This window comes from Mobula hypostoma, chromosome 15 (genome assembly GCF_963921235.1).
Source record: "Mobula hypostoma chromosome 15, sMobHyp1.1, whole genome shotgun sequence".
NCBI classification, from domain to species: Eukaryota; Metazoa; Chordata; class Chondrichthyes; order Myliobatiformes; family Myliobatidae; genus Mobula; species Mobula hypostoma.
In genome coordinates, this window is record NC_086111.1 from 64,505,169 (window position 1) to 64,610,331 (window position 105,163).

A 105,163-nucleotide genomic window follows, 5' to 3' on the forward strand; every position below is an offset into this window, starting at 1 on the left:
TGGTTGTCAGCGGTTATTTGAGGTGCATGCCTATTGGAGCATCTAATAGTTAGTGGGAGCTTTTCTCTGCTACCACCCCTGGCTATGACAACCTTAAGGAACCTCGCAATATGTTACCAAAAGAAAAATACTACAGATACTGGAAACTTGAAATCAAAATTTGGATGAAAGGTTAACCATCTGAAACATTAACTCTGTGTCTCTCAAAACAGTTGTTTTCTGACCTCACAAAAAATGCTGGTGAACGCAACAGGCCAGGCAACACCTATAGGAAGATGTACAGTCGACGTTACGGGTTGAGACCCTTTCATCGGCTCGAAACGTCAACTGTACCTCTTCCTATAGATACTGCCTGGCCTACTGTGTTCGCCAGCATTTTTTGCATGTGTTGCTTGAATTTCCAGCATCTGCAGATTTCCTCTTGTTTGTGTTTTCTGATCTATTGAGAATTTGCAGTATTTTAATTCAGATTTCCGGCAGATTTTCCATCTGCATTTCTGATTGTAGTTTTTACCTTTCAAATCATTCCAAAATTAGATAAAGAAAAAGTTGTTAAATAATTAAGGTGAACAAAATCCAATAGATAAAATTTATAACTCTTTACTAAAATTAAACTCTTAAACTAAAATTGTGAATCACTCAATAGTATCCACCATTATCAAACAACAGAACTCAATCATAAAAGTAAATATTAATTTAGCCACATAACGTCATGTTATATCAATATTTCAATCACAAATTCTCAGCTTAATCACTGTTAGCAGAGTTCCCCTTCTGAGTCAATTCAACCCTTAACTTGGTGTGACAGAATACATGCATATAAAATGTATTATTCACAACTAATACAACATAAATTAAAAGTTTGATGTCTTAAAGTAGAAACAAGTCAACTTATAGGTTTGTACTGACTAGTTAGCACTAAAATCTAGAAATGTTGAAATTACCATTTTACTGAGCAAATGATTAGGTTCTGTAAACCTTTTAAGTCATATTTTGATGATAATTTTCATAAACTATCTCACTTTTTGTCTCACTGAGTTTCAGAAGATTTTACGAATATTTAGATATTATGGTGCGCCACATCAGACTATTTGCTTAGATGACAGAAAGAATCAGCACAGTAGCATAATGGTTAGCACAATGCTTTACAGTACCAGCGCCCTGGGTTCATTTTCCACCGCTGCCTGTAAGGAGTTTTTACGTTCTCCCCATGACCACTTGGGTTTCCTCCAGGTGCTCCAGTTTCCTCCCACAGTCCAAAAACATACTGGTTGGTAGGTTAATTGGTCAGTGTAAATTATCTCATGATTAGGCTAGTGCTAAATTGGTGAATTGCTGGGCAGTGTGACTCAAAGGGCTGGGAGTGCCTACTCTGCACTGCATCCCAACAAAATAAATAATAAATGGGTCAATTACTTCAATGTGAAGTGTCCATATCCACTAGGAGCAAGATTTTGAATTAAATCAGCTGTAACAGAGCAAAACAAACAAAAGTTGTATTGTTTGTTTCCTGCTTATCTTCATAACTTTGACTGCATTAATAGGAAGCACAACACAAAAGATTGGGATAATAATTGGCAACCAAATCAGGAGATTTTCTGTATGCATATAACTTTTCCACCGAATGGAAGGAAAATAACATTTTTGAAAAGGGTAGATTAACTTCCATTTGAAAAATAGCTGCTGGTTAAAAAAGACTTGTGAGATGTTGACATATTGCAAATAACGGACAAAGAAAAATGTCAGTGGTGGTAGAAACATCATGAAGTTATGAGAAGATTAGCTACACAGATCAATTTGTGAGTTGGAGCACTCCCATTTTTAGCATATACAGTATCATTTGATGAAAGATATGCAAAAACATTGGGATAGATGGAAGGATGGTAAGATGTGACAATCACTGACAAACATGCAACTCTCATTTGCTGCTGATGAGTGAGACTATCCAGAAAGATACTTATAAACCAAGTGTGATGTACATGTAATTTTATTGCATCTTATCCCAGAGTTTCTGTGCCATTACTGTTAACAATGTGCACCGGACCTGGATAATTCTTCTTACGTTTCCTCATTTTCTGACTATCACTAATGACAAGAGCACAAATAAAATTCATTGATAATATCATAAAATTATTTGCATTACTGAAAGTAAGTGGCTATAGAATCAGGGTTAATATCATTGGCATATGTCATGAAATTTGTTAACTTTGAAGCAGCAATACAATGAAATACATATGAACAGAGAGAGAAAAAATCTGTGAATTACAGTTAGTATATATGCAATAAATGGTGAAATTCAACAGGTAGTGCAATTTCTTTAGCCAGAAAGTGGTGAATCCATGGAATTCTTTGCCACAGGCAGCTTTGGAGTCCAAGTCTTTATGAATATTTAAGGCAGAGGTTGATAGATTCTTGACTGCTCTGGGCTTGAAAGGATACAAGGAAAAGGCAGGAGATTAAGGCTGAGAAGAAAATTGGATCAGCCGTTATGAAACGGTGGAGCAGACTCAATGGGCCAAAAGGCATAATTCTGCTCCAAATCTTATGGTCTTATAATCTACAAAAAAAAGTCAGGTAATGTTCATTGGTTTAACGTCCATTCAGATATTGGATGGCAGAGGGGAAGAAGCTTTTCCTGAAACATTGAGTGTGTGCCTCAGGCGTCTGTACCTCTTTCCTGATGGTAACAATAAGAAGACATGTTCTGGGTGATGGGGTCCTTAATGATGGACGTTGCCTTTTTGAGGCGCTGCTCCTCGAAGATGTCCTGGATACTATGAAGAAAGTGCTCTAATTAAGCAAATCATTTTACTTTATATCTCATAAAGCAAGTGAATCTTTCTACTTTCACTCCTGACAATATTATTTCAATGTTGAACTTCAGCACGTCGGACTCAATTAAAATCTAAAATTCAATCTATTGTCATTCCCTTGGGATTCAAGAATTATACTGACACATTCAAGTCCAGTAAACCCAGGAAGAGAAATCAAGAAGTTGCTTTAGAAATTAGTCCACAAATGCCAGACTTTAAAGCTGGGTTTATCTCTCATTGCTGAAATATTTAAAAGGGGACTGTACAGTCATACGTATCATTAAAAAAAACACTGTGAACCAGTTCCTACTCCTTGCCTTCACCTCCTCAGAAATTGCGTCCTCCTCACAAAATGACCCAATTTACTCCACAAAGAAAATAATTGGCCAGAATTTATTGATACCTATGATATAGGACTCACCGAATTTTTCATCCTCTCCTAAGTGCTCTAAACCAAGGAAGTCATGATAAGTCTGAGAATCCCATGAAGTCTAAAGAAAACTTACAGATTTCTTATCCTGAATAACAACAGTGAAGAAGTTAGATTCCTTCAGCCCGGCACAGGAACAAACCTTTCCTTGAATTGAACACTAGCTTTAACTCATAGAACCAATATATGTCTTACGCCAGTCATTTTTGGAGTGATTGTCAAATTTAGTCAATCTCATCCCTCTTCCAAATATTCTTCACTGAAACTAGCACGCCGCCCAGAAGTGTGCAGGCTGACTTTTACAAAACCATTTCACAGCTGTGGCTTTGTACAGATCATGACTTTTCTTACTTGGGCTCATCATTTTACTAGGCACTGTACAGATTTGAACAGATAATTACTGAACAACATTTGCAACTGGGCAGGCACAAAGATATTTCAAACTTTTATTCCTTCTCTTCAACCACCCTCTCCCTTCCCACCTCATCAACTCAAGTCATTCAACCATTCACATGTACACAGCTGCTCCTCTTGGGGCTAAGGTGCAAATCATAGCACATACAGTTACACAACAAGTAGGGACTCTGTTTGAAATGTCACTGGTAAAACACGGCAACTTTTTGTCGGTAGCAAACAAAACTAATACCTAATTTATTAATCACACTTTCTTTTGGAAAACGATCACTGCAATTAATAGTCTGTAACTCCCTTTTCGGAGATGAGCTTTTGAACCACCTGTACAACCTGGCATTTTTGCAGTGTCAACTGAAGTCTCAAAGGTATAGAATGGTTGTGGCATGGTATGTACAGGCCTAATCAAGATGGCGGGGACTGGGCCTGAGAGCAGTGTGTGTGCCAATGTTTAGCCGTTGCTGGAGCAGATTTGGCAGCAACTTGATGCAGCAGAACCAAGGAAAGGCAAGTGGAGGCAAGACAGAGCCTGTGGGACTGAGCCCAAGATCAAGAAAAGACTCAGTCTGTTCGATTTAAGCACTGGGCCAGATTGAAAAGGTCAGGACCTCAGGGCCGGAGGCAAGGAATGAGCCAGTTCAGCTCACTGCTCTGCGAGGTTTACTTGTCTTTGTGCCGAACTGAGGCTGTAGCCTGCAACTAACGGGCTACTGGATCGGCTGTAGTTTTGACTGGCTTTGCAGCTGTGGACTCACTTAAGTTGCTTGCACAATTTGTTTTATTTTCTCTACATTGGGTGTTTGACAGTCTTCTTTTCTTAGTGGGTTCTATCGGGTTTCTCTAAAAAGCCATCACGTAGGCAATCTGGAACCCAGCACTAACCTGATGTTAGCCATGCATTTTCTACATGGGACAGGTGGCAGAGAAGGAGTGTAAGAGCCAGGGCTGGCACAGGTGCAGACATACCCAGCCCTGAGACGCCTGGCCAGGCCATTCGATTCCAAACAATTGGTTTACTGATCATTACAGAATGTCTCTTTGGTGTGTCCCACACCCTCGCCTCTCTCTTTCCCTTTTCCCAACTGTGATTCCCCTCTCCCTGCCCCCTTCCCACTCTCAGTCAACAATAGAGACCCATATCAGAATCAGGTTTACCATCACTCACATATGTCATGAAATTTGTTTTTTTTGCAGCAGCAGCAGCAGTGCAGTGCAATACATAAAATTACTACAGTGCTATGCAAATGTATGGGGTCTTTCTTTTGTTACATTTTAAATGGGGACTTTGTTATGTTAATCTGGGGAATGCGGCTTTGTTGTGCTTTAACGCTGAAGAGAGTTTGCGCTAGCAGTTTGTTTTACTTTAAATTGAGATAACAGGGTTCTATTAGTCAATGGGTGGTTATGTATCGTTTTGTTTTCGGATGCCATGCTGTATGATATGACTGTGGACTGAGTTTTGGCGGGGAGTCGGAGGAGAGACGAGGAGGACCGCGGACGTGCGGAGAGGCTCCGGTCGATCACTAAGGGTGGTCCCGAGCCGTGAGTCGACGGAATTCGGGTGGTCGTCTGAAGTCGAATTGAGCTCCAATGGTAGCGCGCGAAGAACTTGGATTTTGGACTTTGATAAGTGTTGGCGCCTTTTTTTTTCCATTACTTTCCTCTCTGTATCAAATGTATATTAATGTCATAGAATTAGTTCTATCTATAAAGTGTATTTGTTAAAATTTACTGGGTGTGCTGGCTGATGATTGATGTTGTGATTGATTCGGGCGGCCACCAACCCTGTGGGGAGCGTTGAGGTGAGTGCTGGGCTGGATTTCCCCTAGACATACACGAGCCAGTATAACGGAACGTTACACAAAAGTCTGAGGTACCCTAGCTATATATTGTATCTGTGCCTACGACGTTTGCACAGTACTGTAGTCTCTAAACAGAAACTATGATAAGTATGAACAAAACAGGCTACATCAGAAAACAGAATGCTTTTCCTCAGATTTTATTTTGTCTACGTGTGAAGAGTAAAGAATTTGGACAATTCAAGTCGCCAATTTCTAACTCTCCTGCTGCAAAAATATTACTGCACCACCATCATTGTGAAAATGACACTGCAACAAACTACAATTGTATCAGCAGCTTTGATTGTGAAAGTGCACACTAGAGTAAATAGAAACCTAGGGCCTGTTAAGCTTGATGAATTACATCTGCACACCCATTTTCAATCCTCTCCCTTCAAAACCTGCTTCACTTTAATTCTGCATTTGACACGCAAATATATATAGCTGGCCAACAAAAGTTCATAACTGTACTTTAAAACAGTTGTCTCTTTAAACATTTTAAGACACACTACTGATGAAGAATGTTGAAAATTTAGTTCATGTTGTCAGTATTTTTAAATGATATGGGTGCTAACATCCTAACATAAATGGGGGCATAAGGCACAGATTTTTGCTTTTCAAATAATTGTGTCAAGAAATGGAAATTTATTCAATTTGACATTAATTTTCCCACTGACATAACTTTACATTCTGCAATATATTCACAGGCAGAAACAATTTCATTGGTGAAAAAATGTGAATTTGTAAATTGGGAACCCAATCTGATAGCAGCTACAAAAATAATTCCTAATTTATATATATATATATAAATTAGGAATTAATAATTGAAAAGCAAGTCATCCTTTCCCTTGGTGCTGTCTCCTTCACTGGACAGAGCAGGATAGGGGTTAGACCTTCGGTCTAGTGGGACCAACAGAAAGGGCGCCAATTTCAAATTTCCCGCCTCCTTTCAACTTTCACATTGCATAACTCTTTAATCTTTAACTTCTCCACCCCTTCCTCCTCCAATCACTTTCAACCCCGCCAATTTCAAAACCCTTACTCACCATGACTTGCTTTTCAATTATTAATTCCTAATTTATATATATATACTTTTTTCAATTTTCTTCCTGAACTACAACAAATTGAACTAAAAATACAGTTTTTTTTACACCAAAAATACTGAAAAAATGAATAAAAATAGAAAACACTAAAAACACTCAGCAGGGTCAAAAGAAATTCTATTTCTCCCTCCATAGATGTGCTTGTTTCCAATATTTTGTGCTCTTACTTCAAAATACAGTATCTTCTATTGATTTTCATGTTCAAGATCAACCTTCAATTGCAAGGCTAAATAACTTCTGCTAAATGCACTACTTAATCTCAAGTTATTTCCCACTGTGTCAAAGCTTGCGGCACTCAAACCAATTCCACATTGCTTATGGAATCTTAGAGGCTGTCTCAGTTGCCAAAATGGAAATGTAAATATTTTATAGGTAGAGCAAGTCCTGTTCTGCTTCAGCAAATGAAGACACGTTGTTGTCTTAGACCTGGAATGGAGATACAAGAGACTGCAGAAGGTGGTATCTGCAGTACAAGACAAGCTGCTGGAGAAAATCAAGTCAAGCCACATCTGTGAAGTGGAAAGAAAGAAACTATGATAATCCCTTTTTTACCCCCACAGATATTGCTTGACCCACTGAGATCCTTCAGCATTTTGTTCTTTACTAGGAAACCAGTTTACAGAATCAGACCACAAATGAGAAATACTCTAGTTCTAATTCTACTGTGCATATATTGTCTGAACGTCTAACAAATTTCACATCACGTGCCGGTGATAATAAACCTGACTCTGATTCCGATTCTGATTTTTCTGCACATTGAGTGTTCGACGGCCATCTCTTTCTATGGGTTCTTTTGGGTTTCTTTGTTTCGGGGCTGCCTGTTAGGAGCTGAATCTTAAGGTTAGTATAATATATACATACTTTGATAGTAAATGTACTTTGAACTTTAATCAGGACATCACTTTCAAATTGGAATACCAGTTTTAGTAAGTCATTGGTTACAATCATTAATTATCCCTGTGTTCCCTTATTTAGCACAAAGGACATTGTGAATTAATGATGGCCTAAAAAATGGAATTGGTGCAATGGGAATTATGTCTTTAGCATCCTCTTCTTCAGTCAATTCCCTCAGCAATGGAGTCTGCTGGGAAGCTTTTTTTAGTTTTCAAAGGGATAATGAACTTGAACATAAGGCATGCTTCCACTTTCAAACTAACAATTGAAGACTTCTGACACTCGTTGCAGTACACCTTTTCCACAGCGTGATGGGATTGTGATGTGAGCCACACTGGAAAAAAATATGATTAGTGCATTTAACATGAAATTGAAAAAGCTAAGCATTAAATTAGCTATTATTGAAGTTTGTGAGAAAGATGTTGTCAAACTCAGCGGCACATATTTTTCACCGTGAAACTCTTCAAAAGTACTCCATTGTCAACAAAGTATTTGGGGAGTACTCAAGGTCATGAAAGGCAATAGCTTCTTGAATAAATATCTTCTGTTTTTGAAGAAACTGAAAGAGGTCAAAAGACAGTTTTATAGCAACTAGCTGCCCTTGAGTTTCACGACCACTCTTTGTGCACCGGCAGCCAATGAGAACTTATGGACACCATTAGGGTGCAGCACAGCAAGAGATGATACCATACTCACTTCGTGAATGATGGCTCAGTGAAAAGTGGCAGATGTTGACAATCGACAGTATAGTCAGGCTCTTCCTGCTTACTGCTCATTACTCCGCTTGTGTAAGGATAGCAATGAAGGAATTCCATCTTTGTCCATATTATCACACACAGATACAGAACCATTCTTCATTGCTGTTTCTGTAATGATTTTTTTTTACCAGTCAGGGTTGTTAGCCCTGAGCTGAACCCCCAAATCAGGAGGATCAGTGGACCACTCTTAGTCTAGCTCTGACCTTTGACCTGTTTGGCATAGTTGACCCTACCAAGACCCAAAGCATAAAGCCCTGACTCCAGCCAACATAGCTGAATGGGTCATTGAGGCACACAAATCTCCAAACCTTCTTGGAGTTTAGTGAGACTTAAGAGACAGAAATTTGGCATAATATCAGAATAAGGACGTTGACCACATTAGCCTGAAATAGGAGAAAATTTTTCAGAGAACTCTAAATCTTTGAGGCTCTCAACTGCAGATCTACTGTGCATACTCAATACCATGACAAACAGATTTTTTAGCTGTGGGAAATCAAGGAATAGGAGAAGGGGCATGAACTATTATCTTATTAAATAGCATGTCCAAGGAGATTCAGGACACGCTCCTGGATGAGATTATTTTATTGTTGGTATACAAAAACACAAACACACCTCACAATATTTTAAATATTTGGCTGTTATGTAAAACAAAGTAAATGTCATTGGGTTGGCATGAGGTGTGACACATCTATTTGAGGATCAACAGAAACTTTTCTTCATCAAAAGGTGGTGAAATATGATTTAATGTTAAAATTCTGACACTTAAGCTGTGTGAATGCATCCTCAGTTCAAAGTTCAAAGTACTTTTATTATCAACATATTTACAGTTTTTAAAACCTTGAGATTCATCTTCTTACAGGCAGCCACAAAGCAAAGAAACCCAATGGGAACTCACTGAAACAAAAGGAGACTGTCAAATCCCAATGTGCAGAAAGATAAAGAAGGCAAATTGTGCAAACATAAGTAAATAGCATTCAGAACTGAAGTTCATGAAATTGAGTTCACAAAATATCAGTTTTAATTCTGACTTGACTGCTTTTTGTGATTCTATTTCCTTAAAAACGAACTTATTTGTTACAGTTAGCTGGATAGATTGTCAGTTGGTGCTATACTCTTTGTCTTTAAAGGAAACAGCTATTAATTACTACTTTTTACATTAAGGATTCTTTACAAATGCAAGGTGTTGTCAGTTGTCCCATTTATTGCATTTGCGAAGACATATGCAATTAATTAAGGAGCATTTATTTAAATAATATTTTCAACCAAAGGCAATTCCAATGTTATTTTGAACCAAGTGCTGAGTGCAATTATTATTATGCAGGCAAATATATCAGCTAGTGTGTGCAAACCAATGGCTCAGGAGCAATAATGACCAGATAATCTCTTTCTTTTAAAATTAAATGCTGCAGGTAGAAGGATAAATATTGACCAGAAGAACACCCTGATTTTCTTCAATTAATGACACATTTACCTCCATTCCACCTGAGAAGGAGATAAAATAATCACAGTCTGATGTTTCTTCTAACACCTTCTCAGCAAACTCAGCATTTACTCAGCATGACTCTGAGGTTCAGCTTTGAGAACAAGTTCAGGGTGGTGGTTTGACTGTACAGTCTTCTGCGTCAAAGTTAAATGGTGCAGTGGTTCAATTTAATATCAGAGAATGTATACAGTTTACATCCTGAAATTCTTACTCTTCGCAGACATCCACAAAACAGAATGAATGATAGAAAAATGTTAGAATCCCAAAGCCCCCACTCCCACCTCCCAAGAGTGGTATCCAAAGCAACATTTGACTCTTTCTTTTAAACAGTAGGTAGAGATAACCTTATATTGTTATAATGCCAAATATCATCTTTGTAGTTTTATGCTCATAGATGGTTAGAATAACAAATTTTTAAAATACGTAAATAAAATTTTAACAGGGCAAACCACAATGTTCATATTAATATAATTCACCTCTCTCTGAAGATCCTCAACTTTGATTCCACTCGGCTCTTCTAATTATCACAAATACCACCTGTCATCAAAATAATGTCTTTAACGATAATAGCATTCTGCACACAAATTCAATCCACTTCCATGAAAATGATTACACTGGACAACTAAAGTTTTGCTTCCTGAATACTTTTGTGTGTATCGTAAGGATTTTGGGTTGCTGATCATGAAAATCACCATGAAATTTCCCCATCATGCACCATTATTTTGAAATCACTTACATTTGTTTTTTTCAATTCACAATTCAAATCAGAATAACTGATGCCAAGGTCATCAATTTCAGGCAATTTGAAGAAGTTCTAGTGGGACCGGAGAAAATTGCATGGAAGACATACTGTGTACATACATCTATTGATGCTTCTGGACACATCTTCAGTGATGTTCCTGGAATCATTGGGTGTTTCAGGTCTTTCAACATCATAAACCTCCTCCAGGTGACCCAGCCGGGGCTGATTAGACCCCAGCTTGTGTCCAGATGGCTAGCTACTTATGATCCCATGGCTCCCCTCTTTTGAGCCACAGCTATCTTGAGGCCCTCTCTGCCGCATCGGTGGTACTGCGGATGGCTCTCCTCTTCCTCTCTCCCTTGATGCCCAAAATGCTGAAGGCTCTAACTAAAGAACGGGCTACGAATCCCCTCCAACCAACCTCCACTGGGAGACACCTCGCTCTCCATCCAGACTGCTGACATTATATTCAAGATTGTTGTTGAAAATTTTCTTGACCGCTACAGAGCACTAAACTACAAACGTACATACAGTTGGTTGACAACATGCTTCAAGCATATAAAACCATAAAGCACAGCACTTCACCGAAGTTTAATTTTCTGCATTTCCCATTTGGACTTCTTCCCTGCAAATCTGTCCACTGTTAGTGACGAGCATGGTGAAAGATTTCACCAGGGCATTGCAGTCCTGGAGAAATGGTATCAGGACAACTGGAATCCATCAATGCTGGCTGATTATTGTTGGACACTTAAGAGAGAAGTTTCAGAGTACAAAGGAAAATCATCAACAAAACACTTTTAGCTTAGTTGAACTATTGCAAAGCATCAGCACCATTATGCAGTTAAAGACATTATATTCAATAAAAGTTAATTTCTTGTTTCTCCAAATTCCCATGTGATACAAGTCATCAGAAACTATATTTGTGTTCAGACTCAGGCATTCTATCATAAACCAAAAGAAACAATTCTGAGAAAGCAACACCTTAGAAAAAATTTGGTGTCCAGTATAAGTGAATTAAATCTAAATACTGTTTTTTGAGGAAAACAACAAGCAGTAAAACTCACTGTGCTATCTAGATGTGAAATTTTGTCTCTAAGATGTTAAAATAAAGTACAAAAAGTATACCAATAAAACTTCATATTGGTTTCCACTTTAGGAAATCTTTCCCTTCGAAATCAATGGAGGGATGAGGTAAACCATGCACAACTATCATATAACGTGCATTTAATGCACATCAGAGGAAACAAATTTCTGCTATTGCTGGCTGACATACAGCGAAGGTGCACCAAAACGTTAGGAAAGCCAATATCATATAAATTATTGCTGCAAGGTAAATATTCAAAGTTGAGAACACAGCTGAAATTGTAAAAGAATTTGGGAGTTCAGTGAAATCCTCTCTCACTGCTCCCTCCTCTGTGATCTCTACTGCCTTCCAACTTTCCAACAATGTCTCACCCAGTCTCGCTACCACAACCAACCAAGTATCCTTCCCAGGAGCTTGTCTTCGCCGCCGTCACGTGCCACAAAGCCTCCAGCTCTGTTTTCAGATTTCTCGGTTTGGATTTCTCCTTCCAATAAACAAATCCTTCCCCTCTCCCTTCCTCGATTTTCCGATCTGAATTTTTACTTCTTCACACATGCCTATTACTTATCCCAGTTCCCTTCTTCCTTCCTTTTCTCCTATTGTCCACTCTCCTCTCCTATCAGATTCTTCCTTCTCCAGTCCTGTATCTTTCCCACCCGCCTGGCTTCACCTATCACCTTCCAGCTAGCCTCTTTCTCCTCCCCCTACCTTTTTATTCTGGTGTCTTCCCCCTTCCTTCTTAGTCCTGAAGAAGCATCTTAGCCCAAAGTGTTGACTGTTAATTTTTTTTTCACCAACGATGCTGTCTCAAGTCAAACAAAGTGTACCACAGCAGGTAACAGCCCCTGCTTGTAAAAGACAGGCTTTGAAGTGGTGATATATTGTCAGATTTTCAAAATAATTCAGAACTAAATATGAAATCTTCTTTAAAATGTACTTCATTAGGAATGTTTCCAAGACAATTTTTAATTTATTTTGTTTACCTAATGATACAAGATGGTAACAGGCCCTTCCGGCCAAACAAGCCCACACCACCCAATCACATCCATATGCCCAATTAACCTACTATCCCATATGTCTTTGGAATGCAGGAGGAAACTGGAGCATCTGGAGGAAACTCGCAGTCAAGGGGAGAACAAAGAAGCCTCTTTCAGACAGTGACGGCTTGAAATCAAGTTGCTGGCACTGTACTAAAACTGCTGCACTACTGTGCTCCACAACCAAGATTCTAAACTTAATGCAGTCCTGACGAAGGGTCTCGGCCCGAAATATCGACTGTACTTTGTCCTATAGATGCTGCCTGGCCTGCTGCGTTCCACCAGCATTTTGTGTGTGTTGCTTCTAAACTTAATTTCTGACACAATTATGCCACAAAAATAGAATATGCATGAATGCTTTGGAAGTAATTTATTTAGAAGTTCAGCTTTAAAGCAATAGATTACACACATTGTACCTGCAATAAAAAACCACAGACAGATGACCTTCAATGAGTCAATGATACCAACACCATCAGTAATCAAATGGTGATGTAAGTTACATAATAAACTATCTACTTTCCTCCCTTATGGTACACCACTCTTTAAGTACTGAGGGAGGCAAAAGACATGAATTTACATGCAGGTTAACCTGACGTCAGTGATTGGTAAGATTTTAGAGTCCATTGTGAAGGATGAGATTTCAGGGTATCTGGGAAGGTACGGTTTTGTAGTGGTTAGCGCAATGCTTTATAGTACCGTCAACCCAAATTGAATTCCCGCCACTCACTGTAAGGAATTTGTATGTTCTCTCTGTGACCACGTGGGTTCCCCAGGTGCTCCGGTTTCATTCCACAATCTACAGGGGTAAGAATTTGTACGTTCTCTCTGTGACCACATGGGTTTTCCCAGATGCTCCGGTTTCATTCCACAATCCAAAGGGGTAGTGTATGGTAGGTTAATTGTAAATCATCCCGTGATCAGGCTGGGAATAAATCAGGGGATTGCTGGACAGCGTGGCTTGAAGGCATGATTCTGCGTTGTAGCTCAATAAATAAATAGGGGAGATCTTGCTTGACAAACTGCTGTAATTCTTTGAGGAGATAACAAGCAGGATAGGAGTAGAAGGATGTTGTTTAATTGCATTTAAAGAAGGCCTTTGATAACAAGGAGTAGAAGGATGTTGTTTAATTGCATTTAAAGAAGGCCTTTGATAAGGTGCTGCACATGAGGCTGCTACACAAGGTAGGAGCTCATATTACTGTCAAGCAGGGGTTTCCAACCTTTTTTTATGCCATGGACTAATACCATTAAGCAAGGGGTCCATGGACCCAGAGTGAGAACCTCTGCTGTAATGGTACTAGCATGGATAGATTGACTGACTGGTAAAAGGCAAAGAGTGGAAATGAAGGTTGGCTGTCAATGACTCATGGTGTCCTGCAGGGATTGGTGTTGGGTCTGCTATGTTTCACATTGTATGTTAATGATCTGGATAACATACTGACGGCTTTGAGGCTGTGTTTGCAGCTGATACAAAGACAAGTAGAATGGGAAGTTAGTGTTGAGGAAGAAGGGAGTCTACGGAAGGACATGAACAGGCTGAAAGAATGGGCATAGAAGTGACAAATGGAATACAGCATTGGGAGGTGTCTGGTCATGGACTTTGGTGGAAGGAATAAGGATGTAGAATATATTATTAATGGGAAGGGAATTAAAAAATCAGATATGTAAAGAGATTTGGGAGTCCCTTCACAGTTAACTTGCAGGTTGAGTTGTTCATAAGGAAGGCAAATACAATTTAGCATTCATTTCAAGAGGCCTAGAATATAAAAGCGAGGACATAATGATGAGGATTTACATATACATTTGGAGCATTGTGTGCAGTTTTGGGCCCCTTATCTAAGAAAGGATGTGATGGCACTGGGGAGAGTCCAGAGGAGGTTCACGAGTGAGATTCCAGGAATGAAAGGATTAACATATGAGGAGCATTCGATGGTTCGGGGCCTGGACTCACTGGAGTTTAGAAAGATGGGGGAGGGGTGTGGGGTGGATATGGAAAAATCTAGGATCAGAGGGCACAGCCTCAGAATAGAAGGACGCCCCTTTAGAACAGAGATGAGAAGGAATTTCTTAAACTAGAGGGTGGTGAGTCTATGGAATTCATTGCAACAGATGGCTGTAAAGGCAAATTTATTAGGTATATTTGAAGTGGAGGTTAATAGGTTCATAATTTGTAAGAGTACAAAGGTTATGGGGAGATAGCAGGAGAATGGAGTTGAGTAGGAAAAATAAATCTGCCGTGATTGAATATAGGGCCAGGATTGATGGACTGAATAGCCTTTTCTGCTACTATGTATTGTGGTATTATGCAAAAGATATACTACAATTCTTGGCTCAGAATGCCAAGCAAGTAAGAGGAAAGAGAACATGAAATTCAAGCTAGTCTATTACTCCATTCTGTACAGTGCTTGAATCTTGCGCTCTTTTCGAATACCATAAAAAAATCATATTTCAGTCTATATGACTGATATAAAGACACTATTATTTGTATGCTAGCTATAAATATTACATCTGAAAATCATTTACTTGTATTTCTTTTACTTTGAGTATATTATCCAAGAACCATTTTAAGATCTTGGAAAATCTGAACAGGCTATTTTTATTGTTCATGCATTTTATTGCTCACCTCTTCAAAGTCTTCACTAACCCATAAAGTAATGGGTGTTCCCCAATACTTGTTCCGAGAACCAGCTCAGTTGCTTGCATCCTCCAACCAATTCCCAAACCTTTTCTCTCTGACAAATTCTGGCAGCCTGTGCATGGGAATTGTGAATGCAATTGAATCAAAATAAATAATGCATTTTCTTTATGTCATTTCAATATATTTTACAGCCCTGCCTCTGGAGCTCGTCAATCCAAGCAGCTCTCAGGAGATCTGAACATACAATGGCCTTGAATTCATTGCAAAGGTTGATAAATGCTATGACTAGCAGGCAAATGGAACTCGAATGCGGTCAAACAATGCTACAGAGATGGAAGTATCTGGCGATGGTGTGAAAATTGGTTTGGTATTTTCAAAAGTCAAGTTATTTGTTTGTTCAATAGAGCTAGACATTCAGAGTGTTAGGGGAATACTATAGCACATATCTCTCCACATCTTGCAGTGCATCAGGTGGCAAACTTGCCGCTTCTTCAGCATTTGTAAATAAGGCCAAGTTGCTAACTCAACCAGCACAGAAAGAAAGTGTGAAAGGAACTAGCCAGGTTCGAACCCAGGACGAACTGCCTTGAAGTCCATTGCTGAAGTCACTACACCACTGTCCGACCAGCACATAGAAGGGTTTAGACATATACCCTCTCCACTAAACAGTCACTGGACAGTTTCAAGTAATGGACGAAATTGACTATCAAATCTTTTCTTCATCTTTTATTTAAGTCTATATTTTGACTGCTCCTAATGTTCAACTCAGTACATGCGGGGGAGGGGTCATCTGTAATTAATTTTCACAGGCAAAGCTCAATTTAATTTGAGTTACAAAGTTAATTCAGAATTCTATGGATTTCATATTTATAGTGCTGTCACTTTTCATAAAATGAATCTAATTATGTGTCATATTGAGTTGAATTCAAAAATTAACATGATGACCCGTTGAATGATTCAATTTCTGAAAAATCTGTGGAATACCCTTTCAAAGATATTGCATCAGACCATAAAGGATATGAAATGCATAGAATACTGATGAAAATTGTTGACTTCTATTTTTGTTACAGTACAGTAGATTATATCCATCTCTTACCTTCATGCTAACTGCCAAGCCTTCACCACTATCTTTTAAAGATATTTTGTCCCCTCAGATTGTGTCGATCAAACTTCTCCTAGAGAAATTTGAGAGAAGTCTTAAGAGAAGTTTAGATATGTACATGGACGGTAGGGCTATGGAGGGCTATGGTCACAATGCAGGTTGATGGGAGTAGGCAGTTTAAATGGTTTTGGCATGGACTAGATGGGTTGAAGGGCCTGTTTCTGTGCTGTAGTTTTCCAGATGATCATCTTCCAAGGTTCCACTAGTGTTGTTCTTACTGGTGAAGTGAAGGCTCAGGACCTTTGAATGAGTGTAATAAAACTGACTATTTTTTCTCTCTTTCAACTTACATTCATTCAGGTAACACATACAAAATGCTGGTGGAACTCAGCAGGTCAGGCAGCATCTGTGGAAATGAATAAACTCTTGACATTTCCAGATCCTAAAGGAGGGTTGCAATTTGAAATATCAACTGTCTATTCATTTCCAAAGATGCTGCCTGACCTGCTGAGTTCCTCCAGCATTTTGTGTATATTGCTTTGGGTCTCCAGCACCTGCAGAATTTCTTGTGTTTATGATTCACTCAAGTGCTACATTTGGCAACCAGGGTAAAATTGTCACAATATTGTGTAGAATATATGCAGAAATTGTCAAGATGTTCATTGTTGGTGTTCAGACCAAACATCAGAATGGGAAAGAAGTGACTTTGACCATGGAATGATTGTTGATGCCAGAGTATCTTGGAAACTACAGAACCTCTGGGATATTTTACACACAATAGTCTCTGGAGTTTACAGACAAGGGTGTGAAAAATTAAAAACATCCAGTGAGCAGCAGTTCTGTGGATAAAAACACTTTGTTAATGAGAGAGGTCAGAGGAGAATGCCCAGACTAGTTCAAGCTGTCAGGAAGGCGACAGTAACTCAGATGACCACACATTACAACAGTGGTGTACAGAAGAGCATCTCTGTATGTACAACATGTTGAACCTTGATGTGGATCAGCTCCAGCAGCAGAGAACCACATTGGTTCCCACTCCTGTACTAATAAAGTAGCCAGAGTATATATGTTTCTGCTTCTATTTCTCACAATCCTTCCTTAAAAATTATAACGTTAAACCTAGGCCCAAACATACGTGATACTAGAGGAATTAAAAAATCAGGGTAAATTAATCATTTTAAGTACTGTTGCAAAATTTGCAGAAGTTTCAACATCAGGCATTTTTTTCCAGAAATGCATCACCTTATTCCTCAAACTTCAAATCCTTGTAGGATTTGATTTGGCTATCCAACATTGTCAAAAATCCACTACTATGACTATCAGTCTCCCAAACCAACGTACTAAGTCTACAATAATGTAGCAAATGTAACAGTTTGCTTGTGAAGGATTCATTTTGCGCACTGAAGCCAGAAGATTTTTGCAGCAAACTCTTGTTTAATATCATTGGCATATGTCATGAAATTTGTTGACTTGGCAGCAGCAGTACAATGCAATACGTAAGATCGGGAAAAAAATGTGTATAACAGTAAGTATAATATATGTAAAATCATGAAACACGTCACCACAGAGAACTGGACATCTTGTTCACCCAGAAATATTTGACCTCACAATATAATGGGAAGATTTTCAGTTTCATGATATTTGCTTTGTCTCAAATTCATTGTTGAATAAGATGGTCAATAGTGTTTGGAATTTCTTGATTTAACTTTCAGACTACCAGAAACACCCCGAAATGGGACTGAACCACTATTAGATAGTCAACACATATGGCAGGGGTCACAACACAATGATAAAATTGTTTTATAAAACTGCTTACAGCTTAAAAGGCTAGCACATAAATGTTCATTCCAAATTGCCATGAGAACTCTTTGTTAACCCACTTTCTCAGACTACTGAAATTGCGGGGGCCCTGGCAGAAATATTTAAAATGTCGCTGTCTACGGGTGAAGTGCCGGAGGATTGGAGAGTGGCTCATGTTGTTCCGTTGTTTAAAAAAGGATCGAAAAGTAATCCGGGAAATTATAGGCCGGTGAGTTTAACGTCAGTAGTAGGTAGGTTATTGGAGGGAGTACTAAGAGACAGAATCTACAAGCATTTGGATAGATAGGGGCTTATTAGGGAGAGTCAACATGGCTTTGTGCGTGGTAGGTCATGTTTGACCAATCTGTTGGAGTTTTTCGAGGAGGTTACCAGGAAAGTGGATGAAGGGAAGGCAGTGGATATTATCTACATGGACTTCAGTAAGGCCTTTGACAAGGTCCCGCATGGGAGGTTAGTTAGGAAAATTCAGTCGCTAGGTATACATGGAGAGGTGGTAAATTGGATTGGACATTGGCTCGATGGAAGAAGCCAGAGAGTGGTGGTAGAAAATTGCTTCTCTGAGTGGAGGCCTATGACTAGTGGTGTGCCACAGGGATCAGTGCTGGGTCCATTGTTATTTGTCATCTATATCAATGATCTGGATGATAATGTGGTATATTGGATCAGCAAGTTTGCTGATGATACAAAGATTGGAGGTGTAGTAGACAGTGAGGAAGGTTTTCAGAACCTGCAGAGGGACTTGGACCAGCTGGAAAAATGGGCTGAAAAATGGCAGATGGAGTTTAATACTGACAAGTGTGAGGTATTGCACGTTGGAAGGACAAACCAACGTAGAACATACAGGGTTAATGGTAAGGCACTGAGGAGTGCAGTGGAACAGAGGGATCTGGGAATACAGATAAAAAATTCCCTAAAAGTGTCGTCACAGGTAGATAGGGTCGTAAAGAGAGCTTTTGGTACATTGGGCTTTATTAATCGAAGTATTGAGTATAAGAGCTGGAATGTTATGATGAGGTTGTATAAGGCATTGGTGAGGCCGAATCTGGAGTATTGTGTTCAGTTTTGGTCACCAAATTACAGGAAGGATATAAATAAGGTTGAAAGAGTGCAGAGAAGGTTTACAAGGATGTTGATGGGACTTGAGAAACTCAGTTACAGAGAAAGGTTGAATAGGTTAGGACTTTATTCCCTGGAGCGTAGAAGAATGAGGGGAGATTTGATAGAGGTATATAAAATTATGATGGCTATAGACAGAGTGAATGCAAGCAGGCTTTTTCCACTGAGGCAAGGGGAGAAAAAAACCAGAGGACATGGGTTAAGGGTGAGGGGGGAAAAGTTTAAAGGGAACATTAGAGGGGGGCTTCTTCACACAGAGAGTGGTGGGACTATGGAATGAGCTGCCAGACGAGGTGGTAAATGCGGGTTCTTTTTTAACATTTAAGAATAAATTGGACAGATACATGGATGGGAGGTGTATGGAGGGATATGGTCCGTGTGCAGGTCAGTGGGACTAGGCAGAAAATGGTTCGGCACAGCCAAGAAGGGCCAAAGGGCCTGTTTCTGTGCTGTAGTTTCTATGGTTTACTGCAGTCTTGTATTGAAGGTACTCCCTCAGTATTTTTGATAGGGAATAGTGGCTGATTGGTAGCAGTACAGAGGGTAGTAGTGAATGACTGTTTTTTCTGGATTGGAGGCCTGTGACAAGCATTTTGCTGAGAGCATCAGTGCCTGGTCCACGATTGCATGTCACCTACACCAACAATTTGGAAGAAAATTTTAGTTGGCTTTATTAGTAAGTTTCCAGATGACACAAGAGTTATTAATAGTGACAGTGATTCAACGATCCAAAGTGAATTTTTAGTTTAAGTATGTATGTAGTGTATAACCCTGAAATTTGTCTCAGGGTTATGTGAGATGAAAACAGGATTTAGGTGAACTGGGAAGGTAGGCAAGGATTGGCAAATGGAACTTAACTCAGGCAAGTGTGAGGTGTTTCGTTTTGGCAAGGTAAACCAGGATAGGACAGACACATCAAATGGCAGGGCTGGGAGAATAATGTAGAACAGAGAGATCTAGGGCTACAAGTGTGGAGTCTGAACTGATAGTAAGGATATCGTTAAGCTGCAAAATGTGCAGAAAAGGATGTTGCTGGGATTGGAGAACTTAATTATAAGGAGAGATTGGATAGACTGGTGCATCCCTGGAGCATAAAAGTCTGATGGGTCGCTTTATAGAGGTGTATAAAATCATGAGGGGCATAGGTAAGGTCACTGGTTACAGTATTTCTCCTCAGGGTAAGGGGAGTCTAAAGCTTCGAGGTGAGTGAGGAAAGATTTAAAAGGGATCTGAGGAGCAACATTTTCCACAGAGGGCAGTGAGTACATGGAATGAGCAAGTGGTAAAGGCAGGTTCAATTACAATGCTTAATAAATATTTTGACATGTACTTGGATAAAGCATTGTTTTGAGGGATATAGGTTAAAATCTGACAAATGGGACTGGTTTACATTGGCATGGCTGTGTCCGTGCTGCCTAACACTATGAAAGTACAAATAACCCAGCAAAGATGACAAAACGATTATACATTTTCATAGCAGAATGACATGATCCAGTCTCAGTGAAATAGAGTAAGTAGTGGTTACTTGAAAACAAACTAAAACCATGGAGAGACTCAGTCAGTGAGATCAACTGCATGACGCTCTTCCAAATAACGAATTTCCAAATCAAAAACGATATGTTCGATACTTTATTATGAAATCAGCAAAAATAAACGACCTTGTAGCGATAAAAAGCTACTAAAACTAAATTAGCGATGTAGGGACCTTAGCATTCAAATCAATACTGTACAACTAAACATTATCTGTTCATCTCAACAAACATGAGGAGAGATTTCTATACCCAGAGGGTGGTGAATCTGTGGAATTCATTGTCACAGATGGTTGTGGAGGCCAAGTCACTGGGTCTATTTAAGGTAGAGGTTGATAGATTCTTGATTAGTAAGGGCATGGAGGGATACAGAGAGAAGGCAGAAGCTTGGGGCTGAGACAGAAATGGATCAGCGATGATGAAATGGTGGAGCAGAGACTCCATGGCCAAATGGCCTAACTCTGCTCCTATATCTTATGGTTTTAAGTTCTAATTACTATTCTGATAGCGTAATAAGCAGTCTAGCAACATTTCAATTAGTGGTCAACGAAAAATAGCATTTCCTGTGGCTCACCCCCAATCCACTAGACTAAACTAAACTAAGAAAAGCATGAATGCTTAACTATACTCATTTGCTTCTACAAAGTCCCAACCAAGCGCGACAGATTACCATAATAAACACGTCACCAAATGCAGTAGAGACAAAAAGTAGATACATTATTCTTAATTCACTAACCCCAATACCAAATTGCAACATTACCTTGTACTTCACTGAAGCTAAGATCCTCCAAAAGTTCACATTTAAAAAGTTGAACTGTCAACTCTCTTAAAATATGTTATTATCACTATTTTATCATTCAGTAATTAATGTTGATGAGGATAGAAGCAGGAGAAAAGAGTTGCTTTTAGTAAACAAGTTTCCAGTTCTTGTTTTTTTCAATCAACAAAAGTAGAGAGCATTCTAATTGGCTGCATCATGTGGGTGATGGGGAGGTGCAGGGGGTGGGGGGGCGGGTGGCTACTGCACAGGATCAAGATAAGCTGCAGGTTGTTGAAAACCTAGTCATCTCCATCATGGGCACTAGCCTCATGGTATCCAGGACATCTTCAAGGAGCGATGCCTCAGAAAGGTGGCGTCCATCATTAACAACCCCCATCACCCAGGTCATGCCTTGTTCTCATTGTTAACTCCAGGAAAGAGGTACAAAAGCCTGAAGACACACACTCAATGATTCAGGAACAGCTTCTTCCCCTCTGTCATCTGATTTCTGAATGGACATTTAACCCATGATCACTACTGTTTTTACACTACTTACTTAATTTACCTATTTAATCTACTTTAATTCACATTTTTTTCTATTATTTTGTACTGCATTGTACTGCTGCTACAAAGTTAATAAATTTCATGACATACGCCGATGATATTAAACCTGATTCTGATTCTGTTTCTGCTATTGAGTGTCACTATTCACTGGTTGGCTCTACTGATGGTGGTTTCTTGTACAAGAAGACAATTCGTGAGGTTTGTTATATTACAGGATCAGCTGTGCAATAGAAAAGTCAGGTTGATATTCAGATTACTATCAACTGTCTTGCAGATCCCTTCCCTTCCTTGGCTCTTGATTTAAAAACGTAGCTTACACTTTTCAGTGTTTTATTTCTTCAAGTTAAAAAATTGTGTTCTTCCTTCTTCAAAAACTCAATAATCTGCTCCATATTTTGTTCATCTCCTGTTTTTACTAATTTTCATCTTCTGTCATGCTACAATAAGGAGAGACTCAAGTTATGATGCTGCAATCTGCAAAGTTTAGAGTAAAACAGTTTTGATCAAAACTCTCTCAAAAGTTCTAGATGTCTTCCACAAAAGCATTAAATGGTTCCACCTTGTGGTAAAAATTCACATGACAATGAGCTGCACTCATGCTGCTACCCTGCATAAAATACTAAGACATCCAGTTGAAGTAGGATTAATTGTACTTCCAATCCAACTATCAGGTGACCTGGTTTTATTCTGCTGAATTTTGAAATCATCTTTAATGCTGAATGTCTTTTAATCACAAGTTATCAGCAACCTTTTGATGTTCACACATTGAAATAAGATAACCTGATAGTTTAGAGAAAGTCACTGACTCTGTTGTTTCTGTCTTGTTATAGTTTGTTGCCTCACTGCTTGCAAAAATATTTTTCCCCTATAGGTAACAAATGATTTGCAGAATTTTGATTTAACTTATTGACTATTAAGATGACATGTCCTTGTTGACAAAGCATTTTTTTTAATATAACCAAATGGAAACCACCTCAGCCAACAATGCATTTCATACTTGCCACGACATTGACATATCAAGGTCACAGTGCTCCACTTCTTTACGACTACTTCAAAACACACAGCAATTAAAGTTTACCCCTCCCTTGTGAAATTAGCACAAGATGTAAGTGGGGTGGGGGGGGGGGGTTCATGACCGGCCGCTTTTCGAAATCCCAAAGACGTGGACTGGAAGCTTTCAGGTTCCAAGATATCGTGGCCCTGTGGATGGTCTGATTCTATGCTGGTGTCACTGACCAAAGCATCGCATGATAAAACAGAATATCGGGAGCAGTGGATCAGCTGTCGGAGGGGGAGAGTTGGTTGACGATTCTCGGGTCGGAGAACTTGGGGAAAAAAAGAGGTGTGGCAGACTTTATCATTGTAAATCAGCAAGTTGTTTTGTTATGTCTCCCCTCTTGTTGCGAAAGGGGAAACCTCTTTTACCTTTTATTAGGGGGAGAGCGAGAGTCTGTGGTATCTTGAATTGTCAGGTGAATGATTAGTTGTTGTACTGCAGATCGTGGTCTTTTGGAGGGGGCTACGTTATTGCTTGCTTGGTGGGTGGAGGGTCCTAATAATTTTATTTGTGGAAGTGTGTGGAGGTGGGGGAGGTTTGTTGCTTTGCTGCTGCTCGTGCATGGGGGGGGCTAGAAGGGGGGCTTTGAGGTTCTAAGTTTTTTACTGTCACTCATTCTTTAGGGCACTCCTCTGTTTTCATGGATGTCTGCGAAGAGCAAGAATTTCAGGATGTATATTGCACACATTTCTCTGATATTAAATGGAACAATTAGAACTATTGAAAATAGACACTATTAATAATTGCGAAGGCAAAAAATGTATCCCTAGAAGGTGCATTGAATGTTATAAAAACACCAGCAGAGAACCACCACCAAAATAACACACTGCAGTAAGACTTTCAGAGGCCTTCTTCGACATCAAGAAAGTGAGAACCATATTCAAAGACAACTATCTCACAATCTGCATCAGCACAGGTGCACCCAAAGGCTGTGTGCTTAGCCCCCTGCTCTACTCGTTTTACACTTATGACTGTGAGGCTCAGCACAGCTCCAATGCCATATTTAAGTTTGCTGACAACACCACTGTCAGTAGGCCGAATCAAAGGTGATGACGAGTCAGCATGTAGGAGGGAGGTTGAAAATCTGGCTGAGTGGTGCCACAACAGCAACCTCTCACTCAGTATCAGCAAGAGCAAGGAGCTGATTACTGTCTTCAGAAAGAGGAAACCAGAGGTCCATGAGTCAGTCTTCTTTTGGGGATCAGAGGTGGACAGGATTAGCGACATTAAATTCCTCAGTGCTATCATTTCAGAGGACCTGTTCTGTGCCCAGCACGTAAGTGCAATTATGAACAAAGCACGGCAGTGCCTTTACTTCCTTAGGAGTTTGCGAAGATTCGTTATGTCATCTAAAACCGACAGACTTCTATAGATGTCTGGTGGAGAGTACATTGGCTGATTGGATCATGGCCTGGTACAGTATATTATTATGGTAATTATTTTTTTCTTTGCTTTTCATATTTGTACAGTTTGCTGTTTTTTGCACGTTGTTTGTTGGTTGTCCTTTAGAGGGCAGACTTTCATTGACTCTATTGTGTTTCTTCTATTTACTGTGAATGCCCACAGGAAGGTGAATTTTAGGGTTGTACATGGTGACATATATATATATATACTTTGATAATAAATTTACAAAAGGTACCTGGCAGGTATATTTTTCTTTATTGAGTTATGTGTAAGTGAGAAAAAAGATATCTTGATGAAATCTGTGTCCCTTTACACCTAACTTTAAAGCAGCTGGAGCAGAATTGCGGGTACTTCTTTGTACATTGTGCCCAGGTAACTGAAATACTGGTAGAATTATTGAATCTTGCTTCATAACCTTGATTTAGAGAAAGAAAACTCTGTTGGCTTTGGTATCCTGGGCTACAAAATATTATTTTATGAAGATAGAATTGGGCTTTCTGTGATATTTCTCATATAATATTTATAGAATATTATATTTAATAATCTCTATTATATTTCTAGATCCTATTTCTGTTTGGTATTTGGTGATTTTTTTTCTGAAATTATAGATCAACAACTAACTAATGCATCGCGTTTCAAGCCTTAATGTGCACCAACTGTGTTTTCTTCTTCAGTCCCTTCAGCAATTTCATGAATTATTGCCTTTTCACAGGTCAGGCACCCTGCTTGTTTACAAAGCTGTTCCAAGTTGTTTTGTACGAGCGGAGATCATGGTGACAAATAGTGAAGAATAATGACAAATGCCACTGGCAATGACTTGTCTCAATGAGCAATATTAAATTGTGACGGTGTATTAATCATTTTGATTGAAGTAGATATGCCCAACATGAATTACAGAAAAAACTAATTCTGAAATATGTTTTACTGCACAATAATACTTTAGGGTTGTTGGTTTTTATGGCATTAGACAAATTAGTCATCATTGTCATTCTGCTCCACACAAATATTCTTTAATTCTTGTGTTTAACTTTCATTTACAAAACTTGACACTTTAAAATCTGTTTGCATTTATGTATGCATTCCTGCATTTGGTTCAGTCCTAACTACCGCAGATTATGAAGAATACCATGAACTAAGAGCTATACTTTATACTTTATTGTCGCCAAACAATTGATACTAGAATGTACAATCATCACAGCGATATTCGATTCTGCGCTTCCCACTCCCTGGATTACAAATCGATAGTAAATATTAAAAATTTAAAATATAAATCATAAATAGAAAATAGAAAAATGGAAAGTAAGGTAGTGCAAAAAAACCGAGAGGCAGGTCCGGATATTTGGAGGGTACGGCCCAGATCCGGGTCAGGATCCCTTCAGCAGTCTTACCACAGTTGGAAAGAAGTTGTTCCCAAATCTGGCCATACGAGTCTTCAAGCTCCTGAGCCTTCTCCTGGAGGGAAGAGGGACGAAAAGTGTGTTGGCTGGGTGGGTCGTGTCCTTGATTGTCTTAGCAGCACTGGTCCGACAGCGTGTGGTGTAAAGTGAGTCCAAGGACGGAAGGTTGGTTTGTGTGATGTGCTGCGCTGTGTTCACGATCTTCTGCAGCTTCTTTCGGTCTTGGACAGGACAACTTCCATACCAGGTTGCGATGCACCCTGGAAGAATGCTTTCTATGGTGCATCTATAAAAGTTAGTGAGGGTTTTAGGGGACAGGCCAAATTCCTTTAGTTTTCTCAGGAAGTAGAGGCGCTGGTGGGCCTTCTTGGCATTAAGATGAGATTTCATGAACAATTGTATCCATTTAAAAGTTGCAAGTTTCAAAGTACATTTATTATAAAAGAATGTATAAATTATACAACCTTAAGATTTGTTTGGCAAGAAACCCAAAAGAACCCAATTAAATAAGAATAAAGACCAACACCCGATGCATAGAGAAGGGGAAAAATACACAAATCATGAAAGCAATAGAAGCGAGCTACAAGAGTCCAAACAAAGTGAGTCTTCAGACCTGAAACAAGGAGCAGCCCGGATTAGGCCCAAAGCCTCAGTATCACTTCATCACATTAGCAGGTACGGAGCAGAGCAGCTAGGGCAGTCTTCATAGCTTCAGCACCAAGGAGAGAGAAGCGAACATTGCAGGAGCACAAACGAAATCGGCTCTCTCCAATCCCAAAACCCTGTCTTTCCAGTATATCTGGGCCAGCATTTAAATTGTCCAAACAGCGTATCATACTTTGCAGTAGGACCTGGGCACCACTTCAGTGAAATGCTCTGGGCCCAGATTTTGCCACCCAGCCTGAAGCCGCTCTCAATTTCTCCAACTGGCTCAGTGCCCAGAGCAATCCAATCTTGCACCCGGCCATTTGGTTGGGCATCAGTTCTCCTCAGCCGCGACTTCTCCTCTCCGAATGGCGCACACCATCTATGTCAATTCTGCAATGTACCAGCACAGTTTATCCCTCAAATTCAGAGATTAAGGGAGCTAGGGCTTTACTCTTTGGAGAGAAGGAGGATGAGAGGAGACATGATAGAGATGTACAAGATAATAAGAGGAATAGATAGAGTGGACAGCCAGCGCCTCTTCCCCAGGGTACCACTGCTCAATACAAGAGGACATGGCTTTAAGGTAAGGGGTGGGAAGTTCAAGGGGGATATTAGAGGAAGGTTTTTTACTCAGAGTGGTTGGTGCGTGGAATGCACTGCCTGAGTCAGTGGTGGAGGCAGATACACCAGTGAAGTTTAAGAGACTACTAGACAAGTATATGGAGGAATTTAAGGTGGGGGCTTATATGGGAGGCAAGGTTTGAGGGTCGGCACAACACTGTGGGCCAAAGGGCCTGTACTGTGTTGTACTATTCTATGTTCTATGGTAAATTTACTTCGCCTTCGCTTGCCTCTGCATTGCTTGTGGTGAGAATACAACTACCATGCTGTTAAGTGAGGAGTACCGGAACCTTGAACCAGTGACAATGAAGTTGCAATGATTTAATATTCAAATTGGTCTGGTGCACCGTTTGGAGGTGATCATCATTAAATGCACTTAGTCCTTTCCAAACAATACTCTTTAAACAAAAACCTGATAGATCTCCACAGGAGATTTTATTTCCCTTTATTAATTTAATGTAGTTAATTAAACTTTTTTTGTCTGATGGTGGATCTTTGAACAGCAATTGAAAAAGTGATGATCTGAATCTTGCATCATTTCTAACTATCATCCTTTGTGCTTTTCCATTGATGAAATCAATAGGATGGAATAATAAGCCTTGAGCACATGTCCTATGGGACTTGTCTGTTCAGTCTCCAAAGAAGAAAGTATCCTGGGTTGTTTAAGCTGAAATCAGTCCTATGTTTCTGAAAGTAATGCTACCCATTTTCTTCAGTCAGTAAAGATGTTCTGACTGTTTGAAGAAAGCATCATGTTTTAAACTAAGCTGTGCAAATTTATCTAAATGAGGTTCCAGCAATCTAGGTTTGATCATGACCTCTAGTTCTGCGTGAATTTTGCACATTCCTCCTGTAACTATGTAGGTTTCCGCCTGGCACTTTGGTTTACTCCACATCTCAAAGATATGCTGGTTGGTTTGTTAGCTCACTATTGTAAATTACCTTTAATCTAGTTAAGTTCCAATCTGCACCTTGTGAGGCATGAAAATGCCCGACACAGGCCTCTCATGGTCTGAGTCAACTTTCCCTCCCTCTCCTCCCCTTCCAGTTAAGTGGCAAGAGGACTGGGCATTGGCGCTGTTGTGAGTAGCTTCTAGATGTGAGAGAGAATGGATTACAGGGAAGTGGGGGAATGGTACTCATACAAATGCTCAGAGTTGGCATAAATTTCAGCCCGAAATGTTGACTGTACTCTTTTCCATAGATACTGCCTGACCTGCTGAGTTCTGCCAGCATTTTGTGTGTGTTGCTTGGATTTCCAGCATCTGCAGATTTTCTCTTGTTTGTGGTTGCTACTTAATTTGTCATAAGAACATATAAATATGAAAAGACTGTAAATCAGGGATCTTTATAGTAAGAAACTGGATAGGAAAGGAACAGAGGGATAAAGGTCCAATGCAGGTAAGTGGGATTAGCAAAGGTAGATATCACATTTGGCATGGATAAGTTGGGTTGGCGCGTCCTTTCCTGTGTTGTGCAGCTTTATGACTCCTTAGCCCACAGTTCTTGCACAAAATAAAATTAAGAATAAATAAAAATTTTAGGATCACGGGAAATGTTAGGTTGAGCAACAAAACTGAGCCATTTAAAATACAGTCAAACTGAAAATTAAGCAGTCATTGTAACGCCGAATACTAAGATTGTATTATTATCCTTTGAGTCTGCTTGTCTTCTTGGCTTTGGGGCCCGCAGTCAATGAACCAGACAGTGCTAGACTGAACCGAGCTGAGTTGAAACCAACATTCCTGGACTATTTCAATTACTTTGTGCTTCATGTTTTATATTCTGTGATTATTGCACTTTTTTTTTTGTTGTTTACCCAATTAGTTCTTTTCTCTGTGCTTTGCGGGCTTGATGCTTTTCTTTGAACAGGTTCCCTGGTTTTCCTTGTTTTGTGGCTGTCTGTGGGAAGACAAATCTCAGGGTTGTATACTGCATACATACTTCGATAATAAATGTACTTCAAATCTTTGAGTCGGGCTGTGCCTTTAGCTGACACTAGCGACGAGAATCTTCGAATTCTTCCTGTAAAACTTCTTTCCTTCTATTTTCTACGTCAAGCTTTGAATTCTCCCACGTTGATGCTTTGATGCATTTTAAATGCAAGTTGTTGACCATGGTGATAAACGGCAGTTGTGGAACTCTGAAGAAGGAGGGGGAGATAGGAAGGACAACATTTCTGAAAGGTCACCGGTGTGACGAGACTGATGTTCAGGTGACCATTGGAGTGATTCATGTTTGATTCGGGGGCTGAAGGAAACACATCTCTTTCAAGTGTGAAAGTGCCCTGCAAAGCCACTTGTCTGATTAGTCATATCGCTTCCTGAAAGAAAATGAAAGGCACACAGCCAAAGTGAGTTATTGAGTTATTGTGTCTGAGGAGTGGACTAATCCCTCATTGAACTGTACATCACAGAAACAGGCCCCGTCAGCCAAACTCATCTCTTCCTTCCATGAGGCCTATCTACACTAATTCCATTTGTATGCACTAGTCCCACTTCCCTCTGTGCCTTTCCTCTCCAAATATTTGTCCAAATGTCTCTCAATGCTGTAATTGTATCTATCTCTACCTCCTCCTCTGGCAGCTTGTTCCATATAATTACCATGCTCTGTGTGGAAAACCTAACCCCTCAGGTATCAGTTAAAACTCCCCCTCTCCTCTTAAGCCTATGTGCTGGAAGAAGACCCCAATGTCTGTCTTATCAATCATCTCCATACAGTACTGTGCAAAGGTCGTGGTGCATATGTATGGCTAGGGTGCCTAAGAGTTTTGCACAGTACTGTATTTGTCAATGTGGAGTGGAGAGTGAGTTTGTGAATCTGACAGAAGCAAAGGATGTTGGGAATGGTGAGGGAGGATCACCAAGGGAGGGGTATGTAGCAGGTGGCAGAGAAGGAGTGCCGGGGCAGGGGAGGAGGGGTGGCATGGGTGCAGATACACACAGCCCTGCAATGGTTGAGAAGTAATAATAGTTCCTGAGCATGGTGGTGTGAGTCCTAAGGCTCCTAGACCTTCTTCCTGTTGGCAGCAGCGAGAAGAGAGTATGACTGGGGTGGTGGGGGTACCTAATGATGGATGCTGCTTTCCTGCAACAGTGCCCCCGTATAGTTGTGTTCAATGTTGGGGTGGTCGAGGAAAGATGAGTGCGACAAGTCCACAAAGGGTTTATCATGAAATACAGACCCCCACCTTTTGCCTTCTCTGAAACAGCAGTCTGGTCCACAGTGTGTATCGAGAAGCCCTCAGGTCTACCGACATATCTGGCACGTGCCACGTCTCTGTGAAACTGAGAAGGCAGCAATCTCTCATTTCCCTCCAATACAGCAATCTTTAGATTAGGTTAGATTATGAGGACACACAGTCCTCTTTTATTGTCATTTAGTAATGCATGCATTAAGAAATGATACAATGTTTTTCCAGAATGATATCACAGAAACACATAACAAACCAGGACTGAAAAACTAATAAAAACCACATAATTATAACATATAGTTACAACAGTGCAAAGCAATACCGTAATTTGATAAGAACAGACCGTGGGCACGGTAAAGTCTCAAAGTCCCATCATTTCACGCAGACGGTAAACCTCCAGCGCCGCAAACTTGCCGATGCAGCATCCCGGAAGCATCTGACCACAGTCTGACTCTGAGTCCATCCGAAAACTCCAAGCCTCCGACCAGCTCTCTGACACCAATGCACCGAGCACCATCTCTGCCAAGCACTTCGACCCCAGCCCCGGCAACAGGCAATAGGCAAGGCCGAGGATTTGGGGCCTTCCCCTCCGGAGATTCTCGATTGTGCAGTAGCAGCGGCAGCGAAGCAGGCCTGCCCTTAGGTCCTCAATCTTTTTCTCTAGTGACTTGTACATTTGCTAACAAGATGCTAGGTAGAGGAAGTTTTATATACTGGAGTTTCAGCCTAGCTTGGAGTCTTCCCCCTCTCACTGCTTAAAGGTAATGTACCTGCATGCTTGAGAGTAACGTCAGCCAAGTCCTTCAGAAGATTGTAAAATTGCTAGTTCATCACAAGTACGTTAGCTTACACGCTGCAGTTTGCAGTGGGAGTACTTCAGTAATAGACTTAGAAGTCTTGTAAGCTTCCTGCAACATGTCAGCATGGTTTGCCAGCTTCATTTTGCCTCAAGTTTAGAAGGGAGATGAATAAAAGAATCGTCTAGAAACAGGAGATGATTTGTAACTCATTGCCTGAAGAAGTAGGAGAGCTAAGCACCTTCATTACATTTACCAAAGTACAGGATGTCAACTTCAAGATTCATAAGGAGTATTGATCTGGTCCAGGAAGGTGGGATGAGGCCCAGCTGATCTTTTCAAACCATTGTAGACAAAATGCGTCTGCATTATGATTTTTTAATGATTGTATTTGAAGTATTTTATTCTGTTTTATTTCAAGTTGTATGACTGCAGTGGAGCCTGTAAAGCCATATGTTCTGCAAGGGCTGGGGTCCTTGGAGCAAGAAAAATCTACTTTTGCATATTATGTTAACATTTATTGTTCTCTGCTGTAAGACAGAAAAAGTAGAGAACCATTTTGTATCTGATAATTATCTGAGGAATTATACCCCAGACATCTCTTCTCTAGCACAATGAAAAGACCATAAGACATAGGAGCAATATCAGGCCATTTGGCCAATTAAGTTGGCTCCACCATTCCATCATGACTCATCTATTATCCTTCTCAACCCCATTCTCTGCCTTCTCCCCGTAATCTTTGATGCCTGATTGAACAAGAACCCATGAACTTCTGCTTTAAGTATACCCAATGGCCTGATCACTACAGCAGTCTGTGCCAATGAATTCCATAAATTCAACAACTTCTGGTTAAAGAAATTTCTCCTCATCTCTGTTCTGACTGCATGTCCCTCTATTCTCTCTATCCTGCCTCTGTGCCCTCTGGTCCTAGACACCCCCACATCCTCTCTACCTAGGTCTTTCAATATTCGACAGGGTTCAATGAGATTCCTCCTCCGCCCCCAGTTCTTCTGAACTCCAGCGAGTATAAGCTCTGATAATTGCTGACTTCTAATACTCAAGGACACAGTGCAAAATATACTATAAGCTCTACCTCTTTTCAGCAATACCTACTCATGAAATTCCAAGGTTTATAGCAGAGTTCTAAATTGTCACAGTGAGTAATTGACAGATAATTTTACCTACATTAAGCAATCCAAATAAAATAAATAGAGCAAAATAAAAAATATCTTTCTTTATGCAAAGAATTGATGTATGTTTGAAGAGGGTGTGTGTAAATTGTCTGGCACAGTACTGAACAGTGTTTGAACTAATCAGAGCAAGGTAATGTGCACCCACTTTAAAAAGCAATCAAGTCTCCCTTCCACAATATAGGAGCATTGTTTCTGTACTTAGGTTAATTCAACTCCAGTTTTAAAAATAACTTCCTGTAAAACACAAACTGACACGGTATCCATTACTTCGGAAACGTGAAGGGCAATTTTCTAGAGTTCTAAAGGAAATCCAAGCATGTTTGCATAATTGTTATATCTGTTACTAAAGAGGAAGGGTAGCCTTGCCAATCAAAAACATGGATTAGATTCAGGTAGCTAATACATTTTAAAAATGCCAGTGCATTTAAAATTGGATTAGTAACAATAAAAGCTTTGGATAATACTCTATTGTGTAAAAGCTAAAAATAACAACACAAATAAGACAGTTTTGGAAAATAGGCCAATGTACTGTAGGTTGGTCACGTAAAGAGGAAGGACTTTTAACCCTGAATGTGCTGGAAATATAAAAAGATCATCCTGCTCCAAAATACAACTCATGCTCAGCTAAACTGCAGTTTGAAAAGACAATCAAGTGTTTTACCATGTGAATTCTTAACTTTAGTATCTGTTGCAAACATAATTTCCTTACCTCAGACTCTAATGCTATGCATTGCCACTGCCCAATTTTGCAACTGACCAGACATGACTTTGAACTGAGCTACAACCAATACATCCGGAAACATGATCATCTATATCCACCTCCATATTATCCTTGCTTTAGCTCATGTACTGCCTAAACCATATCCCTTGTCTTTTCGTATATTCAGAGCTGTCTGTATTAAAGATGAACAAAGCAGTTTCTAAGGGACAGAGATAATAGGGAGAAACAGACTGGAAACAATTCTGAATGAGATGAATGCAGGAGATATTAAATGACAAAAAGTATGATAATGCAAGATAAATGGGAGTAGCAATAAGACAAATGACGGAACTATCAATCCTTTTGACATGTAATCACCCTGCATTCTTCCCAGCCTTCAAATCTATCTTCCCTCTTCCTTCCTTGGTTTCTTAAAACTGATCTTATCTCCAACCTTGCCCAGTTCCAATGAAAGGATCATTTTCTACTTTTATTTCAAATTTCCATCAACAGCAACATTCCGTTTCGTACTGTAACGATCTGGTGTCCTACCTTGCACCTTGAAGAGCATTTGACGGCTCTAGGCCTGTATTTGCTGGAATTCAGAAGAAAGAGGGGTGACCTCATTGAAACCTATTGAATGGTGAAAGGCCTCAACAGAGTGGATGTGGAGAGGATGTTTCCTGTGGTGGGAGAGTCTAAAACCAGAGCAGACAGCCTCAGAATAGAGGCGCATCCTTTTAGAACTGAGATGAGGAGGAATTTCTTTAGCCAGAGAGTGGTGAATCTGCGAAATTCTTTACCACAGGCAGCTTTATGTATATTTAAGGCAGAGGTTGATAGATTCCTGATTTGTCAGGGCACTAAGGGATACGGGGAGAAGGCAAGAGATTCAGACTGAGAGGAAAATTGGATCTGCCATGATGAAATGGTGGAGAAGACTCGATGGGCCAAATGGCTTAATTCTACACTCGACAAACTTGAGCTGAGCCAAGCCAAACTCCAAATTTCATTACAAGTCACTCCACTGGTTATATTAACATGAGCTGCTGATCTACATTAGCATAATTTAAAAATTCTCATCTCTGTTTTCAAATCTTTCCATGATTGTCTTTTCTCAACATTGCAAGCTCAAAATCTGCATCCTTCTAAGCACTTTGCATGACTCCAGTGACTCAGATCTTCGCAAAACTACCAACGGCAGACCAGAGTTCCATCAGAATACCACACAATTTCTCTTCTCTTTCTAACTCCTCACTTTCAGAATGTCCCTCTCAAACATACTTCTCAATCACATCTCTGGTTAACTGGCCAAAGATAGCGTTCTGAGGCGATATATCAGATACTGTTTCATGAAATTGTGAACCATCTCTTGAGATACCCATGATGTGGGTGTTACATGAATTAATGAAATGTTTCTTTGTTGATGTAGTTGGTGCCCACAGTTGAAGTACAAATTAACCATGATTAACAGAAATGATGGAACTAGCTCAAACAACATAACATTCTAATCATACTATTTGCTTTCTTGGTCATCTTCAGTTAAAATAGTGCTCTTCAATAGTAAGTTCTAAGCCATTTCTTGACAAAATTAAAATGTAATTCTTAAGACACCAAAAATTTTCAAATATTTTAAATATAATTGAGGTAGTTAACCTGATGTAAGTAAGTAGTAAAATTAATATTTTTCTTGTGACATATTACAACATTGCCAAAAGACATCAGAATCCTTGAAGTGAAATGCAAAGTAAGCCATGTTTTTATGTAGCACAAGTCATCTTTGAGGCATCAGAAAGTCATGTGGCCTCAAGGATATGGACATTACTGACTTGGACAACATATAAGATCTATCTCCAATTGTCCTTCACAACTAGTACTGAAGCACTGTGAATTACTGCAGACTGGTGAAGGTACTCACACATTGGTGCTTACACTTAACTGCAAACATGGCTTTGCTACAGTAGGATGGCGTTAACATTTTGAGCCCAAGGAGCTGCCTGAACTATTTTCCAAAATAAATTCAGGATGGTGAAATTACTTTAAACATTACACAGTGGTGAAGAAGTGCTTCATTCCATTTAAGCTAAGAACACATCAAGGGCGCAAATCAGAATCAGAATCACTTTATTTCCAGTATGTGAAACATACCGGAATTGATTGTGTTTTGGTGCCAAGAATTAAACACAGGACAATACCATGACAGTCAACACAATAGCAACCAGCAATTTATAGGACACTTGTGCAAACAGTCATGAGCAATCAACAGTTAGCAGAACGGTCATATGCACAAATGTCAATAACCAAACTTAAATAAATGTGAACGTATGAACAAACTCCATAATTATCAACAGAACAAGGAGAGCAGGAAAGACCATTTAATGGATGTTGTGCAGTTGAGAGGGTGCTGTGTTAGTTTCAAGTTCCTTGGTATACACATCACCAAAGACCTCACCTGGAATCTATACACTGGTTGTGTGGCAAAAAAAAAAGCACAACAGTGCCTCTTCCACCTCAGGTGACTGAAGAAGTTTAGCATGAGTCTAAAATCCTCAAGACCTTCTGCAGGGCACCATCAAGACCATCCTGACTGGCTGTATCACCGCCTGGTGCGGGAACTACACCAACCTGGTGGGGGAACTGCACCAGCCCAGCCCATCTGTGGATGTGAACTTCCCTCCACTGAGGACATTTACAGCAGCGAGTGCGTAAAGAAGGCCTGGAAGATCATCAGGGACACCAGTCACCCCAACCATAACTGCTTCAGCTGCTTCAATCTGGTAAATGGTACCACAGCATTAAAGCCAGAACCAACAGGCTACAGGACAGCTTCTTTCTACAAGCTATTAGGCTTAAAAGTTCACATGTCTGTACATTGTGACAGAGTTATAACACAAAGACTTTTACTTCCTCATGTTGTGGGATGGATGTTAGATTTAAATAAATTCAAAGTCAAATTCAGTTAGGGTATTACACTTGAGTGAGTTTTGTTGAGAAGCTGGATAGCTGCAGGAAAGAAGTTTTAGAGGTGGCATGTAGTCTTGGTGGTGATGGACTCGTAGCATCTCCCTGATGGCAATTTGGTGACTACTGGGGTGGGTGGACCTCCAAGAGGACCATAACTTTGTCAAAGGGTTTGGAGGCTTATTTGCCTCAATGACCCGAAAAGCTATGTTTGCTCTAGTCGCGGCTTTATGCTTTAGGTCTACACGTGCCAAACAGGTCAAAGAGTAGAGCCCAGACTAAAAGCAACCCACTGGTCTTCCAGGTTCAGGGGTTCAGCTCAGGGCTAACAACCCTGACTGGTAAAACAAAGCTGTTATGGACAACAGCAATGAAGAACCCCTTCTACATCTGGGGGCAGTATTCTTGAATCTCCACCCAGAATTTATATGTCTGATAGTAGTGAAAACTGAGCTATTGAAACAATGAAGGAAGCCCTGGACACCACCAGAGATGGAGGACCTTCATTGCTGTCCTCAGTGCCAGCAGCCAAAGGGCAGCAGGAAGTAAGATGGTGGGTGGTGTCAGCGGTGATTTTTACAGCTCCTTTCTTCGCTCTGGTGATGAAGTGCATTTTGCTTTCCAAATGAATATGAATTCATACATGTTTGAAATTATTTTCCTATTCTGTGACCAGATTGGCATAGATCTAGAAATTTCACAAATTCGATTGCAGAACAGAGTTCTGATAGCTTTTTCTCATGGTTTTTGCATAATTTTTCTCAAGGGTGCTGATAAATTAATAAAAGATTCTTGAAAATCATTGTTTTATAGCACATTAACAATAAAAAACCAATACCATGCATGTACTATTGAAATAGCCTTTACCTCTTGGAATACAGGGACACTTAATTTATAATATCAGTTACTTTTTAAGTGACAAGAATTTTTTTAAGCAAGTAACAATCTGCTGGAGGAACTCAGTAAGTCAAGCAGAATCCGTGAAGAGGAACAGTGAAACTGGAGTCTGAGGTGATTGGTAAACCAAGGAGGCATGTTAAATGGCAAACAAGATGTTGGGGGGTGGGGGGTTGGTGGGTTAGCTCATTTGCCAGTCGAAAGCTGCTTCCGCTGTGTCAGTTGTTCATTGGCCTATTTAAAAGTTGTAGCTGCTCTTTCCCATTGGTTGGTTTGTGAGCCATGGCCAGTGTCCGGTTTCAAGCACCTCCGGGGTATAAGAATAGAACATGCAGGAGACGTGGTCTTGGTCTCTATCCCCACGGTCCACTTCAGAGTGAGGTGAAGAACTGTTGGGGAAGTATGCTCCAGACTTAAAGGCCTGCTTGCATTCTTAGCTAAGTGTCTGTTTCTTGAATATTTAGTTTTGTAGTATGTGTAACTTGGGGGAACTTAAATATTCAGTCAAAACTTTTACTGAATTGAATTGAATTGAATTTACTGTTTGTAAATAAATGATTAATATGCTTATTCGTAGTCAGTGTTTTCTATCTCACTCACCAAACCTGTGAACCTGCTTCCACGTAACATATACCAGGTGGGGAGCAGGAGTTAAGTGACATTTAATCAGAAAATTAAATCAAGTCAAGTCAAGTCAAGTCAAATTATTTATAAAGCACATTTAAAAACAACCCATGTTGACCAAAGTGCTATATAAACCATAACAGGTAGCTAAAATACAAATACAAGAAACACAGATATAAACAACAAGGCACGCAGCTTGTAGGCACAAAATAAACAACACATGAGCCTAAGCACAAGCCAAAAATCAGCCACATCAGGAAGATTCAAACACTAGTGAATAACTGTAAGTTTTGAGCCTGGACATAAAAGAGTTAAGGGAAGGGACAGATCTGATAGGGAGGGGAATGCTGTTCCACAGTCTAGGGGCTACAACAGCAAAGGCACGGTCACCCCTGAACGTAAGTTAGATCACGGGACAGCCAGGAGCCCCAAGTCAGCCGACCTGAGGGACCTGGAAGTAGAAAAAGGGGTTAGAAGGTCTGTGATATAGGAGGGGGCCAGTCCATTTAGGGCTTTATAAACAAATAGGAGAACCTTAAAATCAATTCTAAACCGTACTGGTAGCCAGTGGAGAGAGGCCAGGATAGTAGTAATATGGTCCCTCTTCCAGGCACCTGTCAGGAGCCTGGCTGCGGCGTTCTGGACCAGCTGCAGGCGGGACAGGGACAACTGACTAACCTCAGTATACAGGGAGTTGGAGTAGTCCAAGCGGGGGGTTATAAGGGCATGGATTACTCTTGAGATTTTTGAAAGAGAGAAATGACTTAATCTTGGCAATAGTATGAAGCCGGAAAAAACTGGCTTTCACTTCTGCATTAACTTGCTTGTCAAACTTAAAGATGGAATCAAATATCACACCAAGGTTTTTGACATGGGGTTTGACAAGCCTGGACAGGTTACCAAGACTGTTGGTAATCACTTTGATGGAGTCAGGGGAGCCAAATACGACAACTTCAGACTTGCCCTCATTCAACTGTAGGAAGTTTTGTGCCATCCAACACTTTATGTCCTCAAGGCAGTTCATGAGGCTGACTAGATTTGACTGGTTGTTCAGTTTCAAGGGGAGATAAAGCTGTGTGTCATCAGCATAACAATGGAAGGAAGTGTCGGTGTTTTTGATTGATTTGACCGAGGGGAAACATGTATATAGAAAAAAGAATGGGACCTAGGATGGAACCCTGTGGGACCCCGCAGGAGAAACTAGCCTGAGAAGAGGAAAATTTGCCTATGTTGATGGAGAAGCTTCTATTTTTGAGGTAGGATGTGAACCAGTTCAAGGCAGTGCCATCAACACCAACCCTGTACTGGAGACAGTCTATTAAAATAACATGATCCACAGTATCGAATACTGTGTTGACGTCAAGAAGAATTAGGATGGCAGGGTCACCTGAGGAGGAGAAGATCATTGTACACTTTCAGCAGGGCAGAGTCTGTGCTATGATAAGTGTTAAAATCTGACTGAAATCTTTCCAAGATGTTGTTTTGGTGTAGGTAGGGCAGCAATTGACTAAGAATAACCTTTTCAAGAACCTTTGACAAGAATGGAAGTTTAGAAATAGGTCTGTAGTTACTAGGTAAGGTAGGGTCTAAGTTGGGTTTTTTCATGAGGGGCTGGACCATGGCGGCCTTGAAGCAGGTTGGAATGGTACCAGTGGCCAGGGAGCTGTAGATAATAGAGAGGATGCTGGGACCAGCTATGTCAAAGACATCCTTCAGGAGGGCAGTGGGGACAATGACAATGGGGCAGGTTGCAGGTTTCATGGTGGAAACAATCTTTGTAAGGGAGGGTAGCGTGATGGGTTGGAAACTATCCAGTTTAGATGAACAGACCAGTGAGACAGTTAGGTCACGGGTAGTGGGAGGGAATGTTCATTCTAATGTCTTCAACTTTGCTAATGAAGCATTTTAAAAATTCGTCACTTAGCAGGGGACACATCTAAACTAATTCTAGGGGCGGGACAAATGACAGAATTTATGGTACTAAGTAAGACCTTGGGATTATGAGAGTTGTTAGAAATTAGGTCAGAAAAGTATTTCACTCTCGCAGCCTTAACTGCATCCTGATATTTGTGAAGATTGTATCTCAAAATTTCAAAGGAAATTTGAAGCTTATCACGCTTCCACTTTCGTTTGGATATTCTGCACTTCCTCCTCAGGGCTCTGGAGGAGTCATTAAGCCAAGGCAGACCTTTAGGCTTAGGCTTTTTGAATTTAAGGGGAGCAACAGTATTCGGAATAGAAGAGCAGGTGGTATTAAATAAGTTCCTCAGTACTCAGATAGAGAAGAGAAACCTCAATAGTGCAGGTATTAGGAGCAGCTATGAGAACCTCAGAGAACTTATTGGCAGTCGAAGAGTTAATGTAATAAGAGCAACGTACAGGAAGATGAAATTTAGCAGGGGAAAAAGACAGAGAAGCATCAAACAAAACAGCACTATGATCCGACAGACAAGCATCAATGATTTCCACATTGCGGATCGAAAACCAGACGATAAAACCAGGTCAAGTGTACGGCCTAGCATGTGAGTGGGTCCGGTGATAAGCGAAGCAAGATTAAAAGACTCAAGCAGACGCATAAAATCACTTACGAGAGGCTTAGCAGGACGGCAAACATGAATATTAAAGTCACCAAGAATCAGAACTCGATCAAAGTTGGGCACAGTATTTGAGAGGAAGTCCGCAAATTGAGTGATAAAATCTTTCATGTATTTTTGGTGGACGATACACAAGAGCAATTAAGAGGGGATTGACCAGGCCCACTTTAATTAATTGCACCTCGAAGCTGGGGAAATAATCAGAGTTCAGTAGACGGCAATTAAAATGTTTCTTAAACACAGCTGCTAGACCCCCTCCGCGTCCGGAAGGTCTAGGCATGCTAAAAAAGTTACAGTCATCTGGACAGAGTTCAAAAAGTGGAGCAAGCTCACCAGTGCTTAACCAGGTTTCCGTCACCAGTAAGAAATCCAGTCCTTGGGCGGAGAAAAAGTTATTGAGAAATGACAAATGGAAGCAAAGAGGGAGAGAAAAAGATGAGGGGCAGATGGAACAAGGTGGGAAAGCAAAATATAAGGTTGGAGACAGGTGCAGGGACCTAAAGGCTAATAGTTTTTGGAATCTGATAAGTGAAGGAGGTGATAATGAGCCATTCAAGGGTGAATGGCATATTGACTCTTTCATCTTTCAACCCTATTCAGTCTACCAATTACTTTGGAATACAGCCCCGACTCCTCCTCTTCCGAGTGGCCATGCACAATTTTGTCCAAAAACAACAACAATCCTGCCAAAGATGCTACTTGACCTTCTGGTGAGTTGCTTGTCGCTCCAGATTCTAGCACCTGCAGTCTCCAGTGTCAAGACTTTCTTTGAAATCAATATTTTAACACTTCAGAACTACACAGCTGAGCATATTGTTGGGCTTTGTTCTTTGATTGATTTAACTTATAGTGGTAGAAAAGCTGAAACTGAATGCAAGAGATTTGCATTTCAGACACAAGTTCTTCCACAGAATATGATTAGAAAGTGGAGGACAGAAAAAACAACCCTTTAGATGACTAGAATATTTCAGTCAAGTGCACCACAACAGAGACCGTTATAAATAAATTTCACAGTTCAAATACATTTATTTTATGTCGCCGTATACAAACCTGAGAGTCATTTTCTTGCATCCAATCACAATTAATACTAGAAACACTATAGAATCAATGAAAGACTGCACCTAACAGGACGAACAACAACCAATGTGCAAAAAAATAATCTGTGCAGATACAAAAAGAAAGAGAAAACAATAATAATAATAATAAATGATCACAAGTACATTATGAAACACCAATAAATTCAAGATGATGAATGCTGAAAATAACAAGAGAAACCAGAAACGATCCAACACATTATAGGATCCTGCAGCAGTTTAACTCAAGCTGATTACTTACACAGGCACAATCAGTTGGAATATATCATTCACCAAATTCTTGCTTTAAAATACAAGCTCATAAAAGACACTATACCTTACTATAAATACGAGCTTGATCCAATTTTAGAGTCAGAATACCACAAGTTATATTATGACTGATTTATTATTATGGTAAAGTTAATCCATAATAACCATCTGGGTACAATATTACAGAATAAACAAACGAGAACATCTTACTTAATAGATATAGCCATTCCAAACACATATACCTGTAACTTATGGAAATCAATAAGTAAAAACACCAGAAATATGCTGAATTAAAAGAGGAAATTGAAAGACTATGGAACTTGAATGGGGTGTACATTGCCCCAATAGTAATATCTACAACTGCCATCATCCCAAATTCACTACACAATAGTATTAAACAATTAGGCCTCCACAGTAAAATCTATGTAAATCTTCAGAAAGCCACAACACTAAACACCACAAGTCTGAAAGTTTCTGCAGTTGAGAAATGAGTGTGCTTGGTTATGCTCACACCTCTGGTCTTACCAGCTTGAGTTGAGCAAAAATAAAAGCAATAAATAAACAAGCATTGAAAGGCATTGATCGTGTGGATAGTCAGAGGCTTTTTCCCAGGGCTGAAATGGCTAACGTGAGAGGGCACAGTTTTAAGGTGCTTGGAAGCAGGTACAAAGGAGATGTCAGGGGTAAGTTTTTTATACAGAGAGTGGTGAGTGCGTGGAATGGGCTGCCAGCGGCAGTGGTGGAGGTGGATACGATAGGGTCTTTTAAGAGACTCCTGGATAGGTACATAGAGCTCAGAAAAATAGAGGGCTATGGGTAACACTAGGTAATTTCTAAAGTAAGCACATGTTTGGCACAGCACTGTGAGCCAAAGGGCCCGTATTGTGCTGTAGGCTTTCTATGTTTCTATGTTTCTAAATAAGCAATAAATATCGACACAATGAGATGAAGAGTCTTTGAAAGTGAGGCCATGGGTTGTAGGCAAGTTCAGTGACAGGGCAAGTGAAGTTGAGTAAAGTTACTCCCTCTGGTTCAAGAGCCCGATGGTTAAGGGGTAGTAATTGTTCCTGAACTTGGCGGTTCAGGTCCTATTCAGCATTCCCCCCTAATTTGTTTTACAGCTGCACCGACCAACCATTGCTCTGAGCAGGAGATCTTTACATGGTCTAAAAACTGTGTGTCACTTTAATAAAACATTATATAAAAGAAAAATTGATCTGCAAGGTGATGTGCTCAGGAGCATTTCAGTTACAGTGCGGCCGTACACCCACACAGCTGAGATGTCATAGTGATCCTGAGGCTCCTGTACCCTTCACCTGATGGTAGCAGTGAGAAGCGAGCAGAGCCTGGATGGTGGGGGTCCTTGATAATGAATGTTGCTTTCCTACAACGGTGCTCTGTGCCCATGTGCTCATTGGAGGGGAAGGCTTTTCCTGTGATGGACAGGCCATATCCATTACCTTTGGAAGTTCACTTCCCATAGAATACTTGAACCAAATCAGTTAATAAGGTACTTAATAGAGTAAAATCTTTTGGATAACTGAACAGCCATTTTATTGTGCTGATAATTGTCCCATATCAAAAATCTTGGTATCAAACTCAAATGGAAGCGAGCAAAATTCTAATCTCTTCATAGTATGATTAAAAGCCCTACGTATTCCAAACAACTCTTACTTCTAGTAAAATGGATAATTGTGATTGGAGGTACCACCATGAACCAGTCAATATTTATTTTTCAGATATTTAATAATATTTTTGTCTGCATCATAAAGGGATATTGGAGAGCATGTAAATCCAAATGTTAAGGACTTTGAAGTTGAAGAATACATTTTAAGATAATTATGTTAAAAACATTTAAATAATTCATGAAAAAGCAGATGAAGGCGAGAGACTTCAGAACTATATACTAAGCATTATGAAGCAATAAACCTAACTGTGAATCTTAAGCATACTTTACATGACTAAATGCAAATATGCCAATTATTTACCAATTAAAGCTAAGTCATCTTTCCTACAATCATGAATGTGAAACAACTACCAACCTTTACATACTGTCTGCCAGCCCTTCACTTCAGGTGGGAAACAACCAGAGGCATTCACAGAGCATGCAGGCGATGGATCTTTCTGGATTGTGCCATAATCCATACAGACACAAAAATCATCCTGCAGTTGAAATAGAATTAAGCTTGTTCAGGCAGTGAAGTTCAGAGAAAGCTTGCAAATGATGTTGACAGAGATATCTGACATTGTAAATTAAGTTTCAATTTTCCTATTATTTCCAAAACTGTCAAAAAAAGATCACTCCACTAATACAAGGATAACAGCTCTAAACCAATAAATCTGTAACTCATGTAAAAATATAATCTTCATCATGCAACTGATCTCCTCCTCCGTCTCTTACACCCCTGGACTGACTGGGAAATCTGCTTTGACACAAGACGTACTCCTTCAGCCAATATCCAGTCTTAAGATCTGTATCTCAAGAGGCAATGATGTTTTCTGACTCATATCTTTGCTCTTTTCCCTAAAGTTACTTAATTCTTTCACAACATCCATGATTGTAGAGAGCTGAGGGGAAAGGTGGACCTTACATCACTCCATTGCCAACCTCTCCTTTATGCCAGACATGCCAGCTATACAAGCAATGATCCTGTTCCTTTCAAAAGGATAATTGGGCATGGTTAAGGTTTATTTTTCTTTCATGTTTTTAATGCAATTTACAATAAATTGTACAAGGCCAAATTTTGAGTATTGTGTACAGTCCTGGTCACCGAATTATAGGAAAGATGTCAACAAAACTGAGAGAGTAGAGAGAAGATTTACTAGAATGTTACCTGGGTTTCATCTCCTAAGTTACAGAGAAAGGTTGAACAAGTTGGGTCTTTATTCTTTGGAACATAGAAGGTTGAGGGGGGACTTGATAGAGGTATTTAAAATTATGAGGGGGATAGATAGAGTTGACATGGATAGGCTTTTTCCATTGAGAGTGTGGGAGATTCAAACAAGAGGACATGAGTTGATAGTTAAAGGACAAAAGTTTAGGGGTAACATGAGGGGGAACTTCTTTACTCAGAGAGTGGTAGCTGTGTGGAACGAGCTTCCAGCAGAAGTGGTTGAGGCAGGTTCGATGTTGTCATTTAAAGTTAAATTGCATAGCTATATGGACAGGAAAGGAATGGAGGGTTATGGGCTGAGTGCAGGTCGGTGGGACTAGGTGAGAGTAAGAGTTCGGCAGGGACGAGAAGGGCCGAGATAGCCTGTTTCCGTGCTGTAATTGTTATATGTTTATATGGTTGAATGCGAGGGATGTATGGGGTGTCCAGGGAGGGATAGCACCTCTGGTGAAGGAGCTTGTCATGTTCATTCTGGGGCAGCACACTTCACTTTGGTCCCCACCAGACACTCAGCTCTCCCCTGTGGCTCCAAGCAGCTGTTTTCATGTGGCAGCGGCCACACCCTGGTGCACCCCTTCAACAGGCTGACTGAACCAGGTGAGAGTAGCCTGCGGCCTCATTCCCCATTGAGTTAGGGACATGCCCTTCCCAGCACGCAAAGTCAGCTCTGGTGGACTGGGCGGATGAGATCTACAGAGAGATCCAATGGCCAAGAAGGTGGTACTGCCACGCTCTGTGAAGAGCGAAGTGCATGACAAGGCACTGAAGACTTCATGGTCATCCATTGCAACCAAGGAAGGCTCTAGTTTGTGACACTTGCTTGATGTGGACTTCTGAGGTCAAAAGAGTGGAAATGCCAACTCTCCTGCACAGGTTTCCTGTCATCATCAGACACAATGGACAACCAAGCACCACAATAAGAGTGTATTTACATGTAAAAATATACTTTTAATTTAAACTGTTTTAGAGGTGCCAAAAATAAGAACTTCGAAACAAATTTTCAAAAACTTTTGACAGCAGTGAGTGGTAAAAAGCATCAATGCGGTTATATCAAACGAACTGTCCAAGGAAGTGGTAGTGGTGGATTCAATTATAAAATTGAAAAGACATTAAGACAAGTACATAGTTTTAGAGCGATATGGGTCAAATGGAGAGAAATGGGATGAGCATGGGTTGAGTTAGGCTGAAGAGTCATACAACACGGAAACACGCTATGAGACTCCAAGGTGATGTTCGGTGGCGGGATCTAAGGTTTGATAGGTCACAATAGTTATCTATAGCCAACTGCCGCACAGGAAGACAGCAGAACAGAGGCCAGCAGTTCAGACCATCCTGTGGGTACCACAGCAATTAAGAGGCTGCGCAAAAATTACCCAGGAGACCTAATGCAGGAGTCAGTGTTAGGTTTAGCACAACTGGTCCCAGTGCCAAAAACTACAATTAGGACCTTAACAAAACTGCTATAAGTGGTGTTGATTATATTTGTTAGAACCAACATTTTAAAGACACATTACAGAAAGCAGAATTTGGCTGCAACACCAATGAAACAACAACACTGCACCTCCACAATGGTTTTCCAGTTTATGTTAAATTCTGTACAGTATTCCATTTGTTTTAACTTTCTTAAGGTTGATGATATTACAACTATAAATCGTTTCTTTGTACGTTCTTGCAATGGATAATAACAACGAGTGAAAATTATCAGGGCCATGAGATGGAGAAAGGTTTTCTTTAAAATTAATGGCATCCTGTCCCATACTAGAGAAATAAAATGTCATCATTTTCATCAATGTAGCTTCATCTATGTAGCCATGTCCCAAGAAAGCCAGAAATTCAGAATTATATACACAGCAAAACCTACTTTAAAATCATCAAAATATTTTGAAGCGGGAGCCAATTGAAAACGTGTCTCATTGGGTGTGAGTCATATTTTGAAGCAGCAAATGAGGATGCAGTTTCTGAGCAGAGTGGGAGCCATTTCAAACCAACAAGTCTCATTGGATGTGAATTTTATTAGAGCCAATAAGGAGAAGTGAGGTTCAAGTGGAACAGCCATTGTTGAAGAGGCCAAAATTAGACTGGTCAGGCATTGGGTTTAGAGGCTGTGGCATGAAAATATGGATGCTCTAAGTAAGTTATTTTTCTTTCTTTGTCTACTAGTACATAGTGAGGTGAGAATGGATCCAGGGTTAGTAGTCTGCTCTTCGTATAATATGCGGGAACCCTGGGAAAATGCCAATCTCCCTGATAACTACATCTGTGAAAAGTGCATCGAGATGCAGCTCCTTAGAGACCTTGTTAAATAACTGGAGATGCAGCTCGATAACCTTCGGCTCATACGGGAGAATGGGGAGGTGATAGGGAGGGAGGTAGTTACCATTAAGTTGCAGAAGGCAGGTACCTGGATGACTATCAGGGGAGGAAAAGGGAATAGGCAGCAAATGTATAGAACCCTGTGGCTGTTCCCTCAATAATAAGCATACTGCTTTGGATACTGTTGGGGGTGGGGGGGAGTGCGGTGTAGGCCCTACCAAGAAAAGCCACAGTGACTGGGTTTCTAGCATTGAGTTTGGGCTTTCACTCAGAAGGGAAAGTAGGAGCAGGGAAATGTAGCAGTGATAAGAGATTCCAGCGTTAGGGGAGCAGAAGGGAGATTCTGTGGGCATAATAGAGACAATCAGATGGTATTTTGTCTCCCAGGGCTAGGGATGCCTCGCATCGGGTGCACAGTGTTCTTAAGGAGAAGAGTAAACTGCCGGAAGTCATGGTACATATTGTTATCAGTGACATAGGTAGGAAAAAGGAAGAGAGAATATATGTAAGTAGAAAGCTGAAAATCTGGACCTCAAGGGTCATAATCTTTGGATTACAGGCTGTGTCATGCAACAGGGATGATAAGTCTTGGATGATCTAGCAGATGAACTTGTGACTGAGGAATTGGTGCAGGGGGCAGGTTTTCAGATTGTTTGATCATTGGGATCTCTTCTGGGGAAAGTAGACCGGTACTAGTACAGTTTATACCTAAACTCAAGGGGGATTAATATCCTTGTGAGCAGGTTTGCTAAAGCTTTCGGGGAAGATGGAAAGCAGAGTGATAGGATTGAGGATGGGACAGTTGGTATACAATTAAATGCAATGTGTAGTGAGATTGTAAGGAAGGATAGGCAGATCTTAGGGCAAAACTACAGTTAGTGGAAGAGTTTGAAGTGAAACATGGGGGGCGAAATTGAAAAGGGTGATGAATACAGGAGTGAAGGTGTTATATTTGAATCCATGCAGTACACTGATGAGGAGGATAATCTTGTAGTGCAGTTAGAGATTGGCAGGTATGACACTGTGGGCATCCAAGGATACATATTGTAAAAAAAGGAGAGGCAGGTATGCAAAGGGGATGGTTGACTCTGTTGGTAAAACAATGAAATCAAATCCTTAGAAAGAGGTGACATAGGACTTGTGGGTAGAGTTTAGAACCCATGGTATTACAGGAAAGATACTAGCATGATTAGAGCATTGGCTAATTGGCAGGAGGCAGAGAGTGGGAATAAAGGCTGTCTATTCTGGTTGGCTCCCAGTGACTAGTGGTATCTGATGCGGTTTTGTGTTTACATTATATGTCAATGTTATGAATGACAGAATTGATGGCTTTGTGTCCAAGCTTGCAGATGATACGAAGTTAGGTGGAGGGACAGGTAGTGTTGAGGAAGCAGGGAGTTGGCAGAAGGACTTAGACAGATTGGGAAAATTGGCAAAGAAGTGGCTGATGGAGTACAGTGTAGGGAAGTATATGGTCATACATTTTGGTAGAGGAAAAAAAGGTGTAGGCTATTTCCTAAATGGGAAGAAAATTCAAAAATAAGAGTTGTAAAGGGACTTGTGCAGGATTCTCTGAAGGTTAACTTACAGGTTGAAGTTAGTGGTAAGGAAGGCAAATGCAATGTTAGCATTCATTTCAAGAAGACGAGGCTATAAAAGCAAGGAAGTATTGCTAAGGATTTATAAGGCATTGGTCAGACTGCACTTGGAGTATTGTGACCATTTCTGGGCCCCCTATCTAAGAAAAATGTGCTGGCATTGGAGATAGTCTAGAGGAAGATCATGAGAATGATTCTGGGAATGAATTGGTTAAATATGAGAAACATTTGATAGCTCTGGGCCTATACTCACTAGAGTTTAAAAGAATGGTGGGGGTGGCGGGACCTCATTGAAACCTATTGAATATTGAAAGGCCAAGATAGAGTGGATGTGGAGAGGACGTATCCTATAGTAGGACCAGAAGTTATAGCCTCAGAATAGAGGGGCATCCATAACAGAAATGAGTAGAAATTTCTTTAGCCATCTTTAGCCAGAAGTTGGTGAATCTGTGGAGTTCAGTGTCACAAACAGCTGTGGAGGCCAAGTTATTGGGTATATTTAAAGAGAAGATTGGTAGGCTTTTGATTTGATTAGTAAGGTTGCCAAAGTTTATGGTGAAAAGGCAGAAGAGTATGGTTGAGAAGGATAATAATGCAGCCATGATGGAATGGCATAGCAGTCTCGATGAGCCAAACAGACTAATTCTGCTACTATGTCTCATGATTTATTAATTCCGTTCAAAAGTCACACAAAGGAAGATGGATTAGAGCTGAAAATCACTTCTATTCACAAACAAAAAGAATGTTTAAATTTAGGGATATTTAAATGAAACTTGAATTAATTGTAGACATCAAAAATATATCACCATGGAAATTTTAGTGTGGTATACACTGATGGAGAAGAAGTGGAATTTCAAAAGTGGCCACTAGTATGTTAAAAAAGTTACCCAATATTAACCATGAAAAAAAGTAAATACTTACCATGCCCAAATATGGAACCTAATGTACAACACTTGTAACCTCTGCCCTCTTCCTCTTTAACACAATGTCTACAAACAAAGAGAAGGCTCCAGTTTCTTTACACCTCAAGAGAAATATATGTAATCTTCAGAAGTACTTAAGTATCTAATAAAATCCTAGGTAATCAGATGTATACGCAACAATCTTGTAATAAATAGAGAATATTGAAACAGGTCGCTTACTTGTTTAAGTTTTGCGAAGTGTAAGTGACAAAATTAAAACAATTAGCCATAATAAATTACCAACAAATGAATGATTCCTAAATGGAATATCCCACTTTCCATCTTCTGCTTCAACTTAATTCATCTGCTCCAAATCAAAGATATAGCTTTGAGAACATTTATGCAGAAAGATTGGAACTTAATTAAAAGAAAAATTCTCTCAACATTTTTATTATAAATTGATCCATTTTATATAATTCTTTCCTAATGAACTCTATGTTGCATAAACATTAAGTAATGCAAATACATTTACAAAGGTGATCCACTACAAGAGTTCAACTAAAACAGTACTGGACATAAAACGTATACCAGTCCACGAATGGATTTGTTAGAGGGAGTGCCAGTACTTTTCTGTTTTATTTTACGACTAATAATGTTGCATTTTAATGAAAACTACACATTTTCTCATTAATCAAATGATTGAACCGTAGTAACCTCTTTTTTAAAAAAAAGAAATCAGAGGCATCTCGTATGAGTAATCCAACAGTAACTCATACAGTTTTGCAGTATCAGAATCAAAGTCAAGTTTAATTTCACCGGCATATGCCCTGAAATTTGTTAACTTTGGGACAGCAGTACCAATATAGGGGGATAACAGTGAATTACAGTAAGTTAAATTAATTAAGTGGTGCAAAAATAGAAATCAAAGGTAGTGAGGTAGTGTTCATGGATTCAATGTCCATTCAGAATCGGATGACAGAGGGGAAGAAGTTGCCTGAATCACTGAGTGTGTGCCTTTAGGCTTCTGATGACAACCATGAGACGTGGCCCATCTTGGGTGGTGGGGCTCCTTACTGATAGACACTGCCTTTCTGAGGCTCTGCTCCTTGAAGATGATTAGCAGTGCAGTTGGATGTACCACTGTACTGTAGGTGAAGGGAGAACAGTTTTTATAGGAACTTGAGAAGAACCTTATTTTTAAACACAGAGGTTGATATAAATGTGGAATGAATTGGCAGAGAAAGTGGTAGAGACAGCTACAATAGCAACATTTAAGAGACACTTGGATTGGAAAGGTTTAGAAAATTATGGGACAAATGCTGATTAGCTTGGATGGGCATCTTGATTGACGGGCCTTTTTCTGTGCTGTATGACTCTATGACTTTCTCATTAAAGATCGTGAACCTGAAAACTTCTTTCTCTTTTTCAGATATTGTCTGACCTACTGAGTACTTCAACTACCTCTGACTCTATTTTAAAATGACTTTCAAAATTAACTAGCCATGAAATACTACATCTCTTTCTTATATATTCATACCATATTTCCTCCCAAAGGAGTACTACCCCCAAATAAACACTACAGTATAATATTAAATAAAACTTTCTGGTCAAAGCTTAAAAAAAGATAAAATGTGTTTATGTTGTAAATAGAAATACAGAACATAGAATAGTACAGCACAGGAACAGGCCATTCGACCCACAATGATGTGCTAAAAAGCAAACCAAAAACACCCAAACACTAATCCCTCCTACCGACACAATGTCCATATCCCTCCATCTTCCTTGCATCCATTTACCTATCAAAAATGTTCTTAAAGCTTCTAATGTTTTTGCCTCTGCCACCATACCAGGCAGCACATTCCAGGCATCCACCACTCTGAGTTAAAAAAAAAACATACCCCCTCTCACCTTTAATGCATGCTTTAATGTATTAGACATTTTAGCCCTGAGAAACAGATATTATCTATCCACTCTATCTGTGCCTCTCATAATCTTGTAAACTTCTGTCAGATCTCCCCTCAGGCTTTGATGCTCCAGAGAAAACAACCAAAGTTTATCCAGCCTCTCATGTTAGCACATACCCTCTAAACCAGGCAGCATCTTGGTAAACCTCTTCTGCACCCTCTCCAAAGCCTCAACATCCTTCCCATAGTGGGGCAACTAGAACTGTAAGCAATACGGCAGTTGTGGCCTAACTAGAGTTTTATAAAGTTGTAACATTATTTGCTGACCTTTGAACTCAAATTCTACATATTAAAATGCCCAGAGCCCCTTAACTGGCTTCAGCATGCTTGAAAGTTAAACTATTTTTGTGCTCTCCTGCCATTTTAATGTCAATATGCTGAAAATAACTTCCACAATTTATATTAATAGAAATGTACTTGCAGGCTAATTTTTTGATTGTAAGTCAATTCAAAAAAAAACAAATCACATTGATGGAATAAAATAATGAACTACTGATTCAGACGGATTTGGAAATCACAGTTGTTCACAAAAATATTTAAATCATTTCATTATAGACCTTTGAGTTTTGTAAGCAATCCAAGTATGAAGCTGTATATTCATGTGATTTTTATAATAAAATTTGCTGTTATTTATAGCCCATAATAAAATAGGGCCGCTCTTTAATTGCTTTCCAGACGGCTAATTATTAAATATATTTAGTGCAAGCCACAATGGCAGAAGTTTAGATTATCACAGCATCTAACCATTTCAACTCACTATTTTTAAAAAAAGAAAGAAGCACTGTTGATGACCCAGTGAGTAGGAGGAATTAATCTCTATTCAAATACTGAATAAATTATGCAAATTATATGTTTCCATATTTTTGTCGTCTCACCTCTTTGCATTGAAATAATGAAGAAATAGCTTTAAGGATTGATTGAAAGATAAAAAAAAACATATGATATGGTGTAATTAAATCCAAATGCCCTCACAAAACAGTCATTCAAGGTTGGCTTTAAAGAAATCACTTTTCTATGTTTTAAGTCTTTTAAATGGAAGAGTTTCATCAATTCAGAAACGATTCAGAAGGGACCACCTTGCTCATTACTTTATACTTTATACTTTATTGTCGCCAAACAATTGATACTAGAACGTACAATCATCACAGCGATATTTGATTCTGCGCTTCCCGCTCCCTGGATTACAAATATTAAATATTAAAAATAGTAAAAATTAGTAAATATAAAAATTTAAATTATAAATCATAAATAGAAAATAGAAAAATGGAAAGTAAGGTAGTGCAAAAAAAACGAGAGGCAGGTCCGGATATTTGGAGGGTACGGCCCAGATCTGGGTCAGGATCCGTTCAGCAGTCTTATCACAGTCGGAAAGAAGCTGTTCCCAAATCTTGCTGTATGCGTCTTCAAGCTCCTGAGCTTTCTCCCGGAGGGAAGAGGGATGAAAAGTGTGTTGGCTGGGTGGGTCGTGTACATTCATGGCTTTTAAGAAAGGACCTGAGGTTAATTTCTCTTCCTGGATCTTGGTCCTTTGACTTGCAGGTGTTATGTCTGGCTTTTCATACATGGAATTAAAGAGCTCAGGGAATAGCAAATAGTTATCTAATTTATTTGATAAAGAATGAGAGAATATGAACACTAGCTCACCACTTTTTTAATTTTTATTTTTAAACTACCTATTTAGTTTAACTGTTTAATATATATACTTACTGTAATTCACTTTTTTCCAATTATTATGTATTGCATTGTGCTGCTGCCACCAATCAACAAATTTCATGACAACAAATACAAAATGCTGAAACAAGCCAGGCAGTGTCTATAGAAAAGAGTAAACAGTTGACATTACGGAGCAAGACCCCTTCCTCAGGACTTCATGACCCTTCATGAGTCCTTTGTTCCTCTAGCACCTTGTGTATGTTGCTTTGGATTTCCAGTATTTACAGATATTCTCGTGTTTGAAATGTCATGACATATGCTGGTGATATTAAACCTGATTCTGAAGAGATTAGTTAAAAATCTAGATTTTGTTTATTGATTCTGCCAAGGTGATCTGCTAATTAAAGGAGATTTACTTTTCTTGGATCAAAATTTACTCAGAGATACCATGACCCTACTTAACCTTGATCATAATTAATTTACAAACACAAGAGATTCTACAGATGCTGGAAAATCAGTCAATGCATACAGATTGGTAGAGGAATTCAGCAGGTTAGGTAGCATCGATGAAGATGAATAAACAGTCAAGGTTTTGGCCTGAGACTGTTCATCAGGTGTCAACAGTACGAAGTTGGTCAAGAGGCTTAACCTTTGCTGTGTTCTGATTTTTATTTTACTTGTCTTTCTATTTGCTTTTCTCAGTCACCCCCTGTACTTAAAGACTAATTAGTGCATTTTGTACATATTAAATGTCCAAAATCCCTTCTAAACTTAGTGGAATCAACTTCTACCACCTTTTCAGGAAATGGTCAAAATCCCAAAAATCAAGAAAAATATTTTACATCTGTCCTCGGAATATTTTACCTACCTTTAATCAGTGAACTCTAGTTACAGACCAAATTATCAGCTGGAATAATTTTCTGTATCAAAACCTCAGTCAACTCAAAACTCTCTATAATGCATCAACTCACTGTCTCCTTCAATTTAAGAACAATGGTATCAACCGTTCCCAATCTACCCTACTAACTTCCTCTTCAAGGACTTTGCATTGAAACCAAACATAGGATTTTGAACCCCACTCATGTCTGCTCTCCTAACATTTATGATCATGACCCACCCACAAGACTCCAAAGCAGAATTAGACCACTTGCCCCATTGAGTGTGTACTGTTGTTTGATCATGGCTGATTTATTTTCTCTCTCGACCCCATTCTCCTACCTGCTTTCCATAACCTCTGATGCCCTTGCTAATACCGGACACTCAAGGGTGGCAGGGAAGAGAAGTGTGCGCAGTCACAATTACGACAGAGAAAGTACTCAGGAAGCTGAATAGGCTAAAGGTCGATAAATCTCCCAGACCAGATGGAATGCACCCTCGTGTTCTGAAGGAAGTAGCTGTGGAGATTGTGGAGGCATTAGCGATGATCTTTCAAAAGTCGATAGATTCTGGCATGGTTCCGGAAGACTGGAAGACTGCAAATATCACTCCGCAATTTAAGAAGGGGGCAAGGAAGCAAAAAGGAAATTATAGACCTGTTAGCTTAACATCGGTGATTGGGAAGTTGTTGGAGTCGATTGTCAAGGATGAGGTTACAGAGTACCTGAAGGCATATGACAAGACAGGCAGAACTCAGCATAGATTCCTTAAAGGAAAATCCTGCCTGACAAACCTATTGCAATTTTTTGAGGAAATTACCAGTAGGCTGGACAAGGGAGATGTAGTGGATGTTATATATTTGGATTTTCAGAAGGCCTTTGACAAGGTGCCACACATGAGGCTACTTAACAAGATAAGAGCCCATGGAATTACGGGAAAGTTACATATGTGGATAGAGCGTTGGTTGATTGGCAGGAAACAGAGAGTGGGAATAAAGGGATCCTATTCTGGTTGGTTGCCGGTTACCAGTGGTGTTCCACAGGGGTCAGTGTTGGGGCCACTTCTTTTTACATTGTACATCAACGATTTGGATTATGGAATAGATGGCTTTGTGGCTAAGTTTGCTGACGATATGAAGATAGGTGGAGGGGCCGGTAGTGCTGAGGAAATGGAGAGTCTGCAGAGAGACTTGGATAGATTAGAAGAATGGGCAAAGAAGTGGCAAATGAAATACAATTTTGGAAAGTGTATGGTTATGCACTTTGGCAGAGGAAATAGACGGGCAGACTATTATCTAAATGGGGAAAGAATTCAAAGTTCTGAGATGCAACAGGACTTGGGAGTCCTCGTACAGGATACCCTTAAAGTTAACCTCCAGGTTGAGTCAGTAGTGAAGAAGGCGAATGCAATGTTGGCATTCATTTCTAGAGGAATAGAGTATAGGAGCAGGGATGTTGAGGCTCTATAAGGCGCTGGTGAGACCTCACTTGGAGTACTGTGGGCAGTTTTGGTCTCCTTATTTAAGAAAAGATGTGCTGATGTTGGAGTGGGTACAGAGAAGATTCACTAGAATGATTCCGGGAATGAGAGGGTTAACATATGAGGAACGTTTGTCCGCTCTTGGACTGTATTCCTTGGAGTTTAGAAGAATGAGGGGAGACCTCATAGAAACATTTCAAATGTTAAAAGGCATGGACAGAGTGGATGTGGCAAAGTTGTTTCCCATGATGGGGGAGTCTAGTACGAGAGGGCATGACTTAAGGATTGAAGGGCGCCCATTCAGAACAGAAATGCGAAGAGATTTTTTTAGTCAGAGGGTGGTGAATCTATGGAATTTGTTGCCACGGGCAGCAGTGGAGGCCAAGTCATTGGGTGTATTTAAGGCAGAGATTGATTGGTATCTGAGTAGCCAGGGCATCAAAGGTTATGGTGAGAAGGCGGGGGAGTGGGACTAAATAGGAGAATGGATCAGCTCATGATAAAATGGCAAAGCAGACTCGATGGGCCGAATGGCCTACCTCTGCTCCTTTGTCTTATGGTCTTATGGTCTAATCAACAACCTTTTAACCTCCGCTTTTACTTCAGAACTTCAATTGGTCCAAGGTAATTTTGCAGTCCTTAGTGCATTGGAAATCATAAAGGGGCCACTTAAGTGCACAGTACAGAGGTTTATTTCCTGAAACTCACTTTGCAAAGTGTCTTCCATTGCACTTGGCATTCTACAGTAGAATAAAACAGCTTATTGAACAAACTAAATGAAGTCTTAACTCAGTTCACTGTCAAAAGACCATTAAAAACTGAGTCCAGGGATATGGCTAATATCACACTAGGCCACTACATCACCAGTACGTACAGTAAAGACTTGTAAATACCACTTACAAAAATGACTGACATGACTAAACTCAAAAATTATCAAATAGGAATATTAAAAAACCCAGCACGTGCAATGGCTTGACAGTTCCTGGTCCTCTGTTTGTCCAGGTATACCAACACAGGTCTGCAGAATCAGAATTTACAGGTCCAGGAGCTTTGAACATTTAAATATTCAGCATTGCAACACAGGCATTCTGAGACTAGCTTGTAGTGAATCACAAGATGAACACGTTAGCTTAGATATATGCTAACAAGCTTCTAAGGATGGAAACTATTAAGTACCAGCAGTTATGGAGTATTTGGGAACTGGAAGATCTTCCCAAATATTTTCCGCCATTCAGTGGAGAACTACAATGTTAAATATACGGTATGTCCTCTGTTAGATACATAAGTTAAGACCAAAGGAAAAATGGCTGGAGTTGCTTACCACTTTAGTGGAAGGGTGTTCATTCGGTACGTCAAAAACCAAACTTAGAAAAGTTAGTGAAAAGAAAAATGCCAATATTTACAAAATGATATCTACCAGAAAACACAATATAGCTCAGTACTTTGTCCAGTGTGAACTCCCGGCAGCCCCTATCTCTCTCTGACTGAGGGCAATGAGCTTCTTCTTATTCGGCTCTAGACCACTTTTAATTACCAACATAGTTAACTTAAGACTATATATGAATTAGAATATGATGCACACAACAATGTAGTTACAATCATGTTACAAAATAAACAGAAGTATCGACATTAAATACAGTTTCCACACAACATATACACCAGGGGTCCCCAACCTTTTGTGCATTGCGGACCGATTTAATATTGACAATATACTTGCAGACCGGCCGACCGGGGGGGGGGGGGGGGGCGAGCGTTGTCAACGGACAAGAGTAGCAGTCAAATGCGTTGTTTACCCATAAGACTACAATCACCATGAAGCCTTGCGCGGGCACCAGTGCACATGCGCATCGTGACCTGCCGATTCCCGCACCGCCCCCCCCCCAGCAAAATCCTTTTTGGTGATTCGGTTCGTGGGGATGGGTGTTAATCACTACTGGAATATAGGCGATAAGTGGGTAATACACTCAATTTTGTTTCTAAAAGGGTTTATCTAACGAATTTAATATTAAACACACAGCGCATATTTTCCTCGCATGAATACAGTGATAAGTCAATTAGCAGGGGAGTTTGAAGTCAGTGTTGAACAAACTTCCAGTAGAAGTGGTAGAGGCAGGTTTGATACTATCATTTAAAGAAAAATTGGATAGGTATATGGACAGGAAAGGAATGGAGGGTTATGGGCTGAGTGCAGGTCGGCCGGACTAAGTGAGAGTAGCGTTCGGCATGGACTAGAAGGGCCAAGATCGCCTGTTTCTGTGCTGTAATTGTTATATGGTCACATAAGTCAATAGCATCAAAACATTTTAAGTAACATTTGGATATTAAACACACAGCACATATTTTCCCCGTATAAATATATAAAATCATTGCAACACACCAATATCGCTGAATCAGTGGGAGCCCTGGGCTTGTTTCCCTGCAACAACACGGTCCTATTGAGGGGTGATGGGAGACAGCGATTCTCGAAGGGAGTTCCTGATGTCCAGTCTATTCTGCAATTTAGTTTTCGTTGCATTCGTTGCAGAAAACTCCGCTTCGCAGAAAAATATTGGATATGAAAGCAATGTTTTCAGTGCTTTCGTGGCTATCTCAGGATATTTAGCCTTGACTTTGATCCAAAATGCCTACAGAGATGTTATGTCAAACATACTTTTCAGCCCGTCGTCATTTGCAAGCTCGAGGAGTTGATAACCTTCCCGCGCTGACATGGATGATGCGTGGGTAATGACCTCGCATGCATAATGGCTGATCAGTGGCCGTGACAGGGAATGAGGAAAGGTGCAGCTGACTCATATTGCTTCCTCGCAGCCCAGTAGCGCATGCTCTACGGCCCGGTACCAGTCCGCGGCCCGGTGGTTGGGGACCGCTGATATACAACCCCCTTACTAAAGAAATCGAATTCCACCATGTATGGTGGGAAAATCACCATAAAGTCAACTTGAACGCATCAACTCAGATTAGGATTAAACTAAACTTTGATTTCTGACTCTGAACGTATGTAGCAATGCGGAGGGAAAACTGTGGGTTAATTATGAGAATATACCGGGAAAGACGTTGAAATACAGACACTCACCACAGTGACAGCAGAATGACAAGGCAATGTTTGCGTGTGTGTGTTTGGAGTGTGTTTACTGAGTGCTGTCTACCTCCTCCTCTAACCCATGTCTCTTAATCCAGCCAGTCTCATAATTCATTCACATATATTTTTCTGCCTGATCTGGATGCACCTTGGAATTTGATTCAATACAAAAATCCTATCATTTCAGTCTTGTACTGCAGGGGTCCCCAACCTTTTTTGCACTGCGGACCGGTTTCATATTGACAATATTCTTGCGGACCGGCCGACGGGTGGGGGGGGGTGGGGTTGGTGTGATGGTTGCCAACGGACAAGAGTAGCATTCAAATACGTTGTGTTTACTTAAAGAAAGACTACAATGACCATGAAGCCTTGTGCGGGCACCAGTGCGCACGTGTGACTTGCGCATGCGTGCACATGCTGATTATTTTTCTACAAATCGTTTTTGGTGATTCTGTTCGGGAGGGAGGGGGGGGAGTGTTAATCACGACCAGAATATCGGTGATAAATGGCTAATACACTCAATTTCATTTCTAAAAGGGTTTATCTAACGAATTTAATATTAAACACAGCTCATATTTTCCTCACATGAATATAGCGATAAGAACAGGGGAGCTTGAAGTAAGTGTTGAACAAACTTCCAGTAGAAGTGGCAGAGGCAGGTTCGATATTATCATTTAAAGTTAAATTGGATAGGTATATGGACAGGAAAGGAATGGAGGGTTATGGGCTGAGCGCAGGTCGGTGGGACGAGGTGAGAGTAGCGTTCGGCACGGACTAGAAGGGCAGAGATGGCCTGTTTCCGTGCTGTAATTGTTATATGGTTATATAAGTCAATAGCATCATAACATTTTAAGTAACATTTGGATATTAAACACCGCGCATATTTTCCCCGTATGAACATATAAAATCATTGCAACACACCAATATCGCTGAATCAGTAGGAGCCCTGGGCTTGTTTTCCTGCAACAAGATGGTCCCATCGAGGGGTGATGGGAGACAGCGATACTCGAAGGGGGTTCCTTATGTCCAGTCTATTCTGCAATTTTGTTTTTGTTACATTCATCGCAGGGATATGTTGGAAATGGAAGCAACATTTTCAGTGCTTCCGTGGCTATCTCAGGATATTCAGCCTTGACTTTGATCCGGAATGCCGGCAGAGATGTTATGTCAAACATACTTTTCAGCCTGCCGTCATTTGCAAGCTCGAGGAGTTGATCTTCTTCCCGCGCTGACATGGATAACGCGCGGGTTATGACCTCGCGTGCGTTCAAGCTCAACAGTGGGCTTCACAGGGAATGAGGAAAGGTGCAGCTGACTCGTATCACCAAATCATATCGTTTCCTCACGGCCTGGTAGTGCATGCTCTGTGGCCCGGTACCGGTCCGCGGCCCAGTGGTTGGGGACCGCTGTTGTACTGTACATATTCTCTCACTTGCTCTGTGGGATGGAAAATTCCAGAAGTTCGTAAGCCTCAATCATCTCCATCTTAAATGGGATTCCACGATCTTTCCTCAGTCTTAAAGGGGTGAATAATAATATATCATCAAGTATAAAAAATTCATAACAAGCAATTTTTGTAAAGCAAACATGCTTATCAGTATATTAAGTTCTTGCATGTTTATAAAGTTTGACTATAATCTACAATTCAGAATTCAAACTAAAATATGACTACCTAATGTAACAATATAAGCTAATTTTTATCAATTATCTTCAGTTTCTTCACGGACCAGAGAGATTCTATGAAGGATGAATACAAGGTCTTATAATCATTCCTATAATCAATCCAGGGTCCCAACCCAGTGATAGCAGTCTGATGAGGAAAAACATTATATTGACCAATCCACAATAAATTCAACATGAATAACTGACTCATCCTTCTTTATCTGTATATTGGTGTCATTCCCAACACATCTCGTTAAAGAAAACCCCAAACTTTTCCTGAATTAACTCCTGAAATGTTTCCGTTGATGACAGATTTCAGGGTTCGAATTAAAATTGCTCATTGAAAAAATACAACTTCCCAATTAAACTTTTCAATTTTCTTAGTTACCAAGTGAACCTTCATATTTGCCCTAAGCCTCCGTTTATCAGTTTATTATCAATGAATTCCTGTGTCATGCAGAGATCATGAGCTGTGGATGTCCTACCATTTCTCTCCAATACAGTATGGTTAGGTTGAATCTTAACATTCTCTTTCACACACATTTTCCTGAAGTATGTAACAGCCAGACAAATGTTAAAGTTTACTGTTGTGAAAAACAAAGAGGAAAAACAAGGCAAAATGAACTTTGCTGAGAATTCATAAGATTGTTTCTACTGCAACAGATGCTGCCTGATTGGTGGTTGTTTCCAATATATTCTGTTTTTGTAGATGAAAGTGAGAAACAAATTTAAAGTCTATTTTCAATGTCATTAACAACTGATTGGTAAGTTGCTATTTTCAATGTTATGGTAAAAATTACTGCATGCATCTGTTTACAGCTGCCAGGAGAGAGGCGTCAGAGCAGATGCACTCCACTGGAGGCGGTGCAGTGTGACATCCAGGCTGGAGTCAGTGCTGCCCTCCAGTGTTCACTCGGCAGAAGACAAGCTGTATTGTGAACGACTGCAGATTTCAAAGGCATTCATGGGTTGGGTCTGGACTTTTTTTGCATGGCTGTATCTTACTGATGTCTTGTATGTGTTATGTGTCCTTTGTGCTGTGTGACTGTTGGCACTGTGTTTTGCACCGTGGGCCTGGAGTAACGCTGTATTCATGGATATTCATGTGAAAGGAACAAGTGTTCAATCAGTCAACATATCATCAGATTATATTTTTGTTCGTCCATCGTCAACATTGATGAGGACCTTGACACCATTATAATGGTGTCGAGACGAGCGCTTGATTTGGATTTAAGTGAGGGAGAGTTGCGCAGCGTCAGCCTCACTCTCTCTTCCCAATTCCCATCTGGATCCAGTGGCAAGACAAGAGTCAAGATGGCTGGAGATGGGACGAGGCGCAGTGGATGACCAGGCCATCTTCTGTGTCTTGTCCTGCTCTACATGTTCCACGACGCTTGCAGAGACCGCCTTCTTGACCGTTGGACCTTCCATTCGTCTCGTCCACTCAATCCGCCAGAGTCTGTCTCCACATGATGGGACAGACAACTCCCTATCTCACCGAGGGTTTGAGACCCGTAGGCTACCCTCACCTGGTTTAGTCGGTTTGTCGAAGCCATTGCCCGGGGTGTGGCCGCTGTCGCATGCAAACAGCTACGGGGAGCCACAGGTGAGAGCTGAGTGCCAGGTGGGGACCAAAGGTGGACTAACTGCCCTGAAAAGGACGCGACATGTTCCCCCACCAGAGGTGCTACCCCTCCTTGACACCCCATACACCCATCAGATTATAAGCATGAGATCAAGTGCTAACTTTTCTAGGATGCTATATTCAGTGTTACATTTAAAGAGTGCTACCTCTCTGGCTTCCAATATTATGCAGATATGCTCAATAGAGAGCTCTGTTAAAAAAAAATGCCAAGGAATCAGTGGAGTTTGACAGGTCTGTGTGGAATGAATTGCTACAATTTTTTTTTAAATTTTGAGATCAAGTTCTTGGCATCAATCAGAAAATAGAATACATTTCCAGCACAGTATCAACATCAGAAAACTACTTATCAATCTCATGTTAAAAATCTATCTTTTTTTTCCTCCATGGGATGTTAACATTACTGGCTAGATTACCTTTTAATACCCAAAACAAGTTCTTTTCATAATTGCCTCTGTCATTGTGGTGAAAATATTCCCACTATGATCTTGGCATGTAATTCCAGAATTTTAATCTAGTTGCGGTGTGAAATGATGCATTTACAAATTAGGGTGATGCAAGACATGTGGAAATTTGGAGATGGTGTCCCTTGCCTCTGTTTGTCCACGCGGTATAATTTGCAGATTAGGGAGGTGCTGTTAAAGAAACATTGATATGTAACTCCAGTAAAATTCAAAGCTGTTATTGTGCCTCAAGGAATTGAGGAAGAGGATTTTCAGAGTAGCAATTGGAATGGCACAAGTTGCTTTGTGCTAGATGGCACTGGAATTTTATTGATTCCTCATTCTTTCAACGGACAAGTTCTTCATTGTAATGTTCGGCAATGGGCAGGGAGTTCTGGGAGTCAAGAGGTGGGTCACTTACCTGAGAGTACATGGCCCCTTCCTCACTCTTACAGAGTGCGGTAGGGCAGAAACATTTAAAAAGCACTTTGACGGGTCCTTGGACAGGAAGGAAGTAGGGAATAAAGGGCTAAATTCAGGCAAATGATGTGCCTTGTGGTCAGCATGGATGAGATGGACAGAGTTTTTGTGTTTTTTCATTTTTTTTTCAAAATTTTTCAGTTTTGTGTTTTATATTCTATATTTTCACCTGATCTTTCTTGTTGCCATTCGAACAATTTGGTTTTTTTTTTGTGCGTGGGTAACTTGGGGCTTGATGTTCCTTGTTGCTTTTTGTGTAATTTGTTGTTTTGCGTGAGTGGCATTTGGGGGTTGATGTTCTTGTTGCCGTTTACACTATTTGTTTATTTATTTTGTGTGGGGTGGGGTTTGGGGTTTGCTGTTCCTTTTGCTGTCTCTATGATTTGCTGTTTTTTGAGCATGGGGGGGGGTTGACGTTCTTGTCGTTGTTTGTGCTATTTGTTTTTTCTTGCATACGTGGGGAGGGGTGATGTTTACCTTTGAACGGGCTTCATAGTTCTCCTTGCTTCATGACTGTCAGGAGAAGACTTATCTTCGAGTTGTATGATGCATACATACTTTACTAATAAATGTACTTTGAACCTTGAACCTTGAACCTTGGGAAAGGGCCATTTCTGTGCTGTATACTTTTCTAGTTCTACGAAGGATCCATACCTATCTTATACTTAACTGTTGATCACCCCTTGGTGTCACCACTAAAACTATATAATTACTTCTACATACTTACCCTAATTTTATCATAGTATCAGCTTATCCAGAGCTGAAATCCTTAAACATGTTAATGTTACACGGAGACTTAATTATACCAATAAATTCTTGGTCACTTTCTACTTCTTAAATTTATCCAAAACTCTCCTTTGCGTTCCAACTCTTACTAAGTGCCGTTGCACAAATTTTCCATATATGTGCTGCTTCTTCACCCCACTGAGATACTTCTTAAAACTTACCTCGTCAGATAAGCTGCTGGTCTTTTGGTCCAATATCTACTCACAATGGGCCTGGACTTCCCAACCTTTTCTATGCCATGGACTCCTACCCTTAACAGAGAGGTCCATGGACCCCAGGTTGGGAACCCTTGCAACAAGCTGTCAAATTTCATATGAAAACGTTCCGCTAAAGCCACTTCAGTGCTTTACAACATTAAGGATGAACAGATTCTTGCTGGTAACTTTTGAATAACTACTCTAGGTTTCTCCAAAGTAGGCCACTGACTTTGCACCCCTGATTCATTCAAAACAACAGAGCTAATATCCCAACTCACTCTATTCCATCCACTGATCTACATTGGCTTCCTGCCCAGCAATCCAAAGGGTTCCTGTTCACCCCTGATGGTCACCAATTCTCAGCTGCCTTCATCTATCTATCGTCCATTTTGTTCTTATGTGCCGTGTCATATAACGTGGGCAATCATGGTCTATCCATGACCATGATTGCTCTTGGCTCGTTTTTCCACAGAAGTGGTTTGCCATTGCCTTCTTTACAAGACAGGTGACTCTAGCCATTATCAATACTCTTCGGAGTTTGACTGCTTGGTGTCAGTGGTCGCATAACCAGGACTTGTGAAATGCACCTTCTGCTCATACGACCATCCGCCACCTGCTCCCATGGTTTTGCATGACCCTGATTGGACAGCTAAGCAGGTGCCACACCTTGCCCAAGGGTGACCTGTAGTCTAGTGGAGGGAAGGAGTGTCTTATGCCTCCTTTGGAAGAGATATATCTCCACACTGACACCGACTATCTACACACACAAAAATTCCCTTCCTAGATCACTCAACATGGCAACACAGTGGTGCACCAAGAAGAGTGGTCAAAGACCTTCATTCGGTCATAAGCAGATACAGGGTCATCAGATGACTGACCCCTCATAATTGCTCGTGAGATTTATGTAGGGTTAGTATCTAGCATCACTTTATGTGTGTACAATCAGATAATGTATATAATGGAATCTTATGTATTTACATTTATTGTGTTTTAATGCTTATTGTGTTCTTTTTTAATGCTGCATCAGATCTGGAGAATGAATCATTTCGTTCTCCTTTACACTTGTATACTGAAGAATAATATTAAACAATCTTGAATCTTGAATGGGTAGTTGCAAATCAGTGGGCCAAAATTAATGACATTGCCTCTGTTTCTCCCTTCTCAGAAATGTCCAGTTTTTTTTTTACCACCTAATGTCTTATGTGGTTTGGTGTCAAATTCTGCTTAATAATCACCCATGAATTCCTTTCTGATAATGCTTCCTGTTGAATGACCAGGATGAGAAAAATTACTGTTTTTTTCAGGGTTAAAAGCATTTAAAATTGTTATTCGTGTGCAGATGAAAACCAATAATAGTTCTACGATTAAATAGCTGAGCTAGTAAGTCATTACCCTATGTGGCATAGAGGGTTCGCTCTCTGAATGAAAGTTCCAGCAAAACTGGATAAATGTAGACCATGGTTACCATGGCAATGCAGGTGTTGAAGGACAGTGAAGGACAAAACAACTATCACTACAGGTTGCACAGACATTTAAAATAGAGATTGTCTACTGAGCATGTGCATTTCTTTTTGATAATTGTCTTCCCCTAAAGTAGGGGTTTCCAGCCCAGGGTCCACCGACTCCTCAGTGAATGGTGGGGGCCCATGGCATAAAAAAGTTTGGGAAACCCTTCCCTAAAGGCATTAGATTCTTGCTTAAGTGCATTTCATCAGCAGCTGTTGGCCTCTGCACCTTGTCCGAGAGTCATTATTCACATGCGATTGTCAACAGTAAAAAACTGGGATGCTATAAAATTACAGATGCTTTGCAGATGAACCCAAACCCAAATACGTAATCACACTTGGGTTATACTCCGATAATTCTTTTCCAGAGAAAATAAAACAAAAAAAAGTGCTGTAACACTAAACAGATCAGGCGGCATCTGTGGAAGGAGACAGACAGTAATTGTTTCAGTTCAAAGACACTGCCTGAGAACCTGAAATATTAGCTCCGTTTCTCTTTTCACAAATGCTGCCCAGGTTGCAGATGCACTCATTGCCTGCAATTATTTGATTATAACTCTTTGTGAAATGTATCTTTTTTTAAAGCAACTAACTCAGTGCAAACGGAGATCTTAACTGCTTTCAGCAGATGAGGAATTTGAGAACCCTATGTGCAAGCACTTAGGGTCACAACACCTGCAGAGTGGAAACAGGAATTCACTCTCACTGAGAAACAGAAAACAAAGGAAAATATTAAACCTGGAATTATATTTGCATATAACTTTTCATATTCAGTCATGCGCTGTCTAGAGCTGCGGTGTCCAACCCGGGGTCCATGGACCCCTTGCTTAATGGTACTTGTTCATGGCATAAAAAAATTTGGGAACCCCTGACCTAGAGAAAAAAAAGTATTGCCACAGCATGATTCCCAGCATGTGCCTGGCCTGGAATGCTTCATACTTTGCTAGTAAATTGCACATCTCACACTGCAGAAGCATTATGAAGTGGGAGGGTGAGGAACCAGAGGTCGTGGTACATATAGGTACCAATGACATAGGTAGGAAAAGGGATGAGGTCCTGAAAGGAGAAAATAGGGAGCTAGGAAGGGAGTTGAGAAAAAGGACCGCAAAGGTAGTAATCTCGGGATTACTGCCTGTGCCACGCAACAGTGAGAGTAGGAATGCGATGAGGTGGAGGATAAATGCGTGGCTGAGGGATTGGAGCAGGGGGCAGGGATTCAAGTTTTTGGATCATTGGGACCTCTTTTGGCGCAGGCGTGACCTGTATAAAAAGGACGGGTTACACTTGAATCCTAGGGGGACCAATATCCTGGCAGGGAGATTAGCGGGGGCTACTGAGGTGACTTTAAACTAGAATGGTTGGGGGGTGGGAATCAAATTAAAGAGGCTAGGCGTGAGGAGGTTAGTTCACAACAGGGGGATGGGAACCAGTGCAGAGAGACAGAGGGGTGTAAAGTGAGCGTAGAAGCAAAAAGTACTAAGGAGAAGAGTAAAAGTGGCAGGCCGACAAATCCAGGGCAAGCATTAAAAAGGGCCACTTTTCAACATAATTGCATAAGGGCTAAGAGAGTTGTAAAAAAGCGCCTGAAGGCTTTGTGTGTCAATGCAAGGAGCATTCGTAATAAGGTGGATGAATTGAAAGTGCAGATTGTTATTAATGATTATGATATAGTTGGAATCACAGAGACATGGCTCCAGGGTGACCAGGGATGGGAGCTCAACGTTCAGGGATATTCAATATTCAGGAGGGATAGACATGAAGGAAGGGGAGGTGGGGTGGCGTTGCTGGTTAAAGGAGAGATTAACGCAATAGAAAGGAAGGACATAAGTCGGGAGGATGTGGAATCGAAATGGGTAGAGCTGCGTAACACTAAGGGGCAGAAGACGCTGGTGGGAGTTGTGTACAGGCCACCTACCAGTAGTAGTGAGGTCGGAGATGGTATTAAACAGGAAATTAGAAATGTGTGCAATAAAGGAACAGCAGTTATAATGGGTGACTTCAATCTACATGTAGATTGGGTGAACCAAATTGGTAAAGGTGCTGAGGAAGAGGATTTCTTGGAATGTATGCGGGATGGTTTTTTGAACCAACATGTCGAGGAACCAACTAGAGAGCAGGCTATTCTGGACTGGGTTTTGAGCAATGAGGAAAGGTTAATTAGCAATCTTGTCGTGAGAGGCCTCTTGGGTAAGAGTGACCATAATATGGTGGAATTCTTCATTAAGATGGAGAGTGACATAGTTAATTCAGAAACAAAGGTTCTGAACTTAAAGAGGGGTAACTTTGAAGGTATGAGACGTGAATTAGCTAAGATAGACTGGCAAATGACACTTAAAGGATTGACGGTGGATATGCAATGGCAAGCATTTAAAGGTTGCATGGATGAACTACAACAATTGTTCATCCCAGTTTGGCAAAAGAATAAATCAAGGAAGGTAGTGCACCCGTGGCTGACAAGAGAAATTAGGGATAGTATCAATTCCAAAGAAGAAGCATACAAATTAGCCAGAGAAAGTGGCTCACCTGAGGACTGGGAGAAATTCAGAGTTCAGCAGAGGAGGACAAAGGGCTTAATTAGGAAGGGGAAAAAAGATTATGAGAGAAAACTGGCAGGGAACATAAAAACGGACTGTAAAAGCTTTTATAGATATGTAAAAAGGAAAAGACTGCAAATGTAGGTCCCCTGCAGACAGAAATAGGTGAATTGATTATGGGGAGCAAGGACATGGCAGACCAATTGAATAATTACTTTGGTTCTGTCTTCACTAAGGAGGACATAAATAATCTTCCAGAAATAGTAGGGGACAGAGGGTCCAGTGAGATGGAGGAACTGAGCAAAATACATGTTAGTAGGGAAGTGGTGTTAGGTAAATTGAAGGGATTGAAGGCAGATAAATCCCCAGGGCCAGATGGTCTGCATCCTGGAGTGCTTAAGGAAGTAGCCCAAGAAATAGTGGATGCATTAGTGATAATTTTTCAAAACTCGTTAGATTCTGGACTAGTTCCTGAGGATTGGAGGGTGGCTAATGTAACTCCACTTTTTAAAAAAGGAGGGAGAGAGAAACCAGGGAATTATAGACCGGTTAGCCTAACATCGGTGGTGGGGAAACTGCTGGAGTCAGTTATCAAGGATGTGATAACAGCACATTTGGAAAGTGGTGAAATGATCGAACAAAGTCAGCATGGATTTGTGAAAGGAAGATCATGTCTGACGAATCTCATAGAATTTTTTGAGGATGTAACTAGTAGAGTGGATAGGGGAGAACCAGTGGATGTGGTATATTTGGATTTTCAAAAGGCTTTTGACAAGGTCCCACACAGGAGATTAGTGTGCAAACTTAAAGCACACGGTATTGGGGGTAAGGTATTGGTGTGGGTGGAGAATTGGTTAGCAGACAGGAAGCAAAGAGTGGGAATAAACGGGACCTTTTCAGAATGGCAGGCGGTGACTAGTGGGGTACCGCAAGGCTCAGTGCTGGGACGCCAGTTGTTTACAATATATATTAATGACTTGGATGAGGGAATTAAATGCAGCATCTCCAAGTTTGCGGATGACACGAAGCTGAGTGGCAGTGTTAGCTGTGAGGAGGATGCTAAGAGGATGCAGGGTGACTTGGATAGGTTGGGTGAGTGGGCAAATTCATGGCAGATGCAATTTAATGTGGATAAATGTGAAGTTATCCACTTTGGTGGCAAAAATAGGAAAACAGATTATTATCTGAATAGTGGCCGATTAGGAAAAGGGGAGGTGCAACGAGACCTGGGTGTCATTATACACCAGTCATTGAAAGTGGGCATGCAGGTACAGCAGGCGGTGAAAAAGGCGAATGGTATGCTGGCATTTATAGCGAGAGGATTCGAGTACAGGAGCAGGGAGGTACTACTGCAGTTGTACAAGGCCTTGGTGAGACCACACCTGGAGTATTGTGTGCAGTTTTGGTCCCCTAATCTGAGGAAAGACATCCTTGCCATAGAGGGAGTACAAAGAAGGTTCACCAGATTGATTCCTGGGACGGCAGGACTTTCATATGAAGAAAGACTGGATGAACTGGGCTTGTACTCGTTGGAATTTAGAAGATTGAGGGGGGATCTGATTGAAACGTATAAAATCCTAAAGGGATTGGACAGGCTAGATGCAGGAAGATTGTTCCCGATGTTGGGGAAGTCCAGAACGAGGGGCCACGGTTTGAGGATAGAGGGGAAGCCTTTTAGGACCGAGATTAGGAAAAACTTCTTCACACAGAGAGTGGTGAATCTGTGGAATTCTCTGCCACAGGAAACAGTTGAGGCCAGTTCATTGGCTATATTTAAGAGGGTGTTAGATATGGCCCTTGTGGCTACGGGGATCAGGGGGTATGGAGGGAAGGCTGGGGCGGGGTTCTGAGCTGGATGATCAGCCATGATCATAATAAATGGCGGTGCAGGCTCGAAGGGCCGAATGGCCTACTCCTGCACCTATTTTCTATGTTTCTATTATAGTGAAAAGTGTACACAGTAGCAATCAATTGCATAACACAAATTGCAGCAGAACATCAAAATAGTTTCTTTAAAAGTGACAATCTAGTACCTTCAAAAACTGACTTGAAAGTAAAATCTACTTAAAAGCAAGGAAGGCATCTTCCCCTGTCCTTTTCAGTTCTGAAGAGGGGTTTTGGCCCAAAACATCAAATGTTTATTCATTTCCATGGATGCTACCGGTCTGCTGAGTTCCTCCAGCATTTTGTGTGTGTTGGTAAGTATCAGAGCTATCATTTTCAAATGAAACTTACTTACTGCCTGGTACACCACTGGTGTTTAGGGCAGCAATGAAGGTCCTTCATCTCTGATGATGTTCAGGGCTTCCTTCATCATTGTTGGGCACGTGGCCAAGTGGTTAAGGCGTTCATCTAGTGATCTGAAGGTCGCTAGTTCGAGCCTCAGCTGTGGCAGCGTGTTTGTGTCCTTGAGCAAGGCACTTAACCACACATTGCTCTAGTGTCTGTGTGAGGACTGGTGCCCCACACAGACTTCCAATCTGTGCCTTGTAAGGCATGAAAATGCCCGACGCAGGCCTCTCATGGACTGAGTTTACGTTCCCTCCCCTCCCCTCCCTCCCCCTTCATTATTGTTAGCATGTTTTTGGGGGTTAGGACATATAGCAAGTAGCTTCAGAAACTAACTTCAGCCACCAGTCCTCAAATCTGAATATGGACCGGCGATGAAATTTAAAATGCAGCTCTGGACAATGGGTTCTTAAGAGTTCTGAACCACAGCTAGACAATGTTAATTTAAAATTCATTTTGGATATCAGTAATGTGGGTGCAAAGAGGGAGGTGTGAAAGTTTTCTGTAGTTCAAAGGAAGCATTGTAAATGTAGAATTGTCCTTTGATCGTTAGCATATAAAATGCTATGTAGTGCTGGGTCGTGCAGGCCTTTTCCTCTGAAAGGCTCTCAACATGATGTCTGCTGTGTCTCATTTTGTCGAATAAAAGACTACTTTCATATCTACCAGCTACGTCTCTCCAGTGACTTTGTTCGCACGTCAACAACTATGTCAGTAGCTTGTACTCAGTTTTTACTACTGCCAGTCATGAAAATCCTGGGTGGAGAATCGGGAATACTGATGCACGGAGATGTAGAAGAATCCTTCGTTGCTGTTTCCATGACAATTTTGTCTCAGTAGTCAGGGTTGTGAGCCCTCAGTTGAATGCCTGAACCCAGAGGACTGGTGGACCACTCTTAATCCATCCTCTACCCTTTGACTTGTATGGGATGGGTGACCCTACTGAAAGCTCTGATTCCAGCCACTATGGGTTTCCATGTCACTGAGGCACGCAAGTGGATTAAGTACCATACCTGCACCTACACCTCTTCCCTCACTACCATTCAGGGACCCAAACAGTCCTTCCAGGTGAGGTGGCACTTCACCTTTGAGACCGTTGGCGTCACGTACTGTTTCCAGTTCTCGAGATGTGGCCTTCTGTATATTGGTGAGACGCTTTCACCAAGCACCTACGCTCTGTCCACCAGGAAAAGCAGGTTCTCCTGGTGGCCACCCATTTTGATTCTACTTCCCATTCCCATTCTGGCATGTCAGTCTAGGGTCTTCTCTACTGCTGCAATGAGGCCCCCCTCAAGTTGGAGGAACAACAGCTTATATTCTGTCTGGGTAGTCTCCAACCTGATGACATGAATATCGATTTCTCAAACTTCTGGTAATTGCCCCCCCCCCCACCCTTCGCCATTCCTGTTTTCCTCTCTCACATCATCTCTTTAAATGCCCATCACATCTCTCTGGTGCTCCTCCCCCTTTCTTTTCTTCCATGGTCTTTTACCCTCTACTATCAGATTCCACCTTCTCCAGCCCTGTATCTCTTCCACCTATCAGCTTCTCAGCCTTTATTTCACCCCTCCCCCTCTCCCGGTTTCACCCTTCACCTACCACCTTGCCCTTCTTCCTCCCCTCCTCCCACCTTCTTGCTCTGACTTCTCATCTTTTTTTTTAATGTCCTGAAGAAGGGTCTCGGCCCCAAACATCAACTGTTTACTATTTTCCTTAGAGGCTGCCTGGCCTGCTGAGTTCCTCCTGCAGTTCTTGTGTGTCACTTGGATTTCCAGTGTCTGCAGATATTCTTACCTTTAAGCCTCCAAACCCGAGAAGATTGTGGTCCTCTTGGAGGCTTTCAAATGAAAGTCATCAGCGAAATGAACATTCCAAACAGACATGTCAGAACAAGATCCTAGTTCCTGTCCTGAACTCAGAAGGATCTGTGTCTATATCAAGTCAGGTAAAATCCTAAGTCCTCCACCTCAATTAAGAGTCAGATATTTCTTTACATAAAATATTCTCTTTTTTTGGGATCTCAGCACCACTGGCAAAGGCTGCATTTCTTATTCATTCTATGTTGCCCTTGAAATGATTTGCTTGCTAAGCTGTGCAAGAATCAGACCAGCCCTTGGCCAGCTCAGAGGAGGTTAGCAGATTTCCTCTCCTCTTAAATAGCTGTAACAATCATATAGTTTGTTTGTCTATTTATTTGTTTAGAAGTACAGCACATTAACAGGCCCTTCTGGTCCACTGAGCCTGTGCCGCCCATGTGACCAATTAACCTGCTCACCAATATGTCTTTGGAATGTGGAGGGAACACCACACAGCCACAGGGAGAATGTAAAAACTCCTTACAGATAGACAGCGTCACAATTGAATCCAAGTCACTAGTGCTGTAATAATGTTACGTTAACTGCTATACTATATGCCACTAACTGAAGTTAAATTCCAGAAATTAAGTGCCTGAATTACTAACTTACCACCTTCATCATTACACGCACCATAACCTTGACCATGGTTAGATAAGGTCCTGGAAAGAGTCAATTCCCAACAAGTGGAATAATCATTTTGTGAAAAGCGTCTCCAATATTGATGAGAAAACCATGACTACAGAATTTTCTGAGACAACTTTGATTTTTAAAATTCCATATATTTGCCTTCTCTTCCAGATCTACCTTTCGATATTCAGTAATGCCTTTGATTTTGGCTGCACAACTCATTTTTCACAATCTCTCCTGCCTTCCACTCAATGACAGACATATCTTTTGTTCTCTCCTTCCTGCCTTCTCTACATATTAAAACTATGTTTACCCTAACTTTTCTTTGTCCTGTTGGAAAGTCATCATCTCAAGAGTTAACTGTTTCTCTCTACCAGTGCAGCTGATCCCCTTTTACCTGTTCCTGACGTCCAGAATTTTGCATTTGGATCATACTTTCTCGTTGCTAACTTTCCACATAAATTACCTGGAAAGTAACTTAAATAGAAGTATCTCTGAATTGCTCTTTCCTGGTATTTCAAAACACATTGAAGCGCTGCACCAGAAACTGGGAAGAGAAAGATATGCAGTGTTTTCATTGTGTGCAATGCCCAGCCTGCAATGGGGAAGAATGGAGAACTTTTAACATTACTGGGGGGTGGCACGGTGAATTGAGGATTACAGGGAAAGAGAAGTAATGGCCAATATCCAATCACAATGTGTAGCACTTTACAGAGTAAGAGGGGGAAGTTTCAATGCGCTCACTAGTTCCAGAAATAACCTGCAGTCAAAGAGGGCATTGAATATTTTTGAAGAATACTCAACAAGATCCAAATGAATTTTGCAAATTGTGGGTCATATCCAAACACATACATTTCTGGAACCTGTATATTAATTATACAGCCCTCCTTACAAGATGCCTTTTGACAGTATACAAACAAGAGAAAATCTGCAGGTGCTGGAAATCTGAGCAACACACACAAATTGCTAGAGGAACTCAGCAGGCCAGGCAGCATCAATGGAAAAAAGTCGAGGTTTTGGGCTAAAACTCTTCAGCATTCCTCCAGCACTTTTTGTGTTGCTTTGGCAGTACACACGTGACTTCATTTTGACTATATCTAGTAACGTGTTTATTTATTTATTGCTTGTTGAGATGCAGTGCGAAATAGGCTCTTCCAGCCCTTCCAGCCCAGCAATCCCCTGATTTAATCTGATCCATGACCAATTAACCTACAGACCGGTATAGCTTTGGACTGTGGGTGGAAACCAGAGCAAGTGGAGGAAACCACACGGTCACAGGGAGAACGAATAAACTCCTACAGGCGGCAGCGGGAATTGAACCCGGGTCGCCTGTACTATAAAGCATTGCGCTAAGCAGTACGCTACCATGCAGCGGATGTCCATGCCTACTCTTTATAACTAACTGATAAACATCATGAAAGATTTTACGAGATTAGCCCGTAGAATGCAAAGCTGGTTTTATATTCCAGGCTTCAGAAACTTCAAAATTAAGCACACATTGTTTTGAAACATGTTTTAACTTTGATTTTCACATTTTGAAATTCAAAGTTGCTAGGCAAGGTCCATGGTGTTGCTGTCCAAGCAACCAATGAGACATTTGCATCTTCCTCTCATGGATAGGTCACAAAGACAGAAGGATATTGAACATCCTGCAAGAGAGCACTATAAAATATACATCTTTCCAACATCTAATAATTAGATATCTCAGTATAATGTATTTGTACAATTGGAAGCACAAGTGATCATATCATAAATTCAAATTTACTGTTTCATTTTACATTTGCAATGACATATGAATAATTACTAAAAATGAATAGTTGCTCCAAATGGCTATTACAATTTAAGACACTTCTAGATCAAAATGTTCAACGAACACATCAAAAATTAAGTTATTTAGTATTAAACCACATTACAATTCTCAGAAATAAAACTATAACGTGCTGAGTGGCTCTGGAAATGTGGCACCGGAACTAAATGAATTAAAATCTCTTTCATAGTTTCTTGGCTGCTTACAAAACTTGTCAACCAGTCCCAACTGATTCTATCGCTATCAAGATTTGTTAATTTGCATTCAAAAATGTCATTCGCTCATCTTCAAGGTACAAACTAAAAAGATCTATCACATCTATTCATACAAAAAATCACTCTGATAAATATAGGGGGCTTCAGCTACTTCACTGCTTTCTGATGTGACATGGAAACAAGTGGCACCTCCTTTCACGCGGTACCTCTGAAAGGAGACAGAAATAGAAAAAGATAATTTTCTTCAGAGAAATTGTTCTCCTAGATTCCAGGGGTAAGTTTATAAAAGAAGCCCATTCACGAGAGATGATAATGCATAGATTGAAGGACCTTATTGACGGGTGACTATATATCTGGTGTTTATCGTAGCAAGTATATGAAGAACTTCACACAAATTTTGTCAAATCAATTTCACCACTTGCCTGCACATGTCTATGATGAAGCAAAATAACAGGCTCATCATCTGTCATATCTGTATAGATGGATATAATATTAACCAACAACAAAATTATTTGCAGCATCTGAGTTAAAGTCTGTTATTTGCAATTAGTATTGAGGGAAAGAGGATTGCAATAAACCCTACTTCTGAGGCAGAAAGAAATATTTTGAATGGAGGTTAAGTGTAAGTGTAAATCATCAAACAATTGCACTAAGAACCATTTCCTGCTGATTTATAATTCTTAAGTATCTGACCCCAGAATGCAAAATTTGAAGGATTTTGAGGTACAGAAGTGCCACTGTTAGAACATTCATAAACTATAATAAATATTTAAAATTATTTGTTACCTTATAATTCTGATGTGCTTCAAAGTTAGAAAGTGGTGTATTGCATACAGTAGAAAATTGCATCACATTCACACTTCCGTAGACAAATCCTTAATCATAAACACAAGGAAATCTGCAGATGCTGGAAATTCAAGCAACACACACAAAATGATGGTGGAACGCAGCAGGCCAGGCAGCATCTCTAGGAAGAAGTACAGTGGACATTTCGGTCTCAATCTCGTGTCTATATTGTATACATATTCGGATAATAAATGTACTTTGAATTTTCAAGTCAAGTGAAGTTTATTATCATTTAACTACATAGATGTATATAACCATATAATGTATATAGAAACAAGAAATCGTTTCTTCAAACCAGGCCAGGGTGAAAAGCACAGTAGTACACTGAACACATACAATACATGATAGCTTATGAAGATATGGATAAAATCTACAGATGAATCACAAATAAATAACAAACTAAAGTGCATAAATTAAATATTGTAAGATACGGAACAGATTAACCAGTGACACTTCGAACACGATACGGCTGGGAGTTCAGAAGCCTAATGGTCTGGGGGAAGAAACTGTTTCTCATCCTGACTATTCTTATTTTAATGCATCCGAGTCTCCTGCCTGATGGTAGAAAGTCAAAGAGGATGCTGGATGGATGGGTGGGATCCTTAGTAATGAGGGCCCTGCGTATACAGCGCTCCTGATAAATGTTCCCGATGGGTGGTAGGGGAACCCCTATGATCCCATCAGCTGTTCTCACAGTCCTTTGTACAGGCTTCTAGTCTGATGCTCGACTGCTCCCATACCAGACAGAGACGCAACTTGTCAGGATGCTCTCAATGGTGCTCCTGGAAAATGCTATTAAGATTGGGGTGTGGAAGCCTTATTTGCCTCAATCTTCTTAGGAAATGGAGGTGATATTAGGGACCAGGTGATGTGATCCATGATGTGAACTCTCAGGAACATTGTACACTTAACTCTCTCTACGGAGGGGCCATGTATTTGCTGAGGGGGATGGCTTGTCTGCAACTCCCTGAAGTCCACAATGACTTCCTTTGTCTTCTCCATGTTCAGGCTTTGTTGTCTTATTGAAAACTTAAACTTTTACATAGCTTGACAGAATGGATGGACCCATGTTGTTCATCTTCGTAGTCAACGTCAACATAAAAAGTCAGCCATTCTGCACTGCAATAAGTTTTAAAAAACCTTACCAAAGGGGGCAGTGTAATCTTGGATTTTTTTTAACTCAAAAGGACTGTGGATATTTAAGCAGATATTGCAAGACTTTTGGGTATTTAGTCAATTGTGAAATACAGGATTAGTGAAGTAGAAGATGTGGAATTACCTGCTGAACGGCAGAGCAGGAACAAGGAGCTGAAGGACCCATTTCTACTTCCAGTTCTTGTATGCTTGAGTTCAGTCAAATTGTGTATTCAGCTGTTTTTGGAATCACAGGGTGAATCGAATGGGATTATGACTAGCTTGTGCGATGGTCGGGGTCTCACAACATGATAAGTAAAAGAAATGTAAGTATATCAGAACTAGATTACAGTCCCCTCAAATCCACAACACAAGCTCATAATATGTAGTATCAACTGAACAGTAGTGAGGTCATTATGTAAACAGTAATAGTAATCCAGAGACCTCAAATGACAATCCAAGGCAGATGAGCAATTTAAATTCAATTACTTAAGCAATCCAATAATCTCACATCAGTGCGATGAGCATCAAACTACCAACTGGCCTAAGAATCTTTGGTTCATTGATGTCCTTTAAGGCTAGGAAATCTTCCATCTCAAACAAGTCCAGTCTCTCAACCACATGGTTGATATAAAAATCTTGAAATAAGGAGCTATTAGTGTGATCAAAAAATTATAGATTACAAGGAATTTCTGCAATCCACAATTAACAAAAGTTCCTGTCAGAAACACTTGAAAACATGGAAACAACAGGAATTCTGCAGATGCTGGAAATTCAAGCAACACACATCAAAGTTGCTGGTGAACGCAGCAGGCCAGGCAGCATCTATAGGAAGAGGCGCAGTCGACGTTCAGGACGAAGGGTCTCAGCCTGAAACGTCGACTGCGCCTCTCCCTATAGATGCTGCCTGGCCTGCTGCGTTCACCAGCAACTTTGATGTGTGTTGCTTGAAAACATGGAAATGTAGCTTTCAGCTTTACAGGATCAAGACCGCCACCTCCTGGTAATCATATGAAATTACAATGTTCATAAGTTTAGCTGGGCTATGCAAAGGGATAATTTATTTTATGCATTCACTTTGAACCATGTTATTTTATTCACAAACAAATCAATCAACTACCATAACTTTTAAGCCGGTGACACAATTACTGTAAATGTTAAGAACATGTTAAATCTTTAGCCTTACAGTAGTGAATCTCTGGAGCTCATTGCTGTGGATGGTTATGTCATTGAGTGTATTTAAAGAGGTTCTTGATCAGTATCTGTGTCAAAGGGTACGGGGAGAAGGTGGGAGAATGGAGTTGAGAGATAATAAATCAGCCATGATGGAATGGTGGAATAGACTTGATGGCCGAAAGATCTAACCCTGCTCTTATGTCTTATATTTTCCTAAACCTGGGCCGACCATCACATATGTATCTATTTTTAGCAACATCTGGTGGACAGGAACATAAACAGTATCTGATCACTTTACAATCTCAAACGCTTGATGGCGATGTTCTAAATCTATAGAAGTCCATCTAAGTTTCTTTATTTACCTTTGTCAGGATCTTGGCAGTGCTGAGAAAGCCAGCATTCATTGTGCATCCCTTTTCACCCTAGAGAAAGGGGTGGCAAGTGATCTTCTCAAACTCCTTAGTCTGGATGATGATACATCCTCAGTGCTGCTTAGGAATGAGTTTCAGAAGCAAGGACAATGGATAAATGGAGATAGGATTCCATAAGGGATGGGCCAAGGTGTGCACATATACTATACCAGCTAATGATAACAGATTTCTTACCCCAAAGGATATAGTGAACTAGATGGATTTTGACAACAATTCAGGAGCAGTTTTGTGCTATCAAGGTTCAAAGTACATTTATTATCAAAGTATGTAGGCAGTGTACAACCCGGTGTATGCAGTTTTTCCACAGACAGCCATGAAACAAAGAAAGAAAACCATGGAACCCATTCTAAGAAAAAAAGTCAACCCCCCCCCATGCACAAATGGCAAAAAAAAGCGAAAAACACAGACAGCAAATCACAAATCATCAGTACTCAGACTAGTTTTTGTTTCCAAATTCATATAATTAAACAAATTTAAATTCTACAGTTGCTGCAGTAGATTTGAGATTACCGTATTTCAAGATTGTTAGTCCAAGTCTTTGGATAGTTAATCTGGGAGTTTAATTTCTACACTATCACCATATCCTGGGAACAACCAATCAGATCAGGATTGGGCATTAAACCTGGGCTGAATGCCCCGTAATTTGTGATTCATTACTGTGAAAACAAAACTTATTACTTGTTTCCTTTCAAACAAAATAACATGCTCATCAATGAACATAATTGACCCAAGCAAGTTATTCATAATGCCCAAAATACAAAGAAAATAAAAGCTGAATGGACAATTCTGAACATAACATTATAGTCAAAAGCATCTTCTTCAATCTACTATCACTGTTATGGATGCAGTCATGTGATGTCTCTTTTAGGTAAGAGACACATTTTACATTCTGTTAAAAAAAATTAGGGCATGTTTTCAGGATTTTTAAAAATATTGTGGATATGTATTAATAGGTACAGATGCAGGCAAGTAATTTTTTATACCAATAATTATGAATATTATCACTGCTGGTACTTTTCTTGTTGTGGGTATTTTTATAACTGCTTTTGGCATTCCATTGTAACTTCAAAAGTCTGCATGTCTTCAATTGTGTGAGTGCATTCTTTTATCTCCCTACTCCAGTTAGCTTCCAGATTGTGTGTCATCATGCTTGACCAGATATTAGACCAAAAGTTCATTATCTCTGTGTTTGTTGGTAATTCTGTGCTGTGGTTTCTGACATTTTATTGCATTGAATTTAGTTTCAAAATCCTTGTATAAACATTCTTCATTCTCCTCTTAAACTGGTAATTCTGTTTTCTTTGTCTGGCGCATTTCATGTATCTATTTAGTCTGGTTTTGTGTGCACTAATGTAGCATATCTATTAATTCTAGAAATGTTTTTGTTAGATTAATCATATCTTGTATTGGACCTTATATTATTGTCGGATCCAACAATTCCACCCCTGCCCCGATTCTAAATCACACACTTAGAATCATTACATCTGAAAATTCAGAGGAAACGAAACTTGTGGTATCTATCGAACATTAAGTAGAAAATAATCAAAAGTACTTTGGTTATGAAATATCAAAGGGCATATATTCTTCAAAGTATTCATAAAATTATGTCATGGTCAGGAGGACTAGTAGGCACACTTACATGAGTTTGAACTAGAGTATTTTATTGATGATTACCTTTAAACAAGTAAACAAGAAGTAAATTATGCAAAGACATATTAGTATGAATAATATGATTTGCCAGGTACAACATTCCTTACCTATAACTGCTCATGTTCCCCCCTTAACTGCTAACAGAAGATCTAATGACATATGATTTTGTAGGACCATCTTATGTATGGAGACTGTGACGAAACAGGGTTACAAGGAGTACACATAGATTAAGATGTTAACTGTCCTGTGCTGGCACCAGTGGGATCAACAGTTGATCTGCCACCTGTCTTCAGGAGAAAGAGAGATAAGGAAGACAATGGAGCAGCATTTGGAAATGGTAATGAAGAGACGGGAGAGTTTAACGGAAGGAGACACGGTCTGAGAGCTGTCAAGATCGGCTCCTTTTTTGAACCCTGAACTGTTTGAAGTGTGATGGACAGGCGATACCCCAGCAGGGGGATAAAAAGGGACAGGTTCGCTAAGGTAACACACACGACACCACGAGGTAACGAGACCCTGGAAGCGGTGCGTCTCCCACAAGTCGGTGGGAATTTTGGAGGGCTGATCGTAGGACCAAGCCATAGACGCACAGGGTGGAAAGGTACGTTCGGCGGGAACCTGGCGTGTGTCCGCCCTTGCCTGGATGCCAGGTTCACTGCAGAGGAACGATCGTATCTGAAACGGAGGGGTCACAGTCGGTGACCTCAGAAGACATTACAAAGGGCTCGCCTGAAAGCTGACTGTGAGGAATATCGAAGGTCTGTTTGGAATCCGATTTGAATATTCATTCGCTCTCTCTCTCTCTCTCTCTCTCTCTCCCACGGCAGTGATTACTGTGAACTGAACTGAACTCAATTGAACTGAACTTTGCGTCACTTTGAAACTGGTCGTTTACCCCTAGACGAGGATAGAGCTTGATTGATCGATCCTATTATCCTAAATCTGTGTACATGTGTGTTTATTCATTGCTAACCTGTTGCATTTATATCCTTACTATTAGAGTACTGTGTTGCTTATTTCTTTAATAAAACTTTCTTAGTTCCAGTAATCCAGACTCCAACTGAGTGATCCATTTCTGCTGGTTTGGCAACCCAGTTACGGGGTACGTAACAAGACCATTTCCGTTGTTACCTTTTGCAAGGCTTCAGCCGTGACATTGCTTACTCTGTCTAAGGCTGCAGCGACATTTTTAATCCCTCTCACGCCTTGCAACACTAAAATGGGAACAAAATTGTTGCAAAATGATCTTCTAAAATGTTTCATTTACTTCTAGATTCGGGAGGGAAGGTAAGGCGTGTATATGTCTCAGGGCAAGAAAAAATCATATCAAATATGTGGAAGAGAGGTGGAAGCTCCATCTCCACACATTATGGAGATATTATTCCATGAAATTAGGCCATTTCTTATTACTTGACAGGAGCTTTGTTGATTTGTAATATTTCTGATTGTCAATTATACAAGTACAATATACATTATGAGTCATCTCAACTGGCATAGTATGAAGAGGGAAAATTGGTAAAAATATAGCAACTAATAGTACAAGTTGAGCACCCTATCTGAAAATCCAAACTCTGAAATACTGATGTTTTTGAGCACTGATATGACGTCACAAATGGAAAATTCCAGTAAGCGCTGGGAAAGTTCCCAGACAACGTGCAGGTCTCTGCACACCCCAGACAATTCTGAGTGACCACACATATGTAATGAACGGAAGTTAATGAAAAATAGAAAAGCACTGCATAAAGTGAAAAATGAGCATCTCAATTGTAGATTGAAAGAGTGGATTTGCCAGCATCGGAGTGAACATATGCCGCTTAACGGTACACTGATCATGAACCAAATGCAGACCTAGCACAATGAACTGAAGATTGTGAAGATTCAGCAGGGTGGTTGCGGAATTTTAAAAAAAGGTACAGCATTATATTTTAAAATATTTAAAAACTATTACAGAAAAAACGTCTGGTGATATCAAAACAGAAAATAAATTCATTGAAGCGGTTGCCAAGATTGAGGCTGATGAAAATTTACCAGCATAACAAATCTGCAATGCTGATTGTTTTTATACCCTTATGTAATAAATAACCACCACCACCGCTGCCACATATACATGTCCCACCTGCAACAGAGCTTGTGGGTCCAGGATAGGACTGCATGGTCATCAAAGATCTCACCGTTAAAGGAGTGGACGTCGTCATTGGATTTCGATGACAACCGAAGAGAGAGAGAGAGACAGAATAAATAAAAGTAAAATACAAATACAATGTACAGTAACCCTTTAATCAAAACATGACACCGTAGGTGAAGACTAAAAGCCTGCTGTTATTTGTTGTTTGTTGTTGTTCACCAGCTGATTCAGCTATTCTCCTGATTCTGCTGTGTTGCTTCTGTTACTCTGAACACACTATATTTTCAACATATTAATGGTATGTAATAATTATTGCTGTTAAGCACATGATTGTGGTAGCTTTTCTGCTGCTCCAGAATTTCTCTTCTGGCATATCATGTACCCTTTAAATGTTTGTCGAGTTGTGCCCTGAACTTTGGATTCCACCACACATTAGGATTAAGGTTAGGGTTAGAGAATCTGTCAATCATCTTTTCCACTCTGATGTGTCCTAGGGTGTGTATCTGCTGTGCCAGATAAGAAAGCAATTTAGTTAGAGCTACTAGTCTATGACTAGTGCTTGATCACTGTTTAACTTCCCACCATTCTCCATCCAGAACCACTTTCTCTGTTTAGAACAATGAGCTTGCATCTCTTGAATATCTTGTATGTACATCTGTGACACAGAATTCAAGTTTGTTCTCATAATTGAAGTCATCGGGTTCACTGCATATGTTCTTGGTACTTCTTTTATTTCTTTTACTCCTTCCCGTGCCGTCTTTTTTGCACCTTCATCCATCAATGTATTCCCATGGTTTTCCAGTCATTTTCACATTTTATTCCAGCAACATCTGATCAGTTGTATCAGTTGGCCAATTTTGATTGGGGTTCCTACCGCCATATGAAATCCTCTTTGTCTCCATAAATTTCCCAAAATCATGAACAATTCCAAAAGCATATTGAGAATCAGTGTAGATATTAGCTGATCTTCCTTCTGCCAACTCTCAGGCTTCAATCTAAGCTTTTAGTTCTGCCTATTGCGCAGACGTAGCAGGAGCCATGTTCCTGATGCCAGCACCAAAGACAACAATTTAAATTCCCCTTTCAATAATTGAGGAACCAGAAGTATATAGAATCGGATCTTTGGCTATTAATAATCAACAGGATGCTATCGGTCTCCACATTCTTGAGTTAAGACTGGGATCATATGTTTCTCATTGACAGACAAGGTAAATGGTCTACCTACATCAGGGATTCTTAATGCCAGTGCAGTACACAACGTCACGGTTAAAGTTTGAAACACTCTCAGTTGTTCTTCCTTAAGAGTCACAGGGTTGTCTGAGTGCTTACTGTCCTTCAGCAGATTGTTGAGTGGTTTCAACTTTCGTCCTGTGTGTCTTCACTCCCTTGGTCTTTATTGGCCCATGTTGTGCCATAGCTATCAATCATCTTTCATCACTATCATCCTCATTTGAGTCACTAGATGCCGCTGTACAGTCCATGTCATGCCCATCTTGTAATACTTCAGAATTCAGATGTTGTTCCTTTCTTTGAGGACTGTCCAATGTAGGCAGTAAATATCCAGAGTTCAGATGGAGGAGACTGTTTTATGTGGACTGCAATTCCTTGGGACAAACTTCAGCTGTTTCCTAGTGCAGACCATCATCAGTAACATCACTAGCAGCGTCACTCGAAGCGTTAGTAAGCAGAACTATACCCTTGAAGTTGCGGCTTTGCTTTCTTAGATTGTTTCAGATTGTTTCTAAGCCCCAAATAATGCACTTTGATTGAATTACCATGTTGCTCATTCACTCATTCGATTAATGCAAAGATTTGCTCGATGAGTCCACTCTCAAGTTAGAAGAGTAACACCTTATATTTTGTCTGAGCAGCCTCCAACCTGATGGCATGAACATCGATTTCTTGAACTTCCGGTAATGAGCACACCTCCCCCCCCCCTTCACTATTCCCATTTCCCTCTTTCACCTTATCTCCTTCCCTTCTCATCGCCTCCCTCTGGTTCTCCTCCTCCTTTTCTTTCTTCCATGGCCTTCTGTCCTCCCCTATCAGATTCCCCCTTCTCCAGCCCCGTATCTCTTTCACCAATCAACTTCCCATCTCTTCACTTCACCCCTTGCCCCCCCCCCCCCCGGTTTAACCTATCACTTTGTGTTTCTTCCTCCCCTCCCCCACTTTCTAACTCTGACTTCTCATCTTTTTTTCTCCAGTCCTGCTGAAGGGTCTCAGCCCGAAACGTCATCTCTACTCTTTTCCATAGATGCTGTCTGGCCTGCTGAGTTCCTTCAGCATTTTGTGTGTGTTGTTTGGGCTTCCAGCATCTGTAGATTTTTGCCTTGTTTGTGGTTTGCTCTTTGGTCGGCTTTTGCAGTTTACTGCGAGTTTCACATTCCTTCTGATTAGTAAAAGACTTTACTCATCCCATTAACTCTTTCAATCGCTCACACATTTGATCAAACTGACTTGCAGTCTTATCTTGAAATCAGTAGCAGTTATTTTTCTGGTATTCAATGCATGCCTTCTTATTCTTAATCAACTTGACAATGTTGGTATTTTTCGTCAGGAATTTTTCATTAATTTTATCAAAATGAGAAGTTTTATTCAGATAGGAGTTCTCAGTCAGTTTCAAGAATTTGGTTATTGTTTTAATTCATGCATACTTAATATTATATTGACCGCAATCTCAAAATTTTAACTGGCTTCCTGCTACACAATTTTAATTCATTTTTTTAGATTAGATTATGAGGACATGCAGTCCTCTTTTATTGTCATTTAGTAATGCATGCATTAAGAAATGATACAATATTCCTCCAGTGTGATATCACAGAAACACAGGACAGACCAAGCCTGAAAAACTAACAAAAACCACATAATTTAGTATATAGTTATAACAGTGCAACAATACCATAACTTGATGAAGAACAGGCCATGGCACAGTAAAAAAGTTCAAAGTCTCTCGAGTCCCACATCTCACGCAGACGGGAGAAGAAGAAAACTCTTCCTGCCATGCCCGACCACAGTCCGACTCTGAGTTGTCTGAAAACTTCGAGCCTCCAATCAGCCCTCCGACACCGAGTACCGAGCACCATCTCTATCCGAACGCTTCGACCTCAGCCCTCATCCTCGGTCGCCAGCAGCAGGCAAAGCCGGGGATTTTGGGGCCTTCCCTCCGGAAGATTCTCAATCGCGCAGTAACAGCGGCAGCGAACCGGGCATTTCAGAAATTTCTCCAGATGTTCCTCTGTGCTTTCATGTCTGTCTCCATCAAATCAGAATTGTCCATGGCCCCCATTTAACAGATACGATATCATTTCACCGGAGAGCTGTATGCGCTGCGTCACGCTGCCATCTTCTCGTCCCGCCTCATTTCCCCCTTGCTCCATGAGTTTGCACATATTTAAGTTTTCTCATGCACTTTGCTGGCTTGCACGTGTTTAATTTTTTAAAATTCGTGCCCTGCTGCTTGTGCAAAATTAATTTTTGACACACCACCAACATAGCAGTTCCTCACTCCTCACTCCCATCCAAGATCTGAAGCCATGCCTCTGTTCCAGGACCGCAGAGGAACAGGGAATGTCTTACCCCCTTTGTTCAGCTGTTCCTAAAATCCCTGAAAATCTTCACTGACTATGCCACTTGTTGGGTTCTGGTGTTCAAATCCAAGACTCTTTCAGAAGTCTGGAAAGAGGCACAAAACTTTTTGCTTCATGACTCTTTATTCCTCTCCGTAGAAGCTGCCTAACCTGCTGAGCTCCTCCACCACTTTGTGTTTATTACTCCAGATTTCCCCTGTGGTTTGATTTTTTTTCCAATCCCGTTCTCCTGCCTTCTCCCTATAACCCTTAACCCCTTTATCATTCAAGAACCTATCAATCCTTGTCTTAAATGCACTCATTGACTTGATCTCAGCAGCTCTCTAGGGCAACAAATTGCAGAAGTTTACCATCGACTTGCTGAAGCGATTCCTCCTCATCTCATGGGTGCACGGTAGCATAGCAGTTAGTGGGACACTATTACATCTTGAGGCCTCGGAGATTGGAGCTCAATCTCAGCATTCTCTACAAGGAGTCTCTGTATGTCTTCGCTGTGGAATGCATAGGTCATGCGATTTCCTCCCAAAGTCCAAAAATGTACCAGGTGGATTAATTAGTCATTGTATGTTGTCTCATGATTATTTTAATGAGATTGTCGGGGGTTACTGGACAGTGTGGCTCGAAGGGCTAGAAGGACCTATTCTGCACTGTATCCCTACATAAAAAATAAATAAAAATCTCACTTCTAAAGGAACGTCCCTTTTTTCTGGAAGACCTGGACGAACCAGATGTAGAGATCTCCAGAATATCTTTAGAATCAAAATCAGAATCAGGATCCTTTATTATCGCCAAGTACATGGACATATAGAGGGAATTTGATGCCGGTTTCCCTGAGCTCTTGCTGTACAGAATCAAAAAGCAAACAAAACAATAGTGCAAATAATCGTGAACTATATACAATGAGGTATACCTGTGTATGTACAGGTGGACTTGGTTTATAATAGACTAAAATTCAAGTGTTCATAAGACTGATGTCATACGGAAAGAAACTGTTCTTGTACCTATTTGTCCTGGCATACAGTGATCTAAAGCGCCTACCAGAAGGAAGGAGTTGGAGAAGGTGATGTCCAGGGTGTGAAGGTCTACAATGATGCTGCTTGCTCGCCTCCTGACTCTAGATGCACATAAGTCTGAAGCCATCTGGTTTGTCCCGGCCTTTCAGTATTTTTTACGTTTCAATGAGATTCCCCTTCATCCATCTGAAGTTAGACCCAAAGCCTTCAAATGCTCCTGATACATTAAGGTTTACATCCCCAGTTGCATTCTTGTCAACCTCCCCGGTAGCACACCCTTCCTTAGATACGAAGGCACAAAAATGCTCACAATAATGCAAATGGTGTCTGACTCACTCCTCAGCAGTACATCCTTGCTTTCATATCTCAGTCCTCTTGAAATGAATGCTAATATTCCACTTACCTTCCTTTCAATGCTGATGCGACCTTCCACACCTTTAGGCATTGCCAGAGGGATAAGATTAGAACAGAAAACTGGAGACTAAGCCCTGGCATTTGCTTGAAGTTCTGTGAGATCTTCTGCATCCACTCAAGAGAGCAGACTGAGCAGGTGACCAAGTGGATTATCTTTTGCTTCTGAAAGCTTCTCCATAGCACACTGTAGTACAGAAATACTTGAAATTATTAAAGTTGAAAGCTCAAAGTCAATGTTATTATCAGAGTACATATATGTCATCATATACCACCCTGAGATTCATTTTCCTGCAGGCATACTCAGCAAATATATAGAATAATAATGATAACAGGATCAAAGAAAGATCAACCAGAGTGCAGGAGACAACAAACTGTGGAAATGCAAATGTAAATAAATAGCAATAAATAATGAGAACATGAAATAATGAGATAAAGAGTCCTTAAAGTGAGATCATTAGTTGTGGGAACATTTTCAGTGATGGGGCAAGAGAGAGTAGTTATCCTCTTTTGTTCAAGAGCCTGATGGTTGAGGGTAGTGACTGTTCTTGAACCTGATGGTGTGAGTCCTGAGGCTCTTGTACCTTCTACTTGATGGCAGCAGCGCGACATGAGTATGGCCTTGGTGGTGGGGATCTCTGATGATGGATGCTGTTTTTCTGCGACGGCGTTTCATGTGGATGTGCTCAATGGTTGGGAGGGCTTCACCCATGATGTGCTGGGTCAAATCAACTACCTTTTGTCAGATTTTCTATTCAAGGGCACTGGTGTTTCTATCCCAGGCTGTGATGCAGCCAGTCAATACACTCTCCACATCTATAGAAGTTTGTCAAAGTTTTAGATATCATGCTGAATCTCCGCAGACTCCTAAAGAAGTAGAGGTGCAGCCATGCTTTCTTCGCAGTTGCACTTACGTGCGGGCCCAGGACTGTCAAATAATAACACCCAGGAATTTAAAGTTGCTAACCCTCTCCACCTCTGATCCTGGGATGAGGACAAAATAGGCGGGAGGAGAAGATGGCAGCGCGCCACAGCACGCGCAGCTCTCCGGTGAAATGATATTGTTTCTGTTAAATAGGGGCCGTGGACAATTCTGATTTGATGATGACAGACGTGAGAAGCTGAGGAACATCTGGAGAAATTTCTGAAATGCCCGGTTCGCTGCTGTTGTTACTGTGGGATCGAGAATCTCCAGGAGGGAAGGCCCCAAAATCCCCGGCTTTGCCTGCTGCTGGCGACCGAGGCTGAGGTCGAAACGTTCGGATAGAGATGGAGCTCGGTACTCGGGGTCGGAGAGCTGATCGGAGGCTCGAAGTTTTCAGACAACTCAGAGTCAGACTGTGGACGGGCATGGCAGGGAGAGTTTTCTTCCTTCTCCCGTCTGCATGAGATGTGGGACTGTCGAGAAACTTTGAACATTTTTTTTACTGTGCCATGGCCTGTTCTTCATCAAGTTATGGTATTGTTGCACTGTTGTAACTACATGTTATAATTATGTGGTTTTTATTAGTTTTTCAGTTTTGGTCTGTCCTGTGTTTTTGTGATATCACACCGGAGGAATATTGTATCATTTCTTAACGCATGCATTACTAAATGACAATAAAAGAGGACTGTGTGTCTTCATAATCTAAATAATGGACCAGTCCTTCATATTACAGGGAATGCAGGAAAATGCTGTACGTACCCTTCCTTGCCTTAAGTGGTACTTTGTTAATGGAAAGTATTGCTTTATGCCTCATGCAGTTGTTTCACTTATAAAGTTTATTCCTCATTACTTTCCAGCTGCAACCGAAGTTAGCTAATTAGATGCAGCTTTGTAATATGGTTGGGACTCACTTGGGTTCTGTATCCATTCCTTAATTGAATAAGCAAAGCGGCAAACAGCCCAAAGCCCTGGGATTCATTACTGCATGCTGTGTTGTACATAGCGTTTAGCTGATTTTCTGCTTCAATTTATGGCTGGGAAAATCTCCAGGGCACTTTGACTCACTGTGCTGAATTCACCTCCACCCACCCCCATCATTATGCCACCACGTCAGATGTGAAAAACAGAATTAAGACATGCACCCCACCGGCTCTGTGTTTTTCTTTCGATTAGTTCCATGTTTTGGAAGTAGAAGAACATTTAAAAAATGCTATTACGAGGAAATCTGAAGATGCTGGAATTTCAAACAACACACATAAAAATTGCTGGTGAACGCAGCAGGCCAGGCAGCACCTATAGGAAGAGGTACAGTTGACGTTTCAGGCCGAGACCCTTCGTCAGGACTAACTGAAAGAAGAGATAGTAAGAGATTTGAAAGTGGGAGGGGGAGGGGGAGATCCGAGATGATAGGAGAAGACAGGAGGGGGAGGGATGGAGCCAAGAGCTGGACAGTTGATTGGCAAAAGGGATATGAGGGGATCATGGGACGGGAGGCCAAGGGAGAAAGAAAGGGGGAGGGGGAAGCCCAGAGAATGGGCAAGGAGTATAGTGAGAGGGACAGAGGGAGAAAAAAGAGAAAAAAAAATTATTATAATAATAAACAAATAAATAAATAAATAAATAGATAGATAGATAGATAAATAAATAAATAAATAAATAACGGATGGGGCACGAAGAGGAGGTGGGGCATTAATGGAAGTTAGAGAAGCCAATGTTCATGCCATCAGGTTGGAGGCTACCCAGAGGGAATATAAGGTGTTGTTCCTCCAACCTGAGCGTGGCTTCATCTTGACAGTAGAGGAAGCCGTGGATAGACATATCAGAATGGGAATGGGATGTGGAATTAAAATATGTGGCCACTGGGAGATCCTGCCTTCTCTGGCAGACAGAGCGTAGGTGTTCAGCGAAGCAGGATCTCCCAGTGGCCACACATTTTAATTCCACGTCCCATTCCCATTCTGATATGTCTATCCACGGCTTCCTCTACTGTCAAGATGAAGCCACACTCAGGTTGGAGGAACAACACCTTATATTCCATCTGGGTAGCCTCCAACCTAATGGCATGAACATTGACCTCTAACTTCCATTAATGCCCCACCTCCCCTTTGTACCCCATCTATTATTTATCTGTTTATTTATTTTTGTTTGTTTATTTATTATTATAATAATTATTATGTTTTTCTCTCTCCTTTTTCTTCCTGCTACATTCACCAAAAAAATACTATTTCTTCTTTCTGAAACCCCATCTTTCCGTCATTCCAAAAATTTATACTGTTTTGCTACTAGTCGACATCATCTGCGTGTGATCTTTTCAGATACTTTTACTGGACACAGATGGTCTAGAAGCTTCTGGGACCAGAGATCCAGGACACCTAAAATTAATGCCGCATGGGCTGACCCTCTGAGTACTAGAATATACCAACTATTGATTGATCAACTATGCCTGTGCCATGTTTGATATGCTAAGTGACAAATCAGTCTGATCTGCAAGTTTCCTTGAACTCAATCCTTGAAAAAGAGTTGATAGGTTGGGGGAACAGTTCAGTGATGGAGCAGGAGAAGCTGCAATCTTGAATATCCTCTCTTTCACTCTTGTGAGGATTTATTTTTAATTTTAAAGTGTTTCCAATATCACATTCACAAATCTGATATATTACCTTGTTTTTTTGGTAGGTCCAGAAAGTGCTGTTTTATTTCAGATGTCTAGCACCTGCAGTATTTTGCTGTAAGCCAAGCTACTTAATTTGAAAACTGATGAATTCTTGATGGTGGTTTGAAGATCACCTTGCGAATGTCACCTCAGAGATTGCTTACAGAATGCTTAAGAATTGGGGATTGTCATTATGGTCCTGATATTTATAAAAAATGGTGGTGTGGAGATAAAATGCGTAATATCTGGAAATACAAAAGCCGATTTAAAAATTCTGTTTTCACTCACAGACGGCCAGATTGTACAGCTGATGGCTATGAAGTTCACGGGTCTGAGGTAAATTAACAGAGCTGGAGTAAGTGAATAGAAAAATGGTGGAAGAGGGCAGTGTGTGGGAGTGAAGTCTTTGGATGTTTACTTTTTGTTTATGGGACATGGGTGACAGCATTTAGTACCCATTCTCAAGTACCCTTGAAAAGGTGTGATGTGTCAATCCCTGGTACTGCTGTGGTCCATTGTGGTGGATATATATTTCCAGGGTGCCACTGGATTCAGCAACAGTGTAACCTGGATATTTTTCAAGGATTCAAGGAACAAGGATCAACTTTATTCGCCATATACATTTATATCTATTAGGAATTTGCCGTGGTGTGTTGGTCAGAGTGCAACATGTAACAAAAAGCAACATTCAACAATTATAAATAATATAATTATCCAAGCACATATCCAGGGTTACGGATCCCACTGCCTTGTGGGTATCTTCGGGAGAAGAGAAGGCTGATGAGTAAACCCTACACAAATCCGGAGTGGAGCCCCTAAGGCGGTTGGATGACGTATCACATCACCTCCCGGCAGCTCCTGAAGCTAAGCTGATGCCAAGTGTACTGCTTTGCATTCCTTTGGACCACATCTGCGAGGCCGAGAGGGGGATCTTGATGTCTGGGCAGCCCAGGATCTCCATATTCATCGCGCCCCCCCGGATACCGGGCGCATCCATTGTCTACTTCGACAGACGGAGTCATGAATGACAAGAGCATTTATATAAAAAATAAAGAACCACTGTATGTATAAATAAAAAACTAACAATTTAGAGGTTAAAGGACAGATATGGAATAAAATATGCATAGATAAATAAATCCCAGCACGTCCTACAATGTAACCATTTACACTGTAAGACATAGACTGCTGACAGCAGCTTGCCAGAGTCCTCTATCCTGGGCCAGTCTTTCAAGTTGTCCCCACGTGTGACCATCTTTGAAGCTCCTTCCTCTACCAGGGATGACATCTATGGAGCTTCTGCTGGTGTTTCAGTAACTTTGGGTTTTTACGGGGTAGAGTTGCCAGCCTCCATGTCCAACCCTCCTCCTTTTTCAGCAGGGCTTGGGACTGTCCTTGGCGATGTTACAATGTACAAAACATTATAAAAAGTGGTTTGAAGTGTTTACAGTGCTGTGCGTTAACGGGAGAAATAGATATAAGGGAGCAGTGGGTGCTAACTAGAATGGTTGATCAGATTAACTGCCTGGGGTAAGAAACTTTTAAGGTGGCATGATTTTTTTGTTTTAATTGCCCTGTAGTGATTTCCAGAAGGGAGCATTTGGAAAAGGCAGTTTGCAGGGTGGGTAGTATCTTTTTTTTATTAGGTGCAATCGTGAACAATAGCCAGATCAGAAATGCTGATCAAGTCAACTGGTTCCCAAAGAGAACTCTGATAGGCCAATCAGATGGTTCACTGCTGCTCAGCGATAGAACACAAAAAAAATCATATGTACAATTAAGAGATGTTAAAAAATGGTAGAAATATTGGAGTCATGATGATCATGATGAAGTCTGCTGGAGAGAGACATTTATACACATGCTGACCTCCATAATTCAAAGAGATTGAAGGATAAGGTTGCAGGGTGACAAAACGTGGCAAGAATACTTGGAACTAAAAACTAATCTCTACCAGGAGAAAATAGCACCTGTTCTTTCCACACTGTCCTCCAGCAGTTTAAGGACTAAGTTCGGCCAGAACGTAACTCACAGGTGCTCTTGAAAGTCAGGTATTAACCCTACCTACCAACAACCAAGCATTGCCATCCTGGTCCCCTTCATGATTGCTTATGAAGAGGCATGTGACTTCCCTCCCAGAGATGATAGGTGTTTGTGCACTCGACTCTTGAAGGCTTGGATCCCATCATCGCAGATGTTTCCAACCACAGCATCTGGAAGCAATAATTTTCTTTTTTGCCCTGGACATATAATGCAAGCCCTGGACTGATGCCAAATGGCAGACAATGATGCAATGGCCTTTTGGTTTGAAGGGAGACCTGTTTGCAGTCTTCCTGAATTGCGCTACACACACATAATTATTATAATGAGACTTCCTGCTTTCTTTGTAAATAATTAATTTTTCAGATTTATATCTTGCCTGTTGAGTTTTCAAGCCTGAGTAAGTCACGTCAACAGATGAGAGGAAAAGATTAATCAGGGTGCAAGATGGTGGAATACGATTGTAAGAATTCCAACCTCTAGTAATAACATTTCTTTATATCTAAGGCAAAGTGTAATAGACGTTTAAAGCACATTTGATGTTATTTATTGTCCTTGATAGGTAGTCACAGCTGAACTGAGATAATGACTTTATAAATGTAATCTCCATCGTAGTCAGGACAGATTCTTTGCATATTTTCATTGGTCAAAACAAACTCAAAAGATTAATTATCTTCGTATATCTACACAGGACTGCTAGCTGCAGTTTGCAGATATCTCCACTAGATGGCTTCAGCCACGAAATACATGATGGTGTTTGTGTATTTATGCACGTTATTTCATATCTGTACTTTAATCTCTAACCTTTTTATATAATTATTTATTCTTTACATTTGTTGAATCTTGCTGTTTCTTGTTGCATATTGCATGTAAATGTATATGGTGAATAAAGGTGATCCTTGATCCTTAATCAAAGATTAACTTTATTGGTCTTTCCTAGATTCTGTTATGGTTATTATTCTATTATGTATTATTGAGTATGCCCACAAGAAAATTAATCTCAGGGTTGGTTATGAAGAGAGGAGAAGATGGCGGCGCAACGCAGCTCGCAGCAGCCACTCCGGTGGTGATGTCTGTTGTTTGTCAAGCAGGGTGCCGTGCACAATCCTGACTTGATGGAGACGGATGTGAGAGCACGGAAGAACATCTGGTGAAACTTCTGAAATGCCTGCTTCGCTGCTGCTGCTACTGTGTGATCCAGAATCTCCGGAGGGGAAGGCCCCGAGTCCTCGGCTTTGCTTGTTGCTCGGCGGCCGGAGCAGGGTCAAAGCGCTTGGCGGAGATGGTGCTCGGTGCTCCATGTCGAAGGGCTGGTCGGAGACTCGAAGTTTTCGGACGGACTCAGAGTCCGCTACAGTCGGGTGCTTCCAATTGTGCTGCATCGGCAAGTTTGCGGCGCTTGGAGGTTCATGGCAGGGAGAGTTTCTCCCTTCTACCGTCTGCATGAGATGATGAGGCTATCGGGACTTTGAGACTTTTTTTTTTACCGTGCCCATGGTCTGCTCTTTATCAAATTACAGTATTGGTTTGCACTGTTGTAACTATATGTTATAATTATGTAGTTTTGTCAGTTTTAGTCTTGGTTTGTCCTGTTTTTCTTGTGATATCATTCTGAAGGACATTGTATCATTTTTTAATGCATGCAATTCTAAATAACAATAAACGAGGACTGAGTGTCCTCATAATCTAATCTAATCTAAATATAGTGGCATATATGTACTTTGATAGTACATTTCCTTTGAACTTGATCTTCAATGTGTATCGGTTTTGTTTGTAAATGTTATCTGTGAACGAAGCCTGCAAGAAAATATCAAGCACAGTGATATAAACAGCCAGCTTGAAATGGTACATCATTCTGGGAGACATCAAATGGGAAAAATACTCAGTGGCTAATTTATTAGGTGCCTCCTGTACATAATAACGTGGTCAGAGAGTGTATGCTTTCAGTCTGCAACTGTAGCCCATCCAATTCAAGATTTGACGCGTGTGTGTGTGTGTGTGTGTGTGTTAGAGATGCTCTTCTGCACACCACTGTTGTAAAATGTGGTTATCTGAGTTACTGCTGCCTTCCTGTCGGCAAGTACCAGATGGCCATTATCCTCTGACTTCTCTCATTGACAAAGCATTTTCACCCACAGAACTGTCACTCACTGTATTTATCTGGTTTTCACACATACTCTGAAAACTCCAGAGACTGGTGTGTGTCAATATCCTGGGGAATAAATTTTATTTGTTTAGTGATACTACGCAGAGACGGCCCTTCTGCAGTGCTACCCCAGCAACTCCTGACAACCCCAAATTAACATAATCACGGGACAATTTACAATGACAATGGACCTACCTGATATATCTTTGGACTGCAGGAGGAAACTGAGCACGGGGGGAAATACCACGCATTCCACGGGGAGGATGTACAGATTCCTTACAAATGACGCTGAGATTGGTTTCCCCTGCCCTTGGCCGTGATACTGTTGCGTTAAGTGCTATGCAACCGTGGTGCCCAAATTAGCAGTTTCTGAGATACTCAAACCACCTGGTTTGGCACCAACAATGATTCCACAGTCAAAGTCACTTAGATCACATTTGTTCTCCATTCTGATGTTTGGTCTGAATAACAACCGAACCTCTTGACCATGCCTGCATGCTTTTATGCATTGAGATACTGTCACCTGATTGACTGATTAGATACTTGCATTAACAAACAGATGTACAAGTGTATCTAATAAAGTGGCGATTGAGTGCATGTCCTTCATTATCAATTCTTACATCTTGCACCTTCTAACTCAAAGAGGCTGGTTTCTGCCTGCGCATTCTGGTGGGAATGATTAAAAGAAACCACACTGTTTCTACAACTGACTGATGGCAGTGGAAAAGGTTCATTCTGCCAGGGTCTTGATGGAAAATGACTCCCCAAAGTGTACAGGATATTTGTGTGGGAAAATATTACAAGAGAAAGCCTTTCCATTCTGCTTTCTTCTGGAAAGAAGTGAACATTTTGTCTTTTACCAGTTCTTAAATTTCCTGTCGTCAAACACTTGGCTGTGATTTGGTGCAAGGCTTCACACGGCTGATGAGAACATATTTCTTTTCAAAGCAGTCATCCACATGGGATTAGTATAGATTAATGCCATTGGAATGAAAGAAATCAATGAGTCATTTTGACAGGGTTTATGAATTAATATTGCTTCAAGTGTAATACTTCGAACAGGATCACAAGTCTGATTCCATGTCCACACTGAATCAGGCAGACTCACACAGTGAAATGATGTATTTGTTTATTAGACCATAAGACATAGGAACAAAATTAGGCCATTCAGCCCATCAAGTCTGCTCTGCCATTCCATCATGGCTAATCCTGGATCCCACTCAACTCCATACAACTGCCTTCTCGCCATATCCATTGATGCCCTTGAACATTGAACTTTTAGAAAGTGCACTGCAGGAAGACAATTAAAGTTCAAGGACTGAGATGAAGTAGATGGGGAGATCAATGACTCAACTGTAGTGTATGAAAGGCCCCCCTCAAGAATCTGATGCCAGTGGAAAAGAAGCTGTCCTGGAACCTGATCTTCTCAAGCTTTTGAAGATTCAGGGTTCAAGATTGTTTAATATCATTTGCTGTGCACAAGAGTGGGGAAAATGAAAATAATTGTAACCAAAAAAATCACAAAAGTTAAATAACATAATTATAATAACAAAAGCCACACAAAATAAATACAAATACCTAAGATATCATATATATATATATATATATAGATTTATTGTACGCCTATAAAGTAATGCCAGGCTGCACATAAGGTGACGGATGTGAGATAATAAAGTAGTGGTGGAATTAGTAGGTGGAGGTGTTGATCAGCCTTACTGCTTGGGGAAAGTAACTCTTTTTCACTCCGGTGGTCCTGTTGTGGATGCACCCAGATGGGAGTGGGACAAGCAGTCTACGAGCAGGGTGTGTGGAATTCTCCATGGTATTACTGGTCTTTTTCTGACACCTTTCTGTATATGTGTCCTTGATCGCAGATAGGCTGGTGCCAGTGATGCGTTAGGCAGTTTTGACTACCAGTTGTAGAGCCTTCCCATCCGCCGCTGTATAGTTTCTGTATCAAGCAGTAATGCAGCTTGTTAGGATGCTCTCTACTTTAGAATGACATGACTGTATATGTGCAAAGACCAGCTTTCTTCGGCCTCCTCAGAAAATATTGTTAAGTTTTTACTGATTGTGCAGGATGTATTCTGGGACCATGAGAGATTGTGCGAGATGTGCACTGCTTGCAGCTTCCACTGCTGTTTCGCCAGTGTAAAGACGGGTGTGAGTGGTGCGTGCTCCCCTGAAATCGATAACCATCTTCTTTGTCTTGTTGACATTGAGGAAGATGTTATCTGCCTGGCTCCAGCCCTCGAGCTCTTCCACCTCCTCTCTGTAGGCCGCCTCATCGTTGTTGATGATGAGCCCCACCACTGTTGTGTCGTCGGTGAACTTAACAATGTGACTGCTCGGGTGTTTGGCCATTTAGTCATGTGTGAGCCGAGTGTTTGGCCCTGGGGGATATGTATGTACGTTCTTCCTGATGGGGGTTTAGAGTAGAAGAATGTCCAGGGTGGGAGGGGTCTTTGATTATGCTGGCGATTTTCCAGTGGCAGGCGGAAGTGCAGCCGGGGTAAATTGTGAGGCCCAACAAGCCTGTGCCGCCCAATTATGCACATGTAACCAATTAATTAACCTTTGGAATGTCAGAGGAAACAGGAGCACATGAAAGAAACCCACCAGGTCATGGGCAGAATGCACAAGCTCCTAACAGACAGTAGCAGAATTGAACCTAGATCACTGGTGCTGTGATAGTGTTATGCTAATGGCTACGCTAGCCTACAAATGGCCTTCAGAATGCTATTGCTTTGGGTGGAGGCAAGTGGGATCCTGAAATCACGAAGTTGTACAAGTGTAGAACTTTCTTTCTTATTTAAACTATTTCAGTTTTGCTTGCTTAATGCAGAGATTGCTAAGTTTAGTATGAAAGTGAAAGGTTAAAGTATTGTACGACTGACAAGTCTGCATTAATGGTGCACTTGTAGAAGTTTCATGCAGCACACACAAAATGCTTGAGGAACTCAACACATCAGGCAATATCTATGGAGGGGAATAAACAATAGACATTTCAGGCCAAAATGTCAGGGTTTGCGCGTAGTCTATGTAATACTGCTGTGTTGGCATATTTTTTCTTTGATGGAATTTGATTGGCCTCAGATCTCAAAACATTTCATCTAGTAATGCCTTTACCACTGCTCTCTGGGAAGCATTCACAAATGCCAAACAAGAGAGGTTGGGTATTGTTTGAACTCCAAAGAGGCCGAACAAATTCTGAAGCTGGGTAGGGAACTCGTTTGAGAGATACATCGTGTACAGTTCTGGTCACCAAATTATAGGAAAGATGTCAACAAAATTGAGAGTAGAGAAGATTTACTGGAATGTTACCTGCGTTTCATCTCCTAAGTTACAGAGAAAGGTTGAACAAGTTGGGTCTTCATTCTTTGGAGCGTAGAAGGTTGAGGGGGGACTTGACAGAGGTATTTAAAATTATGAGGGGTTAGATAGAGTTGACGTGGATAGGCTTTTTCCATTGAGAGTGGGGGAGGTTCAAACAAGAGGACGTGAGTTGAGAGTTAAAGGGCAAAAGTTTATGGGTAACATGAGGGGGAAATTCTCTACTCAGAGAGTGGTAGCTGTGTGGAATGAGCTTCCAGCAGAAGTGGTTGAGGCAGGTTCGATGTTGTCATTTAAAGTTAAATTGGATAGCTATATGGACAGGAAAGGAATGGAGGGTTATGGGTTGAGTGCAGGTCGGTGGGATTAGGTGAGAGTAAGTTCGGCATGGACTAGAGGGGCCGAGATGGCCTGTTTCCATGCTGTAATTGTTATATGGTTATATGGTTATAACATTGGTTTCTCTCCAAGCTCCAGACATTCTTCTTCAATTCTCTTTTCCTCTCCACAGCTTGTTCTCCCTTTTTTAAGGGGAACCTTATAACTCACCTGTGATATCAAAGTCAAAGTAAATTTATTATCAAAGTGCTTATATGAGATTCATTTTACTTCAGGCATTTACAGGAAAATAAAGTACAATAAAATTTATGAAAAATGACACACAACTACTATGCAAGAGAACATGAACATAGAACATAGAAGACGACAAATTGTACAAATAAAAAATACTGAGAACATGAGTTGCGTCCTTAGAAGTGAGCCCACAGGTTGTGGAACCAGTTCAGTGTTGAGGTGAGTGAAGTTATCCACACTGGTTCAGGAGTCTGATGGTTGTTCCTGAATCTGATAGTGTGGGCCCTAAGGTTCTTGCACTTCCTATCTGCTGGTAGTAACGAGAAGAGAGAATGGCCTGGACGACGGGATTCCTTGATTAAAGATGTTACTTTCTTGTGGCTTGTGGCCGAGCTCCTTGTGGATGTGCTCAGTGGTGTCCGTGTTGGACTGGGCTGCATCCACCCATTTCTGCAGGCTTTTCCATTCCTGGGCACTGGTGTAAATCAGAATATTGGTTCCCTGTTGCTCCGTCATCTTCAGCCTGCTGTTAGCTTTTGTCTGGCTACGTACATGAAGGGCCTTGGGATTTTAGTATGAAGAAGTTATACATGCACGCTGTTGTTACAGTCTCATTCACATGTAGGAAAGTCTATGATGGTGTTACTGGGTAAATAAATCCCGAGGTCTGGATTAGCAATATGAGTTCAAAGCCTTCAATACCAGCTGTGAAATGTAATAACTATTGAAATAAAAACTAGTTTTAGTAATGAGTAAATTAGAAGATTTCAGGTCTAGGTTTTTAATGGCAACTTGAGGAAACCTGCTAGGTTTATTTAATCTGACTAAAATATGACTCCAGATCAAAAGCAATTTTTTGGCTTTTAAATGGCCAAGGCAAACCATTCAGGTTTATTTGCCACATACATATCAGAATATTGAAACATATATTGAATATTGCATCAATAACCAACATGTGCTGGGGGCAGTCTACAGGTGTTGCCATGCTTCCAATGCCAACATAATATGCCCACAAGTTACCAACCCTAACCCATGTTCCCAATGTTGGGGGAGTACAGAACCAGAGGCCATAGTTTAAGAATAAGGGGTAGACAATTTAGAACGGAGTTGAGGAAAAACTTTTTCACACAGAGGGTTGTGGTTCTGTGGACTGCCGTGACTCAGAGGGCAGTGGAGGCCAATTCTCTGGATTCTTTCAAGAAAGAGTTAGATAGACCTCTTAAAGATAGTGGAGTGAAGGGAGAAGGCAGGAAAAGGGTACTGATTGTGGATGATCAGCCATGATCACAGTGAACAGCGGTGCTGGCTTGAAGGGCTGAATGGCCTACTCCTGCACCTATTGTCTATTATCTATATGGCTTTTGGAAAGTTGAGGAAACTGGAGCACCTAGATGAAACCCACATGGTCATACGGAGGAGGTACAATTCCTGATAGATGGTGATGCAGTAACAGCGTAACACTACTGCCAAGCTATCGTTCAGCCCTAAACCATTTACATGTATTGAGTGATGGCCGATTCGTCATAGCCTTGGCTGATGCTCAAATTCAAGTCATTTGATAGTAGATTTATGAAGGAGAGGGCTTTTAGTTTTACTGAAAATGATTTAAGTGCTGAAATATTATTTATTCAGAAATCTAGCATAGAACAGACCTTTCTGGCCCAATGGGCCGCATCACCTAGCAACCCACCGATGTAACTTAGCAAATGACAAATGGCTGAGTCCGTACTCAGGATTACCAGCTTCAGCTGAGAACAAATAAAAATTAACAATAATAATACTGAATAAGCAACAAATTTTGAAAATGTTTGATGGAGGATCCTTGAAATGAGTCCATAATTCGTGGGAACAGTTCAGTGATGGGCTAAGTGCAGTTATCTCCACTGGTTCAAGAACCTGATGGTTGAGGGGTAATAACTGTTCCTGAACTTGATGGTGTGGATCCTGAGGCTCACGTACCTTCTTCCTGATGGCAGCAGCGAGAAGAGAGCATGGCCTGGGTGGTGGCGGTCCCTGATGTTGGATGTAGATTTCCTGAGACAGTGTAAATGTACTCAATGGTGGGAAGGCCTTTACCTGTGATTTAATTATAAAGACAAATTGATTTTGACTTTAACTTCTGTTTCTTTTATAGCTTTATGTTCAAGTGAAGAGTTGCTGTTCTTCACAGAACTTCTGAAGACTTGCTGAAAAGTTATTAGCTTGATAGCTGGCACTTATCCGTGTAAGCGGAACAAGTGCTACACATGCCCTTACACTTCCTCCCTTACCACCATTCAGGGCCCCAAACAGTCCTTCCAGGTGAGGCATCACTTCACCTGTGAGTCAACTGGGGTGATATACTGCGTCCGGTGCTCCCAATGTGGACTTTTATATATTGGTGAGACCCGACGCAGACTAGGAGACCGCTTTGCTGAACATCTACGCTCTGTCCGCCAGAGAAAGCAGGATCTCCCAGTGGCCACACATTTTAATTCCACATCCCATTCAGACATGTCTATCCACGGCCTCCTCTACTGTAAAGATGAAGCCACACTCAGGTTGGAGGAACAACACCTTATATTCCGTATGGGTAGCCTCCAACCTGATGGCATGAACATCGACTTCTCTAACTTCCACTAGGCCCCACCTCCCCCTCGTACCCCATCTGTTACTCATTTTTATGCACACATTCTTTCTCTCACTCTTTTTCTCCCTCTGAATACACCCCTTGCCCATCCTCTGGGTCATCCCCCCCCCTTGTCTTTCTTCCCGGACCTCCTGGCCCATGATCCTCTCGTGTCCCCTTTTACCCATCACCTGTCCAGCTCTCGGCTCTATCCCTCCCCCTCCTGTCTTCTCCTATAATTTTGCATTTCCCCCTCCCCCTCCAGCTTTCAAATCCCTTACTCACTCTTCCTTCAGTTAGTCCTGACGAAAGGTCTCGGCCTGAAACGTCGACTGCGCCTCTTCCTATAGATGCTGCTTGGCCTGCTGCGTTCACCAGCAACTTTGATGTATGTAGCTTGATAGCTGGCATTTGTTTAGTGATAATAAGAGTATATTCTGTTTTGAAGGGCAAGTCTTTTGACTTCGATGGGCTTTATTTTATTAACACACGAGATTCTGTGGATCCTTGAAATACAGAGCAATGTCCACAAAATGCTGAAGGAACTCAGCAGATCAGGCAGCATCCACAGAAGGGAATAAACAGTTGATGGTTTGGGCTGAGACACCTCATCAGGACTCATTATTACTTTATTAAACTAAGGTCTGAAAGAGCAGTGCAGAATTTAGAATTTGCTTTTGTGAAGTATGTAGGAGCAGGAACAAAGGCCAAATTAGAAAGGCTATGTTATAAATTCATTGCGGCTTAAGGCAAGTCATTTGGAATATTCTACTCATCTATTACATTACTATTTTCCAGTTCTTGTGCTGCCTTTTATAAAATATCAATGTTCTAAATTATTACCGCATTGTAGAGCAATGCTAACTCACCAGTCCATAGTTTACCTATCATTACTTTCTGCCCTGAATTTTAGTCCAACACTATGTGGAAGTTGTCTTTTAAACATCTCCAATCCTGCACAGTTCATTAGGCACAAACTGAGGAATGGAAAATCCAGGTACTGTGCATATGAGTTTGTGTTTCAGGAGCAAGTGAATGATGCTTCTAAATGTTTCTATTCAACAAGGAGAAGGCCATTTCGCCCACTGAATCCAAGTTACTCTTGGAGCAAAGGAACTTTTCCACCAATTTTTCTCACAGGAAAAACCCTCGCTGCTATCGAGCACTTTTACAATGAGCGCTGCCACAAGGAAGCAGCAGCCATCTTGAATGACCCCAGGCTCTCTACGCAGTGCTGCCATCAGGAAGGAGGTACAGTACGTGAGCCTTAAATCCTACCCTTCAACCATCAGGCTCCTGAACCTCCATCAACAACTCCACTCACCTCAACGTCGTACTGATCACTGAACACAACCTATGGATTCACTTTCAAGGACATTACAGCTTATGTTCTCAGTAATTTTTATTTGTTTACGTATCACTTGTTTTTCTTCATATTTGCATTGTTTTCTTTTGTACATTGGTTGCTTGTCAGTCTTTTTGTGCATTTTTTCCATTGCTTCCCCTGAATAGTAAGTTTACCGTCCTGGATACTGTTGGCGGGGACGACCGACCAGGTTTGAGCCACGGTGACAGGGCCTCTGGCACTGAGTCTGACCCTGTGGTGCAGAAGGGTGGGATGGAGAAGAGGAGAGCTGTCGTCATTGGAGACTGTAGTCAGGGGAGCAGACAGGAGAGTTTGTGGACGTGAGAAGGACACCCGCATGGTTTGTTGCCTCCCGGGAACCAGGGTCCGGGATGTCTGACCGGGTGCACGACATCCTGGTACGAGAGGGAAAGCAACCAGAAGTCGTGATACATGTTGGCACCAATGACATAGGCAGGAAGAGGGACAAGGTCCTGAAGTGTGAGTTTTGGGAACTAGGCAGAAGGCTGAAGAACCTCAAGGGTGGCATTCTCAGGATTGCTGCCAGTGCTGCATGATAGTGATGGTAAGAATTGGAAGAGATGGCAGTTGAATGCGTGGCTGAGGAGTTGGTGCAGGGAGCAGGGTTTTAGATTTTTGGATCATTGGGATCTCTTCTGGGGAAGGTGGGACCTGTACAGATTGGATGGGTTGCACCTGAACTCGAGGGGGAGCAACATCCTTGCAGGTAGGTTTGCTAGCATGGTTCGGGAGGGTTTAAACTAATTTGCAAGAGGGCTGGGACCCAGAGCGTTAGAGCTGTGAAAGAAGTGCATAGAGTAAAGCCAGATCTAACATAGAGAGGCTTCGAGGAAAGAGAAGCAGAATAAAGGATGTAAAGGTAGGAAGGTAGAAGGGCTAAAGTGCATGTACTTCAATGCAAGAAGCATCAGGAACAAAGGTGATGAACTGAGAGCTTGGATACATACATGGAATTATGATGTAGTGGCCATTACAGAGATTTGGCTGGCACCAGGACAGGAATGGATTCTCAATATTCCTGGATTTCAGTGCTTTAAAAGGGATGGGGGGGGGGGAGGAAGGGGAGGAGGGGTGGCATTACTGGTCAGGGATACTATTACAGCTACAGAAAGGGTGGGTAATGTAGCAGGATCCTCTTTTGAGTCAGTATGGGCAGAAGTCAGGAACAGGAAGGGAGCAGTTACTCTATTGGGAGTATTCTATAGTCCCCCTGGTAGCAGCACAGATACCAATAAGCAGATTGGGAGGCAGATATTGGAAAGGTGCAAAAATAACAGGGTTGTTATCATGGGTGACTAACTTCCCTAATACTGATTGACACCTGATAGTTCCAAGGGTTTAGATGGGGCAGAGTTTGTTAAGTGTGTCCAGGACGGATTCCTGTCACAGTACGTTGACTGGTCGACTGGGGGAATGCCATATTAGATCTAGTATTAGATAACGAGCTGGGTCAGGTCACAGATCGCTCAGTGAGTGAGCATCTGGGGGACAGTGACCACCACTCCCTGGCCTTTAGGATTATCACAGAAAAGGATAGATTCAGAGAGGACAGGAAAATTTTTAATTGGGGAAGGGCACATTATGAAGCTATAAGGCTAGAACTTGCAGGTGTGAATTGGGATGGTGTTTTTGCAGGGAAATGTACTATGGACATGTGGTCGATGTTTAGAGATCTCTTGCAGGATGTTAGGGATAGATTTGTCCTGGTGAGGGAGATAAAGAATGGTAGGGTGAAGGAACCATGGGTGACAAGTGAGGTGGAAAATCTAGTCAGGTGGAAGGCAGCAGCATACATGAGGTTTAGGAAACAAGGATCAGATGGGTCTATTGAGGAATATAGAGTAGCAAGAAAGGAACTTAAGGGGCTGAGAAGGCCTTGGCGAGTAGGATAAAGGAAGCCCCAAGGCATTCTTCAATTATGTGAAGAACAAAAGGATGACAGGAGTGAAGGTAGGACTGATTAGAGATAAAGGTGGGAGGATGTGCCTGGAGGCTGTGGAAGTGAGCGAGGTCCTCAATGAATGCCTCTTCAGTATTCACCAATGAGAGGGAACTTGACGATGGTGAGGACAATACGAGTGAGGTTGAAGCTCTGGAGCATGTTGATATTAAGTGAGATGAGGTGTTGGAGTTATTAAAATAACTTAGGACAGAAAAGTCCCTGGGGCCTGTCAGAATATACCCCAGGCTGCTCCACAAGGCAAGGGAAGAGACTGCTGAGTCTCTGGCTAGGACTTATGTCCTCGTTGTCCACGGGAATGGTACCAGAGGATTGGAGGGAGGCGAATGTTGTCCCATTGTTCAAAAAAAGGTAGTAGGGATAGTCCAGGTAATTATAGACCAGTGAGCCTTATGTCTGTGGTGGGAAAGCTGTTGGAAAAGATTCTTAGAGATAGGATCCATGGGCATTTAGAGAATCATGGTCTGATCAGGGACAGTCAGCATGGCTTTATGAAGGGCAGATCATGTCTAACAAGCCTAATAGAGTTCTTTGAGGAGGTGATCAGGCATATAGATGAGGGTAGTGCAGTGGATGTGATCTATATGGATTTTAGTAAGGCATTTGACAAGGTTCCACATCCTAGGCTTATTCAGAAAGTCATAAGGCATGGGATCCAGGGAAGTTTGGCCAGGTGGATTCAGAATTGGCTTGCCTACAGAAGGCAGAGGGTTGTGGTGCAGGGAATACATTTGGATTGGAGGGTTGTGACTAGTGGTGTCCCACAAGGATCAGTTCTGGGACCTCTACTTTTCGTGATTTTTATTAACGACATGGAT

General features: G+C 40.9%; 2 long non-coding RNA genes across 2 annotated transcripts; both read right to left on the reverse strand.

Moving 5' to 3' along the window:
* Nucleotides 1-2,577: 2,577 nt before the first annotated feature.
* On the reverse strand, nt 2,578-49,342 carry LOC134356936 (uncharacterized). Its single transcript, XR_010020471.1, has 3 exons — nt 49,279-49,342; nt 43,595-43,715; nt 2,578-2,774 (listed from the first exon to the last, which is right to left on the reverse strand). It is a non-coding gene; the product is annotated as an uncharacterized LOC134356936 (long non-coding RNA).
* Nucleotides 49,343-58,777: 9,435 nt separating this feature from the next.
* Nucleotides 58,778-81,831, reverse strand: LOC134356934 (uncharacterized). The gene is made up of 4 exons (XR_010020470.1): nt 81,707-81,831; nt 76,479-76,633; nt 75,140-75,320; nt 58,778-59,826 (listed from the first exon to the last, which is right to left on the reverse strand). It is a non-coding gene; the product is annotated as an uncharacterized LOC134356934 (long non-coding RNA).
* Nucleotides 81,832-105,163: the final 23,332 nt, after the last annotated feature.